Here is a 123,529-nt window from a genome sequence, read left to right on the forward strand (position 1 = left end):
TGGTACCTTTGATAACTATTCACACCACTGGGTCGATGCCACTGCTGGTGGACGTTTCGTCCCCAAGGGCATCACCAGCCCAGTAGTCAACACTTCGGTGTTGACATGAATATCAATAATGTTGTCATTTTTATAAATTTCCTGTTTACAAAACTTTGAATTTTTCAGAAAAATAAGGATTTTCTTATCCCATGCATAGATTACCTTAGATGTATTTGGCACAACTTTTTGGAATTTTGGACCCTCAATGCTTTTCAACTTTGTACTTGTTTGGCTTTATAAATATTTTGATATGAGCGTCACTGATAAGTCTTATGTAGACGAAACGCGCGTCTGGTTGACTAAATTATAATCTTGGTATCTTTGATAACTATATATAACGCCTGATAAGAACAGCAAAGCAAAGATATGAAATTAAAGATGTACACCTCTGAAGGGTCAAAAATTTCTAGAATTAAACTTTTTTTCTAAACCTGATTTTGATGACCAATCTAAATAAATGTTTAACTAAAAAAACTATAGGAAGGTGTTAATACAAGAAAGTGTTATCATACTTTGTTGCTTTTTGTTATAAATGATTGAAAAAATACATATCTAAGAAATTTGAAATAGTTCCAAAACAAGATTTCAACGAGACTGAAACGTCAGAAGAATACATCCTTAATGCCATTCGTTCATTTTCTGCTATTTTGGTCCCTAAGCAAACTCGTTTTATTTTGCAATTCAAATCGTTTTATTCCCTCTTTGCAGGACACCAATAATTTGATATCGGATAGATGCTATTTTGCAGCTCAGATCATATAGGTCAACATGATGACGACCTGTCCACCCTACTGCCATTATCTTATATCGGAGAATGACGGCTGTTGAATCAGATGTTCTTAAGTATTTACGGTAGATAACGTTTATGCGTTTGTTTTTACTCGTACATGCTGATGAACACAAAGGTCTATTTTCAAGCAGAAAAATATTGGTTAAACAACGAACCACCGATATAAACAGGGATTTTATGTTCACTTCATACGCGCATCAATTATTTCCAATTCAATAGAATATCCGTGCGTTCATTGTTAGATCGGTTCACTTGAAATAATTCAAACTAAACTACCTCTCTTGGTGTTTCAGACCTATTGAAGATCGATTCAAAGCGTTCACATTAGCCCTTTAACCTATCTTAAGTGAACCGATCTAGTTTTAACTGTTCTAAATGCCCTAGTGTGGATTTGGTCTAATAAATCTTTTATAAATTTACCTGTGACTGCCGAGATGCAGCCCAGCTAAACCGATGTGCTAAATAGTTAGGGACTAACAAATCAAATTCAACATGTTCAATACTGCGAGATAAGCATTTATTCCGTTGCACATCTATATACCGAAAAGCTACAATAAAATAAAGACAATCGATAAAAACACAAATGTAACATTATGGACAAATCAACAAAAATAGTATCAAATAATAGAAAATATTATGTACCTCTCATGGAAACATATAATTCTAAATAAGAATTCAGTATCACATGTTATCGATTCACACATTGTCTAGAGTGACTCTAATTCGCATGTGGTTATCAAAATTTGTTTGCATCGTCAAAAACTAATAAAACAATTACATCCTACCAAAATGAATATGTTTACACTATATATACACAAAAATTGTAAGTATAAGTGACTTACATCGTGGCATCAGAAGGATAGTCCAAGAGAAAATTACCGTGATTTGACGGAAGTTTGTGAAAATTGTAATACAGAAAATACAGTCCGGTTTCTTTCCGGAAAATAAACGAATGTAAACATGAGACATGACATTACTATACCACTATAGTTAAGAAATAAACCTATACTTTTGGCAATTTGTGAATGTAAAATCTTGGTTTAAGTTTTAATTATAGCTATTGTAAGTTGCTAAATATAAGTTTCATAGAAACTACTAAATTTAGTATACTGTACCGTAGACCTTTACTCAAAACCAGATCATCTTCCAAAAGATAGTGATCCAAGGGTTAAGTCTAATAGTTTTGGATAACAAAGATTTATTACCACATATTGAGTAAACCAATGCATATTGAACGCCATGAATGCCTTATATTGATGATTATCATGCTCTATCATTATATACAGTGGTTACAACATTATATGTAGTGATCGCAACATTATATGTATGCAGTGGTTACATCATTATATGCAGTGATCGAAACATTATGTGTATGCAGTGGTTACAACATAATATGCATTTGTCACACCATTATATGTGTGCAGTGGTTACAACATTATATGCAGTGGTCACAACATTATATGCAGTGGTCACACCATTATATGTGTGCAGTGGTTACAACATTATATGCAGTGGTCACAACATTATATTCAGTAGTCACACCATTATATGTATGCAGTGGTTACAACATTATATGTAGTTGTCACACCATTATATGTATGCAGTGGTTACAATATTATATGCATTGGTCACACCAGTATATGTATGCAGTGGTTACAACATTATATGCAGTTGTCACATCATTATATGTATGCAGTGGTTACAACATTATATGCAGTTGTCACACCAGTATATGTATGCAGTGGTTACAACATTATATGCAGTGGTCACAACATTATATTCAGTAGTCACACCATATGTATGCAGTGGTTACAACATTATATGTAGTTGTCACACCATTATATGTATGCAGTGGTTACAACATTATATGCAGTTGTCACACCAGTATATGTATGCTGTGGTTGCAACATTATATGCAGTTGTCACATCATTATATGTATGCAGTGGCTACAACATTATATGCAGTTGTCACACCATTATATGTATGCAGTGGATACAACATTATATGCAGTTTTCACACTATTATATGTATGCAGTGGTTAAAACATTATATGCATTGGTCACACCATTATATATATGCAGTGGTAACAAGATTATATGCACTTGTCACACCATTATATGTATTCAGTGGTTACAATATTATATGCAGTTGTCACACCATTATATGTATGCAGTGGTTACAATATTATATGCAGTTGTCAGAACGGGAAAAGTATGCAGTGGTAACAACATTATATGTATTTAGTGGTTGCAACATTATATGCAGTTGTCATACCATTATATGGATGCAGTGGTTACAACATCATATGCAGTGGTCACACCATTATAAGTATGTAGTGGTTACACCATTATATGCAGATATCACACGATTATAAGTATGTAGTGGTTACACCATTGGATGCAGTGGTTACAACATCATATGCAGTGGTCACACCATTATAAGTATGTAGTGGTTACACCATTATATGCAGATGTCACACGATTATAAGTATGTAGTGGTTACACCATTATATGCAGTGGTCATACCATTATATGTATGCAGTGGTTATAACATTATAAGCAGTGGTCATACCATTATATGTATGTGGTGGTTACAACATTATATGCAGTTGTCACACCAGTATATGTATGCAGTGGTTATAAAATTATAAGCAGTGGTCACACCATTATATGTATGTGGTGGTTACAACATTATATGCAGTGGTCATACCATTATATGTATGCAGTGGTTATATTCCGAACCATATGAATGTTTCGACCATATGGGTATATACTCATATGGTCCGACCGTACGCGTATGGTCGGGGTAATTAACACTCTGTTACAGTTAACTTTTAATACTTCTTAACTCTTCATATGGTATGACCGTTGCTTAAAAAAGACGCTACCCAGCAGGCACACAACGTTGAACCAACGTTGAAAATATGTTGAAATTTGGTTGTAGCGTTGATCAACGTAAAATCAACGTTGTATCAACGTCAATTCTATCAACGTTTAAATCACGTTGTTGAATCAACGTTGATTTGTGGTTAAAATTTTCAACGTTGAACTGCCAACTTTGAATCAACATTGAATTTGAGTTGATGCTTTCAATGCTTTAATTGGTTGAAAATATAACGTTGATAAACGGTTTAGTTAAGGTTGATGACTTTAAGTGTCGACCAAAATTTCAACTTCAAGATGAGATTGAACCAAATTATTCTCGAGTTTTTATTGGTTTAATGATGTTTTTGAATAAATTCAATGATTACTGTTTCATATATAAATTAATCTTTAAATTGCGATAAAATTATTATAATTATTATAATTACTTGAAACGGATATCTTTTTCTAATTGGCACATGCGTAGAAGACCGACATTTTGAATTTATTTGCGCCAATTTGATTACGACATCAAGTTAAGAGTTGCTCTCAGCAGTGTAAAGTAAGTATAATTTTCATTTCTTGTTTAATTTAATGATAGTTATATGATAATTTAAGATATACAATAGTGTAGCGTTTACCGTAATTATATGCATGATATGAGTATAGTGATTTAAGCAGATCAGATATAATTTATAATTATACACACATGTGTTTGTAGTCTCGGGGAACAGCAAGGTTGACCTTAAGATATATTTGTACATTGATTGGGTGCGGCAACTTATTATGTTAAGACTTGAAAAGGGAGAGTGATTTTATGAACATTGATTTGGTAATTTAAAGCAAAAGCGTATGGCAAAGAATTCTATCATTGCAGATATTGGGAGGACGCGGAGTCATAATATATCATGGAACATCGGTTGAAAAAAAAAAATATTCGTCTGGCAAATAATAATATATAATTATTGAAGTTCACCTATGCGATCTAATACTAGTTCTTTTACATGTTTTATATGCTGATATAATTACAAGTCAAAGATTTACAACACATGGCATTCTTGACCTTGCAACACATTCAAAACAAACAAATTCTTTTTTTCTGGGTCAGAATAGATGTCACTCACAGCATGTATTCCGAGGATTTATCAATGAAGCAATACGGCAGATAAGAAACAGGTGTGACCATAACAAATTAATACACAATGATCTGTCCATTTTCAACGTGGTCTATATGATAACTCTAAATAGATGCTTTATCAATTGACCGTATTGAATTATTACTGCACAAAAAAAGTCAAGGAAATAAAACAAATATTATCTATTTTTAATGTCTAAACTTAATCCATATGCATGCAAATGAAAGTTAAATAAGACGTATCACGAAAGACTGGAATATATTGCAGTTTAAAGAAAAATGTAAACACAGGTTCAAAGTTTAGCAACCGTGCCGAAAGTATCTATTGATGAAAGATCATGAAAAAATTAGATGTAAAGTATGACATATATTGTTTCTCGAGATGAGTGACTGTCAAGATCTTGATGCTTGTGGTGCATTATTGTTTCTCAAGATGAGTGACTGTCAAAATCTCGGTGCTTGTGGTGCAGTTTTGTATCTCAAGATGAGTGACTGTCAAGATCTCGGTGCTTGTGGTGCAGTATTGTTTCTCAAGATGAGTGACTGTCAAGATCTCGGTGATTGTGGTGCAGTATTGTATCTCAAGATGAGTGACTGTCAAAATCTCAATGCTTGTGGTCCCCCTTGAGAGGGAAAAATTGGTTGATTATATAATGAATCACTGAAGCATGACTTGAGCCCCCCCTTTTCCCTCTATTATTAAGTCAGTGGACCCCTTATGAAAAGTTCAGGATCTGCCACTGATTCCAGAATCATGTTTGATTCTCGACTGGACAAACTTCCCGTAATGCTACAATAATAATTATTGGACTTAAGTTTTTCAACCAATTATTGAAAAAATGTAAGATCACAACAATAGATTATAGTGATCTCCGAGGAAAATTCAAATCAGAAAGTCCTCAATGAAAGGTTTTGGATGTCCAAATTTTGTAAGCGTGTTTATTTATTAGTTCAGGAGGGAATTAATAATTTGAAAATGCTGTAATTAAATAAACGTATTTTTTTTTAGATGATGTCTTAAAAAAAATCCATGTCTGTAAAGTACATCTCGGGTAAAAAGAATAAATATGCCTATGGTGTCCAAGCCTGACCGATTGAAATAATAAGAGGTGAGTATTGAAATATACACCATTGTTTTTTTTTTTCACATAAAAGTGTGTGAGATTTTGGTCACAATTTCTTTTAAATTGGCCCTGCATCTTTGTCTACTAAAATCTTTAGGTTTGTTTTTATTGAATTGATTTATTATTTACTATCTGAACTCAAGTTTTAAAAAAACGGTCATGATAGCTATTAATAAATATTTAAAGAAATAACTATATCATTCATATGACACTAGAGTTCTTTATTTGGGCTGCATAATGAAATTAACCCACTTATGTAAAAGATAGTACAATATGTTTTTTGTTCTGTTGCAGATGCTGTAGTAACAAGTTTCGAATGTAAAAATTAGAGACCACAATATGGAACAACAGTACAAGATGTCTAGCAGATGGACTATTTTTTTTTTAAATAAAATTAAGTAATCAGATTAATTGTGTTTGTTTGACATTGTAAGGGGCATATGTGGGTAACTTGTTATATAACTACTGTGTTATGTCACAAACATATTTTGAGTGTGAACATAATAGTTATAGGTAAAGCAAGATCATGTCTATTAAGAAAAGTGAAGGCACAAAAATGTATAACAACAGAACTACAAACTACATGTACACCAACCACCAACATATAGTTGTGCGATAGTTTTATTACACATAAAATGGCATTGATGGATATAATAAAGGGTAATAATTTCAGCTGTTAAAAAGGCTCAATTCAACCATTGTTCAACATCCTATTCTCCACATTTACCACATTAAAAGTTTACCTGGGCACACATCCAACCTATTTTCAACATACACTGATCACAGTTCAACAAACATTCGACCTGATTTCAACATACACTGACCACAGAACAACCAACATTCAACCGGATTTCAACATACACTAACCACACTTCAACCAACATTCGACCTGATTTCAACATACACTTACACAGAACAACCAACATTCGACCTGATTTCAACATACACTTACCACAAAACAACCAACATTCGACCTTATTTCAACATACAACAACCACAATTCAACCACCAATCGACATGTTTTCAACAAACCTCGACCAAAATTCAACCTATTTTCAACGTTGAAATCTGACGTTGAAACAACGTTATGTTTTCAACGTCATATCAATTTTCAATCCAACACTACTTTTCAACATGAATTCAACGTTGAAATCTGACGTTTGTTCAATGTTGATTCAACGTTGTTGTGTCTGCTGGGTATCATATAGGCGATTTTATTATTTTTATCCTTCGGATGACGGAGTTTAGGAGAGGATAAAGCGTAAACTACGTTTGTTCGTCAGTCTATCACGGTTAAACTTTGCATTTAGGTCAAAATCAAAACAAACTGGGAGTCAAGGAAGAATGTTTTACTATAAGTGTTCATATTTTGGATAGTAACGAATGTCCATGAAAAAAATGGGTCATCTCGACCTTATTTAATTCTCGGTTTTTCATTTATAAACAAAGAAAGATATATTTTGCATCACCCATCTTTGAAAATAACAATGACAATGAAAAAATGTAGGTCGCCTCGACCTATAATTTACACACGAATGATTTTGATTTTTGTTAAGGTCTGGAATATGGCACAAAAAAATCAAGTGTTGTCACCTCAACACCAAAAAAACTCGACAACCGTTATTATGTCTCTTAATAAAAAAAAAACCTATTGTTTTTTTCTGTAAATTTGTGTTGTTGGTGTATTCATTCTTCTCACATGCTGTACAAACTTTAAAAGACTTTACCAACTGAAACCGTTGTTAGGTAATGACCATTTAACTTCAGGTGGGTGGGGTGGGTATGTTTTTTTTTCTTCTGAAAAGGCCATTTTTATTCCCAAATTGATGAAAATCTACTTTTGAACAAAATTCTGTTCAAGCAGAGGACACAAAGGATTATATTGAATCAAGATTTTCTCAATACATTGTGTAAAATTTTGAAAAAAATAGTTTCATTGATAGCGTTAAAAAATAAATAAAATTGTTCACCAAATAAATGTCTAACTCGAATTTTTGAAAATGAATGGTTGCTCCCTTAAGAAGCTGTTTCCAATAATCATCAATACTCTTTTAAGAAAATCATATGAAACACAAGCCTTGGTAAATTATATGAATTGGGAAATGTATCTTTGTCTTTGTATCTATATATTCTCCACAATCAGAAGTATCATTTATTTAGAAATGGAAAATAATGTTTGGATTATAAGTACTGTAGTTTATAAATTTATAAATTATTAAGAAACTAAGGTTTCAACTCCCTCAGGCAAAGTTGGCTTTAGATGAATTTGGCTATTTATTTTAGGTATTTGTTAACATACAGCTCTTCACCGGTTTCGGTACTTATACATCTTTGGATTTCAAATGTTTGGCTTTGAGCGTTCCTTGATGAAGGTAAATCCAGAAAAGCGCTTCGGACGCAAGAAATTAATAACGTGTTGTTTTCAATATTTTACATCACTGGGTCGATACCTCTGCTGGTGGACTATCAGTCCCCGAGGGTATCATCAGCTCGGTAGTCAGTATTTCGGTACTGACATGATTTAACAAACTTTACTAAAATTGTCCGTTTATAAATTTAAAAATTATTAAGAAACTAAGGTTTCAACTCCCTCAGGCAAAGTTGGCTTTAGATGAATTTGGCTATTTATTCTAGGTATTTGTTGACATACAGCTCTTCAACGGTTTCGTTACTTATACATCTTTGGATTTCAAATGTTTGGCTTTGAGCGTTCCTGATGAAGGTAAATCCAGAAAAGCGCTTCGGACGCAAGAAATTAATAACGTGTTGTTTTCAATATTTTAATGCATATTCAGAATAGATTTTCAAGGAAGGTATTCGTTCACAAACAGTATAGTATCGGGTATTGTATTTATTGGTATAAAGACAAACAACACCACATGGAAAACGCAACACCAACTTAAACCACTAGGCAGACTATCCCATCAAAATATAAGATAAAAGAAGTAATTCATGCATTGAGTTAACTTCACAACGTTTAGCAAAATCAGCATACCACTATTTATATACTATTTTTACTGGAAAAGATCAGTTCAATCACCACGGTCAATTCCTTGAACAAATGATTCAAAGCAGAGATGTTAAAAATTTTAATAAAATATAACGTATATTAATACTATTAAAACTTATGCACTGCATTAATCTCTTCAAACTAATCTTACGACAATTACTATGAATTATACAAAAAATAAACAATGACTATTTATTATTTATAACTGTTGGTGTAAATGTCCTTTGGTTTTTTGAGTCTTTGTTTACTCCTTGGTTTTGATTGTTATTGTCTTAAAGGTTTACTAACAAAAATGATTTTAAATATATTCATCTCTAATAGGTCAATCAGTCTTGATTGACATTGCCACCCAAAAAAAATAGCTGTATCCAGTATGGCACAGCTATTGCTGTGTAATTTAAACACCAGTCTCATGATAATGGCATAGATCTATTTTCTTCATTAGTAAAACTGTCTGCAGTGCCATTGGAATAAGCGAATTTGAAACATCGAATATCGCTTTCAGTAGCATTGCCTTGTCGGAAAAAATAGTTTCGTCATTGTCACACAATGTTATTCTCAAGTTTGTGGTAAACAATTCCTTCACAGCTTCTGTGCTACTACAGTTCAGCATCTTCAATGAGAATACTACATAACGAACATATCACAATGACTTCATACTAATTAAATATACTATCGTATGATTGCAGTATATACACGCGTGATCATAATTTAACATAAGCATACTAAAAGTTGAATCAATATACTATATACGCAGCTACAGTTTCAATGAAACCTGGTATTGAAAGAGTAATATATTTATATATTTACACTCAAAATGAAGGTATTGTTCTAATGTTGCTACAGAGACATGAAAGTTCACAGTGGAAAAATTGAAATCACATTTTTGACGTAAAAAAAAGTGTTCTCAACTGACATTCGTTGTGAATTTATTAATATAGGTCAATATATTCAGCAGACTTTTCTGTACCGGCAGTTTGGAATAGATGCAATCAACATTTATTAATGTTAATTAGTTATTGAGAAGACCTAAGCAGATTAAATAATCATTCGTTTAGCCTTGTTAAGTAATCACCTGTTTGCCTATACCAAGTTTTCATGGGGAAAAAAATAAAATATACTGGTACTAGATAAAGCCAAGTTTTTTCAAAATTGCTTTCATTGGTGTTGCTATACATTTGTGTTTTTTTTCATTTTCATCGTATAAACTTGCTATAGCCATAGCTATACATCCTGTTGGATTTGGCTGATTGTCAGACCTGACAGTTGTTTTATCTTCAACAATATAAATGCATGTACCCGAGTCACCTGGTGCAAACGAAAGGTTTTCAAACAGTACTTGGTTGAAAAACCGAAAGGAGTGTCTGCCACTTTTTATATTTTCTTCCAATTTTGGAAGAACTACTTCTTGAAAATGAACTTGGAAAGGAACGTGCTGTAATCTTGGACATGCGCTTTCAATATTTTGTATTTGACCTTGCAAATCTTCAAAATATAAAGTTGAACCACGTGGCTTCGTTTTGAAGTTATCATCATCCTTATCATAATCTTCAAAAGTTACATCTGATTCAGAATACCCAGAGGTGAGACCAACATATCTTGCTTTCACTGTACCACGCAATGTTCTCAGTGAAATATAATTGTCATTGAGGTATGGACTTTTAATACCTACAAAAAAGATGACAAGGATATATGTCCATAGAGAAGGAGGCAAAACTTGCACAATCAAATTTCGATGTTCAGTGTTCAGTGCAATTATTTTAATATTCACCATACTGTTGCATATATCTAAACCAAAACATTTACCTACTTTAATCACATCTCAAACTCTTTCCTGATACGGAACAGACGGACGGATGAACGGTCCAGAAAACATAATGCTCCTCTTCTCACGTTAGATGGCAAAAAAAAAACCCAAGAACTAATATCATTTTGCTTGTAAGTGAAATATGATGAAAAAGTAATAGATATGATTAATTTAGAAAATTTTTATAGGGAACCCTGTGTCTCGCCTTCGATTGCTACTGTCATTGTAAAGGTGTAATGTTGACTTAAAAAGTGTTTTCATTTATCAGTAAAATACAGCATTTAACCAGCATTCTTATAGTATTGCATGGCAATACATGGTCTCCTACGGATTGAAAATGCATTACTTATTGTTGTGCGTTTGTTTTCTCTATATTGGCTAGAGGTATAGTAGAAGGGTTGAAATCTCAAAAAACATGTATAACCCCACCACATTTTCGCGCCTGTCCCGAGTCAGGAGCTTCTGGCCTTTGTTAGTCTTGTATGCTTTTTAATTTTAGTTTCTTGTGTATAGTTCTGAGTTTAGTATGACGCCCTTTTCACTGGACTAGTATACATATTTGTTTATGGGCCCGCTGAAAGACGCCTTCGTGTGCGAGGAGTTTATCGCTGCATTAAAGACCCATTGGTGGCCTTCGGCTGTTGTCTGTTCCATGGTCGGGTTGTTTTCTCTTTGGCACATTCCCCATTTCCATTCTCAATTTTATCTAGTAATTAATTAGTATCTCATCAAAAGATTAATTCTAGGGAAAGTAAAAAATATGAGGTATTTCCCTTTGAACAGAAATCTAGTAATTAATAAGTTTTTTTTTGTAAAAAATTAAGTCTTTTTAGGGCTTTTTAACTGAACAAGGAGAAAAGCTAAAACTGTGAAAATCGAACTTGACCTATAACTTGTCATAAAAATACAATACACCAAATATCAAATCAATTTTTTCAAGCATGAAGAAAAAAGTGTAGAACTGATTTGCCGGACTGACAGATGGACAGTTCGACATACGGACGGACCGACAGACGGACGGAGTACAAACCTAAAGTCCCCTTTGACTTCGTCGGTAGTGGACGACAAAGAATCAAAACATTTCCTTTAGATGCTATTTCTTGATATTGAAGATGAGCTTCTGTCCAAGTTCTATAAAAATCCAGGAAGGTTTACAAACTTATAAAAAAAAACTAGACTGCTTATAAATGTATCAATGTTAAATGTGTTTCTGTTAAAGATATATGGACCAAGGCCTGCCTCATCAGTATCCCTGACCATATGTTTTCCTGTATGTAATATTAAGAATTTTTCGAATTTGATTTTCTTGTATATATGGAGATATTGTTGCAGTTCCCTGTAACCCCATACGTAAATCTTAAACAATTCTTAGTATAACAAAAAGGAAAACATATTGCCATTATATCATATATTATCATTATGTCATATCAACATAATTAATTTGTGTAAAAAAAAAACTAACAAGTGAAACTGCGAGCTACTGCTCACTGATGATACCCCCGCCGCAAGTGGATAATATTAATAGTGTAAAAATATGGAAGTGTTCGGTAAACAGGAAGTTGTCGAGTGATGAATCTGAAAACGCATCACACGGTATAGCTGACTTATAAAAATCCTGAAACCAAATTTCAGAAATCCTTGTATTGTAGTTCCTGAGAAAAAGGTGACGAAAATTTGTAACTTGGTTATCATGTGCATGATGTGTAAAATCATACAAGTGTTCGGTAAACAGGAAGTTGTCGAGTGATGAATCTGAAAACGCATCACACTGTATACCTGACTTATATAAATCCTGAAACCAAATTTCAGAAATCCTTGTATTGTAGTTCCTGAGAAAAATGTGACGAAAATTTTCAACTTGGCTATCATGTGTAAAATCATACAAGTGTTCGGTAAACAGGAAGTTGTCGAGTGATGAATCTGAAAACGCATCACACGGTATAGCTGACTTATAAAAATCCTGAAACCAAATTTCAGAAATCCTTGTATTGTAGTTCCTGAGAAAAATGTGACGAAAATTTTTAACTTGGTTATCATGTGCATGATGTGTAAAATCATACAAGTGTTCGGTAAACAGGAAGTTGTCGAGTGATGAATCTGAAAACGCATCACACAGTATACCTGACTTATATAAATCCTGAAACCAAATTTCAGAAATCCTTGTATTGTAGTTCCTGAGAAAAATGTGACGAAAATTTTCAACTTGGCTATCATGTGTAAAATCATACAAGTGTTCGGTAAACAGGAAGTTGTCGAGTGATGAATCTGAAAACGCATCACACGGTATAGCTGAATTATATAAATCCTGAAACCAAATTTCAGAAATCCTTGTATTGTAGTTCCTGAGAAAAATGTGACGAAAATTTTCAACTTGGCTATCATGTGTAAAATCATACAAGTGTTCGGTAAACAGGAAGTTGTCAAGTGATGAATCTGAAAACGCATCACACGGTATGGCTGACATATATAAATGTTGATACCAAATTACAGAAAGGGTGGACATGTAGTTCCTGAGAAAAATGTGACGAAAGTTTCATGGGACGGACTGACTGACGGACAGACTGACGGACGGACGGACGGACTGACGGACGGACGGACGGACGGACAGACAGAGGTAAAACAGTATACCCCCCCCTTTTTTAAAGCGGGGTATAAAAAAACACACCAAAATATAGCATAGAACTAACAATTTTCAAAGAAGTGAAAACAAGGGAAAACTATATAGCATTGTATCTCATATTATCATTTAAAACTGGTTGAACTTCTTTGTCAAAAAGATTACTAGAAATTTTTATTGGGGGATCTCCCGATGAACAAATCTTTGCTTTAACCTATCATGATTTATTTTCGTGTTTCGTTAGGTATTCTAAACTTAAGATAAGATTACCATTGCTCCTTATAAGATTCCTAGGAAAACATTTTTATTATAATACTATTGTAGCTAAGAAATAAACCTACGGTTTTGGTAATAAGTGGCTGTAAAATCACGCTTTTATCTTGATTTCTACAGAAAAAACTTTATTTATTTACATTTTTCTCTAGACCTACTTTATTTAAAAGTAAATAATCTACAAAAGATAGTGGTCCCAGGTTTGAGTCTAGATACTAGTTGAGTAAATCAATTCCATATCACCTAAATACGTGTCCATAGGAAATGCATATAATTACAAGGGATTATGGTAAGATATGCTACATTGCTCCTCGACCCAACTGATTAATTTGCTGTTTTTCTGTTATTGAATCCCAATCGTCCCCATCTTTTATTAAAATTGATCCACAATGTAGGACTTGTTGTCTTTTTTCCATTTCAGGTTCATGATCGTCAATAGAAAATCATTAATAACGCATATTTGATCATGGCGAACAAGTGCCTAAGAGTATTCATGACCCGATTGAGACATTTTAATGAGTATGAGTTCGCATGCATAGGAGGAAAAGATTACCCTGTCGACGCATCTTGTTCCTCTTAAGAGTTCATGCAATTCATCAAGGTTTTATTGCTACGTGGATTCGTCTCTTCCTAAATCAGTTTTGTACATCGGTTTACTACTGTCGCCTTGCGGTCCGTTTATGAGTGTGTTCATGCTTTATGCATTTAAACATGTTAAAAATGCATTATTTTTTCATTGGATCGTGTTAAGATAAAAGAGGGGTCTAAATTCAAGTTCAAAGAAATGTTTAATAGTTTGTCAAAATGTTGTTTAGATCATGTTTTTTTTTCTTAAAAATATAATAAAAAGTATGGGTCGCTGAACATTTTTCACGCTACAGGTTGTGCAATATTGTCAGATTTTGTATAACTTGTGTATGGAAAGTCCATTTTTTTCTGTGATGAAAAAAAACCATAGAAATTAAGATAAAATATAAGTAGATAGCCTCATACTATTCAATCAGATAAGAAAAAGTAAACAAGAGTGCACAGGCTGAAATGTCTCGCCTTCTTCACTAATCATTGATATTATGTTGATAGTCCTAAATGTAAGTTTTACTACAACTATCACATAAAGTTAACATGATTTAAGAAAATTAGGTCAAGGACATATAACAAAACAAGAAATACACCTTACAATCATTCAATACACTAAGTATAGTTGACCTATTGCTCAGAGTTTCTAAGAATCAGACTTAACCAAGAAAACTAAACATTGACTAATGAACCATAAAATTTAGTTCAATGTCAGATGAACCATTCCAGGCAGACATGTTCAGCTTACAATTCTTCCATACAACAAATATAGTTAACCTAATGTTTATAGTTTAAGAACAATAATGTGTCCCTAGTACATGGATACCCCATCCGCACTCTAATTTGCTATAATCAGTGGAGCGTGAAAATGGGGTTAAAACTCTAATTTGGCATTAAAATTGGATATATCATGTCATAGGGAACACAAGTTTCAAGGTAATTGAATTTCAACTTTAACTTGAAGTGGGACAGACAGACGAACGAACGGACGGACGAACGATTTGATGCACGAACGGACGGACACACAGACCAGAAAACATAGTGCCCATCAATTGGGCATCAAAGCAGACCAAAACCCAAAATTAAACACTGAGCAATGAACCATGAAAATGAGGTCAAGGTGAAATAAAACCTGCAAGACTCACATGCACATCATCAAATATTTCCATACACCAAATATAGTTGACCTGTTGCATGTAGTGTTAGAAAAAAAGACCAAATCCCCCAAACTTAATTTTGACAACTGAACCGTGAAAATGAGGTCAAGGTCTGATGATGAGACATACCAGCTAGACATGTACATCTTAGTAGAATAGTAAATAAAGGCAACAATAGTAAACCTATTGCATACAGTTAAGGAAAAACAGACCAAGCACAAAAATTTAACTATAACCACTGAACCATGAAAATGAGGTCAAGGTAAGATGACATCTGCCAGTTGGACATGTACACCTTAAAATCATTCCATACACTGACTATACTAGACCTATTGCTTATAGTATCTGAGATATGGACTTGACCACCAAAACTTAATCTTGTTATCTACCCTTATGTGGGAAAGTTGAAAAAAAATCATCGAACAAAAACATACGGCCGTATAATATGATAAAACACTATCTGAAAAACACTGAAAATTAAAAAAAAAAGTTATTTTTAAAAGTTTGCTTCACACAATATCTAATAATATTGAAAACAATATTTCAGCAATATTTTTTTAAAAAGTTTGTCAAATTAATTGATTTCTAAATGACTACGAAGCTGTCTCTAAATCAATAATAACAGAACTATTGATATAACTCAAACAAACTACCAAAAAATTGTAACGGTAGAAATGTTGCACCAATTACAACTGATTTTTATAGTTCCTTCTGATGTTGTACTGTTATACCACTTTCCCAGGTTAGAGGGAAGGTTGGGATCCCGCTAACATGTTTAACCCCGCCACATTATTTATGTATGTGCCTGTCCAAGTCAGAAGCCTGTAACTCAGTGGTTGTCGTTTGTTACATATTTGTTTTTCTTTCATTTTTTTACATAAATAAGGCCGTTAGTTTTCTCGTTTGAATTGTTTTACATCGTCTTATCGGGGCCTTTTATAGCTGACTATGCGGTATGGGCTTTGCTCATTGTTGAAGGCTGTACGGTGACCTATATATAGTTGTTAATGTTCGTGTCATTTTGTTCTTTTGTGGATAGTTGTCTCATTGTCAATCATACCACATCTTCTTTTTTATATGTCTGATAAGCTTTAATTTCATGTTTTTTAATAAGGGTATATACAAGTGAGCATCTTAGCAAAATAAATGTAGAATTTGTCCTTGAGACACAGATGATGCCCCGCTAGGATATCATATAAGGTTTGTAAAGAGCATAACTCTAGATCTCTTTTTTTTTCGATTTGAAAATAAACGCATCATCCTGGTAATACATATCAGGATTAAAAATTTGTTTCCCGGATGCAAGTCTCCAAAAGATATCACCAAGTGAAACTGTTTCGACAAATGGCTTTGTTTTCGCTAAGTACTTTACCTTTTATTTCTCAAATTCTCCAAATCTATAATCAGGAAGAGCATTATATTAAACAGGAATGAAAGTATTACATTACCTAAAAAATCTACTGATTTTGCATCTAACATTGTGTCGTTCAAAATATCGTGTTGATCAATTTTGACGTTATCCTCATCTAGTATCACTACAGCTGCGTCTACACTTGTTTCATGTTCATTGCCGTAGTGGAAAGCCTCATTGAATACCCACCCACATCCAATTTTTAAATCTGGATTAATTTTGTCAAAACATATAACTTGAGTTTTTGAAAGATGACGTTCACTTTTATTTCCAGCAATAAGTGTTTCCTTGTTCTGAACAACATGGGCACATGTCAAAAAAGCATTGAAACCATGCATTTTAACAAAACCACCCAACGTTCCAGATGGACTCGACAAACCAATATGGTCACCTATTTTAATCTTTGCCATGAATCTTACATGTCCTTCAGCTATGGAAGTATCTTTGCCGTTATCGGTTTGAGGAAAATGTGCTTCACCAAATGGAATCACTCCTTTCTTCTGACACCACAGCTGTATTTTCGTTTTCCTTAAAGGGTGTACACATATCATTGTTAATTTGCTATGTTTTTCGAATAAAGCAACTGCCTGATCTCCTGGTATAGACATCGGCGATTGCCCTAAAGGGTTAGTAGGTGACAGCTCAGTCGGTTTATCAGTGCATTGGCTTTTTGTATTTTCATCTGTATTTGTTGGAAAACTTTGATTTATTGGAATACTATGAAAATACCTCGGTATTCCTTTCACAAACTTGTCAACTTCGACAATAATGACTGCTTCCTTGGAGCAGATTCTAGAATGACCTTTCCTATTATGTCTATCACATAGACAAAAGAAGCCAGGCCATATATCGATAACTCTATCAAAAACACATCTTGTTTCCAATTCTATGCGAAACTGTTTGATAATGCTCCAGCTAATTGCCTTAGAAATAGAGCTTCTACTTTTTTCCATTGAGTCAATCAAAATATCACTCAGCTCAGCCGGTTTGATATGTTTTGCTAAGAGCAATCTTGCTGCCAAATCATAATTCTGTTGAATGCATTCTGACATCGTTAAATTTTCACTACGTTTCATATGATTATACATCCTTTCAAACACAGTGGTAGATTTTCCAGGGGAACTGTCGTTAGAAGATACCTTTGTTTGACCTACAATTCAATGTATACTCCAAGTAAACTTTTTCTCTTAAACAATATATGATTTTGTTGATTGGAGTACAGAACCAATGCAATCACATCAGCTAGAAATTATTAATATGAAATGACTATTATCTGTTTGCATTGGATGTATAATTCATGTAAAAGTGTTTTTTTTTTTATAGTTTTGTGTATACAACTGGGTATTAAACTAATAAATGGGGAATGTGTCCATAGGGACACAGAGGATGTCCCTTCTAGCATATAACGATATAAAGGGACATAACTCGAGAACTGTGAAAGTAAAGCTGTCAAAATTTGAACTTAATCTGAGTTTAGTTGTAATAAGCATTTCATTAAACTTAATTGAGACACATTTAAGTTAAGAGAACAGAAACGAAAAAAATTAGTAATATTTCCATTTGTAAAGGGGCATAACCCTTGAATGGTACTACTTGTAGGCCCAAGACCACAATTAATGACCGCTCTTTTTATTGTCCACAAATATAGTTCCTTTTAATTAGAGTGTATTTTTCCTTATTTTATTTTCTTCCCCTTTCTCACTAATTTCTTAGATTTTTTTTTTTACACAAAACAAATGTCAAGATTTTACAAATCAATTAAAGATTTCTTCTTCAAACTTTTTAAATCTAAAATTAAATAGTTGACACAGTATAGGTTTCTGACACAGAATGAATGTGGTCTAATGAACTTAAAAGTTTTTTTTTGCCTTTGAGCAATTCACTATGCTGTTGAATATTAATCCTCTCAGAAAAATGTTTGAAGAAATTTTCTTTTTATTTATGAAATCTAAAATGAGAAAAATTTAACCCCCCCCCCCCCACCTTTGTTTTCACATCCCCGTTTCACTTTTTCCAAAACTGATATCAATTCAAATTTCTAATGGAGTTTGCAACAATAACTACTCTTTTAAATACATCATAAAATATTAAAATGTAAAATAAAGTGCTTGTTATCACTGAATGGTAAAGATTGGATGGCAGTAAAAGTTAATATACATTGTTTATTGTATAAAACAATAAAAAAAAACTTCATCAGCAACATTTTATATTGGCAAATTTCCGATGAAGTTATTTACATAAAGTTATTGGCAAATAAAAATAGAAAACAAGAGGCTGTCACAACGACAGCAAACCGGATTTATTTACATTTATTTGTGTCCTGGCAATATCACAAGAACCATTACTGATGAATGGTGAAAGTGAAAATCATCAATATCAAATTTGACCTCTATTTTGTCATCAGTATCAACATTTTGAAATAATAATATTTGAAAAGCTTAGATTGAATGGTTCATGAGTAAATGCAACAACGTGAATGGAAACGCCATTTTACGATCTTTCAAGAACCATAACTCCTGAACAGTAAAAGTCAAAATCGTCATTATGGAACTTGACCTCTATTTTGTCATCAGTAACAACATATTAAAATTTCAAAAGCTTTGGTTGAATGGTTCATGAGAAAATGCACGGACACGACGGGAAACACCATTTTTCAATCTTTCAAGAACCATAACTCCTGAACGGTAAAAGTCAAAATCGTCATTATTGAACTTGACCTCCATTTTGTCATCAGTAACAACATATTAAAATTTGGGAAGCTTTGGTAGAACAGTTCATGAGTAAATGCACGGACACGACTGAAAACTCCATTTTTCAATCTTTCAAGAACCATAACTCCTGAACGGTAAAAGTCAAAATCGCCATTATTGAACTTGACCTCCGTATAGTTGTCAGTAATAACATATTAAAATTTTAAAAGATTTAGTTGAACGGTTCATGAGTTAATGCACGGACAACATTTGATTGCCGTCTTTCAAGAACCATAACTCCTGAACGGTAAAAGTCAAAATCGCCATTATTGAACTTGACCTTCGTATAGTTGTCAGTAATAACATATTAAAATTTTAAAAGTTTTGGTTGAACGGTTCATGAGTTAATGCACGGACAACATTTGATTGCCGCCCGCCCGCCCGACCGCCCGGCCGCCCGCCCGCCGTACATCCCCAAATCAATAACCGACATTTTTGTCACAAAAATCCGGTTAATGACATCATAGTCATGTCTGGCAAATGTCAAACATACATTATCTAAAAACATTTTAGATAAGATAAGGAAAAAAAGCTTCATCAGCAACATTTTATATTGGCAAATTTCCAATGAAGTTATTTACATAAAGTTATTGGCAAATAAAAATAGAAAATGACATCATAGTCATGTCTGGCAAATTTCCAACATATATTATCAACTACTATTCCATACAAAGAAAGATAACTCCAATTGAAAATTAATTGCTATTGCACAATATTGTGCAATTAGATATTTCTTGCTATTGTGCAATACTGTGCAATTGAAAATTTCTTGCTATTGCACAATACTTAATATGGAATCCTGATTTTGACCAACTTGAAAACTGGACCCATAATCAAAAATCAAAGTACATATTTAGATAAAGCATATCAAATAAGCCCAAGAATTAAATTTTTGTTAAAATCAAACTTAGTTTAATTTTGGACCCTTTGGACCTTAATGTAGACCAATTTGAAAACTGGACCAAAAATTAAGAATCTACATACACAGTTAGATTTGGCATATCAAAGAACCCATTTATTCAATTTTTGATGAAATCAAACAAAGTTTAATTTTGGACCCCCATTTGGACCAACTTGAAAACTAGGCCAATAATTAAAAGTCTAAGTACATTTTTAAATACAGCATATCAAAGAACCCCAAGGATTCAATTTTTGTTAAAATCAAACTAAGTTTAATTTTGGACCCTTTGGACCTTAATGTAGACCAATTTGAAAACGGGACCAAAAATTAAGAATCTACATACATAGTTAGATTCGGCATAAGAACCCCAATTATTCAATTTTTGATGAAATCACACAAAGTTCAATTTTGGACCCTTAGGGCCCCTTATTCCTAACTGTTAGGACCAAAACTCCCAAAATCAAACCCAACCTTCCTTTTATGGTCATAAACCTTGTGTTTAAATTTCATAGATTTCTATTTACTTATACTCAAGTTATGGTGCAAAAACCAAAAATAATGCTTATTTGGGCCCCTTTTTGGCCCCTAATTCATAAACTGTTGTGACCTCAACTCCAAAAATCAATCACAACCTTCCTTTTGTGGTCATAAACCTTGGGTTAAAATTTCATTGATTTCTATTTACTTATACTAAAGTTATTGTGCGAAAACCAAGAATAATGCTTATTTGGGCCCTTTTTTGGCCCTTAATTCCTACACTGTTGGAACCAAAACTCCCAAAATCAATCCCAACCTTCGTTTTGTGGTCATAAACCTTGTGTTAAAATTTCATTGATTTCTATTCACTTTTACTAAAGTTAGAGTGCGAAAACTAAAAGTATTCGGACGACGACGACGCCAACGTGATAGCAATATACGACCAAAAAATTAGAATTTTTGCGGTCGTATAAAAAATTGACAAAAGTGCATGGTGCAAGTAATACTAATAGTCTAAGTCTAACGGTCAATGCACAGCAGGTGAAATGTGAAGTGCTATGCACTTTAAAATTGTATTCCTTTAAATAGATTGAACTCAATCTATATCGAAAACACGTATTACTGGTTGTTTAACCTTTTCTGTTTCACAGACTACTTTTTTTTTATTCTGTTGGATAGCTTGTGGTTAAAATATTGCCCTTTTGAGGCTGAAATTTCATTCAGGTTTTAAACAGTAAAGTTAATAAACTTTGCATCAGACCATACTGTCTACATATATAGTTGAAAGTGACATTCTTGTTACATCCAGGCTCCATGTTTTATCATATCTAAGCAAAGATTTGAGCAAAAAGAAGCATATCTCCATCTCCCCTATCATTTATATGCTTTTTAATATGCAAATGTGTGGAACAGCCTAAAGTAACTAGAGGCTCTAAAGAGCCTGTGTCGCTCACCTTGGCTTGTGCATATTAAACAATGGACACAGATAAATTCATGACATAATTGTGTTTTGGTGATGGTGATGTGTTTGTAGATCTTACTTTACTGAACATTCTTGTTTCTACAATTATCTCTATCTATAATGAACTTGGCCCAGTAATTACAGTGGAAAATATTTTCTAAAAATTTAGAAAAATTTATGAAAAATGTTAAAAATTAACTATAAAGGGCAATAACTCCTTAAGGGGTTAATTGACTATTTTGGTCATGTAACTTATTTGTAGATCTTATTTTGCTGAACGTTATTGCTGTATACAGTTTATCTCTATCTATAATAATATTCAAGATAATAACAAAAAACGGCAAAATTTCCTTAAAATTACCAATTCAGGACAGTAACCTAACAACGGGTTGTCCGATCCATGTGAAAACATCAGGGCAGATAGATCTTGACCTGATAAACAATTAAACCCTGTCAGATTTTCTCTTAATGCTTCGGTTTTTGAGTTATAAGCCAAAAACTGCATTTTACCCCCTATGTTCTATTATTAGCCGTGGCAGCCATTTTGGTTGATTGGCCAGGTCACGCCACACATTTTTTAAAACAAGTTACCCCAATGATGATTGTGGCCAAGTTTGGTTTAATTTGGCCCAGTAGTTTCAGAGGAGAAGATTTTTGTAAAAGATTACTAAGATTTACGACAAAATGGTTAAAAATTTACTATAAAGGGCAATAACTACTTCAGGGGTCAACTGACCATTTTGGTCATGCTGACTTATTTGTAAATCTTACTTTGCTGAACATTATTGCTGTTTACAGTTTATCTCTATCTATAATAATATTCAAGATAATAACCAAAAACAGCAAAATTTCCTTAAAATTACCAATTCAGGGGCAGCAACCCAACAACTGGTTGTCCGATTCATCTGAAAATTTCAGGACAGATAGATCTTGACCTGATAAACACTTTTACCAGATGTCAGATTTGCTCTAGATGATTTGGTTTTTGAGTTATAAGCCAAAAACTGCATTTTACCCCTATGTTCTATTTTTAGCCATGGCGGCCATCTTGGTTGGATGGCCGGGTTATGCCACACATTTTTTAAACTAGATATCCCAAAGATGATTGTGGCCAAGTTTGGATTAATTTGGCCCAGTAGTTTCAGAGGAGAAGATTTTTGTAAAAGATTACTAAGATTTACCAAAAATGGTTAAAAATTGACTATAAGGGTCAAGAACTCCTAAAGGGGTCAACTGACAACTGACCATTTTGGTCAAGTTGACTTATTTGTAAATCTTACTTTGCTGAACATTATTGTTGTTTACAGTTTATCTCTATCTATAATAATATTCAAGATAATAACCAAAAACAGCAAAAAATCCCTAAAATTACCAGTTCAGGGGCAGCAACCCAACAACGGGTTGTCGCATTCATCTGATAATTTGAGGGCAGATAGATCTTGACCTGATAAACAATTTTACCCCCATGTCAGATTTGCTCTAAATGCTTTGGTTTTTGAGTTATAAGCCAAAAACTGCATTTTACCCCTATGTTCTTTTTTTAGCCATGGCAGCCATCTTGGTTGGTTGGCCGGGTCACGCCACACATTTTTAAAACCAGATACCCCAATGATGATTGTGGCCAAGTTTGGTTTAATTTGGCCAAGTAGTTTCAGAGGAGAAGATTTTTGTAAAAGTTAACGACGACGGACGACGACGATGACGACAGACAACGGACGCCAAGTGATGGGAAAAGCTCACTTGGCCCTTCGGGCCAGGTGAGCTAAAAACCTGTTTTTTAAAGCTTGACATTGCTAAAGACCATTTTATCCACATGTGCTATATATATTTGCTATTTAAAACTTATATTTCCATTAAAAGTACATTTAAAACATGTTAAAGTTTTTTTGATAACTTAACAACTTCAGAAAATTGTGGTAAGTGAAAAATGTTACATTTCATATAAGGTCTCACTGCATTTGAAAACTGTTATACCATTTAGTTGAGGCAAACTAAAGTAAGAGAACCAAAAACCAACTTTGGGACGTACGTACGTACAGATGGACAAGAGTAAAACTTAATACAAACCATTACAATAACTCTCTTATCTTTTGTTTTTAATATTTAAACACCAAAACAATTATTATGTACTAAGAATAAATTTGTTTGTCAACTCAGCTGTACGATTTTGACGAAAAATGAAAACAGAGAGAATAAACAGCTGCGTCATGAGAGCATGATACGCATGTAATATTTTCAAAGAATTAAGTTCAATTATTTCTCAATATCAAATTTGAAATTAATGACAAATTAAAAGGGAGCTTACATCAATAGATATCAACAATTCACCAAAGTTGCATGAGAACTGTTGAAAGTATTTTTGAGTTAGGCAGCAACCAGTTGATTTCCTTGGGGGGGGGGGGGAGGCTATGGATTTTTTTTGAAAAAAAAGTTTGTTTCCAGATTTTGGAGAAAAAATAATTTGTTTTTGATTCTGAGACTTGCCGCGAAAAAAATAGTTTGTCCAGAAAAAAAATCCAAAGCCCCCCTCCCCCCCCCCCTTGCCCCAGAAAATCAAATGGTTGCTGCCTTATTGTCCGATAACTTGAAAACTTGAAAATCCACCTTTTTTAATGAATAAAATCCCATAACTTGGAAACATAAAATCTAAAATTTATAAAACACTAAAGGGAGCTCACGTCAGTAAATATAAACAATTCATCAAAGTTTTATGCAAATTAGTTAAAGCGTTTTTGAGTTAATGTCCGACTTGTTGATAACAGAAGGACGGATTAACGGTTTACCATAATAGGTCCCGCAAAAGGGCCTATACAAATGTACTTTGAGTATAGATATAACCATGCGTAGGACTAAGAAAGGAAAATTGACATACCTTTAGACTGCATAACTTTGAACAATGCTTTGAATGTTCTTTGAATATTGATGCCATTTATCAGATGTAAGTTGTGATTGTCACATGTAACATTCAACTTGAATAACCACTCTAAAATATATAACAAAAATTGTATTTACACTACATAAAAGAATCACAAATATACCACTTTTCTTAATATTTTGGTATCAGATGTTACTTTCTCATTTTGTGTACATTGTATGACATTCCTCTTGTTGTGTTGTTGTTACTCAGTTACTGCAAGTTACTGTTGATTCTTTATATATTTCTTATAAACAATGACCATGCACAACTGGCTTATCCCATATGTTGACTTGTACATACTCTTATTGTAAAAATTACAAAATCTGTCTGTTGAACCATATGCTCTCCTTTTCTGTAGCTTGGACTTGATAAATACAGCTATTTCACATACCACGCCTCTTGCTGGTTTTATTAATTTTTCAGATGCTCCAGTCGTCATACAAATATCCGTAATGGTAAGATAATGAAGCACAGTTTCACAACCGGAGCGAAATTTACTTCATTTTATGCAGACTATGGATAGCCTAGCTTGTAACTCTAACATATTGCTGAATGGACCGCCCTTCAGTACACCAGCTCCGGATCGCGCAGCTGTGAATGATTATTTCAATCGTCATCAAGATTTTATTGATTGTCAAATATTTTGGTTGTGTACTGTTGTTGTTACAGTTGTTATTGTTGTTGTTGTTTGAATTAATTTTGATTGAATGTTGCCATGACAATTCAATATCCAAACAAAATCAGTGTTTGTTATTTGTTGTAGTGAAATACAAATGAAATACAAATCAAGGCATCAATGGCGTCTGTTCGTCAGTTCTGATATTTGTTTAATTAACATCAAGTGATTATTTTGATCAAATGATATATTCAATAAATAAATGTTACTCATGAACCATAAGTGGAATGGACCTAGGGTATCTTGATTTGAGGTCCTTGGTCCAAAAGTCAAGGTCATATGCTAAATTTTTATTTTTGCTAATTCTTACATCTATTTATAAACCGTACCAGATACCAACAACATTTTATGATTAAATTGTTAATCCAACATGTTGAAATCCATAAAGTTTAGTTGAAAGATGTGTAGATATTAAATGGGAATGTTTGTCCCACTTAAAGTAAGAATTGTGCGTCACATGATATAACTTATTAACCCTGCCTTTAACAGACCTTTTGTCTTTGATTTTAGGTCCTTGGTTTAAAACCTTGTAATTGAGTTCAGGGTCATAGGTAAATTTGATGTTTTAGATTTTGACCTTTGCTTTAAATTCATATTCATACATGACATGATTTCTTATTGTCAGAGGTTGGCAAGTATGAACTTACATTTTAAATAGAATTTAATTATTCTCATATCTAAGTATATCGATAGCTACATTTTGTTCTAGCAATACATTTCTGTATCGAAATAAGTTTCTTTAATATTTCTCATATTGCAGTGTACAGTTCCACCCGAACAATTTTATCTTCCTATTCACTTTTTATCTTTTTGTGTGCATTTCTTTGTAACAAAAAAATATATCAACAAAAATATTTTCTGAATTTTTCTTTATTAGTGTTTTTATAAATTTAAAAACACGTCAGAGGGAATTCCCAAGCTGTGATAAAATGCGAGAGTTCTCTGAATTTCGATAAATTTTTTTTTGTCATTTAAGAACTGAAGTGGAGTTTTTCTTATATGTCACCGTTATGAAACTGATATTTGATATTGTACTTCCATAAAGAAATAGAGAACCATCTAGGTCGTTTATTTAACATTTAGTATACGTTCTTGCTCCAGGGTTTGTGTAGATAATTATGCGCATGCGTATAGTTTCTTGACTTCAAGGAGTATTAGATTGAATGATTGCTCTGGATTCCCCACTCTGTTGATTAATTTATAACCTATGTGATCATTTCCGGAGAGCCTGAGATCATCCCTAGTTTTTTGGTGGGGTTCGTGTTGTTTATTCTTTAGTTTTCTATGTTGTGTCGTGTGTGCTGTTGTTTGTTTGTCTTTTTCATTTTTAGCCATGGCGTTGTTAGTTTGTTTTAGATTTATGAGTTTGACTGTCCCTTTGGTATCTTTCGTCCCTCTTTTCTATGTATGTCTGTTATTGAGGGTTATTATTGTTGCATAATTTTAAATCATATGCATCATTTAAATTCAAATAAATGTAGTAAACATCGTAAAGCCTAAAAGGTGTAACTACAACACTCCTTCAGGCTAAATGGAGTCTTCCATATTATCGTTTCGAGTTGTTTCCCTTCCGTGAATTCTGAATCAAAACAACACGTCGAGAAAAACTAACTAGTTCTGTCGATAAACGTCGTATAATATTAAAAACGATCGCAATTTAAACCGAGGGATGTGTACGGAAAGGAGTCATGATCACAGACCCAAAGGAAATTTAATATTCAAAGAGTTAGGAATGGCGTTCCTTCTAGAATTTACGTAGGAAAATATTGATAAGTGCTCTCACTCTGAGTCTCAGTGTCTGCTGTGGAAAGTAAACTTGGAATTGATAGTACAAATCTAAGTTCATTGTTCATACACTTTTATCCGGCATTGGCTATTTTGTAACTATTCAGATTACGTAAATCACATTTTTCATGTGCAGTTGAATTAGTTTTGAAAATAATATTATCCAGCTACATGTATACATGTGTCAATGAAAAATGCCAATCGCATCCCTCAGAGCAATCTGTTCTTTGATAAATCACAAACCGTTGACGGTATAACCCTGAAATCTTTTTTTATTACCGGAGATTATACTGGTCAGTGGTTTTCCCGTTTGATGATGGTTTTACACTGGCATTTTTTTTGGCCCTAAATAGCTTACTGTTTGGTGTGAGCCAATGCTCTGTGTTGAAGACCGTACCTTTACTTATAATTAGTGTTGTCAACGAACGACCGAATACCGAATACCAAAAACGCTAACCTATAAATTATAGTGGTTTAATTTTATATATTGTGACTTGGATTTGTCTCATTGGCACTCATACCACATCTTCCTATATCTATATAATTATGATTCGACATCAATGATTTCCACCTGTACAACATCAATCCTTTTCTTAGTTTATTTCAAAATACATTTATTTTACAGTTTTGTAAAAATATTGTACAACAACTAAAAATGAAAATAACAGTAGCAATTCAACTTCAGTTAGTTTTGATACATCAAGAATCACAATAAATTACTAAGAACGGTTGATGGTATGTGTGTAGCTTTTTGGTAATTCTAAAATGATTGTAATTGTTATATACATACCCTTTTCAGTTGTGTTTTCCTGCAATATAGTCTCGTTTAGCTGTGATAAAGATGATGATCTAGACAAAGCTTGTGGTCTTTTAAAAAAACTCCATCTTAAAAAAAAAAACACTGTATGAACGAGGAATATATGAACAAATACTTTTTTCGCATTGGGAAGATCAGCATGTCATATTTACATATGACCTATCAATAAGAAACAAAAAGAACTGCACCGTGAGAGTATTATACGCCCTTCGCCAACTGGACATTTTTGGAATAAAAATTCAACTTATCAAGTTCCTAAACTCCGCAGCATCATTTAAGTTAATAATCAAAGTGCTTGTAAGCACTGAGGGTAAGGATTACTTTCATTTATCAGTGGGATGTAAAATTAAACATTGTATAAAGCTTTCGTTGTAATTGAATTAAGTACAACTATGGACTAAGGAAGCAAGTCCAATTATAAAGATCACTTGAACATAAACAATGACATCATTGATATGTTTTGAACATATATATAAGATCTTGATACCTTGCACAAACTATCTAATTTTCTTAACAACTACTACATCAGTTTGTAACTTGAATATCTGAGTATAGATTTCATTGATAAATGTCTGGAAACCTTCATGGATAGGATGTTTATAATGTTATGATCAATGCGCTATTTTTTGTGAATCACAAAATAAAATTGAGAATGGAAATGGGGAAAGTGTCAAAGAGACAACAATCCGACCATAGAGCAGACAACAGCCGAAAGCCACCAATGGGTTTTCAATGAAGCGAGAAACACCCGCACCCGGAGGAGTCCTTCAGCTGACCCATAAACAAATATGTTTACTAGTTCAGTGATAATAGGCGTCATACTAAACTCCAAATTATACACAAGAAAAAAAAATCATACAAGACTAAAAAAGGCCAGCGGCTCCTGACTGGGGCTGGCGCATAAATGAAACGGGGTTAAACATGTTTTTGAGAGCTCAACCCTCCCCTATACCTCTAGCCAATGTACAAAAAAAGTATTGATAAAACTTTGAAAATTTAGATATCAAATCAGTACCGTTCCATAGGATTTTGTTTGCATTTGAAGCAATCTTTACGTAACAGTGAGCTTTTAATCGAATTTAACAAGTCACCAAAGTTTCAAGCGTTTTCAAGTGATTTTCCGAAATTATTGGAAATTCCCTTTTTTCATGAATTAAGTCCAATACTCCCAAACGTAAAATCTAAAATTTATTAAAAAAGTAAGTGAATTTAAGTCAATAGATGTAAACAATGCACCGCAGTTTAATGAACATTTTGTAAACCCCAGAAAGACACGCATACAGTTTAAATAAAACTTATGAATGCGACTACTGAAGTTAATTACTAGTAATTGCGACACTTTGATTAATCTCCTTGGTACTTAAGTAGTGTATCAAACTTCAGTTATGAACTAAAATCTATATCTGAATAAAATAGTTTTGTTACAAAGTTGAACGATAAGCACGATGTTTATTAAAGACATTGTAATACTCACAAAACTTTCCGTAAACTTTCAGAGTCTTCATTGTAAAAATCTGAATAGATATAAATATTCAAGTATTTTCAATTATAAGAGTTATAATCAATTTATTTAACCGATTATATTGTTACAGGTGGGCGAGTAGGGGTCATGTGTGCTTTTTATATAGTATTGATTTTTGATAGTGTTCCCCTCGATAGTCTTGTTTCAAGTGTAGTCGGTTGACTCCAGCATACGCTTAAATAAATTAATCTTGTGTAAAAGAATGGCTTTTATTCTTGTCTAGTATGTATTTATCTCAATAACTGATATAAAATATAACAGTAATAACATTATCATACATGTAGTTAGTATAAATGAGAATAGTAAGATACTGGCCTTCCGAACCCCATATGTAACTTAATATACAGATTTGCAAGACTTTATCCTATCAATTATACTAATTCAATAATGAGAGAATGAAATATATTTATTTCATTAAATTACGGAATTATAGAAAGTTGTAAACGTGATGGGATATCGTATCTATACATCTTTAATAATTGTTATAAATTGCCAAAAACTACTATTAGAATTTGTAAACAGTTAACTGGTTCCGCATCTTGTCTTATATAAAACCACTTCCTATTGAAGACCTGCTTAAGCGGGAATGATTGTAAAACGGCATTTGGTTCCTGGAATTCTATGAGTAAGATTTTGGTTCAATATTCCGAAATATGTAAAAAGATGAAAAATAGCTTAATATAGAACTTGAAATGCTATTGTATAGCTTAAGGTAAAAAAGCGTTATATCGAAATTCATCCTGTCCTTGAAGGTTTGTTTGGTTTAAGCGTTCTGTTAAGCTTGACAGCAAGATACGATATGACAAAGTGGTGATGATAGAAGTGTTAAATAACGACCTTGACTGGCTAAACAGCCCTCGCACGGTCGGCTCGGTGCCCGAAGGCGTTAGGTGAGCGATTAAATATTTTGATGAGTGACTATGGAAAGTTGGAACAGGCCGGCCGCCATTTTGGTTTTGGTAAAATCTTTTTGTTTGTTGACTATTTTTATTTGATTACTGCCTTAACAACGACTGCTTTCAGATTGGTCAGCTTGGCAGCCCGCTAACCACGATCATAGGAAGCATCATCAGGACCAAAACCGTGAGACAGTGAAATGGAGGTCCATTATTCAACACCTAGGATACTGCCCTCGGACGTCAGTCGACATAAAACTTCCCCATCCATAATGGACTTTGGAGTGTATGCTGACGCAGGTTTACGCGGATAATGCCTAAGGTATTCTGACGTCTGTACAGCGTTGGATTGGTTTCTGTCATCGAAATTAGTAAGTCGTTGATCCATCTCTCAGTAAACCCTCATCGTAGATAGCGGGTAAAGGAGAGCTGATTCAGCACGTCTGTTCAGCTGTAATGACTGAGACGTGACTGAGATAATCTGGTGGTGTAATGAATGTAAAGTATTGATGTCAAAGTTCTTGTGCTACGCTGTATTTCTACTTGAACTGAAAATCTGCTGTAACTTTGAAATGCTAACGAAATCTCTGGCTCATGTCACTAAATGCCGTTATAAATCCACAAAACTACGAAAGTTTGCCCCTATATATCAATAATACCTTTATGTATTATTGTAATTTTATAGAGAAGTATCGTTAGCCGAAAGTGACCATTCATTGGAATGGCAACTTCTAGTACTATATGTGCGTAAACCAGCACCCGCCACAATGGAATTTACAAGGCAAACTACCCCTGTCCTTTATTTTTGGTTTTTGTTTGCTTGGTGCATATATCAACTGGAAATATCACATCATAATTATTCAAATGCAACTGAAAAGCCATTTCTGGATTCAACTTCATGAAGATGCTATAAGCCGTACATTTGGCACCGTAGTACGTTGTTGAGTAACGTTTTGGATTTTGAGTGCACTCTATGTATTCCTGGTAAAATATTGAGTCAGGGATTTCGTTACCGGTAGTTACTTAAAAGATTCCCATTATATTGTTACCAGTTTAACTCTGTTATGAGATCTCTGAATATTGTTACTATTGGTATAAATATTCATTTCATTATCAGTAAACAAACGCCACACAACGTTCACAAAATTTTGGTTAGAAAGAAATGCAGCATTAATATCACTGTTATATATATATATATGCACACGGAACTATAATGTCGATACCTATATTTTGACATTGCACAGGTCATATTTTTATATAAATGACGTCTTTACAATAAAACCAATGGATATTGGATGTGTACTGATTGTTATACTAGTCTTTAACAAATACATGTACACTATTTTGTTATAAGTTGTTTTAAGCTTTGAGCTAGCTGTCAATACTGTCAGATCTGTAGTTTGTGTTATTGTTTGTTATAATAGTGTATAAATACCCTGCCACGTTTGGTCTGTGTTTTTGTTAGATGTTTTTCTGTTATAGTAATTCGATCTGTTCAGTTAAGCCTTTCATCTGATTTTTATATTCTTTTCCTCTGATGTGTTTTAACACCACTGTCTTAGTTTGGAGATGAATGAGCCGCTAAAACATGTTTATCCCCGCCACATCATTAGCCTGTAGTTCAGTGGTTATCGTTGGTTCATATTTTTTTTTCGTAAATTGTTTTGTTATAAATTAGGCCGTACGCTTTCTTCAATTGAATTGTATCATTTGCTAAATGGTATTGGTCTTTTATTCGTTGAAAACTGTACGGTTGTCTAGTATATTGTTAACACCCACTGCAATTGAACTTTGTTATATAGTTGTCACGTTGGCAATCACACCACATCTTCTTATTTTCTATAAAGATGTGATTCTGCGACACTATATTAAAACACATTAAAGAAGGGATCAAGCTTAAAGGGGCACTAGCTGTCAAATTCATGGTCACCGATTTGACTCAAATTCTCATGTTTGATTTATAACAATGTAAAACATTTATCCAAACTATCAAAAGTCTAAAATAAACAGTTTACAGAGCATGGGGTAGATAATATTTAGGTTCGTTTCGTGTGTATTTAAGTCCAGACGCCATCTAATTAACTACCGATTTGACCTCAGATTTATGAATAAAATCTTGTTTGATTTGATGTTATAGATTAAAAATAGATGTTTCTCATTGTTTTTAACCGTATAAGAATGATTTTATGTGCATCGAATTAAAAATCAAATGATTTACCGTAGTTTCACTTTCATTGTCGACATTCTTTTTCTTTAAATAACCAGTACACGTACAATGCATGCGTTGTCAATTGAAGTTCACATGAATACGGATTTAAAGAGGTCGACTCATTCACTTGCAAGTGAATAACTAATTATCAATGTTTCTTAGCGTAATTTGCAAAATTGAACCTTTTTGGCTGCAAAAAGCGAATTTTTATTTCACTATTTCACTTTCATTATTGATTGGACAGAAAAAAATCAAACTTTATATATATCTTGTAGCTAGTGCCCCATCAAAGTTATCTCATGCACTTATAAAAGATGTTCTTATTTCAAATATCTTAACACATAATAATACGAACTTAAAGCCTGGTTAATTACAGTAAAATCTTCGTATTTATCATTTTTGTGAAGAAAAAAAGTATGTTTTTGTATTTCTCAATAATTACCTTCTTTTGTCATCAGTTTTTGTATTATTATTGAAAACTCTGACATGCTTAAGCTTGAAAGACTGCTACTCCTGCTGAATACATATAATTGAATAGTTATAGAAATTCATGATACAGATCCTGTTAATGCGTTTTCCAGAAGTATTTAAAGTTTATTGACCAACACTAAAAGTCTGTAGTGAGAAAGGAACTTGTCCGGTTCATTTTGTTGAGTGTTTGTTGGACCAGTTTTAGTTTAAGTTTCTTTTATTTTTGTTGGCCATGATGCTGTCTGTCTGTGATCTTTGCTTTTGTATTTGCTTAGAAATGTTTCAATATGATGTCAGTTTTTTTGTCAAATCAATTTAGTTCTTACATATATTCTGAATAAGATATTGTATATAAAATACTTATTGAAGTATGAAAAAATATGCATCATATAAGAAAAACAAGAGGCTCTCAAGAGCCTGAATCGCTCACCTTAATTTTTTTGGTTAAATCTCTCATCAATGATTATTTGGCTTTTCAATTTATTTAAATGTTCTTGAATCGTCCTATTTTCTTCAAAAGCAAAAAAAAAAATCATTTTCTCCTATGTTCTATTTTAGCCATAGGAGCTATGTTTCTTGACATACAAGGAAATAAAATATAAAATTTATACTAGATACTCTGAATCTCATTTAGCCTAAGTTTGGCTGAAATTGATACAGCAGTTTCAAAGGAGAAGATTTTTTAAAGTAAGTCAACATGATGAACAAATTGTGAAAAAAGTCTTTAAAGGGCAATAACTCCTTAAGGGGTCAATTGACAATTTTGGTCAAATTGACTTATTTGTAGATCTTACTTTGCTTAACATTTTTGCCATAAACAGTTTATCTGTATCTATAATAATATTCAAGATAATAACCAAAAACTGCAAAATTTCTTTAAAATCATCAATTCAGGGGCATTATACCTGAAAAACCAGTTACCAAATTCGGCTGAAAATTTCAGGACAGGTAGACCTTGACCTAATAAATACTTTAACTACTTGTCTTATTTGCTCTAAATGCTGGAGTTTTTGAGATATAAGCCAAAAACTGCATTTTACCCTGTGTTCTATTTTTAGCCATGACGGCCATGTTTTTTGACGAAATAAAAAAAAAGCACAAACTTTATTTTATACACCCTACTGATCATTCAGTTGAAGTTTGGTTGAATTTGGTTAAGTAGTTTTAGAGGAGAAGATTTTTTAAAGTTAGCAAATATGATGAACAAATTGTGAAAAATTGTCATTAAAGGACAATAACCCCTTAAGGGGTCAATTGACAATTTTGGTCATATTAACTTATTTGTAGATCTTACTTCCCTGATCATTTTTGCTGTTTACAGTTTATCTTTATCTATAATAATATTCAAGATAATGACCAAAAACTGCAAAACTTCCTTAAAATTACCAATTAAGTGGCAGCAACCCAACAATGGTTTTGTTTGATTCATCTGACAATTTCAGGGCTGATAGATATTGACCTAATGAACATTTAAAACCCTTGTCAGATTTGCTCTAAATGCTTTCGTTTTTGAGATATAAGCCAAAAACTGCATTTGACCCCTATGTTCTATTTTAAGTAACGGCGGCCATGTTTTTTGACGGATCAAAAATCGAAGCACAAACTTTGTGCAGGATAATCTAAGGAACAATCATGTAAAGTTTCATCCAAATCAATTCAGTAGTTTCAGAGGAGAAGATTTTTTTAAGTTAGCACATAAATGATGAACAAATTGTGAAAAATTGTCATTAAAGGACAATAACCCCTTAAGGGGTCAATTGACAATTTTGGTCATATTAACTTATTTGTAGATCTTACTTTGCTGATCATTTTTGCTGTTTACAGTTTATCTTTATCTATAATAATATTCAAGATAATGACCAAAAACTGCAAAATTTCCTTAAAATTACCAATTAAGTGGCAGCAACCCAACAATGGGTTGTTTGATTCATCTGAAAATTTCAGGGCTGATAGATATGGACCTAATGAACATTTTTAACCCTCTCAGATTTGCTCTAAATGCTTTCGTTTTTGAGATATAAGCCAAAAACTGCATTTGACCCCTATGTTCTATTTTAAGTAACGGCGGCCATGTTTTTTGACGGATCAAAAATCGAAGCACACACTTTGTGCAGGATAATCTAAGGAACAATCATGCTAAGTTTCATCCAAATCCATTCAGTAGTTTCAGAGGAGAAGATTTTTGAAAAATTGTTAACGACGACAGACGACGACGACGACGACGGACGCCAAGTGATGAGAAAAGCTCACATGGCCTTTTAGGCCAGGTGAGCTAATTAATAAAATACAACTTGTAAAGCATAATAAATTTCAAACAGTATTTATAATATTTCATTACGTTCATAGTTTCATATTTTGCGCAGATTTTCTAAAACAAAGGTACTTAATGACATACTGAATTACAATGCAAATTAAAAAAGTTGATCGATGAAAACTGATGAAATCAGATGATATCATTCAACAGAACATGCGAAAAAATGGTACTTCAATTTCGTATCTGAAATGTTTTGAAGAAATATATGCCTTTTTGACTATGACGACGCAAAAGAAATAGTATAATAGCATAATGCAAAAAATCAGTCGATGTCATGATTTCTATGCTATAATCATAAAGCTTCCAAGCTTTCTCGTTGTGGCTGTGAATATTTGTCAATACATTAACCTCGTGTCTTCGCGATAAAAGGAATAAACTTGTTCATACACTGATGATTGCTTAGGTGGTAATATTTCCTTGTGCTTTTTTTTGTCACAAAGGCAACGTGAATTTTTTTTTTTTTCAACGTTTACCGTAGACTCTGTCAAATAAAAGTGACAGAGGTTGAGTTTTGTCAGAAAACCAAACGAGATAAACATGCCTGCATACTACAGAATATTCTTAATTATTTGAATTATAGAATGAATAAGACGCAACTTTTGTCGGATTTGAATATGAGACTAAAATGAAAGAAAACTGATTAATGTGAGAAAAAAGTTTGCATGAAATATTGCGTAAGAAAATTCTTCGCTGAGCGCAGCTGGATACGACCGCAGAGGTCCAACCCTGAACAGTTGGGGCAAAAATGGACACAATATAACGAATATAAGCAATTTATACAGGTCTGAATTGGGATTGTAATTAAATGTTTGACACATAATAGGTTTCTGACACAGAATAACTGTAGTCAAAAAACCTAGAATTGGTTTTATGGTTTGAATTTATATTCAATTGTTTGCTTTTGTGCAAAACACTATGCTGTTGCGATTGACCCCCCTTTTTTATTATGAGACTGGCTTCATACAGGAACTTCTTAGCAAGAAAGATCATGTCAAAGAGACAACAACCCGACCAAATAGCAGATAACAGCCGAAGGCCATTAATTGGTCTAAATTGCAGCAAGAAAATCCCGCAACCGGCGGTAATGTTTCCAAGGACACATCTGTTTTCTTTCATACAAATCTGACAAGAACTGTATATGTTAGATGCCCAGTATTTCCATGTCCCCCGCTAAGCCCAAATAAGTTGGTTGATATGTTTTTGATTAAATTATCTGAATATCAGTTTTGAAATGTTTCTGATTATCCAATTCTAAGACGTAAAATGTAAAATGATTCGGAGGACAAAAAGCATGTGAGATCTGTCTTTTATTGAAGGCTGCATATTGACTTTAATGTGTCTGTGTTATTTTTGCTGTGGCGATACTGTCTTAATGATAAATACTGTTCGTTATTTGGTACTTGTGATGAAAACAAATATTTTAGGGTATTTAGCCAGAATCTTATTTGTTCTTGATGTTAATTATATTGCAGTATTTGACAAAAAAACAACAATTTTGGTTTCTCTTACTTGGAAAAACTGTAACCGATAAAATTAAATACATGTTTCTTAATTTCATACGTATGTGCTCACGTTAATTTTACGTTGTTGAAATTTATTCTATTTTCAAAGCGTTTTAATGTTCTTCTACCATTTCATTTGGACAAAATCACATTGTATTAATTTTACGCTTTGTACATGTTGTACGGCGATTAAAGGAACTCATAATTTTTTTGTAACTCTAATAAATTCATATTTTGTAGATCTTGTCTTGCTGAAAATTATTTAGTGTTTGTATTTTTCTTTATGTACTACACTTTTTTTTTATCTATTCATAAAAAAATGGGGGGAAATCACCATCTATGGGCAATAGCACCTATAATAATTCTACTGACAATGTCAGATATTTTCACCTATTTGTTGATATTTCTTGCTGATCAACCTTTGCTGTTTACAGTCTTTGTCTATCCAGTATTAATAGTACTGCAACCAGAGTTCATTTTTTTTAAACTTTAATGGTCCGGAAGAACACACACCTAAATTATATATCGATGGAAAGAGGAAAACGTGTATAATAAGAAAAGTTGGGTCGTAAAAATCCAGAGTGGTCACAATTTTGTGAAATTGAGGTCAAAGGTCAGACCTAAAAATATCAACATTTCAACCACAAGGACAAAAAGGAGAAATATTCTGATATTTATTCAATAGAATGCTACAAAAACGATTCAATCATAAGCATATGGTATAAACGATGTTAAAACGACAAATTTGACTACTTATATGAAAAGCTGCCATTAAAAAATGGCGTTGATTTGGAACCTTCTGATTTTTTTCCATTTAATACATAGCAAAAGAAGAAGTGGCCTTGACCTTTTCACACCCATAAACTTTCATATTGTGTATGGTATTTCACTATAGTATATTACAGAATATTTTCTAAAATATAAAACACCAGTTTATCAAATTAGTTCAATATTTTTTCTATCTTTGAAAAAAACAAAATTCAAGCGCTGAAACAGTGTTTTTAATTTTGCATCTTAAAGGTTGTGTATTGTGTGAAAATTAGTATTTAGTTATAGATAAACACATATTGTGTATTTGCAAAGTCTAGACAGGGCAGTTATAACACAAAATATACTACAGTCACACGAGGCGAATGCGAGGTTTAAAAAAAAATGAGTGTAAAACAAAGTCAGTTTGGTGCATGAACATTTTTTTAGTGGGATAATCCTGGTAAAAAAGTTAAATCATTAATTTTATAAGGGAAGGATGAAAAATTATACAATGCAATGCCAATTTTCTAATGTTGTAATTCAAAATCAGTCATGGTCCTTATATAACTTTTAAAAGTGACACACAATAGCTCAAGTATTCATAAAATAGGGACATGAATCAATCTCTTAGTCATCATATGCGGATTCAGTACGCGTATTAGTATTACAAGACACTTCCCTTTTTCATAAGAACAAGTTCGGCGTAGGACAGAGTTTGTTCAAAGCAAACACAGTTTTTGAGTACAAATGCTATCTGGAGCGTAAATACCGTCATGATTCGGTCAAACTCGTCAGATTTAGTCTTACCTTTGCATAGGAAACACAAAAGAAATGTGAGTACAAAGTTTCGATCAATGTTAGTGACCCATATTCCCATTTGCATATGCATGATGTATCTGCACTGCCAATCCAAAATGTAATGGGGCGAATGTTGCTACAGAAACGATTGATTTTGTAATAGCCATCCATTTACGAATTTTTGTTATCTTTAGGGACAATATACGGTTCAGAAGCGCCTTTGTGTTATTTTTATCAATTAACTAACAAATGAACTTTTGAGACTAGGCTCCGTGTTGAAGACCGGACCGTGACTTATAATGGTTTACTTTTATAAATTGTGACTTGGATGGTGTGTTGTATCATTGGCACTCATACCACATCTTCCGATATCTATTAACAAGCTATGGATTTCCATAGAAATACCAAAACGAGGACATAGCTCATAAGAGCACTGGTGGCAGGGTGAAGTAATTGTTCTTTTTTTAATGTATCCTTAATATTTTCAGACACACCTTGGTGTAATTCTGAAAGTCTTAACATAGACTTCAATTTTCCTGCAGCAGATATGGCATCCCCTAAATTGAGTTCAGAGGTAAACTCTTTATTTCATATCCCTTGGTCCCACTGTGTCTGAATTGTAAGGTGTCACAATATCTAGTTACATGTAGTTCTGGAGTTTGGCAGTTTGGTAAGCATCAGAGAAAATCTTGGGTAAAATTGATCGGTATATATAGAGGATGTGCTACATGAGAAAGGCTTTTTTTTTATGGAAGAACAAATCACATCACTAACAATCGTTATTAATGAACTGGCAGCAAGTTCAAATTCTAATTTTTCAGTAACTGTTTTACTTAATTGCACAGGTGTTGACTTCAATAAGTACTTGGTTATGCATGGATAAATGATTACTCACATTAATAAGCACAACTTAAACCTCTATTATGACAAAACCTACCTATTGTTTTTATTGTTAACTTGTTCTCGTCCTGAACATGCATGACATATTTGTCACTGGACGTTAAGCAACCAACAATCAATCAATCAATCTAATTTAAAGACGCACCAATTTTCCCTTCTGGTGCAAGTCTCATAACATCACTGATGATTCGCCCACGGAAGGCAGAATATTAAGAGAAGTTGGTTTTAGCATCACCTTGTCACACACCAAATCTCTGCGAATCTTCAATAGTACTTTTCCCCCGACCACTTGCATGCATATTAATTGCTCTGAGGTTAAACATTGACATACAATGTATTTTCACACAATGTCAACTATAGTCATTATCCGGAAAAAACTCTTATCCGAAGGATTTGGTTAACTTTTATATAAAGTCAAAATTTTATTAAAAATATAACTTATTTACAGAAAATACACGAAAGAACTACTATATATATTCAAATCACTCAAAAATAAATTAACTTCTCCTACAAAATCTACATAATCACATCGAAACTATCAAATTGATGGTGAAGGAAAAAATAAATGGTGGAGCTGATTGACGGATAGGAAATTTCCGTAATTAAAAAAGGTACAAATGATGTTTTTATTTTTGAGTTTTTGACAAAATTATTTGGAATTTGCCCAACAAAATTTGCATGCAGTATCGCAATAATATGTTTTGTCCTCTCAAATGTCAAATACTATTTTTGAATCATATGTTTTCTCGTTTTCAAAGAAAAACGCGTTAAATTTCTACCTAAATAACAGCTAACTTTAAGTTTGAAAGTTTTTACTTGGAGATGGTATTATATTTATGTCTTCATCATTCCGATGATCCTTGATGATATGTGCATAGAAAATATTTACGAAAATAACGGGAAATTTAACCAAAAAATATATTTTTGGATTTTAAGGTAACTACCCAAAACCGTAAATTGTGGGGTACCCCCATTAAAGGGATAAAATACAAAAATGTGACCATAGAAACTTTTTACGACCCGACGGAAATTAAAATATAGATATTATTCTATCATTTAAAACAATTTGCAGCCGTGTGTTATTCCGGACCATTAAACTCGTTAACTAAGCGTCTTTTTCCATGTCAGTTGCAGTACTATAAGTTTTGCTCATAAATTACAAAAGATGATAAAGAATAATAGCTCATATAGTTAGTCAAAAGACCATTTCGTTCGTGTTGATTTATTTGTCGTCTTGATTATATTTGCTGTTTATACACTTTTTCTTTATGTGATTTAGTTTTGGTTAAAAATTAAAAAAAAACATTATAATATTCTTCACAAAAGTGCGATAACATTTATAAGGTGTCCATAACAGATATCCGCCATGTTTGCTATTGAAACTTTCTATCTATCTATTATCATTTTTAAAATAAGCATCAACGAAGAAAACTAGTAAAAACATATCACGTTTTGGTTTTAAATTCTCTATCTTTCTTTTAAACTTTTCAAGATCATAGACAAATACGAAATATAATGGTAAAAAATAATAATTAAAGTGCTAATATTCCTATAAGGAATCGTCTGACAATTTTGGTAGAACGGACAGTAGATAGACACTGATCATTTTTGCTAATGTCCGATTTTCTCTATCTAAAACTGTTTTCAAGATAATAGACAATGCTCTCTGTTTTCAAGATAACAGACAATGCTCTCTAGTTTCTATATCTTCTACTTGTAAACATGACGGCAATTAAGGTTGACAGGTATGATTGTCAGGCCTTTAATTTATTCTAAATACCCCATAAATAAACTCGGCAAAGTTTAGTTCCAATTAGTCAAGCAGTTTCAGAGAAACAGAGGTCTATAAAGTCAACATATGACGACAGCTGACGATGGATGACAAGTAATGATAATCGCACAATTGGCTCTTTGTGGCAGATGTGCTAAAAAAATATATAATACTGACATATTTAATTTAAATGGAATACGGTTATTGATGAAAAGATATGGAATTAATTAGGTTAATTAATTAGGGGAAGGAATCTCATATATAAGACGACTTATGTATTTTCGATTGACAATTCATTCGGCTTAACTCTTTGTTAACATAAATCACTTCAAACACATGGATTTTAGATACCATCAAATCAACAATAGTATGGTTCATCTTGTACTTGAACATATATAAGTTACCAAAGAATCTTAAAACCGTCGTTATAGGACAATCAGGGTTAACTTACAATTTGGGCAATGAATTACCTTTTTGTACATAAGTTTTGCTATTTGAATATTACAGACTTCTTTATATACCAAATAATATCTGTTGTTAAAAAGGTCGAGAAATTTAGAATATGCGAGTATATTTTATAGCCTCTTCGTGATTTTTTTCAATTATATAACAATAATATTCTATTAATTTCTTTATATGCTAAATAATATCTTTCTGGTTAAAACGGTCCAAAAATAGACAAAAAAAAAACAAATATCTCCCCCAAAACGACTAAAATTGTATCAAAATATAGTCGTCAGCAGCACTTAAAATAGTTTCATTAGAAAAATTCTAATAGAATGAAATGTGAGTATATTTTATAGGCTCTTCATGATTTTCCCAACGAGGGAGAAATTAAAATAAAACACAATATACTCACCCACATCCAGTTTTAGATTCTTTAAAGTCTTTGTTATCAGAATCTGCATAAATATAAAAAAAAAATCACTTTTATATACTACACAGGCAAAATTTGTTCACGTGAATTTCACATGAATCTCACATGAAATTCACATGAAAAATTTCACGTGAGATTCACCTCAAACGACGGCTTATACATGAAACTCACGTGAAAATTTTAATGTGAATTTCACGTGAAACGAGATTCACCTCAAACGACGGCTTATACATGAAACTCACGTGAAAATTTTAATGTGAATTTCACATGAAAATTTTCATGTGAATTTCACGTGAAACGAGATTCACATGAATTTCACATGAACTTTTCAACAAAAAAAATGGTTTTACTTGAATTTGAAAATGTGAAACTCGCATAAACATGTGGATTTCACGTGAGTTTCACGTATTAGCTCGTTTGAGGTGAAATTCACGTGAGATTTACATGAATTTTAATTCACGTGAAATTGATGTAAATGAAATTTGCCTGTGTATATCAAATTAACTGCAATAGTAATACATGTAATGAATAATGGAAGTAACACTTTATAGATTTTGCATTTCCATAGCGCTTTTCACAATTTCTTATATGAAAAGATCTGAAAAGTACGAGTTTATTTTGCATTTTCGTAAAAACCAAGACACTAAGTAGGGTTATGAGGGGTAACGCATTTATAGCGGGAGACGCTTACAATTTCGAAGCACTCGGTCCCACTCCATTTGGGGTTCATATGATTCCCCCAGTTTCTGACCTTGAATAAATAATCTAAGTATATGAAATCAAGGTCAGATGAACCCTGCCTGACAGAAATGTGCAATGCTTACAATACCTGAAACAGACCTAACTGTAAAAACTCAACGTTGACTCTGAGCCATGAAAATGAGTTATTGAATAGATGAAACATACAAGACAAGATATGCCCACCTTGCAAATATTCCCCACAGCAAATATAGTTCATTGTTTAATCATACGTTTTTTGATTGAGTTAAGTCTGCCAATTGATATTTTATCGTATGTTTTTCTTTGTTGTGATGTTATAACAGTCTCCGGGACAAGTTTGCAATTCCGCTGAGTGCAAAAGTTGTCACCTTAATTTTTGAAGTTAAGTCAAAACGAAGTTGATAACTTGGTTGGTATTGGTTCCCTGATATTTGTCCTAAAATTTTTTGGCTCTAGCACCACTGTTGAAAAAGTTATGCCCCTTTTTTCAACAATTTCCTCAGAGGAAATGTAGTTTTCCTCAAGGGAAATCAAATTTCCCTAAAGGAAAAAGATTTTTCCTCAAGGGAAATTGTTTTTTCCTCAAGGGAAAAAGATTTCCCTTAGGGAATTTGCTGCATAAATATTTCCTTTGAGGAAATTCTTTTTCCTTTGAGGAAATTCTTTTTCCTTTGAGGAAATTTGCGGCATCAAATTTTCCTTTGAGGAAATTCTATTTCCTTAGAGGAAATTTGCGGCTTTAAATTTTCCTTTGAGGAAATACTTTTTCCTGTGAGGAAATTTGTAGCTTCAAATTTTCCTTGGAGGAAATACTTTTTCCTGTAAGGAAATTGTTGACAAACACTTTTCCTTAAGGGAAAATTCAAGACAACAAATTTCCTCTAAGGAAATCATTCTTCTTCAAATTTCCTCGAAGGAAATTTCTGAACATCAAATTTCCCTTAAGGAAATGTTTTCCCTTATTTTTAAATTGTTAAAAATTTCTTCACTATACCATGCATACAAACAGTATGAATATGATTTTTACAAGACTGAATAATTGACATGATTGATATAAATGATATTTAAAACTTTAATAAATGTTTGACTCAACATTTTAATGACATTGAAAATTAATACAGTCTGACTGTTTAGGTCTAGGTATTGTTCATACTTTTTATATAACTTTAACTTTGATTTATAAAAAAAAATTGTACCAAAGGATTCTGTTTTCTTTGTAATTGTTTCAACACAATACATTAATAAGCAACCAATTTGAATGTCATACCATTTGTAGTGTTCTAAAGAATTTGTTTATATTTGCAGATTAAATAATAAAATAAACACTTTTCCTGTTATTTTAAATTAAAATTTTCTTCTGTTTCAGCTTGTGTAGTTATTCAATCCACTCGTAAGAATTCAGTGAATACATAATTCCATTCACTAATATTTTCCTTCAATTCTAAGAGAAACATTTTTGCAAATTGTTCTTCAATGATCTTCTTCTGTATATTTGATATGAGGGAGCAATGTAAATGAGTGGATAAAACTGGTGTTCCTTTTTTCAACAACAAAATAGTACTTTTTCTGCATTTCTCCTTTCTTTCGACTAATATATATAATATGTTGTTGCTTTTATACAATAGTGTTTTTGTGTATCTATGATAGAACTCCATTTTGTTGAAGGCCATTATCATGTGATTATGATAAAATTTCCTATTTCTTTTTTTGCAGGAAACCACAAATTCCAGTTCAATTTCCTCTTCAGTAATGACCTATTGGTCATGAAAACAAAGATGTCTGATAACCTATAAATACACAAAATAAACAAATAAAATGTTATAAATGGAGAGAGAAACAGCAAAAAAAGTTTATTTTGTCATGTTTATTAACATTTTAAATATATTTCCTTTCTTTTCTTGCATTAGTTTTTATGGATTTCTAACTTAAGCTGTCAGTTACTGTGAGTACTTAAAACTTTGTGTCATTTCAATTTAGGGAAATGTATAAATTTCTTGCTAACTGTAAACCAACTTATTTTCGCGAGCGATTTATTTTCACAAGCAATTTATTTTCGCATTTAGAAATATAACGCGCATATAACTCGTCGCGAATGTTTTTCATATGTATCTTCCCTTATTAAAATACATTAAGTAAACTTAAAAATTGTGAAAAATAAATAGCTTCGATGTCGACTAGAAAGTATAAAACACAAAAATAAAGTATTCACGAAAAATTAGTTGGTTTACAGTAGTCCAGTCTGTGTTTGCAGGAAATTTACATCATTAGTTGTCTGGTGGAGAGTTGTCTTATTGGCAATCATGCCACATCTTATTTTTATATAATCTTGCCATATATTCCAATTGTGCCTGTCCAAAGTTCGGAGCCTGTAGTTTTTGTCAGTTTACTCAGACACTTAAATTTAGTGGTTGTTGTTGTTGTTTCATACTGGTCATATTTATATTTTGTAATTTATTTTGTTATAAACTAGGCAATTAGTTTTACAGTTTGGATTGTTTCAATTTTCATCTGAGGGTCTTTTATAGCTGCCTACTTTGACTATAGGGTATGGATTTTCTCATTATTGAAGATCGTCACAGGCCTACTATTGCTTTCTTAAAGCCATGATCAATAGTTTTCATATCTAATATACCACATCTTTTAATTTTTATAGTAATAATGAAAATCATCTTTCAAGTTCAATAACTTTTTTAAAAACAAAAGTGGCGCCCTTACCATTTACGTTTAGTTGGCTTCTGCAAATTTTAAATTGTCTATCATTTCTGCTGTTTATAATTTCTCTGTATCTTCTATAGTTCTTGTCCTATACATAAAAGAGTAAAAGTTATTATTGAATGACATCTTGCATCAATATTTTTTTTGCTGTTTAATGTACATGATGTATATTAATGTGTGTTTAATAAAAATCTGTACCATGAGTGCTTGATAAGCTTGTTGCCCTTTTAGCTGGTCTTTATGCTTTAAATGAATTTTAAAAATCAACTAGAAAAACTATGAGCACTGCGCAAATTAGACCCCTCCCCCCTCAAAAAAAAAGGACATGCACACACAATGGTATTCATTGACATAAAACATGAAGATAATTTGGCTCCATTTAGAGATATCTTGATTACAATTTTAAGGCTGTGATTTTTTAACAAATAAATTTCTAAAACCTTTCAAAGTTTGAAAATGGACAGATTTTAAATAACTTTCCAACAACTAAAGTTCCTTAACTCTGCATCTTATACAAAAATATACATGATAAATAGGGGATGATACTCCAGCTTGCATATTACATTGTATTAATTATTCAAAGTTTTAAAGGAACATAACTGAAGAACGGTAAAAGATTTACTACCAAAATTTGAAATTGATCTGATTTTGTGGTAAAAAGTATTGTTTTAAAGTTTAATAAAATTTGGTTGAGGTAAACTTAAGTTAGAGGACAGAAAACGAAAAATTTATTATTTTTCCATTTTTAAAGAATATAACTCTAGAATAGAAAAAGAGACACTACCAAAATTCAAGTATTATGAAAATTTTATGATTAATGTATTCTAATTCCAAGACTATCTAAGACATGGTTTGTTTGAATTAAAAAAGTTGGAATAAAGTACCTGCTAGAATTCAGGAGAATTAAAGCAAATCAGGCTATCTTCTAGATTGTCAGACAATTGACCATTTGACTGTAGAAAAGGAATTTTCTTTTTCTTATTTAGCTATTTGTTTTCTCTGTCTTTAAAGTCATAAGAAACGAGTAACCGATGAAAAATAATCTTCCTCCAATTCTTGAACCAATGCATACAAACATCATAAACTTAGTCTTCTATTCAAGAATTTTCCATTTTTTTCGCATAAATTTCGTTTTATAGTAAAAAAAAATGTTTCAATCGGTCAGTGTTGTTGGGAAAATATGGCAGGTAATTAAAGTTCTTGTTTTGAAGCCAAAGTTTAATGATTGTCACCTGTTTGTCAACAATCAACAAAAAAGCATGCAAATTGAGCACGTGTTTAACATGTAAATTCAGATAATAGTTTATTTTAAGGACATCCATGCGTATTGCGATCACCGGATTTTTACGAGATGGGTCACACTGAGGTCACTTTCAGTGCTCTAGCTAGAAATCAAAAGGGGCAGGGTGCCAGTGGAGGGCAGGGCACTTTTTATGATAAGAAAAGGCACTGCTCATTTTTTTTGTCTACGTTTCTGTGTGTATCACGAGTTAACGAATCTCTTTTTTTTTTTTACTGTATATGTTTTTTTTTTTAATAAAGATGCTTTTCATCTATAGTCTTTATTTCATTGTTTGTGTAATTGTGAATGATATAGTACATTTTCATCAACATATTATGTTTTAACAGTTTAACGTCACTCTACCCATTATATGTGGGTTTTTTTTTCTATATAGGAATTATAGCTTTTAACACATTAGAAACCAAGAGCATTACTAATTTAACAATGTTTAGAACATGGATTGCTAAAAGTATAATTATCAAGTAGAAATTGCAATATATATTTTTTAATATGTTCAAAGACAGTTAATATCTTTAAGGTAACATTATTATGTTATTATATATTCAATTGGTTATTTATTCCTTTTTTTGATACTAGATAATATTTTTAGAGCACAAATTTGTAATAAGCTAAAACAGGGGAAGTAACTCCAAAATCAATTTCCACCACGTTTGAGTTAATTTAAAAAAACTGTGCTTGTCGCTAACAAGTTTAGATGGAAGGCATTTCTGTAAAGGCATAGTTTTATTGATGACTTAAATTCAATTCTAAAGTCATGAAAGTCTTCATTTATATACGCTCTTCCATTGTGACTTGGAGATCGAAAATGCCGACCCAAGCTAAACACACTCGATGACACATTCATCAAAAGTATGACAAAAAGATACATTGTCCTAATTAAATTACCTAGTTATTAACACCTTTGAAGAAGTCTTTATCATTGTAATTGATTGTAATGACATGATTAACCTGGGGGCAATCACACAGGTGTCATATATGTAATTAACTTGGAGATCAGAAATCGATGAAACAAAATTTTACCAAAACGGCACAAGATAATTTTGGAAAAAGACGTCAGGGCAGAAGGGCGCGGATGAAGGCACCCAGGGCGCGGATGAGGGCACCCAGGGCGCGGCGCCCTTCTATTTTGGGCTAGCGAGACCACTGACTTTGCATATGGAAAATATGTCAGTGGAATTGCTTCCTGGAAGGAAGCAATTAAAATAAAGTAAACTTCTTCTAAATATGAATAAATTAAAGAATTTTCTTCAGAAAAAAGTTTATGTACATAAGTTTTATAATGAAAACTATCCATTGAGTTATAAAAAAAATATGCATTATTTTTTTTAATTTGAGGTTTCTTATGACTTTAATATCTACTGAACTAAGCCAATTTTTTCACATATTTTTTTTTTGTCTTTTCTCTCTTGTTATTTAACATAACAAAAAAAACAAAGAGAAACTGACAATGCCAAGGCAAAACACAAGATGCAGAAAAGAAAAACAAAACAAAACACTTAGCAAAAACAACATCACCAAAAAAGTAGTGTTAAATTCATGTGCTCAGTCAGTCAGTGAGAGTTGGCAGATCCTGACCCACTATATTTATGCTTAAAAACCTAAAAATGTTGTCATAAATAGCATAGACAGCTCTTAGGGACGACATCAAAAGTTCAATGTAGGATAAAAAACTTAATTCACATAGTTTTTTTGCTGACCCCCCTACCCCCCTTCTTAACTTAATTTGCTGACCCCCCCCCCCCCCCCCCCCCCCCACCCCCAAACTATTCGGTTTAAGTTTTTTATCCTACATCGATCTTTTGATGTTGTCCCTTAGTCTTGAGAACCACATGTGTTAATTGTGTGAGTATAATCATGATGATAATCATGCACAAGATTTGACTTCTAAAAGCCTATATATTAAAATTTTCTGAAGATATTGCACGCATTTATTAATATGACCAATTTTAAGAAATGCACAAAGATGTGAGATGATTTATATAATTGTAATTTCAGGAATTTACAGAAAAGGCTTTTAACCCCACTGCATTTTGCACTTTTCTACATGTCAGGAGCCAGAAGTTATGGCCATTGTGACCTCTGTATGATTTTTATTTTAGTTTCTTACTTTATATTGAGGAGTTTGAGGTCCATTATCATTATCACTCAACTAGTATACATTTTTGTTTAATGGCAAGCTTTCAATGGCAAGCTAAGGCTAGCTCACAGACACAGATCCAGGGGGTTCGAAGGTTGGAACCCCCCTTTTATTTTTGACGATCAATGCATTTGAATGGGGAATATAGTTCGAACCCCCCCCCCCCCCATATGTCCTGGGTTAGGAACCCCTTCTTTAAATGGCTGGATCCACCCCAGTCTCAGGTTGTGGGATTTTCTGGTTGCATTGAAGACCCATTGGTGACCTTTGGCTGTTATCTGCTCTTTGGTCAGGTTGTTATCTCTTTGACACATTCCCAATTTCCAATAATAAAATAGCCTTACAAGACGTCATAACTATTTGGACTACAGTAGGTTTTCACCACGATCAACATAATTTTTTGGCTAAAGATTGTCGCACTGTGGAAGAAACGAGTTTGGCGCGTTAACAAAAATATTATTGTCTGTGCTAACAGGTTAGCATGTGTGCATACCAATATTTAAATTTTCTAAGCCTTCTTTCTGAATATTTTGTCCATTTCTTGGTAAAATACTGTCAGACCTCGAGTGTTGTTGTTTTACAAAAACGATCAAGTAATGTAGGGGAGAGAAACTAACTTAAAAGACCAAAATAAGCCACAACTTATGGGGGTCTCATTGGGGGTTTTGTTGACGGATCCCGCTTAGTTACTTTTTTTTTTAGATTCCCGCATCCCGCTTACACTATGAAAGTAAGCAATTCTGATATTTTTGTAATTTCCCGCGTCCCGCTAAACTTCTTTTCCCGTTTTCACGGCACAATAATTTGACTTTCATGTGTCACGCTTATAAAATCCGCCTCGACAATCCCACGTCCCGCTCAGACCCCCCTTATAGGTACATAAATAGTTTACTATGCAGTCAGTAGCCAAATACACATGTATAATATACTTTTAGACGACCTTAGACTCACAGAAAAATCGAAAATACTCATTGGTAATGAACATTTTAGATCACTTAACATTTAGATTTTATAACTTTAAACAGAGACATATATACACATCTTCTTCTTTTTCTTCTTCTATAGATTTTTAAAAGATCATTTAATCGAAAGATGATAATTTGTCAATGAGTACCTGTAACCCGGTACTGCATTTTTTTTTTTTTTTTTTGCACGCGTCAAGAAACAGTTAAAAGTGCCGGGATCTGACAGAGCTTTGAAGAGCTTATTTTCTCGTATGATCTATGTCTGCTACTGTGAATGTATTATATATATTTATCACAAAAAGCTAGTGCTATTTTCTTTTCTTTTAATATAAAGCCCCACCCCTCCTCCAGCTTATCTGATTAATTTACGATCACTCTGAATGAAGAAAGTAAGAAAGTCACAAATCTTATATCAGGTATTTTAAATTCTGGTCGATAGTTGTACGTCTCATTACGAATCATTTAAATATTTTAATACAACTCCTTATTTTTTAACAAGAAAGCTTTATTTAGATGCGGTATAGTGATGAATGTGTATCATGCAGCATGGTTGTAAATAATTGTTAAATGCAGCACAAAAGATACATCTATTATCACACTCAAGTCAATCCGCATGTAAAAAAAAAAAATCCTACCAAATGACTAGTAGTCTATAAAAAAAATCAACTATAGCATACCAAAATATGTAATTTGCAAAGACTTGCATGCGATTGGGCCTATAGCTCTATATTCCTATAGATCTCATAACCATACGAAAAAAAGGCAGATTATGTGTGTGTAAGTTTTCAGAAAATTTCAGAGAGACACTTCTTATCAGGTGATATCAAAATACCAATTTACAAATACAGATCTTCTGCCTGTTGTATATTGCTTACTTTGATTTACATATATTGCCAAACTACCACATTTAACAAATTACATCGTAAATATACATGATTGGTGCGGATGGCAGAAATTCAAAATTGATCCTTCAAGAGACAAGCGAATGTTGGAGATACTCGGTCATTCCCTATTGTCAAATACTGATTAATACCGTGTGCGCCTAAACAGTACTAAAAAAATGATGTACATGTATGTTCCGGAAGAAAACAAATTAACAAAATTAACAATAAATACGATAGGTGAGGTCTTGTAATTGAGACCGCCCGTAATACGGTCGGAATATTTTCGACTGCCACTGAAAAGGAATGGACAGAAAATTGGCACTATACCAGGCTACTAATACAGCCGGGTTCCGTAGAAATACCATAAAGGACCTCCTTAGTGCACTAAGAACAAAAAAGTGCACTAAAGACCTTGACATAACGACCTATAACTAACAAACGTCCTTGCTTGACATCAGTAATAAAGTTATCTTTCATAGACGACAGTTATGACTTGTATTCTCTTTTTCACCAACTTGAAATTATACCACGCTAAACCGTTAGTTTATTCAACAACCACCATTAATTAATTAATTAGTAACGATCAAGAGACAATTGTTTTTTGGATAAGGTTGATTGAACATGATGATTGGGAAATTCCGAATTTGCAATAAGCCGTTGGTAACGTGCCGAGTGGCACGCGCAGATTAAAAAGTTATTTAACATCTTTTGAATGACACCAAACTTTATAAATTTATTTACTCATATCCTCCATGTTCTTTGGGGTCTTATAACATCGTTTTAATGTCCTTAGTGCAAAAACTTACTTCCTTTTGTACTAAGAAGTCCTTTGCGGTATTTCTACACACGGCTAATACAGTCCACTCGAAGGGTTGTTGCAAGGATCCCCATTCGTACGTGGCTGAGCACAGCCCAATGGACGTTCCACTATCCTTCTACTAAGGTTTTAATGCCGGTCAGAAGAAGACCTGTAACGACGTCGCTATTTCTTAATATAGTTACTCTAGTTTGCTGACAAATTCGCTTCTTGTTCCATTGAATATAAAGGAAATGGTTATCTAAAATATATTTTTTCTTTCTTCAAAGAATAATAAATCAATTAGTTAAAATGGCTATGTATATGGCTTCATCGCTAGGCTAAAAAAGAATTACCTAAACTGATAAAAAAGTAATTAATGTGAATTTGTTTCAAACTTTTTCTTATATATTTGAACAATTATAAAAACATTATCCTTGCTTATTTGTCCACTTACTTAATAGGTATGGCCAATTTCCGGTTTATTTGTTTCGTGATTTGGTTCCTATATGTTCAAATAAATTGATGAATTTGATTTAATATCCTTGTTAATATAGAAAAGCAAGTTAATCTTCTCGTCTGCACGATAGTCCCTTCTCTATTTTGGGGTTGAAAAAAAATATCTTTAAAAAATGCGGTTTTGAGCCTATTTCTTCATTTTAATTTGATAACACGTTAAAAGAGACATATAATTCTGGAATGTAGGACAGAAAGTCACAGGACAAAAAGTCACAGACAAAAAGTCACGGACAAAAAGTCACAGGACAAAAAGTCACAATTTTTTTTTCTGATTATTTTCTTTGAATAAAAAACGCTTATTCAATCTACAAAAATATTTTTGTATTTTTCTTGAACTATTGTATATAAACCAACTTTGTCAACAACATTTATCAAAAAATAATAAAGATGATTAAATAATTGTTAAAAAAAAACAAAATGTCAAAGTGGCTTGCCACTAAAATGGCTTCATGGTGCCAAGAAATTTTTATTTTGCACGATTAAAACTAAATAAATCTTTATTTTTCAAATATAATGACACATTTCCTAAACTTTAATATGGATATATGTATTGAAAAGTAAATATTTCATGATATTTCTCTTACATATTCAGACAATTGTCAACATATTATTTGTGACTTTTTGTCCTGTGACTTTTTGTCCTACCAAATTTGTGACTTTATGTCCTGTGACTTTTTGTCCTGTGACTTTCTGTCCGTTTACCATAATTCTGATATGTCTCTGACGTTAAGCAATAAGTGACACTAATATGGTATATTACCAATACTAAGGCCATACATTTGAAGCTGTTCAAAATTCTGTACATTATAGGTACGTGTATCAGATCGAACATTTTTTTTTAATTGTATATATAAAAAGAAGTCCTATAAGCAAGGACTTGTATAGTAACTTCTTACTATACAAATCCTTGCTATAAATTATCTAGTATGAATGTCCACTGGATCGACCGTGCAAGTGCTGTATAGCCAGTCAAGGTCCTTAAAAACTTCCATTTGTTGTTGTCCACTAGAAATAAGCTCTTTAAAACACGAATCCCCGTTTACTTAATGCCAAATTTATTTGTTAATATTTTTAAAACTTTTTCTTATGATTTTATCATAATATCTTTTTTATGAAATTTTTTGTGTGGTTGGACATGAAATTGACACCGATGCTACAAAGAAAATTTATGTAATGTCATCTGTTGCAATATATACTAAGTATTACACGTGGACAGGATGTTCGCCAGAAAATAAGTTATACACACCCCTAGGGTATACACACTACTGTCATATGGAAAATTACTGGGTCACCTGTAAGATGGTAATCAGCCATGCAACTAATCAGGTGACTGACCATGTCACTATATACAATTTAAAAAGTTTATCTTGAGATTAAATTGAAATATTCATTTTAATTAAAAAAATTAAGAACTAAAGGATTTATCATTATTGAATGAATGAATCAATCTTTATTGCATTAGCAACAACATTGCTTTAGCATAATACAAGGCATATATTATATATGACAAATATGACAGAATACAGAGAACAATTAAATAAATTAAATAATTCACTATTATGAAGTGAAATAATTTAACCAAATCGTATTATTTCCCAAACGATTACATACATATTTTTTTTTTATCTATACCGGGAAAAAATTGAAAACTGTATTTATAATTTTAAATTTATTTTATAGAAATCCTTGTAGGTCTCATGAAATGGAACTCACGCATGCTTAATTAAGATTTATAAATTTATTGAAAAATATAACAAATATTTAGTCTTGATATTAAATTACAGTTACCTTTCCGCGCTATAATTTATTTGATATGACATGAATTAATCAATTTTTATTGAGGGATATAACGGTTTGTCCATACAACGTGTATGTAACGTTATTAGTATTTCACATGACTTAATTGTTTTCGCCTTGAAGTGCTGCTCATTATTCAAAGTGTTTCAGACAAGATGTTGAAAATAATAATGTGCAAGATACTTTTTTCGATCATCGTGAAGTGATAATTGTAATTCCCATTCCTCCATGCACTCTGCACTCTACCCCTGTTCAATTGTATATTTATAATTCCTCATGCTTTAATTTACCCCCTCTTTGTGATTACCGTTATGCCAACAGAAACCCGGGACTTGATTTACATGTAAAATCAGGGGCGGATCCAGCCACGATAAAGCATGTAAAGGGGGTTCCAACTACATGTCTCCATTAAATAAGGGGTGTCGTAAATTGTCGCTGGGTTTCTGTTACCCCACCGTTTTCATATAATTTAGATTTCAAAAGTGTATAACTTTTCATATATTGTGTAGGTTAAAATGTTATTTTTTCCCATATTGTTTGCGTTTTGCAATGTTTTGTTTGGTGTGTAATCATGGTAATGTAACAGTGCACAGGGGCAGATCCAGCCATTCAAAGGGGTGTCCAAATAAATGTCCCCATTCAAATGCATCGATCGGCCAAAACAAAAGGGGGGTTCCAACCCCCAGAACCCCCTCCCCCTCCTTCGACCCGCCACAGAATATAAATATTAATTGTTATTTAAAAGTCATTTACTGGTACTAGATCCGAGCACATGTTTTGGGATATATATGTCTAATTTACCGTATATAACTGCGAGAAAATGAATAATACACCAGCTGATAATTGTCTCTTCTCTGCTAATTAAATATTCACTCTGATTTACTTGTGAGACCACCGACACTGATAATTACCTCAAAGTTAAAGGTGCTCCGTTACTGGGAAGATTATATCGGATCCGACCAATTTATTCGTTCCATTCCCCCATACAAGTCAGCACGGCTCTTTAGAAAAAATGCATTGCAATGCGTCATAATTATCTGGACTACTAAGTACTTCCATATAACTTCGAAAACAGACAATAATTTATTTCACTGGATGAGACTGGGCTGACGGATTTTTTAATGGATTGGTAATTTTTATTTTTTACACACGTGTTGCTCCAGTCACGCTTCAGTGATTCCCGATATAATCATGATAATCAACAAATTTTTCACACGAAAAGGGAGGGAGGGCTTTCCCCTTAATTAGAAATCTCTATTTTCAGGCATAGGCTCGATAAATTTGCCTTTTGAAGAACTGAGATAAAAACATGAGATGGCTAATGAGTTTTCAGCTAATTTACATCATTGTACATTAAAATACATCATGAACATACATGTGACATACACAATTATATATAGAGCCATTTAAAAAGCTATTTTTTGCAATACTTAAATAATGCCGGATCAAATCTTGATAATATATGTACCGGTAGTTGAAATTGTTAGCTTTTTAAAAAACATTAAAAAATGAGCACCCAAAGTTTAAAAATAAGAATGACCATTTAGTCTTTAATGTATGTGCTATTGCCATGAAACTAGGTCATTGTAGGTAAACTGTCATCTATTCCCTTAAATCTGAGTTCACGCCAATTATTAATTAATTAAAATTAGAATTTAAATTAGTCGAGTATATCTACTCTATTAGGTCTCTAGTTTGGATAGTGTATAACTTGCAAATTAAAATCATACTCCTTCAAAATTTATTTCTTTAAATATTATGGATGAAATAGCAAGTAAGGGATGAAAATAAATTGGATAAATGTGGCAATTTTTTTTAGGTAAAGTAGTGATTTGGGATAGTTTGAAAAGGTAAAATATTAGTATGTCAAACTTAATTATAGACCCTTTAAAAATAAAATTATCCTTATTTTGAGATATAGCTTATAGATTTTTCTATAACATGTATAATGTTGATCAGAGGCGGATCCAGCCATTTTAATAGGTGGGGGTCCAAACCCAGAGTAAAGGGGGGTTCCAACTATATGCTTCCATTCAAATGCATTGCTTGGCAAAAGAAAAGGGGTGGTTCCAACCCCCGGACCCCCCCCCCCCCCCCTTGGATCTGCCAATGTTGATGTGGTTCTGTCCCAAAAGTAGTACACTGCACTGTAAAAGTCTTTTTTTTGGATAGAGCCAGTGCAATTTTTACCTCACTGTTCTAATGGAACAGTAAGATTTTGCCATCACTTGGTGTCTGTTGTTGTTCGTCGTCGTCTGTCTGGTGTTCTCCTCTAAAACTACTTAACCAATTTCTACCAAACTTAAGCTGAATGATCCTTCATGTTATATCTATGGGTATCTAAAACACAGTTTTTTTTTAGCCTGCAACTTAAACTTTTGTTGCAGAAAGCTGGACATAGGGATAGTGATCCGGCGGCGGCGTTAGCTTACTTCTTAAAAGCTTTATATTTTAGAAGGTGGAAGACCAGGATACTTCATACTTTGTATATATGGATGCCTCATGTTACAAAGTTTCTGTCAGTCACATGTCCAAAGTCCTTGACCTCATTTTCATCATGTTCATGGTTCAGTGACTACTTGAAAAAAAGTTAAGATTTTTTGTAACGTTAAATTCTCTCTTATTATAAGTAATAGGATAACTATATTTGGTATGTGTGTACCTTGCAAGGTCCTAATGCCCGTCAGACAGCTTTCACTTGACCTCAACCTCATTTCATGGATCATTGAACAAAGTTAAGTTTTGGTGGTCAAGTCCATATCTCAGATACTATAAGCAATAGGTCTAGTATATGCGGTGTATGGAAGCACTGTCAATGACTGTAAGGTGTACATGTCCAACTGGCAGGTGTCATCTGACCTTGACCTCATTTTCATGGTTCAGCATGTTCAGTGGTTATGACCGTTATAGTTAAGTTTTTGTGTTTTGGTCTGTTTTTCTCATACTGTATGCAATAGGTCTACTATAATTGGTGTATGGAATGATTAAAAGTTGTACATGTCAAGCTGGCAGGTGTCATCTGAACTTTACCTCATTTTCATGGTTCAGTGGTCAAAGTTAAGATTTTGAGTTTTGGTCTTTTTTTCTAATACTATATGCAATTTGATGTATGGAAATATTTTATAATCTATATATCAGTCACCCAGGTTTTATTTCACCTTGACCTCATTTTCAAGGTTCATTGCTCAGTGTTAAGTTTTTGTGATTTGGTCTGTTTTCTTAAACTATAAGCAATAGATCAGCTATATTTGTTGTATGGAAGGACTAGTAGGTGCACATGCCTGCCTGGCATGGCTCATCTAACCTTGACCTATTTTTCAGGGTTCCTTAGTCAATGTTTAGTTTTCTTGGTTAATGTTAAATTTATGTGCCAGTTGTAATAAAGCTTTATATTTAGGACTATCAACATAATATCAATGATTAGCAAAGAAGGCGAGACATTTCAGCGTGTGCACTCTTGTTGTTTTGTTTTCTGTTTCGTCAAAAAACATTGTGATCATGGCTAAACATACTAAATAAAAACATAGGAGGAAAGGTAGTTTTGGCTTTTATCTCAAAACCCAAATTAAAGGATTAAGAGCAAATCTGACACAGAGTTAGTTGTTCATTATATGATTATAGGTGAAGTTCTATTAACATTAAATTTTCAGACAAGTGTTACAACCCATTGTTGGGTTGCTGCCACTAGATTGGTAATTTTAAGGAAATATTGCAGTTTTTATACGACTGCAAAAAGTTTTTTGTGATCATATATTGGTATCGTGTAGTCGTTGTCAGAAGCCATTTGGTTTTTGCATAATTACTTTAGGATAAGTTAATAGAAATCTATGAAATTCAAATAAAAAAGGATGGTTGGGATTTATTTTGGGAATTTTTGTCCAGAGTTTAGGAATTAGGCATTTTAGGGACCAAAAGGTTCCAAAATTAAACTTTTTTTGATTTCATAGAAATTGAATTATGGGGGTTCTTTGATATGCCAAATCTAACTGTGTATTTAGATTCTTAATTTTTTGGTCCTGTTTAAATTGGTCTACCTTAAGGTCCAAAGGGTCCAAAATTAAACTTATTTTTATTTTAACAATATTTAAATTCTTGGTGTTCTTTAATATCATGAATATGCTGAATCTGGACATTTACTTAGATTTTTTATTATGGGCCCAGTTATCAACAAATGATCAAGTTGGTCCAAACAGGGGTTCAAAATTTTACTTTGTTTAATTTCAACAAAAATTGAATATATGGGGTTCTTTGATATGCTGAACATGCTGAATCTAACCATTCATTTAGATTTTTGATAATTTGGCCCGTTATCAAATTGGTCCACATGGAGGTTTGAAGGGTCCAACCTTGAACTTTATTTGATTTCATCAAAAAATGAATTATTGGGGTTCTTTGATCATGGTGATATGCTGCATCTAACCATGTATTAAGATTTTAAAAATTGGACCATATTAGAGGTTAATTGTCAATTTAAAATTTTTAATTACTTGGACCACATTCATTCTGTGTCAGAAACCTATGCTGTGTCAAATATTGAATCACATTCCAAATTCAAAATTCAGAGCTGTATCAAGCTTAAATGTTGTGTCCATACTTGCCCCCAACTGTTCAGGGTTCAACCTGTACAGTCGTATCAAGCTGAGCCATGCGTAGCATTTTTATTGGTCATTATCTTGAATCTTATTTCTGATAAAGATATATATACTGTAAACAGCAAATATAATTCGCAAAGTAAAGTCTACAAATATGATATTAATACACCAAAAATTGTCAATTGACCCCATAAGGAGTTATTGCCTTTTAAAGACAATTTTTCACAATTTGTTCATCTAGTTTGCTCAATACTCTAAAGAATCTTCTCCTTTGAAGTGACATTGCGGAATATATTACAGCCAAACTTGGACTGAATGAGTTTCAGAGTAACTAGTTTAAAGTTTGTATTTTATTTCCTTTTAGGTCAAGAAACATAGTCACTTTATAGTTACATGGCTAAAATGGAACATAGGGGTAAAATGATCACAAATGGAAGATTGATGCAAAAAATTTCAGGTGAGCACTTCAGGCTCTTGCGAGCCTCTTGTTTAATTGCTTCTGTAAGTAATATATATATTAATTTGAAATTCTGACGAGTGAGACACATGCAGATTATACTGTAAACAATATTTCAGAGTTAAATGTAGTCAAGCAAACAAATCATATTAGAATATGCGAATCATGTCTTTGATGTCCAATGAAAAATTAGTACAAACACGAAGAAAAAGTATGAGAATGTTTGTTTTTTAAACTATTGACCAGGGTAAACATGGTGAAAGTCTTTGAAAATGATGACTGGCAAAAAGTCTGTGAAATGAAATAGCACAAATATTCCATTCTTTTAAAATATTATTGTATATATAAAAGAAAAACACATACTGATGTTTAATAATAGTTTTTTCTCTTTTTAGGTTCAGGACAACATGGACAAGAAATATAGAAAAATAATGAAAAATATAAACAGTTACAATAAAAATGAGTGGCAAAACAAGATAAACAGAATACAACAAAGCCTAAATGGTAAGACCACTTGTATATACTGTAAATTCAGAAATTATTGCTTGCTTTTATTATTGTGATTTTTCACGAATGGACAACTTATTGTGATTGCAAACAAAATCTGCATAAAGATCTATATATATCATGATTATATATATATATATATATATATATGTTTCTGTTATCAAAACATGAGTTCTTATTTTTGCAATACTCACCAGTCACATTATTCCCATTACTAAAAACATGAAAAACCTCTCGATAATTTCTGAATTACAGAAATAAAAATAGTTGCCTTTGAATGATGACTTATATAAAAATAAGAAGATGTGGTATACATGGTAAACGAGTGACTTATCCACCAGAGTTCAATAAGGTGGATGCAAGAAATTAAAGGCCAATGATGGGCCAGCCTTCAATAATGAGAAAACACTTCCTTTATGGTCAGCCAATAAAGATCCCAATATGAAAAGATGTAAACAATCCAATTTAGTTCAACATGTTCAAAGTCAATAACAAACAAAAAAAAATCATGTCTGTGAGCACTCAACCTTTATACCATAATATTTGACAGTGGTTCAAATTACACAACATATGAACATTCTATAACAACTATTGCAAGTGGCTCAACTTTAAATATCACTGCAAGGCACTAAACAACGAATATTAAATTTGGACACAAAACACTGAAATAAGAGAACTCATCATGCTCATAAGTACGAATATCAAATGAAAGTTTCTCAAAATGTTCATTAAACATGATAAAATAAGCTTATTTATATTGCTGTTTTTTTGTCCATTTAAAGATTTTTTTTAATTTTGTTTATTTATAGGTCAGACATCTTGGTTTTTATGATCATCAACAGGTCCTGCAGGGTCTATACTGAAGAGGAAACCTAATTGTTAATACTTTTCTACATAATGTGCTAATTGTAATAAATAATGTGAAATGAACTGTGTGTTTTTCTGGAAAAAGAAATAGAAAAAATTCTACAAAATTGCTATTAACAAATTGGAGTACCATCAAAGATGCACAAGAACACAATTGTTTAAAATGTAACAACCCACATATTCACTGATGGATTATGGAGTAATTAAGAAAACCATAGTATCTTTGTCATGTTTGTTGTCGAAATAAACAACTGCCTTATCCATTCATGTACATGGCTCCATCATATCAAATATACAGAGAAGATGTTTGAAGAACAAGTTGCCAAAATTTATTCAACCAATTGAAGGAAGATGTCTTGTGGATGGAATTATCAGTCAGAGCTCAGACATAAATAAGTCTGAATCTGCTTTTGACTCATAGAGGTCTAAATTTGTAAGTTTTAGGATTAGTCTCCCTTTAATGCAAGACAAAATACGACTTTAATAAGTCAAATATTGTTAAGCAAGAAATAATTGACCAGAATCAAAAAGTTGCAAATATCGACTCCTACAAGTCGATAAGTGATAAAAATTGGTTAACTTCAAGACCCACGCATATTTATAAGGAGGTCATGCATCTAAATCAAATAATGAAAACATTGAAAGACAATGCTTTGTCTTCTAAAGAAAAATATGAATGAGAGTCTAAAAAATCGAAGATAATGTTAATTAACCTTACAATGCAACCACCTGGAACTACACTTAATGAGGAAAAACATCTGTGTTTAGTAAGGATGTTCAATTAGACAATTACATATAGATAGCTCAAGTCCTTGTGAACTCTCAGACAGGTTTTTGCTGTCATAGGTTGTGTAGTTTGGCCACTAAGTGGAATTAAGTTTTTTCATCAACATAAATAGACCTAAACAAGTCTGTCAATTTACAGTCAAGGGTCTAACTTAAATAAGTTATCGGGGAAAAATAACATGCATGTTGTTATTACAGACACTTTCATGAGTTGTCTTCTCTTTTTTCCTGAATCTGTAATAACATATGATGGTTATCTGTGAAATATACCAAAAATGTTTATCTTTAATGGGCACTTGGGAATTCTTAGAAACTTTTGCGCAGTAACTTAATAAATTACCTTGATAACTAATTTTCTAATTCCATTAATATAATTATGATTAACCATGGTAAATCAATGAGACAAGGCTTTTAAGGGAAATTAAGTTGTAATAACAAGGCTTATGTTATTACAAGCATGTAATTTACTATATCAGAGTAAATGAGACACTTGGAATCTTGCACAGTGCCTCATTACAAGCTCTGATCATCATTTCTTACAATGAATTGAAATACATTCTTATGCAAGTCAGAGCAAAGCCTTTAAAGAGATATAGACAAGCTGCAATAACACCCATTGGTTATTGCAGGAATGTATTTTCTGTAATAACATAGGTGTACTATGCATGATTGGTAAGCTATGAGCTGTTATATATTTGCAAAGATTAGTATACATAAAGAAAATTATAATATCAATAGAACTTGAGAAAAATTTAACAAAATAAAGGTTGTATATTTTCCCTTTGAAACATGTAACATACATATGTTATTACAGTTTTTTGATATTTCAGCTCACAATAACAACATGTATGTTATTTTTCTCTAATAACTTATTTAAGTTAGACCCTTGACTGATTTATGACTTAGATAAGTCTAAAATTGAAAACACATTTTTATGATAAATACATGTTTTGACTTCTTTAAGTCAAAAACAAAAATAGACTTGTTTATGTCTGAGCTCTGACTGATTATTTATGCACTGAACTGTTATGTAGGGGGTCGAATAATTGTACACAGCAGCTGAAACAGAAGACAAGTTAATTTAACATGAAAAGTGTTTATTTTATTTAAAATGCAAATATGAGCACAATATTAATAACATCAAAAGTGGTATGATATTCATAGCGTTTTGCTTATTATTGTATTGTCTTAAACATGCTAAACAGTCAGCCTTTTGTTTTTGTATGTTAAATACTCACCATGAAAATTTGTATTAAAGTTTTAATTATCTTTTGTATCAATAATTCAGTCTAGGAAAAATTATATTTATACTGTCATGAATTTTCCATAGAGGAAAAATAGGGGAAAACATTTCCTTAAGGGAAATTTGATGTTCAGAAATTTCCTTAGAGGAAATTTGAAGAACAATGATTTCCTTAGAGGAAATTTAATGTCTTGAATTTTCCCTCAAGGAAAAGTGTTTGTCAACAATTTCCTCACAGGAAAAATTTTTTCCTCCAAGGAAAATTTGAAGCTGCAAATTTCCTCAAAGGAAAATTTGAAGCCACAAATTTCCTCAGAGGAAAATTTGAAGCCGCAAATTTCCTCAAAGGAAAAAGAATTTCCTCCAAGGAAATAGAATTTCCTCTAAGGAAATAGAATTTCCTCTAAGGAAATAGAATTTCTTCAAAGGAAATGTTTATGCAGCAAATTCCCTAAGGGAAATCTTTTTCCCTCGAGGAAAAAACAATTTCCCTAGAGGAAAAATATTTTTCCTTTAGGGAAATTTGATTTCCCTTGAGGAAAACTACTTTTCCTCTGAGGAAATTGTTGAAAAAAGGGGCATAACTTTTTCAACAGTGGTGCTAGAGCCAAAAAATTTTAGGACAAATATCAGGGAACCAATGCCAACCAAGTTATCAACTTCATTTTGACTTAACTCCAAAAATTAAGGTGACAACTTTTGCACTCAGCGGAATTGCAAACTTGTCCCGGAGACTGTTTTATGCTATTGTTTCAGAAAAAGGGAGAAGGTTTGGATCCATTAAAACGTTTAATCCCGCTGCAAATGTTTGCACCTGTCCTAAGTCAGGAATCTGATGTACAGTAGTTGTCGTTTGTTTATGTAATATATACGTGTTTCTCGTTTCTCGTTTTGTTTATATAGATTAGACCGTTGGTTTTCCCGTTTGAATGGTTTTACACTAGTAATTTTGGGGCCCTTTATAGCTTGTTGTTCGGTGTGAGCTAAGGCTCCGTGTTGAAGGCCGTACTTTAACCTATAATGGTTTACTTTTTAAATTGTTATTTGTATGGAGAGTTGTCTCATTGGCACTCACACCACATCTTCCTATATCTATTAACGTTTAGTTTAAGGTATCTGTGAAACAGTTTTTATCATGACTACTTGATATTAACAAGAGTGCACACGCTGAAATGTCTCACCTTCTTTCTTCTTTACTAATCATTGATATTATGTTGATAGTCTTAAACATAAAGATTTATTACAACTGTTACTTAAACAAAACCACGACCAATGAACCATGAAAATGAGGTCAAGGTCAGATGAACCATGCCAGGCTGGAATGTACAGCTAATAATTCTTCCATACAACGATTAAAGTTGACATATTGTTTATAGTTTCAGAAAAACAGGCGATGAAATAAGGTCAAGTTCAGCTGAACCTTGTCGGACATATATGTAGACCTCAGAAGGATGATCCCATGTACCGAAATTAAGTGGGGAAAATGAGATTTCAAGAAACTATACATGTCTTTAAGCATTCCATAAACAATGAAAATGATGCGAAGACAAAACACTTCGTTACATAAGGCATATTCATACAACGTATTAAACATCAATGTATCCTTTCTGAAATATAAAGGTTTTATTAAACAGTAAGCAATGTCGCATCTGGGAATAAGCATCACTATGCATCCAAGACAAAAACCTTTACTTGTTCTTATGATTTATGTTAAGACTTATGATTTCAGTATGTTTCAACCTTTAGCTAGCCTTAACTTATGGGTCATGTTAGCTATTGCCATCTCTTTGTATCTAATGGCATTATCTGACGTGTACATCGTCTAATTTTGTATGTAGTTGTTGAATTATTGGCACATCTCATTTACATGGAGGTGACACATCTCTGCATCGTTATATTATATTAATGGTAGCGTTTTAGTTTATCATATCAAAGCTGTAAAAGATATAAGACAGACATTGTAAAGAAGCAAACATGATCAACAAAAGGAGATCTACAAGAGATGTTGTGTTCCCCGATCAACTAGCCCACACCAACAGATATATATGGGTCATTTAAAACAAATGTCGAATTTTAAAATTGAAAAAAATATTAAAAGTTACTTATTCAAACAACCCTCTACATAAGAAAATCAAAACAAACAGTACTTAAAGATCAACATATTAGAAGATGCAATCTTAATGATGTCATACAAGAATATCTAGAAAAATATTTTGATCGGTGGTACAATATTTTGTCTATCTTGTTACTATTTTCAAAAGAGATTTAGGGTTATTAAGAAAAAGTTTAGATAAAATGTTAAGCTTGTTTTACGTAGCCAATTAGATGGTTTTCAAGAGAATAAACTTCTAAATATATTCATTCTGTAAAATAATAGATTGTTTGCCCATTTTCCAGGTTGTACTGAAAATGACTATAAAAATTGGTTTTCAAAGGTTGTAAAAATTACCACCAGTAATGCAAGTCTAAGATAGCAATTTATATTGTTCGGCATTTTTCACCCTTTTAAATAAACCCAACATCAAGTAAATCCCTCATAAGTTAGTTTACTTTTCTCTTTACTTTGTTGGTAACAGGAACGTACGTTTCTGATATATCAATATATAAAAGTTTATCCTTTTACCTTTTTTATCTATCCTGTTACCGATATCAGTATTCACGGGTAGTAAGGTCGTCATATCGAGGAGCGTTTAGTACAGTGATTTTGTCATAGTTTGGATAAGTTTGACATGACGGTGTTAAGTTTTTTTTATGACGATCAATGCAAAAATGTAAACATTCGGATATTTTGTAAAAGGAACTTCTGATCAATAATTCAAGCTGGTAAGTACCTTTGTACAAAGTAAATATGTTAGTACATCACAAGTTGTATCATATAGTTAATGATTTAACACAGAACAAAGCTTGCGTATGTCAAAATTTAAAAGTTGCTTATTGGTTTAACGCGCATAAAAAAAGTTATTATCTTTCTGTCTGTTACATCATATATTTCTTCGTGATAAAATACTGCTGTCAATTATTCTGAAAAATACCTACTTTTGCACTCAATTCAAAATTACTGAAATATCTGTGTCATGGTTTGGTTCATTCGTGTCATGGTTAAGTTCATGTTGGACATGGTTCAGTTATGCAATTCTTGTCATGTATTATGAAGAGTTACTATCAAAATTAACATAATTGTTTCATTTGAAACACAAAAAGGGAATAAGAACGCACATACAATGTAGTAATATGTTATCAGTAGATGCAATATGATTGCCAATGAGACAACTATCCACCTAAGATCAAATCACGTAGATGTTAGCAACTATATGTCATGAAGAGGCCTTCAACATTCAACAATGAGCAAAACCATACTTCTTAGCAAGTTATAAAAGGCTGCGACAAAATCAATAAGAAAACCACCAGCCTAATTTCTGTTCAAAATAAATAGCAAAATATGATATACAATTACAAACGATATTCACGGCATTACAGAGACAGAATATACAAACTATTGCGGAGTTAAACATGTTTGCGGGCTCCCCAACCCCTTCTTCGACTTAACCACGGCAGACATGCAAGATTTACCAGATCGGTTTTAAACAATAAAATCACGATGCATTCATGCAATATTACTGCCATTGTATATAAAGTACGAATCCAGTTTGTTCATTTTCACTGTTATATGCGAGTATTCCTATATGTAGAATAAAGGATGACGGGAAAAACTGCGTTTGTTTACTTTTTAAAAGTACGAAATAATTGATTTAAATGTATGTTTTAACACAATTAAATAAGAATATAACTTTCTAATGTATAATATATATAATCACAAGAATAAAGTCCAAAAAGTGTAATTAAAGCAGAGCTAGCTGAATTCATAATAACGTTGACTGGATGCTATTCATTTCAACTATAATTGCGATAAATTATCACTGAAAGTGCAATCATTTCTGATGTGGAATTTTTGCAGGTGCGATGATTCTTCATTTTCATTTTATATGATAATTCGAAATGCAACAACTGAAAATAGTCTTATAAAATTACTTTAATACTGATGATATTTAAAAAGCAAGCTGGTCGTAGATGATCACTTGAATATACACGGGTATAACCAACTTATTGTTGATTTCGGACATTGTGTACTGTTCATCGATATTTTTTCTGTACTAAATTTTATGGTTTTTTATCGTCATAGTTCTGTACCGTTCGTAAGTAAAACATCGAGAACATAGTTATGAGAAATTCAAACATATATCAAAGTGACTCGATTGTTGCTGGAACTTTTTTTACTGTATAAGATGTATATAAAATGGCATTACAAAAACTAATTACGCAGCCATCCAGACATCAAATGTAAAGCAATTGTTTGTGCGAGACGAAAACGCTACCACTCATCAATCGTGAAATGAAGATCTTTATGTGACTTCTCTTTGATTTTCGTCGATGCATCCATTAGAGCTATTTTCATAATGCTTGCAGTTAAACGGTTTGGATGGCTTGTTTGCTTTTTTTAGTAGAAATGTGTGCTCTATCTCAATTACAATGCCTAGGCAAACATGAATACAAACCAAGCAATCAAGTCTTAAGTATGTGCTGTATATTTAGACCAAAATCGTAAACTGCTTTTCTGGTAGCAATCATTTGATTTTCGGGGGGGGGGGGTACTTGAAATGGCACATTAGTTTATATAACAACATATTACTTTTTGAAAAAAAGAACTATATTGAGTTGTTATTGAAGAAAATGAGTACATTCTAATTTTCAAAATTTTCCTAGGGGCGGGGGGGGGGGGGGGGGAGAGGACCCAAACCCTCCTAGCAGGTTTTGATCACTAAAAAATTACAGGTTATTTTGAATGTAAAAAAATACATTTTACTTTGGCTTAATGTAAAAAAAAATCCAAAGCCCCCTCGCTCTTCCCCCCCTCCCCCCCAAATCTGAAAACCAAATGGTAGCTACTTTAGCTGTCCAAGTTATATGTATAAAATAATGGCGTGTCAAAGGAAAGGACATACTTTATCTTACATATAGATCCGGGTCTGAACAAATTATCAGAGAATATAGGATTGACAATATAAAAAAGAAGATGTGGTATGTATGCCAATAAGACAACTTTCCACAAGAGACCTACATGACACAGAAATTAACAACTATAGGTAACCGTACGGTCTTCAACAATGAGCAATACATGCCATTTTTACGGCATTTATTGAAATATTACCTCATATTTTCACACTCACAAAGTATGCATACATAATGAATCCTTCTGACTTCATAAATTATGTTAGAGAGTCGGCTAAATTACGACTTTATATGATGAAAATTTATTAAAATCCTTCTGTGAAAATGCTACGCATATACAACAGTAATGAATCGCTCTACAGTGAAAATGAAATTTATATATCATTATTCAATAGTAAAACATGAATCGCATCACAAAAACAACAAAGTGGAATGTGATTCAATATCAACAAGCTGAACAACAAACCCTATTTTAAGTTATACTACATTATTTACCATGTTAAAAGGTACATTTTTTTCTGCAAATGAAACTTAACTGCTACTTTTAAAACTCTTGTCCTCTCTGTTCGTTAACTAATCTTTATAAATCTGTGTATCAATTTTACACTTGGATAGCTGTATAGGGTCCGCATGAAATACATTTATCATGAATTTATGAAAACAGTACGTATTGTATATTATATCTTATTTTATTCAAAAATCGTGAATTTGTCGTCTGTTTATTTATCCTTCTACATAAGAAATTCATCATGGATACAGTGAAAATGGCATTTCAGGATTCGCACATTACATACACTGATTACAAATATTTTTATTGATTTGTAATAATAATTGATAAACTTGAACCTTATGTCGGCTTAAATCCAAATCGAAATTGTGATCTTTCATATTTTAAATTCGAACTTTGAAAGTGTTTTTTTTTTATTGTAAATTCACATATAGTTTTAAAACCAATATGTTTTAAAACTGGTGTCCATGTCACGCGTAACGATTCGGTTTCACAATTCACGCTTTGACAATTACACCCACTAAATTTTGTTAAAAAGGCTTTTTTCTTCTTAGGCAGTTAATATATAATGTAACTTCGTTCAATAACAGGCGCTATCAAACAAATTTTCAGTATTAAAGTGAAACACATATATATTTATTTCGATCTAAACCATGACAAACTTGACCAAAACCATGACGAATTTCTAGACTATTAACCGAACCATGTCAATCGCTTAACCAAACCATAGCAATTCCGATATCTTGCTTATTCTGCATTAATTTTGTGAAACAACAATTCCAATGTAGATCGTTTGACATCCAATACAGATTCAAACATCTTATGTGAATAGAACTGAGGCAATAGTTTAGAAAAGTAACATAAATTAACCATGTCAAAATTATCCAAACTGACAAAATCACTGTACTAAACGCCCCTCGATAAGACGACCTTACTAGCTGTGGTATTGCACCTGCAAATGCTTAATTGGAAAGATTAAGACGTTATAACCTTAAGATGAGTTCAAACAACGAAATATTTCATTCGTTTTGCACCTACATTTTAAGATAAAAAATTTAACGAAGTTTTTGTCTACAATTGTCTATCCTATTACTGTAACTATAGCAACCATAGTAACAGGATAGACAAATTTCTTCGTTTTTGATTCACGGGTAGTAAGGTCGTAATATCGATGGGCGTTTAGTACAGTGATTTTGTCATAGTTTAGTTAATTTAGACATGGTTGTGTTAAGAGTTTTTATTGACAATCAATGACACAATATAAACATTCGGATTTTTCGCTAAATGAACCATTGAATATAAATTCAAGATGGTTAGTATCTTTGTGTATAATGCTATAAAGTTTTTATCATATAGTTATAATTAGACACAGAATAAAGCTTGCGTATTTCAAAATGTATATGTTGTTGTTCGTTTCTAATGCATAAAGTACAGTTATTTATTTACTGTCTGTTAGATCCCATATTTCATTATGGTATAATTAGTTATCAAAGGTACCAGGATTATATAATTTAGTACGCCAGACGCGCGTTTCGTCTACATAAGACTCATCAGTGACGCTCATATCAAAATATTTATAAAGCCAACATAAATCTGCCGTCAATTATTCGTAAAAAGGCCTACATTTGCACACAAAATTGATTACAGAAAATTCGGAGTCATGGTTTGGTTCACAAGTGTCATGGTTAAGTTCATTTTCGAAATGGTTCAGTTATGTGATTCCTGTCGTGCAGGATGGTAGTGTAACGATCAAAATAAACAGACATTATGTACAACTATTAAAATACTGTTTTTTCGTGTTTAACCCATTCTATCTTATTTTGAATCGATATATAGTGTCGCTATTTTCTAATGTTATTGTTTTTCTGACCCAGACGAGTAGATCTGAGTTTCAAATTTTAAAGATGATCTTTTACTTGCAAAACTACACCTATTAGAAAATAAGTCATCTACAGTAAAACTAAGATTTATCATTATAATTATCATAATTATAGAACAAGCACATATAAAGAGACCACTAGAGTAGTATATAATAAATGAATTTCAATTATAGTATTTTTATTAAAGTTGGTGTATTCTGAATACACTATGACCTAAGAAAGCACTATTAGTTACATAGTGTGCTAGTGACCTAATGCAGTATATGCGGTAAATTCCATATGGGGCGAGAGTGAAGCTTGAATCCCCATATGGAATGTACTGACCCCATATATACGTATTACGTCACTAGCACACTTATGTAACGAATTTATCTTACCGACTATCTTAACGTGTAAAATTTAGACTAGTGAGCTATCAAAATGAGCAAGTTTTCAATACAGTTAGCATTAACATGATTAAGAAACTACTTCCTTTGATCCTACAAAAACATATGCCAACAATGACAACTTCTTAGATTTAAATGTGTTTTATGAATTTATTTCACTTTATCATCACTTTCTTCGTCTGTTGAAACCTTTAAGATTTTTTCTCAGTACTGTTTTGTTTTTTTAAAGGGATGTAACACCACTACTATCCGTGTATGAAATACGCCCTGCCTCCTTATTACCTTATATGGAATATAAAGGGACACAACTCCACTACTAACCGTGTATGAAATAAGCCCCGCCTCCCAATTAACCTAATATTAAATATACACGGTTTCCACGAGGACGCTTTTAACCAATCATATTCCTAGAAATTTATAGGAGGTAAGATAAATAGTAATACACAATAAATAAAGTATAATTTCCAATTGAGACAACTATCCACCGTAGAACAAATGACGCGAATGTTACATCACCGTACGGCCGTCAACAATTAGAAAAACTCATACCTTTTAGTAAGTAATTAAAGGCTCCGACAAAATTAATGATACAGCAATTGAAATAAGAAGACTTACAGCCTGACTTATGTCCAAAACAAAACCAAAAAATAAATATAATATATATATGAAAAACAACAGCCAGTGCATCCCAGACTGAAGACCATGTAATGATGTACATTTTGTCATACTAAATACTTAACCGACAGAGCTTTTTTATATCGGAACTTTATGGCTTACAACACATGAACAAGAAAAAATAGTTTAACGAGTTAAAAAAACATTATCACTTTTATTCGTTGTTTAAATAGACATTATGGACCTTTTTCTAATTCGAACTTGTTATTGTCCACACTTTGAAATCAATTTCCATATTAATTTCACTTACAGTTAACTACATGAATAAGTTTAAACTAACATTTGAAGACATGATGTGTCCTCTCGATATGGTTTGTTTAATATTGTATCATGGACGGTATCATTTCTAAGTAGTAGGACTCTGCCGGGGATAATTATCGTGAGAAATGATAATAACGTCTACTTAGGGTTGCAAAACGTAACAGTTAAGCCTCGGTCACACCTTAACAGATAGCTCGAACGGATGCCGAACGGATGACTTTTTTCAATCCGTTCATGCCCGTTAGACGTCAGTCCATATCTGGTTCTTGTCGGCTTAGCGTCCGTTGGCGTCCGTTTTGTACTGTACCTGTCATTTTCGTTTCCGTTTTGTATACATAACTTGTCCGTTATAGATTCGTTGGATCGGCAGACAAATTCACCAACGCACTTCTACCGGACGTATATATTTATAAACATATATATAACGGATAAAACTGATGGGAGACGGACATGAACGGAAGGATAACGGATACCTACCAGAAGCAAAACGGATAAATGTCAATTGAAAATTTCGCGTCACTCAGAAATGACAATTATTGAAAGATCAGATTTCTTGAATGTCATGAATGTCTATTACTCATGCTTGGATCTTGAAGTAAGAGCATGTACGATTTGTCCGGCCTTTTAGCCACTTACGTCCACCAAATTTGATCAAAAGACTGTTCCCTCTTTAGTCAATTAGTAAATTGTGCTACTTTAATTTTTTTCCCAATCGCATCCTATCAAACTATCAATATTAAGGTGCCACAAAGATGTATTAATTTTTATCTAAACCATGACAAATGTAACCAAAACCATGACGAATTCCTTGACTCTTAACTTAACCATGTCAATCGCTTAACCAAACCATACCAATTTGGATATCTTTGTTATCCTGGGTTAATTTCTTAATGTTGAAGGTGAAAAGTTGTTTGTAACTTTGGAATTATTATAAAAGGTGTAACAATTCATCTACCTCGCATCTTACGTTAATAACATTTTTCTACATTGAGACGATAGAGAAAACTATAAATATTCTTGTAACCTTCGAATAAAATTTATAACCTTTAACTTAAATTTGAGCTAACCATCGGCATTTTTACACACTTTACATGCATCACATTATTTTCCGCAAATACCCGACTTCAGGTAAATGTAATTTTTCATATCGGATATTTACCGATTTCCAAGTTCCAATGATTAAATCATATTAAACAGAACTAAAAATAATCTTGCCCTCTTTCCGAATGCAGTTAACTTTCTTATGTCATTCTGTTATTAATATCGACAATCTTTTCAGCTTTTGCCTTCATTTATTGAAACAGGTGTCGTTACTTGTGTGGTGATTCACAAATAACCACAGGAATTTCCTTGTTTTTTCTTACATTGCTAGGTATAGATAAAACACCAAATCACGCGATGAATACCAGCTTTAGTTAACAGAACAGGCGAAGGCGGCATCGCAGATTACTCACAAAGGAGTTATCGCGTACTTGACAAACTGAGTTGGAACCTTTTATTTTCTTAAATAAATCAGTGGGATGGGAATGTGCTTATTTTTGTTTGAGTTCCTGTTTAACATAATAATTCCATGGTACAAGTAACAAGATATTAATCTTTTTACAACTTGTATGGATGAGACATCATTTCTGTTAAGAGCATAATGAGTCTTACAAAAAACACAACTGTCTTCTCTTAATGGATAATACAACAAGCAGAGGCAAATCAGATATTTTTACTCACCTTTATCAATGTCTGCCTTGTTGATCAATAATAGTTTAACTGTCTCTATATGATTATTCTGACAAGCAAAATGCAAAGGAGATGCTCCATTATCCATACATTTATTAATGTCTGCCTTGTTGTCCAGTAATACCTTTACTATCTCTGTATGGCTATTCTGACAAGCAATATGCAAAGGAGATGCTCCATTATCTGTACACTTATTAATGTCAACCTTGTTGTCCAATAATATCTTTACTATCTCTGTATGATTGTTATGACAAGCTATATACAAAGGAGATGCTCCATTATCTCTACACTTATTAATGTCTGCCTTGTTGTCCAGTAATATCTTTACTATCTCTATATGATTTTTTTGACAAGCAGTATACAAAGGAGATGCTCCATTATTCAAACACTTATTAATGTCTGCCTTGTTGTCCAGTAATATCTTTACTATCTCTGTATGATTGTTATGACAAGCTATATACAAAGGAGATGCTCCATTATCTTCACACTTATTAATGTCTGCATTGTTGTCCAGTAATATCTTTACTATCTCTATATGATTGGTATGACAAGCAATATACAAAGGAGATAATCCATTATCTTCACACTTATCAATGTCTGCATTGTTGTCCAGTAATATCTTTACTATCTCTATATGATTGTTACCACAAGCAACAAACAAAGGAGATACTCCATTATCTCTACACTTATTAATGTCTGCCTTGTTGTCCAGTAATATCTTTACTATCTCTATATGATTGTTACCACAAGCAACAAACAAAGGAGATACTCCATTATCTCTACACTTATTAATGTCTGCCTTGTTGTCCAGTAATATCTTTACTATTTCTGTATGGTTATTCTGACAAGCAATATACAAAGGAGATAAATCATTATCTTCACACTTATCAATGTCTGCCTTGTTGTCCAGTAATATCTTTACTATCTCTGTATGGTTATTCTGACAAGCAATATACAAAGGAGGTAATCCATTATCTTCACACTTATCAATGTCTGCCTTGTTGTCCAGTAATATCTTTACTATCTCTATATGATTTTTATAACAAGCAATAAACAAAGGAGATGCTCCATCATATCTACACTTATTAATGTCTGCCTTGTTGTCCAGTAATATCTTTACTATCTCTATATGATTGTTATGACAAGCAACAAACAAAGGAGATACTCCATTATCTCTACACTTATCAATGTCTGCATTGTTGTAAAGTAATATCTTTACTATCTCTATATGATTTTTCTGACAAGCAGTATACAAAGGAGATACTCCATCATCTCTACACTTATCAATGTCTGCATTGTTGTCCAGTAATATCTTTACTATCTCTATATGATTGTTATGACAAGCAACAAACAAAGGAGATAATCCATTATCTTCACACTTATCAATGTCTGCATTGTTGTCCAGTAATATCTTTACTATCTCTATATGATTTTTATAACAAGCTATATGCAAAGGAGATACTCCATCATATCTACACTTATTAATGTCTGCCTTGTTGTCCAGTAATATCTTTACTATCTCTATATGATTATTCTGACAAGCAGTATACAAAGGAGATGCTCCATTATCCAAACACTTATTAATGTCTGCCTTGTTGTCCAGTAATATCTTTACTATTTCTGTATGGTTATTCTGACAAGCAATATACAAAGGAGATAATCCATTATCTTCACACTTATCAATGTCTGCCTTGTTGTCCAGTAATATCTTTACTATCTCTGTATGGTTATTCTGACAAGCAATATACAAAGGAGATAATCCATTATCTTCACACTTATCAATGTCTGCCTTGTTGTCCAGTAATACCTTTACTATCTCTATATGGTTATTCTGACAAGCAATATACAAAGGAGATAATCCATTATCTTCACACTTATCAATGTCTGCCTTGTTGTCCAGTAATATCTTTACTATCTCTATATGATTTTTATAACAAGCTATATGCAAAGGAGATACTCCATCATATCTACACTTATTAATGTCTGCCTTGTTGTCCAGTAATATCTTTACTATCTCTATATGATTGTTATGACAAGCAACAAACAAAGGAGATACTCCATTATCTCTACACTTATCAATGTCTGCATTGTTGTCCAGTAATATCTTTACTATCTCTATATGATTGTTAACTGATGCTTCTAACAAAGGACTCCAACCTCTTCTGTTACACAGGTTAACATCACCATCATGATCAATACACCAATAAATAAAAGGAATATACCCATAGTCACAACAACCTATCAGTGCAGTATCTTTGCTATTGATATCACATGTCAGTGCTAATCGCCTCTGGAGTGACATTCCAAATTTTTTCAGATAACATAGGAAGTTGTGTCTGAACTCTTGTATCTTGAAGTTTATATTCCTGAACACATAATCTACTCTACCAATTGACCAGTCATCAATCATTCTCTGCATATACATCTGATGGTATTTAAGTGGTACAATAGTAATAAACTGGTCCATGTAATCTTGCCTTTCTAGTAAAAATCTCTGCATAATGAAAACAGAATGTGCATTTCTGATTATACACTGGATCATTTTTTGTCCAAAATAGTATGCAAGAAAGTCAAATAACTTATCATGTTTTGTTTTAAATATACCATGTTCTTTCTTTATAAAAGTGTGTTCAAGTGAGTTTAGTTCATCAAGTAGAACAAGTCGTGATGTGCCTCTGTCCAATCTGCATGCCTCACATGTTTCCTCAATGATCTTTCTTGTTTCTACATTTATCTCTTCATAAAACATTTCCTCCTTTAAGTTGTTGTTAAACATAACACACAAAGCCATTGCACAGTATTTTCTATAATGACCTTTTTTATTAAGCTTGTTAATTTCAGTTTCGTATACCGAAAATGGATTTTTGAAGAATTCTATTATATTGACCTCGGGACTTTCATTATACAATTTACAGAGAAGTGGAAAGAAATCATATAAATCACAGTACTGAATAATCTCAGTTGCCTTTGCTCCTAGATATATTTCTGCTATTGACGTTTTCTCTGTCTCTGATAAACACAAATCTTTTGTTCGTAGGTTACAAACAGATGTCCTGAAAATGGATAAAGATTCAAACTTTTCGTCCTGGTACACTTGTAATCGACACGCGACAATAATTTTTGTTAATTTGTTTTCAATCAACATCTTTATTTGTTCCATAACTGATTCCCAATTGTCAAGGTCGAACTGGTTTATGGAATAAGTCCCACAAAAGTCATCAATTACAAACAGTGTTTTCTGATTTGGATTATTAAACTGGATTATATCATTTGGATTAGTAACTGGTAGTACATCATACCCTTCTTTTTCTTTCATTTTTAACGCCACATAATGTAAAATGGATGTCTTTCCAACACCAGAACTGGCTGTAATAGTGAGACAACTGTTTTCCTTAATACCTTTCAACACACATTTCGTAGCTCTGGTTTCAACAAAGTTATCAGCATTCTTCTGCCACTCATCCAACTGCTTACTAGTTTGCTCTGAAACATCAAGGAGTAAATAATTACCAAAGATAATTTAAAAAACTATAAAGTATTAATTCAACTTTGTATTTTTCTTATTTGTGACTCAGAATGCCTCAGATGATGGTAAATGCATAATGCATTAAGTGTTGGGAGCAATATTATTTCTGTTCTGCTGAATTTGATTAATAAAATTGAGAATGGAAATGGGGAATGTGTCAAGGAGATTGAATTGTAAATTTAAAGTCTTAAAGATAACAGTCTTACAATCTTACTACCGGTATCACTAAACTTAACATCATCAATGATTTATGAAAATCAATGAACCTTTGTGAGCACATACTCCAGGCCCCAACATTGTAACCAGGCAAAATCTCATCAGATTCCTAATTTTTAAGACTCAAACTCATTGATAAAATTTCTAGTGAATATACACTTCTACATATTATGTCCTCATTTACTAAAAGTTTAACAGGAGTTGTCATGACAAACCGTTATATCAGTATAGTCCAAATTTTAAGTTCATAGGGGTATAACTCCTTAGACCTAGAAAATAGATTTGAATCATAATTTCTGTGGATATGCACATCTATGTTTAAGTGTGTCCTCATTAACTCCAAAGTTTCATAAAATGTTGCTGTGTGGTTTCATAGGAGTTGTGATGACAAACTGTTGCAACAGTATATACCAAAGTTCTAAGTTCAAAGGGGCATAACGCCTATAAAAAAAATTTAATCATATATTGACCAACTTTAGAAATGTAACACCAATTTTCTAAATTATTTTCGAAAATAGTAAAATATAAATGGGGAATGTGTCCATGGGACACAGATGATGCCCCCGCTTTAATATCATCATAAAGGGACATAACTCAAGAACTGTAACAGTGACGCTACCAAAATATGTACTTAATCTGAGTTTGGTAATAAGCATTGATTATAAGTTTCATAACATTTATTTGAGGCAAACTTAAGTTAGAGAACGTAGCTTAACTCTATAACGATAAAATTGACGCCACCTAAATTGGAGCTTAATCTGTATTTTGTGGTAATTAGCATTGTTCATAAGTTTAATAGCATTTGGATGTCAGGTAAACTAAAGTAATTAAAACAGAAACGAACTTTTCAGCAATTTTTCCATTTGTAAAGGGGCATAACTCTAAAACAGTTAAAGTGACGCCACCAAAATTCAAATTTGATTTGTGTTTCGTGGTAATAAGCATTGTGTATAAGTTTCATAACATCAATGGTTCTGGCAAACTAAAGTTAGAGAACAGAAACGAAAAATTGAACAATTTTCCATTTGTAAAGGGGCATAACTCTAGAACGGTAAAAGTTAGGCCACCAAAATTCAAACTTGATCTTGGTTTTGTGGTATTAAGCATTAATAATTATTTCATAACATTTGGTTGAGGCAAACTAAAGTTAGAGAACGGAAACCAATTTTGGGATATACGTACAGACGGACAAGAGTAAAACTTAATGCCATTTCACAAATGATATCGGATATGTTCCTTACATCGTAACTACAATCCCCTTCTCTTTCATGAATGTGACCTACCGAACTAGACTATTTACCGGATTTGTTATCACATCAGCAACACGATGGGTGCCACATGTGGAGCAGGATCTGCTTACCCTTCTGGAGCACCTGAGATCACCCCTAGTTTTTGGTGGGGTTCGTGTTGTTTTTTCTTTAGTTTTCTATGTTGTGTCATGTGTACTATTGTTTGTCTGTTTGTCTTTTTCATTTTTAGCCATGGCGCTGTCAGTTTATTTTAGATTTATGAGTTTGACTGTCCCTTTGGTATCTTTCATCCCTCTTTAAATGTCCCCTCTGCGACGGCGGGGCATAAATATTATTTGTTTTGTTATTTACCACAGTCATACATCTATCTGGTGAGTAAAATTCAATTATTTTCTTACCGGTGTAAGCCAGGTTATTAAGGGGTGAGGGGAGCATGAAATGTTTGACGATGGATGGTGGGTAGCTGAATAAATTTTAAACCTGTTTTTATTGTCCTAAAGATGTGTTACATCCTTTGCCTTCCTTTAACTAATTAAACTTTTTGGGATTTCGCAATGTGATGAAAATCATAATCAAGCCATCAGAATGTTACAGACAGGAATAAGTCAACGTGCTGTTTCAAGACATTTTAATGTTAGCAACTCAACAAGAAGGCTTTTATGTCAACGCTACAGATTAACAGGAGCAGTTAAAGATTGTCTGAGAACCGGACAACAGCAAATAACGACTCCGCACCAACAAAATGCCATCATACTATGCCATTTGCAGAATCTTTTCACAACGGCAACCTCAGCCGCAAACCAAATTATTGGACGCCATGGCAGAATTATAAATGCTTAAACAGTGTCCCGTATACTGAAATGTCGTTAAATTCACTGTAGGAGGCTCTATAAAGGACTGATTTTGACTTTGCGTCATAGACGAAATCAACAACAATGGGCCAGGCAACAACTGCAGCAGTAGAGAATCGTGTGGTGTTTTCTGATGAATCACGGTTCAATGTCAGTTTTGCGGACGGTAGAACGAGAATCTACAGAAAAGAAAATGAATGCTACGCTGAGATAACTGTGTTCTTATACATGACATATTTGGTGGCGGAGGTGTAATGGTATGGGGCTCTATTAACAACAATTTTTTGATACGGTTGGGTATTGTCAATGGTACATTAAAATAGCTAGACGCTATATTGATGAAATTTTGCAGCCAGTTGTCGTTCCAGAGCTACGACGTTTTGGACAGTTCAATCAATTAACATGATAATGTGCGTGCACATATCGCTAGCTTGACTCAAAACTTGAATGGAGTAGATGTTATTGAATGACCTGCTCTTTAGAAGCTATCCTACGAAACAACGGTGGCCACACCCGATACTGAAGATCTAAAACCAGACTGTAAGTGTTAACCACAGTACTTCAACAAGGAACATTACGTCATTGGGTTTTCGATTGACTGTAAATTTTGTCTGTAATGTTGAAAGATTGATTAAGTATTCGTATATACCATGAATTTGTGTAATTTATTATTTATTTAATTTAAAAACGTCCGATTTATTTAGGTGTTGGGTTTCTAAAGTCCGTCAGTATAATTTCCTGTCAATATGCACATCTACATAGTATGTTCTAATTAACTACAAAGTTTCATGAAATTATACAGTGTGGTTCAGAGAAGTTGCGATGACAAGAACATGACTAAAGAACTGACGAACGGACAGATGGGTCAAAAACATTATACACTAGGCAACTTTGTTGTGTGATGTATAATGAAGTCAAGGTCATATGAACAATGACTGACAACCATGTAAACCTTACAATCATTTCAGACATCAAATAAAGTTGACCTAATTCTGATAGTATCTAAGAAACGCACATCAATATACACCAAGTATAGTTGACCTATTAGGCTAAATAAAAGTATATGTGTGGTTCTGGATATCTCAAAATAATATTAACAGCTCAGCAGGGCGCAGCTTGATATGACCACAGAGGTCCAACCCTGCACAGTTGCGGCAAATATGGACTCAACGCTTAAGCATTTGAGATACAGCTCTGAATTTGGATTGATTAAATATTTCACACAACATAGGTTTCTGGCAAAGAATGAATATAGTCTATAAGAACTTAAAAATTTGAAAATATATGAAATTTACCTTTAACCGTCCAATGTCCAAAATCTAAATACAGCCCTTTATAGCTAGCTGTTTGGTGTGAGCCAAGGTTCCGTGTTGAAGGCTGTACTATGACCTATATTGATTTACTTTTACATATTGGTACTTGGGTGGAGAGCTGTCTTATCGGCACTCATACCACATCTTCTTATATCTATTAGATTCAACATATCAAAGAACCGCAAGAAAACATTTTTTTTTTAAATCAAAGTTTAATTTGGAACCCGATTTGGAATAAAACCCAGAAAACTTGGCCCAAAATATGAAAATATAAAACATGTCAAAGAACCATAAGATTTCAATTTTTGTTAAAATATAATTAGAGTTCAATTTTGGACCCTTTGGACCTGTATGTAGATCAATTTGAAAACAGGGAACAAACTCAAAAATTTAAATACACACTTAGATTCAGCATATTAAAGAACCACACGAATTTAACTTTTTATGAAATTTTGGACCATTTGGACCTTAATGTGTAACATTTTGAAAATAGGTCCCAAAATTAAACACCGAAATACAATGTTAGATTCGGCATATCATACATTTGTCATAGATCCCAACTTATTTAGTTTTTGGTGAAAACAAACAAAGTTTAATTGTGGAATATTTGGCCCTCAATGTTGACCAATTTGACAAAGGAGCCCCAACATTGAAAATCAAAATACATGGGTAGAATCAACATATTAAAGAACCCAAGGAATTCAATGTTTGATGAAATCAAACAAAATTTAATCTTGAACCCTGATTTGGACCAACTAGTAAAACTTGGACCAACATCAACAAGAGTGCACACGCTGAAATGTCTCGCCTTCTATACTAATCATTGATATTATGTTGATAGTCTTAAGTATAAATCTCAGCTTTATTACAACTGTCACATAAACTTTACATTAACCAAGATAACTAAACAAAGACCAATGAACCTTGAAAAAGAGGTCCAGGTCAGATGAACCATGCCAGGCAGACAGGTACAGCTAACAATGCTTCTATACAACATATATAGTTGACACATTACTTATAGTTTAAGAAAAATAGACCAAAACACAAAAACTTAACACTGTGCAATGAACCGTGAAAATGAGGTCACGGTTAAATAAAACCTGCTCGACTGACATAAAGATCATAAAATATTTCCATACACCAAATATAGTTGACCTATGGCATATAGCATTAGATAAAAAGACCAAAACTCAAAAACTTAACTTTGACCACTGAACCATGAAAATGAGGTCAAGGTCACATGACATCTGCCCGCTAGACATGTACACTTAACAATCATTCCATACAACAAATATAGTAGACCTATTGCATATGGTATGAGAAAAACAGACCAAAACACAAAAATTTAACTATAACCACTGAACCATGAAAATGAGGTCAAGGTCAGATGACACCTGCCAGTTGGACATGTACACCTTACAGTCCTTCCATACACCGAATATACTAGCCCTATTGCTTATAGTATCTGAGATATGGACTTGACCACCAAAACTTAACCTTGTTCACTGATCCATGAAATGAGGTCGAGGTCAAGTGAAAACTGTCTGACGGGCATGAGGACCTTGCAAGGTACACACACATCAAATATAGTTATCCTATTACTTATAATAAGAGAGAATTCAACATTACAAAAAATTTGAACTTTTTTTTCAAGTGGTCACTGAACCATGAAAATGAGGTCAAGGACATTGGACATGTGACTGACGGAAACTTCGTAACATGAAGCATCTATATACAAAGTATGAAGCATCCAGGTCTTCCACCTTCTAAAATATAAGCTTTTAAGAAGTGAGCTAACGCCGCCGCCGTAGCCGCCGCCGCCGCCGTAGCCGCCGCCGCCGCCGGATCACTATCCCTATGTCGAGCTTTCTGCAACAAAAGTTGCAGGCTCGACAAAAACCGTTATATAAGTTTTGATTCAACATTTCAAAGAACCACAAGAATTCATTTTTTGTTAAAATATAACTTAGTGTAATTTTGGACCCTTTGGACCTTAATATGGACTTATTTGAAAACCAGTACTAAAATCAAACAAACAGTTAGATTCAGCATATCAAAGAACCCAAGGAATTCAATAATTGATAAAATCAAACTAAAGTTTAATTTAGGACACTTTGGACCTGTTTTTGCAATTTGAAAACGGACCAAAGAGTAAATTTATAAGTCTAGATATGGTTAAATTAAGCATATCAAAGAAAAATTTGTAAGGGTTCAACGGAACCCAGTGTCTCGCCTACTTTTGCTGTTAATCGCAGACTCAACAAAAATGAGGAAAAACATCAATAAAAATTTCCCTATCGATACTGTCTTTTGATTGAAAGAAGCTTCCAAGTTTGGTAAAAAATCCAGGATAGTTTATGAATCTAAAAAATGTTTTATAAACTTTAACTGCAGACTGTATGTAATGTTAACTGGAAGAAAAACTAAGTCCATTTATAAGTAAAATACAGAAAAAGTGATTTTTTTTTTTACAAAATTTACTTCTGAATAATATCTAATGATCAGAAACAAGCTTTTGTCTAAGTTTGGTAGAAATCCAGGATAGTTTAAGAACATTATAAAAATTTTAAAAACTTAAACCACAGAGTGAATGTTTTGTTTCTGGCAAAAAAAAAAAACTAAGTCCATTTATCATGTTTATAAGTAAAATACGGAAAGTGGAAATTTATTTTTACAAAATTTTCTTCTTGATACTATCTTATGATCATAAACAAGCTTCTGTTCAAGTTTGGTACAAATCAAGGATAGTTTAAGAAAGTTATTAATTTAAAAAACTTTAACCACAGAATGAATGTAATGTTTCCTCGCAGAAAAACTAAGTTCATTTATAAGTAAAATACAGAAAAAATGGAATTTTATTTTTACAAAATTTACTTCTGGATACTTTCTTATGATCATAAACAAGCTTCTGTCCAAGTTTGGTAGAAATTCAGTATAGTTTAAGAAAGTTATTAAAATTTAAAAAACTTTAACCACAGAGTGAATATTTCTGGACGCCGCCGACGACGACAAAATGTAGGATCGCTTAGTCTCACATTTTCGACTAAAGTCGAAGGCTCGACAAAAATTTAAATTTTTTTACAAACCTCTCCCTTTTTTATAAAATATCTTTTCCCATTTCAAATTTTGTTAAAAATACATATCACTTATCATGTTATAGCGAACCCTATGATAGTTTTCCATAGATTCACCTGCAAGTTACCTGTCGATTTAAACTTTTGGCAGTTCTATTGTCCCATCTAACAAAATACAACAGGTATTGTTCTCTGTATAGTTTATTCACCAGGACCTTTAAATTTCTTCTAGGAGAAATATATCACTCATTGATTAATATACCTGAACAAAAAATTGAACTGTCAATGATGAAAAAATACTTATACCAATACTAAGAAAGGACTCACAAAACTGCATGTGGTGTTGTATTTATTCAATACCAAAAACTCGTTTTTAATGTGTTTAATATTAATAATGATTTAAAAATTAAAAGTTGATTTCTGATCAAATATTCAATAAATATTTTTGTGTGTTTGATAAATAAAAATTTGAATATTATTATTTTTAAATTAAGGTCTTCATAAACATAGTCTATAAATCAACAACAACAAAAACCATGCAAATTGGAAAATACTAAAAAATGTGTCTAAAATAAACTTTTTATTATTAAATCAGATTTTATATTGAACAGATTGAAAATATATTAATGATATATTGAATAAATACAATATTGCATACAGTTTATGTGAGTTTATAGAAGTATTTCAATAAAAAAACAGATAATTTTTTGGTCAGGTAAATTAATCAATGAGTGATATATTTCTCCTAGAAGAAATTTAAAGGTCCTGGTAAATGAACTATACAGAGAACAATACCTGTTGTATTTGTTAGATGGGACAATAGAACTGCCAAAAGTTTAAATCGACAGGTAACTTGTAGGTGAATCTATGGAAAACTATCATAGGGTTCGCAATAATAAGTTCTACTTTAGGGTTGTTAGTTCAAAAACTAAATTGAATACATATTTTATACCTCTTCTATTCCATGGAACTGGATCCTCAGAAATATCTGTGAGCTTTTTCACATCCACCTTTACATTTATTTGATCTAGCTCCAACCTATTCACATCTTTTTTAAATCTCTTTGCCTGCTGATTTGATACATTTTGTTTGTGCTGTAGCAAATTATGAGATCTTTTTAAATTTGCATGGCGAAACGTTAACACCTTCATGTCTTTCTTAGATTTGTCATGATCTAATTTTATCTTTTTTATATCTTGTTTTACTTCTGTATCAAGTGATTGTTTGATTAATTCAATGTCCACTTTAGCCTGGTTTAAGTCTCGTAATATTTCTTGGCTTGACATGTCCAGTGGTTTTGTCATCAACTGATCACATTCTTGTTTCATTGCGTTTCCTCCTATTCTAAGAATAGCCTTGAAAAGAAAACAAACTAGTTGACTAAGTAAGTATAACATTTTGTTTTGCCAAAATAACATTACATAAACTGTTTGATAAAGGGATATTGGGATGAAATGTCTCATTGGCAATCATACCACATCTTCTCTTTATATTCATACACAGTCACAGGTTTCATAGGAAGAATGAAAAGAAGCAAGCTTCAATATTTAACTTTACATTCCCTTAATAACTATACAGCTAATGTCCTCGTACTAAATAATTCAAAGTTTGGGTATAGTTTAATGCATCTATCCCATGGAACTTTAAATAAAGCAAACAGATTATTCAGTATATATAACAAGAGTGCACACGCTGAAATGTCTCGCCTTCTTTACTAATCAATGATATTATGTTGATAGTCCTAAATATAAAGCTTTATTTCAACTGTCACATAAACTCAACATTAACCAAGAAAATGAAACATTGATTAATGAACAATATGAAAATGAGGTCAAGGTCAGATGGACAATGCAAGGCAGACATGAAAATAGCTAACAATTCTTCCATACAACAAATGTATTGCTTATAGATTAAACCAGGTGCTCCGCAGGGCGCAGCTTTATACGACCGCAGAGGTCGAACCCTGAACAGTTGGGGCAAGTATGGACAAAACATTCAAGCGTGATACAGCTCTGAATTTGGATTGTGATCAAATTTTTGACATTACATGGTTTTTTTTTTACACAAAACAAATGTCAAGATTTTACAAATCAATTAAAGATTTCTTCTTCAAACTTTTTAAATCTAAAATTAAATAGTTGACACAGCATAGGTTTCTGACACAGAATGAATGTGGTCTAATGAACTTAAAAGTTTTTTTTTTGCCTTTGAGCAATTCACTATGCTGTTGAATATTAATCCTCTCTGACAAAAAAATGTTTGAAGACATTTTCTTTTTATTTATGAAATCTGAAATGAGAAAAATTTAACCCCCCTTTTTTTTTCACATCCCTGTTTCCCTTTTTTCAAAACTGATATCAATTCAAATTTCTAAAGGAGTTTGCAACAATAACTACTCTTTTAAATACATCATAAAATATTAAAATGTAAAATAAAGTGCTTGTTATCTCTGAATGGTAAAGATTGGTTGGTAGTAAAAGTGAATATATATTGTTTATTGTATAAAACAATAAAAAAAACTTCATCATCAACATTTTATATTGGCAAATTTCCAATGAAGTTATTTACATAAAGTTATTGGCAAATAAAAATAGAAAATGACATCATAGTCATGTCTGGCAAATGTCCAACATACATTATCTAAAAACATTTTAGATAAGATAAGGAAAAAAAGCTTCATCAGCAACATTTTATATTGGCAAATTTCCAATGAAGTTATTTACATAAAGTTATTGGCAAATAAAAATAGAAAATGACATCATAGTCATGTCTGGCAAATTTCCAACATATATTATCAACTACTATTCTATACAAAGAAAGATAACTCCAACTGAAAATTAATTGCTATTGCACAATATTGTGCAATTAGATATTTCTTGCTATTGTGCAATACTGTGCAATTGAAAATTTCTTGCTATTGCACAATACTTGATATGGAATCCTGATTTGGACCAACTTGAAAACTGGGCCCATAATCAAAAATCAAAGTACTTATTTAGATAAAGCATATCAAATAAGCCCAAGAATTTAATTTTTGTTAAAATCAAACTTTGTTTAATTTTGGACCCTTTGGACCTTAATGTAGACCAATTTGAAAACTGGACCAAAAATTAAGAATCTACATACACAGTTAGATTTGGCATATCAAAGAAGCCATTTATTCAATTTTTGATGAAATCAAACAAAGTTTAATTTTGGACCCCCATTTGGACCAACTTGAAAACTAGGCCAATAATTAAAAATCTAAGTACATTTTTAAATTCAGCATATCAAAGAACCCCAAGGATTCAATTTTTGTTTGAATCAAACTAAATTTAATTTTGGACCCTTTGGACCTTAATGTAGACCAATTTGAAAACGGGACCAAAAATTAAGAGGCTTCATACATAGTTAGATTCGGCATATCAAAGAACCCCAATTATTCAATTTTTGATGAAATCACTGAAAGTTCAATGTTGGACCCTTTGGGCCCCTTATTCCTAAACTGTTAGGACCAAAACTCCCAAAATCTAACCCAACCTTCCTTTTATGGTCATAAACCTTGTGTTTAAATTTCATAGATTTCTATTTACTTATACTAAAGTTATGGTGCAAAAACCAAAAATAATGCTTATTTGGGCCCCTTTTTGGCCCCTAATTCATAAACTGTTGTGACCTCAACTCCAAAAATCAATCCCAACCTTCCTTTTGTGGTCATAAACCTTGTGTTAAAATTTCATTGATTTCTATTTACTTATACTAAAGTTATTGTGCGAAAACCAAGAATAATGCTTATTTGGGCCCTTTTTTGGCCCTTAATTCCTAAACTGTTGGAACCAAAACTCCCAAAATCAATCCCAACCTTCCTTTTGTGGTCATAAACCTTGTGTCAAAATTTCATAGATTTCTATTCACTTAAACTAAAGTTATAGTGCGAAAACCAAGAAAATGCTTATTTGGCCCCTAATTCCTAAAATGTTGGGACCAAAACTCCAAAAATCAATCCCAACCTTCCTTTTGTGGTCATAAACCTTGTGTTAAAATTTCATTGATTTCTATTCACTTTTACTAAAGTTAGAGTGCGAAAACTAAAAGTATTCGGACGACGACGACGACGACGCCAACGTGATAGCAATATACGACCAAAAAATTAAAATTTTTGCGGTCGTATAAAAACCCAGACCAAAACACAAAAACTTAACACTGAGCAATGAACCGTGAAAATGAGGTCAAGGTCAAATAAAACTTGTGCGAATGACATAGATCATAAAATGTCTCCATACATTAAATATAGTTGACCTATTGCTTATAGCCTTAGAAAACAAGAGGCTCTCAAGAGCCTGAATCGCTCACCTTAATTCTTTTGGTTAAATCTCTCATCAATGATTATTTTGGCTTTTCAATTTATTTAAATGTTTTTTGGATCGTCCTATTTTCTTCAAAAGCCAAAAAAAATAATCATTTTCTCCTATGTTCTATTTTAGCCATAGGAGCTATGTTTCTTGACATACAAGGAAATAAAATATAAAATTTATACTAGATACTCTGAAACTCATTTAGCCTAAGTTTGGCTGAAATTGATACAGCAGTTACAAAGGAGAAGATTTTTTAAAGTAAGTCAACATGATGAACAAATTGTGAAAAAAGTCTTTAAAGGGCAATAACTCCTTAAGGGGTCAATTGACAATTTTGGTCAAATTGACTTAATTGAAGATCTTACTTTGCTGAACATTATTGCTGTTTACAGTTTATTTCTATCTATAATTATATTCAAGATAATAAACAAAAACAGCAAAATTTCCTTAAAATTATCAATTCAGGGGCAGCAACCCAACAACAGGTTGTCTGATTCATCTGAAAATTTCAGGGCAGATAGAAATTGACCTAACAAACAATATTACCCACGTCAGATTTGCTCTAAATGCTTTGGTTTTTGAGTTATAAGCCAAAAACTGCATTTGACCCCTATGTTCTATTTTTAGCAATGGCGACCATGTTTGTTGATAGATCAAAACTTCGGATACACTTTACAAACTAGATACTCTAAGGAACATTCAGTTAAAGTTTGGAAGTATTTGGCCCAGTAGTTTCAGAGGAGAAGATTTTTGTAAAAGATTACTAAGATTTACGAAAAATGGTTAAAAATTTACTATAAAGGGCAATAACTCCTAAAGGGGTCAACTGACCATTTCCGTCATGTTGACTTATTTGTAAATCTTACTTTGCTGAACATTATTCCTGTTTACAGTTTATCTCTATCTATAATAATATTCAAGATAATAACCAACCAGGTGCTCCGCAGGGCGCAGCTTTATACGACCGCAGAGGTCGAACCCTGAACAGTTGGGGCAAGTATGGACAAAACATTCAAGCGTGATACAGCTCTGAATTTGGATTGTGATCAAATTTTTGACATTACATTGTTTTTTTTACACAAAACAAATGTCAAGATTTTACAAATCAATTAAAGATTTCTTCTTCAAACTTTTTAAATCTAAAATTATATTTGACACAGCATAGGTTTCTGACACAGAATGAATGTGGTCTAATGAACTTAAAAGTTTTTTTTTGCCTTTGAGCAATTCACTATGCTGTTGAATATTAATCCTCTCAAAAAAATGTTTGAAGAAATTTTCTTTTTATTTATGAAATCTGAAATGAGAAAAATTTAAACCCCCCCCCCCCTTTTTTTCACATCCCCGTTTCCCTTTTTCCAAAACTGATATCAATTCAAATTTCTAATGGAGTTTGCAACAATAACTACTCTTTTAAATACATCATAAAATATTAAAATGTAAAATAAAGTGCTTGTTATCACTGAATGGTAAAGATTGGTTGGTAGTAAAAGTGAATATACATTGTTTATTGTATAAAACAATAAAAAAAACTTCATCAGCAACATTTTATATTGGCAAATTTCCAATGAAGTTATTTACATAAAGTTATTGGCAAATAAAAATAGAAAATGACATCATAGTCATGTCTGGCAAATGTCCAACATACATTATCTAAAAACATTTTAGATAAGATAAGGAAAAAAAGCTTCATCAGCAACATTTTATATTGGCAAATTTCCAATGAAGTTATTTACATAAAGTTATTGGCAAATAAAAATAGAAAATGACATCATAGTCATGTCTGGCAAATTTCCAACATATATTATCAACTACTATTCTATACAAAGAAAGATAACTCCAATTGAAAATTAATTGCTATTGCACAATATTGTGCAATTAGATATTTCTTGCTATTGTGCAATACTGTGCAATTGAAAATTTCTTGCTATTGCACAATACTTGATATTGAATCCTGATTTGGACCAACTTGAAAAATGGGCCCATAATCAAAAATCAAAGTACATATTTAGATAAAGCATATCAAATAAGCCCAAGAATTTAATTTTTGTTAAAATCAAACTTAGTTTAATTTTGGACCCTTTGGACCTTAATATAGACCAATTTGAAAACTGGACCAAAAATTAAGAATCTACATACACAGTTAGATTTGGCATATCAAAGAACCCATTTATTCAATTTTTGATGAAATCAAACAAAGTTTAATTTTGGACCCCCATTTGGACCAACTTGAAAACTAGGCCAATAATTAAAAATCTAAGTACATTTTTAAATTCAGCATATCAAAGAACCCCAAGGATTCAATTTTTGTTAAAATCAAACTAAGTTTAATTTTGGACCCTTTGGACCTTAATGTAGACCAATTTGAAAACGGGACCAAAAATTAAGAATCTACATACATAGTTAGATTCGGCATATCAAAGAACCCCAATTATTCAATTTTTGATGAAATCACACAAAGTTCAATTTTGGACCCTTTGGGCCCCTTATTCCTAAACTGTTAGGACCAAAACTCCCAAAATCAAACCAAACCTTCCTTTTATGGTCATAAACCTTGTGTTTAAATTTCATAGATTTCTATTAACTTATACTAAAGTTATGGTGCAAAAACCAAAAATAATGCTTATTTGGGCCCCTTTTTGGCCCTTAATTCATAAACTGTTGTGACCTCAACTCCAAAAATCAATCCCAACCTTCCTTTTGTGGTCATAAACCTTGTGTTAATATTTCATTGATTTCTATTTACTTATACTAAAGTTATTGTGCGAAAACCAAGAATAATGCTTATTTGGGCCCTTTTTTGGCCCTTAATTCCTAAACTGTTGGAACCAAAACTCCCAAAATCAATCCCAACCTCTCTTTTGTGGTCATAAACCTTATGTTAAAATTTCATAGATTTCTATTCACTTAAACTAAAGTTATAGTGCAAAAACCAAGAAAATGCTTATTTGGGCCCTTTTTGGCCCCTAATTCCTAAAATGTTGGGACCAAAACTCCCAAAATCAATCCCAACCTTCCTTTTGTGGTCATAAACCTTGTGTTAAAATTTCATTGATTTCTATTCACTTTTACTAAAGTTAGAGTGCGAAAACTAAAAGTATTCGGACGACGACGACGACGACGACGACGCCAACGTGATAGCAATATACGACGAAAAATTTTTCAAATTTTGCGGTCGTATAAAAACAGCAAAATTTCCTTAAAATTACCAATTCAGGGGCAGCAACCCAACAACAGGTTGTCTGATTCATCTGAAAATTTCAGGGCAGATAGATCTTGACCTGATAAACAATATTACTCCTTGTCAGATTTGCTCTAAATGCTTTGGTTTTTGAGTTATAAGCCAAAAACTGCATTTGACCCCTATGTTCTATTTTTAGCAATGGCGACCATGTTTGTTGATAGATCAAAACTTCGGATACAATTTATAGATTAGATACCCTAAGGAACATTCAGTTAAAGTTTGAAAGTATTTGGCCCAGTAGTTTCAGAGGAGAAGATTCTTGAAATAGTTTACGACGACAGACGACGACAGACGACGGACGACGACGGACGCCAAGTGATGGCATAAGCTCACTTGTCCCTTTGGGACAGGTGAGCTAAAAAGACCAAAACTCAAAAAATTTACTTTCACCACTGAACCATGAAAATGAGGTCAAGGTCAGATGACATCTGCCAGTTGGACAGGTACACCTTTAATACAATCATTCCATACACCACATATAGTAAACCTATTGGATACAGTATAAGAAAAACAGACCAAAACACAAAAACTTAACTATAACCACTGAACCATGAAAATGAGGTCAAGGTCAGATGACACCTGTCAGTTGCACATGTACATCTTACAGTCCTTCCATGCACCGAATATACAAGACCTATTGCTTATAGTATCTGAATTATGGACTTGACCACCAAAACTTAACCTTGTTCACTGATCCATAAATTGAGGTCGAGGTCAAGTGAAAGCTGTCTGACGGGCATGAGGACCTTGCAAGGTACGCACATACCAAATATAGTTATCCTACTACTTATAATAAGAGAGAATTTAACATTACAAAAAATCTTAACTTTTTTTTCAAGTAGTCACTGAACCATGAAAATGAGGTCAAGGTCATTGGACATGTGACTGACGGAAACTTCGTAACATGAGGCATCTATATACAAAGTATGAAGCACCCAGGTCTTAAACCTTCTAAAATATAAAGCTTTTAAGAAGTAAGCTAACGCCGCCGCCGCCGCCGGATCACTATCCCTATGTCGAGCTTTCTGCAACTAAAGTTGCAGGCTCAACAAAAACTCTGCCTCATATCTTGACTTACATCTAGAAAATTGACAATGAGGAGAATAAAACTTTTAGACAGAAGCGATGTTTTTAGTTTCCCAATTGTGAACATTCCATTCTAATGTAGCAACATTCCAACAACGCCTGCATATGTAGTATATACTTTATCTCAATTGTTACAAATTAACAATATCCCAGAGCTTGCGTTTGCTATCATGATTTCCTCAATTAAAGGTTGTTGCTTACAAGGAAGATATTGAACAATGTTGAAACAAGAGAACAAAGAAGTAAAACTGAAATCATTTTTTTCAAAACTGTTAAAAGTGCCATCCCAATATGATTGAGTCTGATTGGTCAATATCATTATTGAATTTATGTTTCACGGAAGACGTTTCATTTGTTTTAATAACCGTCCTGTTTACATTTCCTTGAATGTGACCCACCAATTTAGACTTATCATGAGCAACACAACAGGTGTCACATGTGAAGCAGGGTCTGGTCACAATTCTAGAATACATTAGATCACCCCTTGATTTAGGTGAGGTTCATGTTGCCCTGTCTTTTGAGTTTTCTAGGTTGTGTTTTGTGTATAGTTGTTTGTGTGTTGGTGATTGCATGATCACTTTTTGTCTGGGTTTTTTTTCCACTTATGCGGTTTAAATTCATATACATATATCCTCTGGTTAACAGAAAGACAGATAGAATGGACAAAAAAGCATACCCCTTGCAAGTTTGTTGTGTGTGTAGGATATAATTACCCTAATTACGTTCATTATTTCAGAATGACTGTATTATGTAGTACATGTAGTATCTCATTGACATTATACCCACATCTCTCCTTTTTAATCTTTATTATACGTAGCTAAACAACAATGAGATCGGAGCCATCTCTGTGAACATTGATGTCAATAACGTGTGGTCACAAATTTGTATGAATAAGACCTGATATGAAGCACCTTTTAAAGTTATATAGAGCAGACACAATTTGTTAGGGACGGACACACCAACAGACAGACCTTTGACAGAGGAAATTGTATATATGTCATTACACACTCTAGTGTTTGGTCAAATATAAACTTTGTAATCATAACAGTTCGCAAGATGTAGAGAAGACATGATCTGTCCCTTAAGACATGGGGTTTTCAATTGAAACCAAATTTTTGACCTTGACCTTTGATATAGCAAGTTCTATATACATTACTAAGATGTAACAGTAAGTTTCTATAGTGTTTAACTATACATGTAGGTTCTACTTATATGAATATGTTTTTAATTTGATAGATTCTTTTGTGGTCTTTTTTGTAAAATTGCTTTTTTTTTAGATTGTAATACCATTGAACACAGTGATGACTGCTGTACCCATATATTGACTATTTTATTTATTATGTCTGTTTTGTTCATGCATCGTTGTAGATATATCGGAATTTGATGAGACTGTTATATGAGTGAGAGGTCTAGCGCTATAGAACCAGGTTCAATCCACCATTTTCTACATTTGAAAATGTCTGTACCAAGTCAGGAATATGACAGTTGTTGTCCATTCTTTTGATGTGTTTTGTCATTTGATTTTGCCATGTGATTAGGGACTTTCCGATTGAATTATCCTTGGAGTTCACTATTTTTGTGATTTTACTTTTTCATCACTTATATCCTTCCAAGCTGTGGTAAGTAATGTGCCATTTACCTTTCCATCATGAGGATGCACCAGGATGTTTCTATAGTGTTTAATTGTAAGTTTTACTTACATTACTTATATCCTTCCAAGCTGTGGTAAACAATGTGCCATCTACTTTGCCATCATGAAGATGTGCCAGTAAGTTTCTATAGTGTTTAATTCTTGCTAAATCTGATGCAGGTGTTGTTTCTGTAGTAACAGGTAGATCGTCATATCCATTTACCGGAGGAACCAAGGGCACGTTTGGCAGGTTCCTCAGCAGTGCTATCATCAGTGTCACATCAAAAGTCTTAGAATCTGTGATACCTGCTAACAAAACAAATGGTATTGAAGAATATTTTGTTAATTTTTGAAACTGTCTTTGAATTTTTAGACCAATCATCATAAATCAAATAACAAATAAAGTTTTTATACTTTGCCAAAATGTGAATTACCATGTCAATACATACATGTATAATATTTTATTATTTGAGTTTTAATATATCAGATAACTATCTAAAGTTATTAAAATCAATAAAGTGTTTCTACAATAAGGCATATCAATTTGATTTTATGTAAATTATCTGTTTATAAACAATGAATTTTTTGAAACACTGAAGTATGTTTTACACCAGGCGTGGTTATTGGCACAATTTTTCAGATTTTTAATTTATGTTAAATGCTCCGCAACATTGTATTTCATTTTACGTCCTACTGATTTGATATAACCAAAAGCTTGTCTTCATATCAAATGGTTTTCACTGAGAGCTTCTTGCAAGAAGCAAGTACTGTTCTCCTTGGACATGGCCCCTGTTTTTTCAGGATCAATGTTTCTTATTTATTTGTCTTTTGTTCATTCTGTATTCTGTTAGTGTTGCATTCCTTTTGAAATTTAGTCATTTTGTTATTAACTTAATCATGAGTTTAAAAAAAACCAACAGCAGTCACATACTTAACTATGAGAATTACAATTTTGCTTTATCCTACATTTTGGTCTTTTAATGTTAAACTTTTAATTCTTACACTAAATCTACACATTTTGCTTTGAGACCGAAAAATGATTAAAGCAGAACTTGCATTTTCAGATTAAGAAAAAGGTCGACATATAACACCCAGAAAGCATGATTTATCATCATTTGTTCTATAGCTTCTTGGGGCCTTCAGCAGCATCAAAACCCTTCCAAAAAAAAATTGGCCTCGCTCCGCTTGGCAAAATATGTTTGCCAATAATTAATAAAATAGCAATTTGCAGCAAAACTTGAATACTGTGTATGTAAATACATGTATATGCAGTTTGCAAGATTCATTCCTGCAGAGGATAATGGTTAATTGTAATTAAATGGCACTTAATGACAATGATTATACATAATTAAGTTACATGTATTATTTATAACATGTATAATAAAATTCATTTTAAAAAAAATTGTATGTTTTTAAATAGTATAAATATAGTTGTGAAAATGAATAATCAGTCCCTTGTTTTAATGAAAATGAAAAATCTTGCTTCAACAGTGCAGAAAATAAATAATCTGTCCTCTTAGTTTACAAAAATAAATAACTGATCCAAAACAAATCCTCCTGCCCCCCCCCCCCCCCCAGAATATCAAATGGTCGTCCCCTAACAGACCTGTAAATTTAGATATGATCTGGGTTAACTTATCAATCCTTAAAACAAATTATTCTAAAAGTTTACCAATAAAAAAAAGAAAATATGATTGTTCTATCGGTAAAAATATTATTGATTTTGTTATTAGTAAATTAGAACCCAACTTCAGTCATGTTTTTCTTTGAATGTTAATGACATCTTTGCACTAAATTCATTAATATTTGATTTTTTTCTAACTGATATATCATATATATTGAATATATGATTTTTAAATAGTTGTTTTTGTCTTTGCACTAGCTTTCAGCATGTTCAGCAGGAACATATATATATTTTTCCCAGCTTTTAGGTAGTATTGGTGTCTGTCGTCATCTTGGCATAATAGTCATCCACATAATATATTTTTAAACATTTCTAAAAGATCCATTACTTTTAATTGAGATGTCAGGTCGCAAAGTTCCCCCTTCTCTCGTTTAATTGTAGTGCCACTGTAACGGGAGTGGAAGTTTCCACTGGCCTGTTTTCCCGTTGTCTACCCAAGTTCTGGGATATTAGACAAACTACTCAGTAAAACCATGTAAACATAAAGATGTTTATTTTAAAGACATATAAATGGTTGAACATAAGTTTACATAAATAAATATATGGTGGTGGCTAGTCTACTTGTATAAATAAAGGTTCCATATTCGCAAGTCAAAGTATGAGCGTCTGCTCATTTCAAATCCTTAGTGTAAACTGCCCCGAACCAGGTGAGTGACGTCATACGTATAGTTCCTATGGACAATGAGCCCGGCCGAGCACGTGCCACAACAGGAAGTCCCGACAAGGATAATTTCATGGCCGGTCTCGGAAGAAAGAGTTACGGAACTATAAGTAATTCTAAAGTTAACCAATTTCCCCAAATAGATAGAATAAACAAGTAAACAAAGTGACCACCATTACACTCCCCCTCTCTTAAGACATAATGTGCACACACATTAGTCCTAAGTTGGGTGAGACATATACTTACCAATATTTAGAATAGAGCCATATATGAAGCAACAAATTAATCAATTTACTGTCAATGTCAATAAATAATTTGAAAAATAGTTCAAGATATTCAATAGTCTTTCACTAAATGTTCAAAAGTCACAAATACATCACAAGACATCATCATGGAGTAAGGAATCCAATTATAAAGTTCAAGCGGAGCATCCAGGCATACATCTTGTCCAAGGTTCCAGGTAGGTAAAGTAGTAAAATTCGTCTAGTAGTTTCCAAATCTGTAAAGTATTCCAAGTAAGTGTTTCCAAACATTTAATTCCATCATGTGGTTTAGTTACGTTCAAAATTATCGGCAAACATGCCAATATAAATTCCAATGTTCCCTCATTGTGGCCAGCTATCCGTGCACTGAAACAATTTCAGTTCTATCTCCCATATTTTGTCAGACACTGGAATAAATTAAGAAGCACATTCTTCTTATAAAATCCTGACTCACCAAGAGTCTTAAAAAGTCTATCATACACGAGCACTGAACCACTTTATCGGGTGCCCCAATATGTAATTTTATAAGTCACCGAAAGCATATATAGTCCATGGTATTACTTTAACCATATAAAACACACATTTCTATACTGAAATCCATACAAACAGATTATGTTTGTTTATTAAATATATTCAAAAATTAGAAAGTCATATAAAACAATTAGACTGTAATAATAAATCATTCCTCGTATTCCAGTAATCCCCAAACAATATCCTTAGCCATGTGGACAACATACCCATGTGTGAACCAATTAAGGTTTACAATAAAAATGTATACGCAAAATATATACCTATTCTCGCGCCATTCTAGCACCTAAGGTATTTCCAAAATTGCCTCTGTATACACCACCGAAAGCAGCTTCCAACAACAGCTAAGCTAATGAGTGTACGTTCTTCTATTATCTTTATTCTAGTCACAACTAGTACAAGACAACCCTTTCTCAACTGTATGACAAAAATGTCATTTTAATCCAAATCCTCCACAATTTTACATTTACTAAAGCGACATTGCTTAGCAACTGAAAAGATTCAGTATTATTTTCCTCAACTGACGTAACAATCCCACCAAACTGAAATAATTCAGTTTATTTCCAAAGATCAACGTAAAAATAAATATCAAGATGATATTATATTATAAATATAACCGAGTACAAAAACTGTACTTTTAATCCTTTTTACAATATTAAAATAAACCGGACAAATTTCCAGTATAATCCATGACTGCACTATACAAAATGTATAGCCTATGACTTACGATACCACTTTTAAGTTTGAGTATTGTTAATTCCCTCCTTTCCATGCAAGAAAGCTAAATTAGTGTTATTACATAAACACTGACAAGACATGGATATGCAGACAAAACTGCATGACAGAAATGCAAGTACAAATGTACTTTTTAATCCAAAACAATTTCAAGTATAATTAAAAACCAATTGTTCAGAGAACCATTGATGGTCTTTCCACCAGTAACGATTTTTTTTATATGAAAATATTAAAATTTGGTTTTAAAGGTCAATTTCAGCGTCAAATGACAACTTATTGTACGCTGATTCCAAAAATATAAGGTTTCTATACAAAAAGATATAAATAAGGGAGAAAATTTTCTACTTCCGGTTCAAAATATGTTACTTCCGGTACTGTCTTATAGTTTACTTGACGCTGATTCCAAAAATATATGGTTTTACATACTTTTACAATAATTTATTACAAAAATTATCTACTTCCGGTTTACAAAAGGTCACTTCCGGTTAGCTTTTTCAACGTCATATTGCTTGCAACCTAATGCAAAAAGTCTAATAGCTTTAACATAAATACATATGAGGTAAAAGCAAAGGTCAAAATCTAGAACGTTAAATTAACATATGACCTTGAGCTCTATTTCAAGGTAATAAACAAAGGACCTCAAATCAAAAGACTCTAGTTCTTTACTTTATATTGTTAATGAGTTATATTACCATACGACTGATATTAGATATAAAAGGGGTGAAAACTCGCATCAAATGTTTACGTACCCTTTTGACTAAAATTTATGTGTGTCGCGACTAACAATTGTGTGAAAATATTTTGTCGATATCTTATATGATTTCTGAAAATAAGAGATAACAAGCCAAAATCAAAAATTTGAACATGACCTTTACCTTTGACCTTGACCTCATTTTCATTTTTTTGGACCAAGGACCTCAAATCAAAAGACCCTAGGCCTCTATTACTTATGGTTTTCCAGTTACAAATTTATTTCATTTATTTCAATATCAAAGGGGAAATAACTCTCATATGGAGTCTTTATAAAGCTTCGGTCAAAATAAAACCTAACATCCTGAGGATATAAAGAGCAATTTGGAAAAATAAATTTGTCGCTTTCTTTTACGGTTGCCGAGGAGATCTGATAACAAGAAAAACAGTGTTTGGGGAGATAACTCTTACAAAGAAAAGTGCTTGGTTAAACAGGGTCAGTTTCAAAAGCGTATAGACTGTATGATATCATATACAAAAAAAACTAAGCGACATCTTTTGAAACATTTTTACACTGCAAGAAAAAAATTAGGCGGAAGAAAAAATAAATAATAATCAGAACAAAATCAATAGGTCTTTCCACACGGAAAGGTGGAAAGACCTAATTAAACAAATTATTTGACTTTCCAAATCCAAATATGACAACAAATATAAATCCCTTTTATTCCAACCATATTGCCGAAATAATGACAAACAAAATGTTTGTTTTAGTTATTGTCCTGAAATGTTGTCTACCCAAGTTCTGGCCATGGGATATTGGACAAAGTATGTAAAACTACGTAAATATAAACAAGATGTTTATTTAAAGACATATAAATGGTTGAACATAAGTTTACATAAATAAATACGGTGGTGGCTAGTCTACTTGTATAAATAAAGGTTCCATATTCGCAAGCCAAAGTATGAGCATCTGCTCATTTCAAATCCTTAGTGTAGATTGCCCCGAACCCGGTGAGTGATGTCATACTTATAGTTCCTATGGACAATGTCAGCCCGGCCGGGCATGTGCCAGAACAGAAAGTCCCGACAAGGATAATTTCATGGCCGGTCTCGAAACAAAGAGTTATTGTTTATTTTTACGTAGTTTTACGTACTTTGTCCAATATCCCAGAACTTGAGTAGACAACGGGAAAACAAAGCCAGTGGAAACTTCCACTCCCGTTACACCCAAAAATCACACTATTGGATGAGATAAGAAAGATATACTTACCACTGGTAGGAAACAGGCGATCCCACTGTGCCTTGTTAATAATTCTTTTTCCTCTCAAGTCATTCAGCTTTTGTTTCACTTTTTTATCATTTACAGTCAAACTTAAAGATGCTGGAGGAAATTCTTTATCAAACAGGACACGAACAGCATGTGGGGATATTCCAGTGAGTAACAATGACATTCGTACATAGTTTTCCTCTTCTTGTGAGAGAGCATTAGATGCCATATTGGTAAGCCTTTGAATATGTCACGATTATACGTAGTTACTTACATCAAATTGGTATCATAATGGGTTGTTATCAAAAGATGACTTGGTCTTTAGAAACTTCTTGTCGATTGCATGTTTGATAATTTATTTTACAGCTTATAAAACTTTTGGAATTTCAATTTGATTTCGACCTATCACATGTAAAAGTCCGCACATTTTTTGTTTCAAATGTTTATATTTAACATGTTTAACATGTAAAACCACAGTTGATTGTTTGTATCAATATCTTCCTCCATAACAACTGGACTTTTCAGTAGTAATTGAGCCCTAAAAGAACAAAATAAGATGATCCAGTAAAGTATTTCCCTATTATTTTTCCTGAAAAATTAAATTGATTGTAGTCCAGTCACAAATATTTCATGTATATTCTTAATATATTTGACTTGAGTCACTAAAATCAAACAAATTCACATTTTCATTTCTTGTCTGTATGCCAGGCCATTAGAAAATCTGTATTTTTTAGTAAATAATTAACTAGGAAAACATATTCTAGAATTTCTACACAGGCACTTGTTTCTATCCATACGAAGGTCGACTATCCATATAAAAAACCGAAAGTAGATATACATGTATATATAAAAGTGAAGTATTTACAGATTTTCAGCTTAACTAATTATGAAGATTTTCTTTACCTCGGCTTTATACTCGAATTACCTATGTATATGCTATTTCGTATAAAACAAAGCAGTGAAATATATAAATCATTCCGATTTAGGACCATTTCCTTGTCGTCCTACTTTCCCTGTTTATCTCCCCTTAAATTCCCGCCATAATTGAGGGGAGACAACTATCAGCCAGATAAACTCATGAACCACTGGCACTGTCAGAAAATTTTTACAAATTCCTACTTTGACTTAGTAAATATTAAAAGACAGTCGAAGTTATAGGTACAGATTTTTAAGTACAAATACTGTCATAGTTGTCTATCTTTTAATCCTTATCTTTTAATCCTGATGATGAAACCAAGGTGAGACTCATCATAACAAATGGACAAATATGGCTGTATAATTTTTCGCCTCAAAAACTACTCTGTGTACAGACTTACCTGTGCTGTTTGGAAAGTTTTAAGGCCTAGCATCCACTAGATATGTAAAATTTAAATGCATTTTGTGTTAAAGAAAGATAAATCTTTCTTGGTTTTTGATGAGCATTTATTTTCCTTTCTGCTGTTCTGCAGAAGATGTAAAAATAAACAAACACCTGAATTACTTTGATACTGTCCACTCAGATAAACTCATTAGGTGGCTTGGCAAGGTTTCTATCAGAAGTGTCATATTTTTTGTTATTTTATTCTTTACAGAAAGTGAATCAAATTAGTAAAAAAAAAATAAGGGGTCACGGACCATTTAAGGTTCCACACTATAAAAGTCAAAATATAGGACACTACAGAAACATCAAAATTTTGCCTGTATTTCTCATCCTAAAACGAATAAAGTTCTATACTATGGAAACATATGTGCATTTAAACATACATAACGTATACACATTGTGTAAATTGTAAATAAACTTGAATTTTTTGTGTTACGGGTCAAACCAGTTTTGTGGGTGAACACTAAATTTTCCAAAAAATCTGAAGGTCTGTGAGATGACCTAATTTGTTTAAAATTGGTATGAACGTTTACCGTCATGCGTCAAACAGCCATTTTCGTCTACCGTTAGCATCAAACATGTCAAATTGGTTAAAATTTTACAGTGATTCGTCAAAATATCCTTATAGTGATGATGGTGATTCGTCAGAGGTCTGAAATAATTATTGTTACTGTTGTTTTGGGAAAAAAAATTAGTGATATTCGTCAAAATCATTCGATTATTTTTATCGTCTAAAAGAAAGTGCATACTTTATTGTCATGCACCAAAAATTACCATTAACGCCATTTGGCAAGAATTTTTACCGTTATTCGTCATGAAGGTAGCCCCATCACCAACCTCATATGTCCATGTTTTAATTTATGTACAAGCTTCATATCTCATTGCTGTATCTTTTTATCGAGCCTTAGACTTAAGTCGAAAAAGCGAGATTAAGCGATCCTACATTCTGTCGTCATCGGTGTCGTCAGCGGCGGCATCCACAAATATTCACTCTGTGGTTAAAGTTTTTAAAATTCTAATAACTTTCTTAAACTATCCTTGGTTTGTACCAAACTTGGACAGAAGCTTGTTTATGATCATAAGATAGTATCCAGATGTAGATTTTGTAAAACAATTAATCCATTTTTTCCGTTTTTTACTTTAAATGGACTTAGATTTTCTGCCAGGAAACAACACATTCACTCTGTGGTTAAATTTTTAATTTGTACCAAACTTGGACAGAAGCTTGTTTATGATCAAAAGCTAGTATCTAGAAGGAAATTTTGTTAATATTTTTGTTAATATTTTTTACCCGTGTATCTGTATTTTACTTATAAATGGACTTAGTTTTTCTTCCAGTTAACATTACATCCAGTCTGCAGTTAAAGTTTTTAAAACATTTATTAGATTCATAAACTATCCTGGAATTTTACCAAACTTGAACAGAAGCTTCTTACAAAATTTTAAAAGATAGTAACAAGCGGAATTTTTTTATTGATTTTTTCCCTCATTTTTGATGAGCCTGCAATTTACAGGAAAAGTAGGTGAGACACTGGGTTCTGCAAAACCCTTACAAATTTTATCAAATAAAGATCAAAGTTTAGAAAATATCATATTTTTCTTCAATGGGTCCTGGACATCTGACGTCACAGATGTTGAGCTGTCGTATTTTCTAGCACATTAAATGCAAACTTAAAAAACAAGACATTTAAATAAATAAAATGATGGACCTGTTTAGGCCAAATAAAAAAACAAGTGTGTGTCCTATTACCATGATTATATTACACTCCCCTCCCTACTTTTAAGCTAAAAATAGCCTACTTTTTTTTGGTCATTTTTCAATAAGCATTGTCATCTGGTCATGACTGTTAAAGTCAGTATGTTCCTGCCATAGACCCAATATGAAAAAAAAATGTTAAAATAAAAACTACAAATGTACCTGGCTACTCTATTTTATTGTAAGATGTAATAAGAAACACACATATTTTATTTTTTTTGGCCTTATATGAGGGAAAAAGGGGGGGGGTCGGAGGGGTCCTGATCCCGAAATCCTGGTGTAAAAACTATGAAATCCCAGCATCCTAAATTCGAAACAAGAATTCCTGGAACTCAAAAGGATTAATCCCGAAATCAAGAGTTTAAAAACACCAGATACTGACGTCCCGAAAAAGGTCCTCCCCCCCCTGTTATATTAAGCTGTTGTCTGTTTTCTTTTTGATTATTGGTAAACAAAGGTTGATGTAGACTTAATAAATGTCTAGTACATATACATTGTAGTGATTGTACTTGCTAGAATTATTTGAAAATGCAACTTTTTATCCTGCAATCAGGCAACTAATGTACAAATAACAGGTAGACAAACACTTTTTTGCTTTATGTACGGTATCTCCTTGTTCAAATAAAGTCTCATGTAATTTGGCTTCCAGGTTGAGCAAACAGAAATGTGAATATTTCCTTTTCAGTTTTGGGTAACAATTGATTTTATTTATAATATGGCTAGGTCTTTTTCCTGGTCAACACTGAAAGTCAAATGATTTCATAAAAAATCAGAGAGAACTATTTGGATTTAAACAACTTAGACCGTTAAGTGCCAGATTTAAATTGCAGAATAAATTAAAAACAATACATTTACGTTATCTATGTCCAGTTTCTAAAGCTTTTACAAATAAATTTGTTTTTTTTCTGACAATTCACACATATTGTATGTATATTTATTCAAGGAATGACTAATAGTTTTTCTGTCTATGAAGAAACAACACAAAAAATGTGGTGCACACTGAATTAACTGTGTAGCGTGTTATTTTAAAGTGTGCACCATTTTTTATGTTATTTCGAATAGACAGAAAAAATATTACAGTTCAAGGACATACTATGTAGATGTGCATATCGACAGGAAATTACGGTTCAATTTTTTTTCTAGGAGTTATGCCCTTTGAACTTATTTGCTTCAATGTACTTCTGCAACAGTTTGTCATCTCAACTCCTCTGAAAACACACAACAGAATTTCATGAAATTTTGTAGATAATAAGGACATACTATGTATATTGACAGGAAATTATTATTCAATATTTTTTCTTATACAATTTTTTTTCTTATACTTATTTAATTTCTCCAATGACAATGTGGGGACATGGGGTATGTGAGCGTGCTCACTAAGGTTCTTTAATTTATGTTATTTCGAATAGACAGAAAAAATATTACAGTTATTTCTTATAATTTAATTGTAAATTCCGTTTTAAACAGGAGTAAACCATGAAATTTTTTTTGTCTATGTGATGATAAACAAAACGATGTCAGCCAATCAGAAGACGCGTTGCATCGAGCCAATATTAAATTAATATCTTGAAATAAATATAAAACAAATCAACCAATTTTAATTGGGTCAGTCTAGTATTACTGATTTCTCAGTCACCTCTAGGAAATTGGAAAAAATTAACTCAACAGTCAGGGGACTTACTGAAATAAGTGATTTTTAAATCACTTATTTGGGTAGCAAATTTGAGGTTTTGTCACAAATTGGGATTTTGTAGTTTTTTCAAAATTTTAAACACATAGGTTTAAATAATATCTTTTAATTAGTAAAATTAAAAAAAAATGAACTTTTTGCTTCTTTTAAGTAGCAAGTTTTATGCCTTTGATGCTATCATTTAGCTGAAAATTCAATTTTAATTGAAAAAATGCTGTAATAATGGCTTTACATAATGAACTGATACTTTCTTAAAAGATTTTTCCCAGCAGTGGGAGTATTTTTCCTGTGAAGTTCAAGGTTTCATCTTTCAGATTATGTAATAAAATTCTACTGTTCGCGATAAAAATTTCACTGTTCGGGGTGTTGAAATTAGTGGGGGGTTATTAAAAGAATGATACTTAAAGAAGTGATTTTTGGGAAGGAAATTGATGTCTGATACTTAAACAAGTGATTTTTATGTCATTATCCTAGATTCAGTACAAGGTCATCACCTGAAATGACCTGGTCATCCTAGACAACACAGATGTTGGTTCTGATAAGTTTAGCAACATAATTAGTTCCCTGGATCATTAGTATTCTATATTTAAAGCTACAATAAAATTAAATCACTTCTTCTAGTGATTAATTTGTACTACTTAAATAGGTGATTATTAAAGAAAGACAACTCTAACTTCCAACCTTTATGGAAATAATGTTACTTGAATCAGTGATTTAGAAAATCACTTATTTAAGTAAGTCCCCTGACTGCTCAAACAGAATATACAATATTGTGCATCTTTTTCAGTGATTCTGGTACCCACTTTAAAATATGACTGATGGTACCAGTCTTCAAGGGAAGAGTTCTGGGAAGGATAAACTTGGTGAAAAAGGAGTAGACATATTGGACATATTGGAAAAGGGACCAAGTTTTGAACTAAGTTCAGAAATGGAAAGTTTAGAATTGGGGTCAAGTGACCAAAGTCTGGAAGTCCAACCCCCTGTTAGGGATAGCATAGGTGAAATAAAAGTGACATATTTTTTGAGAGATATCAAACCTAAGATGGTGAATGCTTGGTCAACTTTGTTTAAAAATCATGAAAACAGGGTCAAGGTAAGTTCATAAGGTCACATAAAGGTCAACATTAAATAAACATGATAAGAAGAAGGCTGCAGTAGTGAAAGGCAATATATGTTTATAACACAAATTATACCCTACACACATATTATTACAATTTTGGTATTTTGAGTACAGTTGTGCAGCTGGGATTTAAAAAACACTTTTCAATTACTTAATTTACTTTAATTTATATGAAATAGTTTTATATACCCATTTATATATCACAATTGGTCAATACTACCTATTGATATATTTTCTCGGTAAAATTGCACCCCATTGATATATTTGACATATATATATATATATATATATATATATAAAAAAAGATTCATTCCAGTCATGCCAGTGGCACATATGAATATACCTTCATATAGGAAGAGTTCAAGAGACCCACCCACCCTGTGGTCAGAAATGTTGTAACACTTATTGCAGTGATGGATTCTATATTTCTTAAATGTCTGTCTAAGCAGAGGGGTGTGCTATTTGGATTTCCTCATGCTGTTTCTACATTATACTTAAGTTGTAAAGAATTCTAAAATTTGATTGATTTTATTGATTTAATCGTGCCACAGAAAAAAACATAATTAAATTTCAGATTTCATCAGGAGATATTTTCCGAGGGGCACCTGAAGCAGATGCTTTGGTAAGTTATTTTTAACTTATTTAATACTTGTAATGACAGTTGAGAATATTAAGTTGTATGATCACTGGTTAGATTCAAAATAGGTGTTACTATGGTTACAATATCAAAAGATTTGTTAAATATCCTAATGGCCTAGAATATTTTATAATAATGGTAATAATGATATCCTCTATTTAAAGAGCACAACCCAATTAGAATTTCCTTACATTTCCCTATAGGCCCTCATAAAATATTTAACATGGTCAGATGGTATAAACATGTACAACAAGTAATATATATACAAACAAGCAGTATATAATATATATATATATGCATAATCTGTTGTTCAGGGTTTTTTATGCCTGCCCAATAGTGCAGAAGGCATTAAGTTTTGCCCTCGTCTGTACGTACATCTGTTCATCTCAAAATTGGTTTCCATTCTCCAACTTTAGTTTGTCACAACAAAAGTTTTGAATTTTGGTAGTGTCACTTTTTACCATTTTAGAGTATTGTCTTTTTAAATACCACCGCAAAAATTTTAATTTTTTGGTCGTATATTGCTAAAAAAGGGCCCAAATAAGCATTATTCTTGGTTTTCGCACAATAACTTTAGTACAAGTAAATAGAAATCAATGAAATTTAAACACAAGGTTTATGACCACAAATGGAAGGTTGGGATTGATTTTTGGAGTTAGGGTCACAACAGTTTATGAATTAGGGGCCAAAAAGGGGCCCAAATAGGCATTATTTTTGGTTTTTGCACCATAACTTTAGTATAAGTAAATAGAAATCTATGAAATTTACACACAAGGTTTATGACCATAAAAGGAAGGTTGGGTTTGATTTTGGGAGTTTTGGTCCCAACAGTTTAGGAATAAGGGGCCCAAAGGGTCCAAAATTGAACTTTGTGTGATTTCATCAAAAATTGAATAATTGGGGTTCTTTGATATGCCGAATCTAACTATGTATGTAGATTCTTAATTTTTGGTCCCGTTTTCAAATTGGTCTACATTAAGGTCCAAAGGGTCCAAAATTAAACTAAGTTTGATTTTAACAAAAATTGAATCCTTGGGGTTCTTTGATATGCTGAATTTAAAAATGTACTTAGATTTTTAATTATTGGCCTAGTTTTCAAGTTGGTCAAAATGGGGGTCCAAATTTAAACTTTGTTTGATTTCATTAAAAATTGAATAAATGGGTTCTTTGATATGCCAAATCTAACTGTGTATGTAGATTCTTAATTTTTGGTCCAGTTTTCAAATTGGTCTACATTAAGGTCCAAAGGGTCCAAAATTAAACTAAGTTTGATTTTAACAAAAATTAAATTCTTGGGCTTATTTGATATGCTTTATCTAAACATGTACTTTGATTTTTGATTATGGGCCCAGTTTTCAAGTTGGTCCAAATCAGGATTCCATATCAAGTATTGTGCAATAGCAAGAAATTTTCAATTGCACAGTATTGCACAATAGCAAGAAATATCTAATTGCACAATATTGTGCAATAGCAATTAATTTTCAATTGGAGTTTTCTTTCTTTGTATAGAATAGTAGTTGATAATATATGTTGGAAATTTGCCAGACATGACTATGGTGTCATTTTCTATTTTTATTTGCCAATAACTTCATGTAAATAACTTCATTGGAAATTTGCCAATATAAAATGTTGCTGATTAAGCTTTTTTTCCTTATCTTATCTAAAATGTTTTTAGATAATGTATGTTAGACATTTGCCAGACATGACTATTTACATTTTGGATATTGAACCATAATAGTTTAATATTAAATTTAAAAACTTTAAATTCTAATTTTCATTTCTTAAACCAAATTCATAATGTGACATAAACCTATGTTGGGTCAACTATTTTATCACAATCCACATTTATAGCTGTATCAAACTTAAAAGTTGTGTCCATACTTGTTCTCATTTCAGATTTCATAAATAAGAAGAAAATTTCTTCAAACATTTTTTTGACAGGATTAATATTCAACAGCATAGTGAATTGCTCAAAGGCAAACAAAATTTTAAGTTCATTAGACCACATTCATTCTGTGTCAGAAACCTATGCTGTGTCAACTATTTAATTTTAGATTTAAATAAGTTTGAAGAAGAAATCTTTAATTGATTTGTAAAATCTTGACGTTTGTTTTGTGTAAAAAACTCATATAATGTCAAAAATTTGATCACATTCCAAATTCAGAGCTGTATCACGCTTAAATGTTTTGTCCATACCTGCCCCAACTATTCAGGGATCGCCCTCTGCGGTCGTATAAAGCTGCGCCCTGCGGAGCACCTGGTTACAAATTGAAATATTGCTGAATTTTGCCTCAACCAAATGTTATGAAACTTATACTTAATGCTCCTTACATTGTAAGTTTGAATTTTGGTGGTGTCACTTTTACAGCTCTAGAGTAATGCCCCTTTACAAATGGAAAAAAATATTTTTCTTTTTTGTTTTCTAACTTAAGTTTGCCTCAACTTAATTTTATGAAACATATACACATGCTTTTAACCACAAAACTCAGATCAAGTTTGAATAATTTGGTTGTGTCACTTCAACCATTCTAGAGTTATGCACGGTTACAAATGGGAAAAAAGCTGGATTTTTAGTTTCCTTTCTTCAACTTTAGTTTGCCTCAACCAAATGTTATGAAACTTCAACCCCATGTACACAATGCTCATTGCGACAAAACTCAGATCCAGTACAAATTTGGGTAGCATCAGATCATGTCATCCCTTATACAGTTCTTCAGTTATGTCCCTTTTTAACATTATATGCAAGGGAGGGTATACCTATGTCCCATGGATGAATCCCAAACTTATCCACAAATGGTTCAAGATAAAATCTTACAGATATTTCTTATTATGACAAAAAAGGAGAACAAACTATTATTGTAAACATGGTAAAAAAGGCTATTGCCATTTGTTTTCATTTTGCAAAATAAGTCCAGTTAACAACATTGCCAGATCTGTCAATTTTTCTAATTTTATTTTTTCGTTGTTGTGGTTGATAAGTGTTTCTTGCTTTTTATAAAGGTTATACCATTGGTTTTCCTGTTTGAATGGTTTTACACTAGTCATTTGGAGCCCTTTATAGCCTGTTGTTGGGTGTGAGCCAAGGCTCCATGTTGAAGACCGTACTTTGACCTATAATGGTTTACTTTTACAAATTGTGATTTGGACGAAGAGTTGTTTCATTGGCTTATGACGTTTATCATATAATGTTAACGTTGTGTGTCATTTTATATGGCTGAACAATGGCTTCTATCATGTTATGTTGTTTCGGTGGCTTAATAATGGCTTCATTTAATTTTCAGGTATCACCAGCAAATAGTTTTGGCTTTATGGATGGGGGTATAGATATGGTCTATACTAATCTGTTTGGATGGCAAATGTAAGCTTCTGTATTTATAAACCAGTCAATTTTCTTTTAATATTTTTCTGACTGAAAGCCAAATCTCTATAATACACCTTCAATTTGAAAGTATTAATAATGAAGATGTGGTGCTATTGCCAAAGAGACAGATATCCACAAGAGTTCCAAGGAAATGGATAATTGCAATTAAAGGCCACCCACTATATAGCTTTTAACTTTTAGAAAAACCCCATTGTATATAGTACAGCCAGTATAGTTGGCTACAAGAGGACCTGTCATGAAAAATTTGAAACAATTCAAACAAGAAAACCAATATATCCTAATTCATAAAAATACATGTATAATTTATGAAAGAAGTTTATATTAAGGATTTATAAATTTTATGTTATGCAATGTTTACATACGTTGAGATGAAGATCTACAACAGCAATAAAAGCGCTGTTCCTTTTATTTTTGTGTGTTTATTTTAGCAGGCAACTCTCCATCCAAGTCACAATTTGTAAAAGTAAACCATTATAGATAAAAGTACAGCTTTCAATATGGAGCCTAAGTTGCTCATACTGAACAGCAAGCTGTAAAAGGCCCCAAATATGGCTAGTGTAAATCATTCAAACAGGAAAACCCATAGTTTAAATATCTATATATAAAAAAAAAAGGGAAAGGAGAAACATGTATATTAACCGCATCAACAAACTACAACCATCTCTGTTTAGAACATCTCAAGAGTTATAACAATGTATAATGATACAATCCATGAGTTCAAATCAATATCAGCTCTCAGACTTTAAGCTCTCTGTCAGATATGTTTCTTTGTCAAATGCAACATGTCTTTATACAATATTCTCTTTATTATATTGAATTTGTACATATATGCATAGAACATTTATTAAATTTGAAGAAATATCATTTTTCCAAATTTAATTATAACAATCTGCCTTCTTTGGGTTTTTTTTAAGGCAAAAAAGACTACAGAAAGTGATACGAGAAGACTATAATGGTGAAAATATTGTAGTAGGTATTAATATTGACTTTTGATATGATAACTGTAAGTTTTAACTATGTTGGTACATGAGTAAATGAGATTTAATGGGATCGAGGACTATATGTCAATAACTATGTTGGTACATGAGTAAATGAGATTTAATGGGATCGAGGACTATATGTCAATAACTATGTTGGTACATGAGTAAATGAGATTTAATGGGATCGAGGACTATATGTCCATAAGAACAAACTGAAAAAAGATACCTCTGAGGTCAACTTACTGTAAATTCAGAAATTATTGGGATGTTTTATTATTGCCAAAATGCTGCAGGGTTATAATTACAAAATTTAAACTCATTTTAATAACAATGATTTGTATGAATTAAACCGTAATTTTCTCAATATCTCAAAATTTTAAATCGCATTTTAGTCCAAAATAAAAAATTGCCATAATAAATGCTTGAAATAATTTCTGAATTTACAGTACTATCTTTAAAAGAGATGCCTTTGCCTTTTATAGCATGTAAAAGTTTTGTAATACTATCTTAAGGGGGTGGCCATACCTTTTATAGGCTCTAAAAGGTTTAAGTTATATGTATACTATCTTAAAGAAGTGCTTGTACCTTTTAAAGGCTCTAATCAACTAAGTCACATGACACATCTTTTGAAGAGCTGCCATCAACACCAAATTATATTTTTTTATAAATTTTTAAGGCAATAAAAATCTGATAAAGAATCAGACAGTTTCTGATCGTATTCCTGAAAGGCTCATAAACATATGGTATATTTAAACAAGGTTTTTAACACACTTTGTTTAGTTGGACCAATTTAAGCTATTTCTCTCACTTAATAAGAGGAGCAAGATACCAGAGGGACAGTCAAACTCATAGATCGAAAGATAAACTGACAATGCCATAGTAAAAAAAAGAAAAAGAAAAACAGACAAATAATAGTACACAAGACACAAACATATGAAAACTTAAGACTAAGCAACACTAACCCCACCAAAAACTGGGGGTGATCTCAGGTGCTTGGGAAGGGTTTAAGCAGATCCAGTTCCGCATGTGGCACTAGTCATGTGCGCTCTCATTTAAAATTTACATTGGTCATCTCCATCCATCTGTTACATTATGTACAATGTATTGTTCATTAAAGTTGTTTTACTTTTAGGGAAATGCCATTATTATTCCAGCTTATGGTGAAGAGCCAGATGAAGAAAGAATTGAAAATATGAAGAAATTTAATTTATGTGGTGGAAGGCCAATAAAGTTTCTAATTTCTGCTCCAACAATGAGAGTTCCAAAAGATGTGATGAGTACATCTAATGCTTTCCTGGCATTTAGAGCTACAATCATAGCTGGTATGCTTTAATAAGAATACCTGTTTCATTTAAAACCAGAGGCAGATTTAGAGGGTTTCTTAGGGGGCTGAGCCCCCTCTATTGTGGGAAAAATTTGTTGATTTTATAGGGAATTACTGGAGCATGACTGGAGTGGGCCCCCTCTTATGCAGTGCAACCTTCTCCCTCCCCTTATGGTAATTTCTGGATCCGCCACTGAAAACATACAAGTACTAGTCAGAGGTTAAGGCTTGTTTCTCTTAAACAAAAAATCTTTATAAATTTTATATTAAACTTGTCACTTATGATGTGGTAACTTGTAATGAGAGAAAAATCCTCGTTGAATTTAAGACTTAAATTACCTCAAAGGTCATGGATAAATAAAAAAGACCACAGTTTGTGCAGAAAGATGGTTTCTTGATGCTAAATCAAACATTTCTAGTGGGATCAAAATCTTAATTGGATTTATATTGTCATTTATAATGGGATAAATTGATATTTAGGTCACTATATCTAAGGTCAGAGTCATACAACTAATAGAGTTGTACAATTTTACTGTCTAAAGTCAGAACAGAAATGAATCATTCCTAAAAGTAAACAGAATAAAGTTTGCCATCAGGTTACTAAAAGGGGTTTTCCCTTAATATGATATGAAGTAATGGGGTTTGTAAGCCTGCTAAGTAGATGTTCTTTTACAAATGTTTTATTTTGATTTGTAATGTGGAAACAAATTTTTTATCTCCCTTTTTGATAACACACTTAATTTTCACAATACTCTTCGAGCATAATATTTTTCCTCTGTGTCTTTGTGTAAACTTTGCATAACATTGCTTGCAACTTTTTGTTAAAATTTGGCTAAAAGTTGGCTTATTTGTAATTGCAGTTGAGAAACACAACAGAAACCCAGAAAATGAACCAATCAGAAGTGTCCTATGTCCAGGTCTTGGGACTGCTGTTGGCAGAATGCCATTTGACAGATGTGCTTTCCAGGTTTGTTATTAATACTTCATGATTGATTTTACATGTACACATGTATATGTTCTTATAATGTAGGTCAGACGTCTACTAGTTCTCTAGTGTAAAGAAGGATTGATTTTACATATGTACACATGTATATGTTCTTATAATGTAGGTCAGACGTCTACTAGTTCTCTAGTGTAAAGAAGGATTGATTTTACATATGTACACATATATATGTTCTTATAATGTAGGTCAGACATCTACTAGTTCTCTAGTGTAATGAAGGATTGATTTTACATATGTACACATGTATATGTTCTTATAATGTAGGTCAGACGTCTGCTCGTTCTCTAGTGTAAAGAAGGATTGATTTTACATATGTACACATGTATATGTTCTTATAATGTATGTCAGACATCTACTAGTTCTCTAGTGTAAAGAAGGATTGATTTTACATGTATGCACATGTATATGTTCGTATAATGTAGGTCAGACATCTACAGTTCTCTAGTGTAAAGAAGGATTGATTTTACATATGTACACATGTATATGTTCTTATAATGTAGGTCAGACATCTACTAGTTCTCTAGTGTAAAGGAGGATTGATTTTACATATGTATGCACATGTATATGTTCTTATAATGTAGGTCAGACTGGTACTAGTTCTCTAGTGTAAAGAAGGATTGATTTTACATGTATGCACATGTATATGTTCGTATAATGTAGGTCAGACATCTACTCGTTCTCTAGTGTAAAGAAAGATTGATTTTACATATGTACACATGTATATGTTCTTATAATGTAGGTCAGACATCTACTAGTTTTCTAGTGTAAAGAAGGATTGATTTTACATATGTATACATGTATATGTTCTTATAATGTAGGTCAGACATCTACTAGTTTTCTAGTGTAAAGAAGGATTGATTTTACATATGTACACATGTATATGTTCTTATAATGTAGGTCAGACATCTACAGTTCTCTAGTGTAAAGAAGGATTGATTTTACATATATACACATGTATATGTTCTTATAATGTAGGTCAGACATCTCGGCTGTTGTTTGCTCTATGGTCGGGTGGTTGTCGCTTTGACATATTCACCATTTCCTTTCTCAATTTTATCTACTAGTTCTCTAGTGTAAAGAAGGATTGATTTTACATATGTACACATGTATATGTTCTTATAATGTAGGTCAGACATCTACTAGTTCCTTAGTGTAAAGAAGGATTGGTTTTACATATGTACACATGTATATGTTCTTATAATGTAGGTCAGACATCTACTAGTTCTCTAGTGTAAAGAAAGATTGATTTTACATATGTACACATGTATATGTTCTTATAATGTAGGTCAGACAGCTACTAGTTCTTTATGTAAGGAAGGATTGATTTTACATGTATGCACATGTATATGTTCGTATAATGTAGGTCAGACATCTACAGTTCTCTAGTGTAAAGAAGGATTGATTTTACATGTATGCACATGTATATGTTCTTATAATGTAGGTCAGACATCTACTAGTTCTCTAGTGTAAAGAAGGATTGATATTACATATGGACACATGTACAAATGTATATGTTCTTATAATGTAGGTCAGACAGCTACTACTTCTCTAGTGTAAAGAAGGATTGATTTTACATGTATGCACAAGTACATGTTCTTATAATGTAGGTCAGACAGCTACTACTTCTCTAGTGTAAAGGAGGATTGATTTTACATATGTACACTTGTATATGTTCTTATAATGTAGGTCAGACATCTACAGTTCTCTAGTGTAAAGAAGGATTGATTTTACATATATGCACATGTATATGTTCTTATAATGTAGGTCAAACATCTACTAGTTCTCTAGTGTAAAGGAGGATTGATTTTACATATGTACACATGTATATGTTCTTATAATGTAGGTCAGACATCTACTAGTTTTCTAGTGTAAAGAAAGATTGATTTTACATATGTACACATGTATATGTTCTTATAATGTAGGTCAGACAACTACTAGTTCTTTATGTAAGGAAGGATTGATTTTACATGTATGCACATGTATATGTTCGTATAATGTAGGTCAGACATCTACTAGTTCTCTAGTGTAAAGAAGGATTGATTTTACATGTATGCACATGTATATGTTCGTATAATGTAGGTCAGACATCTACTAGTTCTCTAGTGTAAAGAAGGATTGATTTTACATATGGACACATGTACAAATGTATATGTTCTTATAATGTAGGTCAGACAGCTACTACTTCTCTAGTGTAAAGAAGGATTGATTTTACATGTATGCACAAGTATATGTTCTTATAATGTAGGTCAGACAGCTACTACTTCTCTAGTGTAAAGGAGGATTGATTTTACATATGTACACTTGTATATGTTCTTATAATGTAGGTCAGACATCTACAGTTCTCTAGTGTAAAGAAGGATTGATTTTACATATATGCACATGTATATGTTCTTATAATGTAGGTCAAACATCTACTAGTTCTCTAGTGTAAAGGAGGATTGATTTTACATATGTACACATGTATATGTTCTTATAATGTAGGTCAGACATCTTCAGTTCTCTAGTGTAAAGAAGGATTGATTTTACATATGTACACATGTATATGTTCTTATAATGTAGATCAGACATCTACTAGTTCTCTAGTGTAAAGAAGGATTGATTTTACATATGTACACATGTATATGTTCTTATAATGTAGGTCTGACATCTACTAGTTCCCTAGTGTAAAGAAGAATTGATTTTACATATGTACACATGTATATGTTCTTATAATGTAGGTCAGACATCTACTAGTTCTCTAGTGTAAAGAAGGATTGATTTTACATATGTACACATGTATATGTTCTTATAATGTAGGTCAGACATCTACTAGTTCCCTAGTGTAAAGAAGAATTGATTTTACATGTGTACACATGTATATGTTCTTATAATGTAGGTCAGACATCTACTAGTTCTCTAGTGTAAAGAAGGATTGATTTCACATATGTACACATGTATATGTTCTGATAATGTAGGTCAGACATCTACTAGTTCTCTAGTGTAAAGAAGGATTGATTTGACATATGTACACATCTATATGTTCTTATAATGTAGGTCAGACAGCTACTAGTTCTCTAGTGTAAAGAAGAATTGATTTGACATATGTACACATCTATATGTTCTTATAATGTAGGTTAGACAGCTACTAGTTCTCTAGTGTAAAGAAGGATTGATTTTACATATGTACACATGTATATGTTCTTATAATGTAGGTCAGACGTCTACTAGTTCTCTAGTGTAAAGGAGGATTGATTTTACATATGTACACATGTATATGTTCTTATAATGTAGGTCAGACAGCTACTAGTTCTGTATTAGTAATGTAAAGGAGTACGTGGAATTGTGTTCCTGAATGTACATGAAGTATTTGCCACTGGATATCAAGCATCCATTGGTCAATAGTAATCCTCTCCATGTTGTTCTAGTTTGATAGAAATCAAAGTAGTTGGTCCTCCAAGATTGGTCAACTGAGATAGAAGATTATAAGAAAGAAGATGTGGTCTGATTGCCAATGAGACAACTCTTCACAAGAGAAGAGACCAAATGACACAGAAATTAACAACTATAGGTCACTCTTCAGCCTTCAACAATGAGCAAATAGCTTAGGGGTTAAATTGAATATTACATAAACACTATTTCAATGATGTTGAAATATTCACTTGCACAGGGGTGCCAGCCAAATGTTGTTCATGCATTTACTCATGAACAGTTCAATCAAAGCTTTTAAAATTTTAATATGTTGTTACTGATGACAAAATGGAGGTCAAGATCAATAATGACAATTTAAACTATTACCGTTCAGGAGTTATGGTTCTTGAAAAATTGAAAAATGGCGTTTCCAGTCGTATCTGTGCATTTACTCATGAACTATTCAACCTAAGCTTTTCAAATTTTAATATGTTGTTACTGATGACAAAATGGAGGTCAAATTTGTTATGGTTCTTGTGATATTGAAAAATGCCAGGACACAAATAAATGTTAATAAATCCGATTTGCTGTCTTTGTGACAGCCTCTTGTTTTATATCTCTTACCTTCAAGTTGTCATCAGTCAAGAATTTCTTGTTTCATTGTACATGTATTTACATCTAATAATATTTTTTTTATTCTACAGATGTTGGAAGCATTTGAAATGCATGATCTAAAAATAAAAGACTCATTATTAAATCCTCCTAATCTGTGGGTAGTGACCAATCATAATGATTTTATGGAAGATGTAAGTTACCATGGCAACAGAATTTTACTGCAAGAATTTCATTCGAGCCTTTGGAATCATATTAAAAAATTTTAAAATATGCATATATATATATATATATATATATATATATGGCAGTGTCAACAATTTGCTAAATGTTTTGATAAGATCAATTTGTAGGGAAGTACTAATGGTAATCCATTATCTTTTGTATGCAGTATAAGAATTTTCACATCTCATTTCCATGGAAATTATCTGGCCTATTTGAAACTATTGCATAGTTAACATGTTAGTTTGTGACTATTTCAGTTTAAGAAGAACCATTAATGAAAAGTCTTATAGGATATTTGGTATGCTTATTATGTTGTTAAAGAACCACTTAAACCACTTGGCCACCAAGGCCCCAACAACAAATAGATTTCTTTATAAGCTCTTATTTGTTCCAAGTTAAAAACAAATTGTGAATATTATTAAAAAAATATATATCAAATATCTGCCATTTATACCAAATTCTCATTTTGTTATTTCTTTTTTACAGTATAGTGAAAAATCATAAGAGATTGCATAAGGCTGCCAGGAAATTAGAAAAAAAATGAAAATCAAATACAATTTTCCAACTTTTTGAAACAGCTGTTAGCTTTGTAATCAGAGATATCCATGACTCGTTGTTCATCCTGTGTTTTGACAGTCACTACAACCAACAAATAGAAGCTAGAAAATGATTTCTCCAGATTTATAGCTGTTGAGTTTTTACAGAATTATTTATTCTCTATGTTCCAGACAATCACAGCAACTATAGTAGATGTTCTATAGGAGATATTATAATGTTTATTGTTAAATAATGTATGCATTTTTAAGTATTTATATTTACCGATTTATTTTATGATGATTGTTTTATATTAATATACTTATAGTTTTTATAAATTGATATTTTTCATAACCAGTAGTTGATCCAAGTGCACTGAAGTCATTGTTTATTATTTTATTGGTTGTTTGTTGAGTTGAGCAGAAGGATTGGCAAAAACAAAGACAATTTTTATTTGTATTTTGACATATACTTCCACAGGTTAAATAGTATAGTTAAAATGTGATTATGTATACTTTTCTTAGCTTAAGGATGTACTTAGGACTAGGTGATCTTAGGTAAAATTAGATAAATCCAAATTAGCTAAAAATATTGATAGGTCATGGAGCTCCTTTTCGAGATATTTTTTATTTAAAATATGGCAGGACAAGGCTGACTCGTACTTTTACCTTATATTTGCATTGGTATTATTTGGGTCACAAATCAAAAGAAAGAAAATCAAGAATCTGCTAAAATTTTGTCAAATGGACCGTTATGGGCTATTAAGTCTTATATTAAAAGATAAATAGGTGTTATGGGGCAAAATATTTCACCTGATATTGTATGGAAAAACACCAAGGAGTCCCAATATTTGACTAGCTGAAAATTGAATATAAATACAATATTGAAGGACCTTCATGTCAAATCAGAAGTGGGTGGTCCCTAGAAGATTTAAGGCAGGGGATATCCCCTAGAAGATCTACGAGTTTTTATGTGAAAAATTCTGCATTCTGATGTTTTTCTTGTAAATGCCCAAAACAATCTTAAGACTGAAAAAAAATTCTGAACAAAAAGTTCTGCATAGCATACATATAGACAATATATTCAATGACTCATCAGTGGTCCTGATCCAATGACTCATTGGGGGTCTTGATTCAATGACACACCAGTGGTCATGATTCAATGACTCATCAGTGGTCTTGATTCAATGACTCATCAGTGGTCTCAATTCAATGACTCATCAGTGGTCCTGATCCAATGACTCATTGGGGGTCTTGATTCAATGACACACCAGTGGTCATGATTCAATGACACACCAGTGGTCATGATTCAATGACTCATCAGTGGTCTCAATTCAATGACTCATCAGTGGGTTCAATTCAATGAATCATCAGTGGTATCGATTCAATGACTCATCAGGTGTCTTGTTTCAATTACTCATCAGCGGTCCCGATTCAATGACTCATCAGTGGTCCCGATCCAATGACTCATTGGTGGTCTTGATTCAATGACACATCAGTGGTCTTTATTCAATGACTCATCTGTGATCTCAATTCGATGACTCATCAGTGGTCTCTATTCAATGACTCATCGGTGGTCCCGATCCAATGACTCATTGGTGGTCTTGATACAATGACTCATCAGTGATCTCGATTCAATGACTCATCAGGGGTCTTGTTTCAATGACTCATCAATGGTCTTGATTCAATGACTCATCAGTGGTCAAGATTCAATGACTCATCGGTGGTCTAGATTTAATGACTCATCAGTGGTCATGATTCAATGACTCATTAGTGGTCTCTATGAAATGACTCATTAGGTGGTCTCAATTGAATGACTCATCAGTGGTCTCGATTCAATCACTCATCAGTGGTCTCGATCCAATGACTCATCGACGATATTGATTCAATAACTCATCAGTGGTCATGATTCATTGACTCACCAGAAGTCTCTATTCAATGACTCAGTAGTGGTCATGATTCAATGACTCATCAGTGGTCTCTATGAAATGACTCATTAGTGGTCTCAATTCAATGACTCATCAGTGGTCTCGATTCAATGACTCATCAGTGATCATGATTCAATGACTCATCAGTGGTCTTAATTCAATGACTCATCAGTAGTGTCGATCCAATGACTCATCGACGGTCTTGATTCAATGACTCATCAGTGGTCATGATTCATTGACTCACCAGTGGTCTCTATTCAATGACTCAGTAGTGGTCATGATTCAATGACTCATCAGTGGTCTTTATTCAATGACTCAGTAGTGGTCATGATTCAATGACTCATCAGTGGTCTCTATTAAATGACTCATTTGTGGTCTCAATTTAATTACTCATTAGTGGTCTCAATTTAATTACTCATCAGTGGTCTCGATTCAATGACTCATCAGTGATCATGATTCAATGACTCATTGGTGGTCTCTATTCTATGACTCATCAGTGGTCTTGATTTAATGACTCATCAGGGGTCTTGATTCAATGACTCATCAGTGGTTATGATTCAATGACTCATCAGTGATCTCGATTTTCACAATTTAAAAACAGAAGAAATGTGCCAGGTATAAAATTTGACTGACAATATCGAATCGTAATAGATGGCTGATGTTGCAATTACTGTGATACATATAGTTTAAATGGTTCATACTATTATATCGAAAGGAAATCTTTAATGTTGTCTTTATCAAAACTATATTGTATCTTGGACATTCCTTAATACATATATTAGAAAAAAAGTAGTCTTCTTACACTATACGAGAAAAAAAATGTAGGAACAAAGTTTTTATTGAATTAGCCATAGTTAACTGATAAATGGCTGTGATAATGATATTTATCTTTAAAACCATCATATTATAAAATTAATTGTGCAATGCAAATTTTTCCTCTGAGTACCCAAATTTTAATATTTTAAAAACCCTATCAAAGTAATCTGTTATGTTTTTGAAAATTAATCATCTGAATGTTTTGTTTTACTGACTTTTTTTATTTATATAGTATATTTTTATATTTTAAGAATAAAATTATATTTTGTAGTGTAACTGATATATAAAAGAAGATGTGGTATGATTGCCAATGAGACAACTGTCACCAAGCATGACAAGAGACCAAAATGACACAGAAATTAACAACTATACGTCACTGTACGGCCTTCAACAATGGGCGAAGCCCATACCGCATAGTCATTTATAATAGGCTCCGAAATGACAATGTAAAACAATTCTTTTGAGTTCTTTTATTTATAATAAAATATCATCTTATAAAGCTTTGTAATTCTGTAACTACATCAGGTATAATTTATAAATATGACAGGAGAGTGTCCAGTAACAGTCACTTATTTAGCAGTTTTGTCCCTTAGCTATAGTCTATACAATTTTAACTTAGGAAAAATCATTGGCAAAACATTTTTAAATTTAGGGAATGTCTATTTTTTCTGAACATTATCAAATTCTTCTTACAATCTACTGCTTTGATGGTTTTGGACACTAATGTTCTTGCCTCAAACCTTGAAAACTATAAAAGATACGGAAAACATTAATTTGCAGTAATGATAGGCAAGTACTAATAAGTTTACATTGTCCAAATTGTCATTGTCAGCCGACTCCTTATTAGAGTAATTGCCCTTTGATGATGATTTTTTACAAATAATTTGCGTGTTTGTCCTATACGAACCCCAACCCCCCCCCCCCCCCCCCCCCCCTTCTCCTTTATATCGTAAAAATTATAACAGATAGATAAAAACTTAAAAAGCAAAAATGATCAGCAAGATAAGATCTATAATTAGGTCAATATAGAAGAAAATCGTTCTCATTTTAGAGTTACTGCCCCTGAAACAGTATTTTTTACCAGTTTTTAGCTGTGATTATAAACAGTATAGGATCTAAGTTAAGTGTTATTCAAATGTGTTCAACAAAACAGGTAGTATCTATGATGAGTTCATTTATGTATCTACTCTAATATTGAAGAAACATCTGACTTGGTTTTTGCAACTATAGCTCCTGAAATATATATAGTAAACCTGACTAAACCGAACCCTTTCGGGACTTGCGATTTTGTTCGGTTTTGGCAGGTTTTCGGTTTTATCAGGTTCACAATGCATAAAATGAGATATGATTGGTCTTCAGAACAAGTTTGGATTAGACCGGTTTCCAGTTTATTCAGGGTTCGGTTTAATAAGATTTCACTGTATATGTTTTGCAGTTTTTGACTGATATCTCAATAGGAAAGTGTGACATGCAAAATTTATCAGCATCACAAGATCTATTACACCTGAAATATACAGTTTTGTCGTTTTTTTTTACTATAGGAGCTAGGTTCAAAACCTTCCAAAATGACTAGTGTGACAAGCTCTAACGTCTATGATATTTTAGCCTGAGACAATCAGTTTTAGGAGTTTTGACATGTTTTTTGCTATTTTGGCTGTTATTTTTATACCCGGTTGTAGCTGGGTTAAATAAGTGAATTGCAAGAATGAAAAGCAACACAAAGAGAAACTTAATTATGTATGTGCATAAAAAAAATCAGAATTTTCCCAGGTGACAGGCACAGGTGTGCCGGTTGTTAAGGGAGTTGGCTTCTCAGTTTCATAGTAATTAACTTTTCAAAACACTAGTTTATATTGATAGGGGATTAATAAAGGAATCCAAAGAGCAAAAAAAAAAAAAAAAAGGTCGCCGTGCTTGTTTTTGAGATATTAGTCATTGAAATTTTGGAGGGAAAATATTCTCTCTTGACTTTTTATAGTCTTATCATTGACAGGTTGAAATTCTCAAAAACTGTTATAAAGTAATTAAAATTTTATAAGACTTATACAGATGGCTTATCATTATACATGCAAAAGATTTACAAAAAGAAAAATGGGGATCACCGGGCAAATTTTTTCAAGGCGAAAATCGGACAAAAAATCCAAAACATGACAAGCCAGCTTCCTTAAGTTCATGTGGCCCCAAGGGACATGTGGGAAACTTGCAATAATTTGGGGTACAACTGTTGTCCATAAAATAATATGCTTAACCTTCAAGATCAATATCAATCAAACTTAGACTGAATGATTCTTATATAGGTTAGGGACGACATCAAAAGTTCAATGTAGGATCGATAAAAAGCTTAATTCATATAGTTTTTTCATTGACCCCCCCCCCCCCCCCCCCCCCCCCCCTTTTACCCCCACTCTTAACCTAATTTGGGAAAAATTGATTGACCAATAAGGATATATATAAAATCGATGTCAATTAAACAAAACTTGCAGCAATTTTGACCCCATCCCCAAACTATTTGAATTAAGTTTTTTTTATCCTTCATTGATTTGGCATAAAATTTATATTCCTAACACATGTAACAGTCAACCAAAATGGTCACAATGGCTAAAACTAAAATATTGTGATTTTAACTTAGATTTAGTTGAGATTGAAAAATACATTCGGATCTGCAAATCAGTTGTTTTAATCTTTGATATTGTGATGACCTCAAAGTGAAGGACAAATGAATTAAGAATGATCTAAGTGTGGTGTGATTGAAAAATTAGCAAAAAAACAAGATAAAATTGAGATGGAAATTGGGAATGTGTCAAAGAGACAACAACCCGACCAAAGGAAAGAAAATAGCAGAGGCAATCTAATAAAAATATTGATCCCTGATTTCGTTATACTCATATTATATATATATATGTAGTATAACGAAATTAGAGATCAATATTTATACCCCCGCTTTGAAAAAAAGGGGGGTATACTGTTTTACCTCTGTCTGTCCTTCCGTCAGTCCGTCAGTCCGTCAGTCTGTCAGTCAGTCCGTCCGTCCCATAAATATTTTTCGTCACATTTTTCTCAGGAACTACACTACCAGGATTTCTGAAATTTGGTTTCAGGCTTGATATAAGTCAGCTATACTGTGTGATGCGTTTTCAGATTCATCACTCGACAACTTCCTGTTTACTGAACACTTGTATCATTTTTACACCTGATAGCCAAGTTGCAAATTTTTCGTCACATTTTTCTCAGGAACTGCACTACCAGGATTTCTGATATTTGGTTTCAGACTTGATATAAGTCAGCTATACCGTGTGATGCGTTTTCAGATTCATCACTCGACAACTTCCTGTTTACCGAACACTTGTATTATTTTACACATGTTAACCAAGTTGAAAATTTTCGTCACATTTTTCTCAGGAACTACAATACATGGATTTCTGAAATTTGGTTTCAGGATTTATACAAGTCAGCTATACCGTGTGATGCGTTTTCAGATTCATCACTCGACAACTTCCTGTTTACCGAACACTTGTATTATTTTACACATGTTAACCAAGTTGAAAATTTTTCGTCACATTTTTCTCAGGAACTGCACTACCAGGATTTCT

At 32.5% G+C, this 123,529-nt stretch overlaps 3 protein-coding genes and 3 long non-coding RNA genes across 7 annotated transcripts; 3 read left to right on the forward strand and 3 right to left on the reverse strand.

The window, feature by feature from the left end:
* Positions 1 to 3,723: 3,723 nt before the first annotated feature.
* Positions 3,724 to 6,360, forward strand: LOC143048943 (uncharacterized). Its single transcript, XR_012969949.1, has 2 exons — positions 3,724 to 5,938; positions 6,248 to 6,360. It is a non-coding gene; the product is annotated as an uncharacterized LOC143048943 (long non-coding RNA).
* Positions 6,361 to 9,936: 3,576 nt separating this feature from the next.
* LOC143049714 (uncharacterized) lies at positions 9,937 to 84,416 on the reverse strand. The gene is made up of 9 exons (XM_076223388.1): positions 84,017 to 84,416; positions 72,826 to 76,317; positions 42,081 to 42,123; positions 33,158 to 33,231; positions 29,563 to 29,602; positions 28,062 to 28,156; positions 24,766 to 24,876; positions 16,842 to 17,954; positions 9,937 to 10,631 (listed from the first exon to the last, which is right to left on the reverse strand). The coding sequence occupies exons 1-9, from the start codon at positions 84,390 to 84,392 to the stop codon at positions 10,090 to 10,092; spliced, it is 5,886 nt and encodes a 1,961-aa protein (XP_076079503.1). The 5' UTR covers positions 84,393 to 84,416; the 3' UTR covers positions 9,937 to 10,089.
* On the reverse strand, positions 43,875 to 49,975 carry LOC143049702 (uncharacterized). Its single transcript, XR_012970291.1, has 3 exons — positions 49,467 to 49,975; positions 45,534 to 45,621; positions 43,875 to 44,605 (listed from the first exon to the last, which is right to left on the reverse strand). It is a non-coding gene; the product is annotated as an uncharacterized LOC143049702 (long non-coding RNA).
* On the forward strand, positions 54,188 to 60,723 carry LOC143049703 (uncharacterized). The gene is made up of 4 exons (XR_012970292.1): positions 54,188 to 55,063; positions 58,891 to 58,983; positions 59,379 to 59,487; positions 60,300 to 60,723. It is a non-coding gene; the product is annotated as an uncharacterized LOC143049703 (long non-coding RNA).
* An 8,991-nt stretch (positions 84,417 to 93,407) lies between the features above and the next one.
* LOC143048841 (E3 ubiquitin-protein ligase DZIP3-like) lies at positions 93,408 to 100,223 on the reverse strand. Its single transcript, XM_076222711.1, has 3 exons — positions 100,090 to 100,223; positions 99,190 to 99,724; positions 93,408 to 93,664 (listed from the first exon to the last, which is right to left on the reverse strand). Exons 2-3 carry the CDS (start codon positions 99,413 to 99,415, stop codon positions 93,408 to 93,410), a joined length of 483 nt encoding a protein of 160 aa, XP_076078826.1. The 5' UTR covers positions 99,416 to 99,724; positions 100,090 to 100,223.
* A 31-nt stretch (positions 100,224 to 100,254) lies between these two features.
* Positions 100,255 to 117,545, forward strand: LOC143049715 (uncharacterized). 2 transcript variants are annotated; one of them, XM_076223389.1, is made up of 9 exons: positions 100,255 to 100,344; positions 104,780 to 105,085; positions 105,687 to 105,734; positions 109,031 to 109,107; positions 110,046 to 110,100; positions 111,244 to 111,433; positions 112,296 to 112,402; positions 116,530 to 116,631; positions 117,149 to 117,545. In XM_076223389.1, exons 2-9 carry the CDS (start codon positions 104,804 to 104,806, stop codon positions 117,164 to 117,166), a joined length of 879 nt encoding a protein of 292 aa, XP_076079504.1. In that variant the 5' UTR covers positions 100,255 to 100,344; positions 104,780 to 104,803; the 3' UTR covers positions 117,167 to 117,545. The 2 variants fall into 2 exon arrangements, with proteins under 2 accessions (XP_076079504.1, XP_076079505.1); XM_076223390.1 differs by lacking the exon at positions 100,255 to 100,344 and adding an exon at positions 100,525 to 100,546.
* Positions 117,546 to 123,529: the final 5,984 nt, after the last annotated feature.

The sequence above is a fragment of the Mytilus galloprovincialis genome, chromosome 10 (genome assembly GCF_965363235.1).
Source record: "Mytilus galloprovincialis chromosome 10, xbMytGall1.hap1.1, whole genome shotgun sequence".
Classification (NCBI taxonomy): Eukaryota; Metazoa; Mollusca; class Bivalvia; order Mytilida; family Mytilidae; genus Mytilus; species Mytilus galloprovincialis.

Bases quoted from the DNA above. Each gene is read 5' to 3' on its own strand.
- LOC143049715 (XM_076223389.1), top strand. From the start codon at position 104,804: ATGACTGATGGTACCAGTCTTCAAGGGAAGAGTTCTGGGAAGGATAAA. The intron at 105,086-105,686 runs GTAAGTTCATAA...ATTAAATTTCAG, and splicing joins ATCATGAAAACAGGGTCAAG to ATTTCATCAGGAGATATTTT. The intron at 112,403-116,529 runs GTTTGTTATTAA...TTTATTCTACAG, and splicing joins TTGACAGATGTGCTTTCCAG to ATGTTGGAAGCATTTGAAAT.
- LOC143048841 (XM_076222711.1), bottom strand. From the start codon at position 99,415: ATGGCATCTAATGCTCTCTCACAAGAAGAGGAAAACTATGTACGAATG. The intron at 93,665-99,189 runs GTAAGTATATCT...TTTTGTTAGCAG, and splicing joins TCGCCTGTTTCCTACCAGTG to GTATCACAGATTCTAAGACT.
- LOC143049714 (XM_076223388.1), bottom strand. From the start codon at position 84,392: ATGAAACAAGAATGTGATCAGTTGATGACAAAACCACTGGACATGTCA. The intron at 17,955-24,765 runs GTATGTCAATTT...ATTGAATTGTAG, and splicing joins CAAAGTTATGCAGTCTAAAG to GTCAAACAAAGGTATCTTCT. The intron at 10,632-16,841 runs GTAATGTAATAC...TCTTTTTTGTAG, and splicing joins AAAATCAGTAGATTTTTTAG to GTATTAAAAGTCCATACCTC.